General features: G+C 37.0%; 2 protein-coding genes across 7 annotated transcripts; both read right to left on the bottom strand.

Annotated features, from left to right (window-relative positions):
- Positions 1 to 5,115: 5,115 nt before the first annotated feature.
- CLGN (calmegin) lies at positions 5,116 to 63,360 on the bottom strand. The gene is made up of 15 exons (XM_082728469.1): positions 63,215 to 63,360; positions 46,248 to 46,400; positions 43,753 to 43,826; positions 43,028 to 43,086; positions 39,960 to 40,101; positions 36,279 to 36,360; positions 34,669 to 34,861; positions 30,950 to 31,139; positions 17,747 to 17,860; positions 17,418 to 17,568; positions 14,976 to 15,191; positions 13,797 to 13,922; positions 8,520 to 8,688; positions 7,392 to 7,492; positions 5,116 to 5,631 (listed from the first exon to the last, which is right to left on the bottom strand). The coding sequence occupies exons 2-15, from the start codon at positions 46,389 to 46,391 to the stop codon at positions 5,551 to 5,553; spliced, it is 1,842 nt and encodes a 613-aa protein (XP_082584595.1). The 5' UTR covers positions 46,392 to 46,400; positions 63,215 to 63,360; the 3' UTR covers positions 5,116 to 5,550.
- Positions 63,361 to 67,624: 4,264 nt separating this feature from the next.
- Positions 67,625 to 121,816, bottom strand: MGAT4D (MGAT4 family member D). 6 transcript variants are annotated; one of them, XM_082727818.1, is made up of 12 exons: positions 121,156 to 121,816; positions 105,133 to 105,291; positions 102,556 to 102,693; positions 99,534 to 99,667; positions 97,990 to 98,036; positions 91,423 to 91,536; positions 89,703 to 89,778; positions 88,252 to 88,366; positions 85,290 to 85,420; positions 80,079 to 80,186; positions 78,568 to 78,717; positions 67,625 to 68,623 (listed from the first exon to the last, which is right to left on the bottom strand). In XM_082727818.1, exons 1-11 carry the CDS (start codon positions 121,247 to 121,249, stop codon positions 78,652 to 78,654), a joined length of 1,182 nt encoding a protein of 393 aa, XP_082583944.1. In that variant the 5' UTR covers positions 121,250 to 121,816; the 3' UTR covers positions 67,625 to 68,623; positions 78,568 to 78,651. The 6 variants fall into 6 exon arrangements, with proteins under 6 accessions (XP_082583944.1, XP_082583946.1, XP_082583947.1 ...); XM_082727820.1 differs by having other exon boundaries at positions 78,568 to 78,734; positions 80,081 to 80,186; XM_082727821.1 differs by having other exon boundaries at positions 80,079 to 80,126.
- Positions 121,817 to 124,695: the final 2,879 nt, after the last annotated feature.

The following is a 124,695-nucleotide window of genomic DNA, read 5'->3' as shown; positions in this document are numbered from 1 at the left end:
AAAGTTCTTGTCTGAAATGGAGGCTGGGAACATGCCCTCTATGAGAATTGTGAAAATAGTGCACTTATTGCTGGCATGAGTTTGGTGCCCATTGTTTTTGGTGCCCATTGTTTTAAGGCCAAGCTCTCATTTTTTTGGCAGTAAAATTCCCTCGAAAATTCTGTTTCTAGTTCCACCTGTTAGGAATCACAGTCAAGCACTTTTCTAGACCAAATTCTCAAAGTATGCTTTTTTTCATCACAGGACCCTGCCTCTTTAGTGGAGGCTACCTTGTGACCAACTGAAAATAAAACTGCACCGGGAATGCTAACACCCAGGTCCTTAAGGCAGGGATGGAGCCCTTTGTTTGGTTTACCAGGTGACAGGTCATGCTGGGTGTCCCCCTCAGCCTCCCACACCTCAAAAAGAAACAGCCTTAGACCTTTTTTGGTACAGAAGGGTACAGAAACACTTGGGATTCTCTAATCCTCTGAGGTTCCTAATATCTGATGCTTCTCTATTCCATCTCCACTTGCGAGACTGGCCAGTTCTTTCTTGTGATGCCTTGCTAAAAACATCAAGGACCAGGCAATGCATTTCACATCCTGATTTTTCCACCTGTTACCCATGGAGCTGTCAACTCAGTAGGTGACAAAATGTTAACTGAAATCCAAATCCACCTGCTTGTCATGTGAATGGTAAGCCAATGCTATATGTTTTGTTTTCCTTATGACAGTATCTCACTTCAGATTATCAATGTCTATATTGGAAATATAGATAGTCAACAGTATGCACAGGGACTGTGTCTAGCTTCTGAGACAGAATCTCTTTGGGACCAAACTTTAACCAGGCTCTTCTGAGCCTTCTTTTCGACCAGACCTCATCATTCGCCCTGTCTCCGGCCTGACTATGCCAGTTTTCGAAAGAATCCTGTTAAGTCAATTTAGAATTTCCCCACCCTCAGCATCTGATCACTGTGGTTTTCGGCGTTAAATCAGTTTAACAAGCATTCCTCTACCCTTGATGTCTCCTTATTTTCCCTCTCCCCTGATTTTGCTCACTGACTTTAAATCCCAGCTGTCTTTGCTGAATTTGGGATTGAGCTCCTCTACTGTGATAGTCTTTGGCACCAATTGTAGTAGCTAGAATAAAGTCTTCCTCACTGTTTTAACAAGTATCAGAATAATTTTTTAACACTTCTAGCTCTCAATGCTGGCGGAAAGACGGTTGACAGGAAAATCAGCACATCTCTTTCTTCAACCACCTCTCCCCTAGTAGGACTTCCCTCAATACTGATAATAGCATTCCATCCAGAATTTGTCCTCTTTATATTCCCTTTGGACTTGATTTATAGTAGATTGGCTAGAGAGCACAATCCCTTATCTGGAATTCTGGGGACCAGATGTTTTAGAATTTGGAATTTTTCAGATTACATAAAATATTTGACTATGTTTTGGGGCATGTAATCAAAACTATGGTTTGAGTACATGTAATGTAATCAAATACATTAACATTTTTGTAACAAATATGTGAATTTAATACTAAGTATGATAAAGTCCTGTCAGGTCAGGTTTGGCTGCCAAATTTTTGTGTCAAACATGAAAGCACTTTAGCTTTTCACAGATTTTTTTTTTTTTTGCAACAAAAATTTTTGCAGAAAAGTTACCAAAATCATCTAAGCATGGAGCTGCCACCACTTTATAAGGTCACATTTCTAAACCTGTCCAATACTCTTCTTCATTGAGTGTGTCCTTCTTCCAAAAGAGAAATGAGAGGTGAATTACAGAATCCAAAATTAACTTTGTGGTCCAAAGCAAAGTAAAACTATCTTAAGAAGTTTCTGAAGAAAGTAAAACCTTTTGTCACTTTCCCGTTTTTCCCTCTGGAGTTAACACCCTCTAGTGGTTGTCCGAGGGTATTTCTTCCGCGCTGAAACAAAATTACCAGTGAAGACCAAGAGATTACTTTAGTTAACACCACTAGCAAATCATGAAAGAGCAGAAAATGTGATTACATTCAAATTTGTTTGAGAATTGGCAGAGAGAATGACTAAACAGCTACTTTACTTTCAGCTACTCTAGCTGAAAAAACTGCAGTTTCTTTCTCTTAAATCATAGAGACTTCATGCCATTTAAACACAAAGTTACCATAACAAGAACTTTAGGTTGGCCTTTGGATTCAATTTGCCTTATTATGGAGGTGGATGGGAAGGAGGGATGACAGAAGCCAAAGTCTTATGTTATAATCACTTGTATAATGTATTTACCGTGTTTTAGATTTTATATATTATTTATAGATGGCTTACCAAGTGTTGAAGTTTTTAAAAACTTGAGAATATTTCCAAGTTTTCCAAAGAACATAAAGGTGTACTTGTGGAGGCCAAGAAAAACAAAGCTGTACCCACCTCGAGTCTAGCCCTGACATAAGTACAGCCATTTTTACAAAGCAAAAGCTGGCACCTTGCACCTCCTCTCCACCCGCTCCTCTCCCCTCGGTAGTATGTGTGAACAAATAGTTAACTTGCAGAAATCACAATCCTGTAAGACAGGAGTCTCCCTCGGTTTACAAATGTCCCAATGCTAAATCTCACTAACAAGGACGCTTGATAGGAGGAATGTGACATTCCACCAGGAAACTCCCAGCTGTCTTCATGTTAGTGCCTCATTTGAAGGAAAGACGGCCTTGGCTTGATAATAACCAGGCCTCCAATATCCTGATAGTCTTCTTTACCCTGATAGCCCTTCTGAACACCTCTTTTGCCCTCACCCACCGCTGAGTCCACCCCTACTCTGCCTTTAAAACCTCTGACTGTAGTCTGGTTCAGGGTCCAAGTCCCTACTCCGCCGCGTCAGGTACACTTGGACCTGAGCTTAAGCTTGTCAAATAAACCCTCGTGTGATTACATCGGTGTCGGCTCCTTGGTGGTCTCTCAGACGCGAAAACTCGGGCACAACAGTACTCACTGAACAAACACCAACTATGTGGGAAGATACTATGCTGGGAGTTAAAAGATCCAATCATCCTATTGCCTACCTTCCCTAACACTACCATTGCTCCTCCCATGCATTTCCAGAGACAAACTCCGAATGCATTCTCAAACACAATTTCTCATCAGCCTTTGTCATCTAACAGGTTAGATTAAGGATTTTCTTTCCGAAACTCCTCACAGCTGGCATACTATGGGAATGCGTGGGAGCTAAAATTTGGGATGAGATTATTCACACTTATGTAGAAATGCTATTATTCATTTGCATGAGACTGAAATAGTTATCTGAAATGAGCCATGTGATAGTTCATCCCCAAGTCCTACTGAAGTCCAAACACAGGCACAATGCTATACAAAACCATTTCTGGATTACTGTTCTAAATTTCTAACGTACAATAAATTCACTGCTAGTGGTTAATTGTAACACATAAGCAGTTCCATCCTGTCTCTCTCGCAAATGTGGCCTGACCCTTCAAAAAGACTACTAACCCTAATATGTGTCTTCCTAGAGAAACAGTGAAGGGAAGTGAGGCTATCTTAAAAAGATACTGAAGAAAAAGGAAGCTACATTAGCCTGGCCAAGTTGAAAAGCCTCTAAAAAGGCCAACTAAAATAAAGAAAAGCAAAATACACTTATTTTTCTCCTTTATTAGAGAAAAAACTAAAATATAAGTCATTTTAAACAAAGTCAGAAAACGGTGGTAAAAGGAAGATTCTAGGCTTTATCGCCTGCATGGATCTAGCACACATACTCAGTTTTGGTTAAACCTATCAGCCATGATACATCCACAGCGGCTACCTCACAGGAAGGAGCAGTGAGCTGGTCAAACAGGTTGCTTAGATTCTACCACAGCAAGCTCATGGAGTTTAACCAAACCCTCAATTTTAAATGAATCTGCAACCAAGAAAGTAAAAAAAGCTTTTATAAATCTTTAGGAAAAAATGTTCCCATACAAATCACTTGTCAGGCAAGAAGGTTTCCATAAAATCAAGGATTTCTTAAGTAGCTTGCTTTCAGAAACATTTTCCTCTAGAATCACTCAGTATGTCTAGTTCATTGGGATGTCCCAATTATAAAGCAAGAAAGGGAGTCCTTGCAAGATGTGTCAAGTTTAGTTAGTATTAAATAAACACAAAATATGGTTAACGATTAAGATTTTCTTCCACCACCAGTTTATGAAAGTCAGTACACAGCAATGAGAATAAAGCACTTATTTTCAATTCACTCTCTGAGATAAGAAGCGAATAGTATTACTGGCTCTTTGGCTTAACTTTAGTAAAAAGAGAAGCGAAAATCTCGTTTTCCCCATACGTGTGCTCTAACGGTACCACTGGGGAGTGGGCCATGTGAGAACTGAGTCGGACGGAGTTTGCCCAGGTTGGTGTGTATATGTACATGAAGAAATCCAAAAATATTACCCAAATAGTACAAAGTTCCCTCAGTAGTATTAATGTCGTTCCGTAGTCTCAAAGATTTGGATCCCCTTCCAAAGGGCCTAACCTGTTACCCAAACATAAAAAAGTTCTTAAAATATTTTAAAAGGAATGACACAGCTCCGCTCTAATGTCGTTCTGTGATTTCTGGTCACTATTATAAAAAAAGGAGCAGTATCTAACTTTCTACCTTAGAGGCAGCTTTAAAGCTAGAGACTTAAAATGAGTTTGAATTTGACAGTAAAAAAAGCAAGATAAAAATACAAAGCATGATGACTGATATCTACTTGCGATTAGAATCTCTTAATGACCAGAAAAAAGAAAATAAATTAAAGCTCCTCCCTCAATAATTTACCTATTAAAGAGGGTATAACTTAAAGAAAAAAAATGTTTGAATTTTATTTCCAAGAGCAATGTATGCAAAAGCAATCTCCAGAGTTAGGTAAGCCATTCTAGCATAAAACAATTACAAAGGCTTAGAAAGCATCTCTAACCATTATATTTTGATGAACCTATTATCTTTGTATTCAAATGTAAAATATGCTGCACTATTAGCCAGTGATTCTCTGAATGACACTTAAGACAGCGCTGTTTTGTTGACTTGTCAACAAAGCACCTCTTTAAAGGAATCTATAATTTAAGTGAGCAACAGACCCTGACTCTAATTTGACACAACTAGGCAAACGGGGGCCGCATACAACACTTTCAGTTGTGGATAGAATCAAACAACCATACAGAAACTTTATTGTGTTTAGCTCTGTACAACAGAACACAGACTCATTCTTATTAAAGAACTACCTGTTATAGCGTCCTATAGCTGTTTAAGAGGAAATTCCGGTAACTGATTTTTCCAATTTTGCTCTGTACAAACCAAAACTTTCTCCAACTTTTAAAACTCGGTAACTTCTAATGATATTAATCTCTTAAATCCGATAAGTAACGTGCCACTCTTTTTTATTCTAAATTCAAAGACCGGGTAACTTCAAAGTTTTGTGGTTTTTTTCCCCTGAAAAGAAAGACTAAAATAAATGTCCGGAAGAATAACATTGCTAGATATTAGAAACGTACAGAATGACTCAAGTTCGGCTCTGGCACACTGATGTTAGAATGCCAAATATCTCGCTCAGGAATTAAAAATACTTGGATATAGTTTATTCCTTTCGTACTCTTCTCTTGCGTACGGACTTCACTGGCCCGTCTCCAGACCCCGTGCTCTCATCCGCTTCTTTCATCTAGAAGAAAGAATGATGCAAATGCTTATTTTCACACAATGGGTAACTAGTGAATAACATATTTCTTAGTCTCTAAAATACATGTTCTAAAAAGTGCTACCTTATATGTGTTCTTTAATTCATGAAGCTGGTCAAAAATGTGTACATAAGTTAATGTGTTTTAATTTGCTCACCCTTTGTTATGATTACATTTTTAGAATAACTCGACTGATTCAGACACACCTCTGACAAGGAATAGTGCTAACAACTCAATTATTTTATCATTTGGAATTTAATCTCAATGTCATAGTTAATTAGAGGCTGTATGATCTTTTCATTGTGGGATATTATGCACTAACTTCATCACAGTAGTTTTACAAGTAATGAATTGCTGAGCTAGATTTACAGAGACGTTTCCAGAACTTCTGACACAGTAGTTTAAGAAAATTAGGAGAAAGGGAAGGGAAACATCAAATTTATAGTCTGGTTTTTTTTTCTTTCCTTATCCAATAAGCACTCATATGTAAATTAAACTTGTGTCACAAAATAAAATAATGAAGGTGTTATAAATGGTATTATACAAAATAGGTATAATTATTTTCAAGGTCACACTATACACAAGTTGGCTTATTTTAGCCCCCTGATATATAAGAAGACTAAAAGACAAAGAATTAAAATATTTTTAAAGGTACACAAAATGTTTTATGTAGCAAAATATAACCAGACATGAATCTGACTGAATGATTACAAGTACTGTTATTAAGAGAGTGACAGGTGAAACGATGACTGTCCTGGAAGAAATTATCTTTACCGGCTTCCTCTAATATGTATATTCATATTAATGTGCCCCCCAAACCCCTTTAAGAACTCACAGGCAATTAAGACCATTTAACTAAGTATATGTATTGAAAAGGCTTTAGAAAACAAACAATAACAATAAAACACATGTATGTAAGAGATTTCTTCAGAGAGACAAAACAGCAAGTTTACATCATCATATGCAGAGGCCAGGCAAAACAGGGATAGTCCCCTGCCCAGCACTGAGTACTGAGGGCGCTAAGGATGGGGACTGCCATGAGGTCATGCAGTTCCTAAGGGCCAGCAGGTAGAGAAAACAGGCCTTTGGTACATGTTGGGAAAAAAGAGAAAGATCTGGTTTGGAATCATATCCTGGATGGTTTCTGATTCCAGAATAACTGACTAAAAAGAGGCACTGTAGAAAGTTCTGTTATGTATCAGGATGCAGAAAGGGGTAGACCTATCAAGTTACTGGGAAAACCAGTTTATTAAAGATTTGAGAAAAAAACACCCTATCAGGCAGATACTCAACTACCCAATTAATGAAATATTACAAAATGTGACAATAAATTATTCAGATCATGATAATGTTTTTATAATGGGTCTAAAGAAAACTGTCTTGTAATAAAGAGAATTATCTTTTAAATATTCAAATGGTCTATTTATTATGATTTTCAACAGACTAACGATAAAGACATAATTTTTTACAGATGCAGCTCTATTTTGTAAACCCCAGGCTTACTATATACTTTTTCTCATCGGGCATTAAGAGGATATCAATTATAGCATTTTCGTACCTTCTTTATGAATACATTTAAAAACAATATGGAGGCTCTTATGAAAGTTTAGAGAAATATGGCCAAATTTTGTATAGTAGAACCTTGAAAAGATTCTCTGTAAACCAGACAGTTTTGTTAAGATAATTTTTATGGATAACAATCGTACATAAAATCTAGTTTATTTTCTGTTAAAGACTTGTTTACCTCATCCTCTGATCCAGACTTATTTGATTTATTACCCTCTTCTTGTCCTTCTATGATTTCAATTTCTTCTTCACTCTTTTCCCCAGGTTCACCTTCCTCTTCTAGAATACAGATTTTTATTATAGGCAAAGACTTGAATTAGAATTTTGCTACTAGAAATATTAAATACAAGGGGATTTATTTAAATTCTGATATTTAAAGGCAATTTCTGTCATGAGAAAATTCTAAAAAATTAATTGCAAATATTATTTTACAACATTTTATAAATAAATCATATTTGAGGAAAAAGACAGGTTTAAGAAGTTCTTAAGCACTCAGTTTACATGTAATATGAAAGACAAATATATATATGTATACATATGAACACATACATATGTAAATATACGTGTGTATTTTTTAGAGAAAATGATTTTTAAGTCAACTGTTTCATCAGCTATTAAGTTAAAAACAGTGCTCAAGACATAAATTGTAAGGGGCTCGTTCTGGAGCCTGTCTTGAGACACCTGGCAAATATCGACAGTTTTATTGCTACCTAGATGAGTGTAAGCAGATCTCAATGGAGACCCACCAAAATGTCCTAGTTCTTCAGTTTGAGCATGTTTACTAGTTTAGTATAGGGTGCAAAGAGAACATATGATTCAGCTGTCCTTTTGGGCCATTAAATTATTCATTCGACATGTTAAACTATCTGAGGAACAACAGCTACTAAAAGACTTGGTGTTAATTTTGCGGCCGCCATTACCGGCCTTAAACCCATTTCTCTCCTCCAGAGGCTGTTCTCTCTGTGCCTCCCATCTCAGCTACATTCTTGGAGGCAAGAAAAGCCCCTTCAAACAGCTACAACACGTGGGATGCATACTTGCTCTTAAATCTCTCTCTTCATAGAAAACAAGAACTGTAAGCAGGATTACTGCTCAGGGTACAGCACCCAGGCAGGAGCCATTACTCCTCTCTGCCACAGTCACTGGCTCACAGGGATTCAGACTGTAGATATTTGACAATAAGTGTAATAGCTAGTGTTTACCAGATAATCTTCCCTTTTTACGAATTTGGCTCAGGGTCCCCATTGTAACTCACTATCACTATCCTACCTTTGGCTACCTACCTACCTACCTATCATAATCCTACCTTTCTCAGGAGTTTCAAGAGTTTCACCATCACTTTGCTTTTTTTCTTCTTCCAAGTCTACTGGTTTCTCCAAGGCAGCTTTCTTTTCCTTCACTTCTTGCTCTAGTGCTCCCTTTGTTTGTGGTTTACATATGTCAGTTTTTTTATACTCTGAATCTTCATATTTTTTCTGTGGTAGTTTAACAAAAGCTATTTTTAGTAAAAACAAAGTTCTATTTTTTAAAAAAGATTTTTTTTTGGCAATAACTGATATCAAACACATTGAATCAGCAGTAAGAACTCATAGGAAATTTAGCTTATCACTTTAAGAATCACTCACTCAGACCTGTCCACAGAGACCTGGCAGGCCAGAAAAGACTGACATGATATATTCAGGGTGCTAAATGAGAAAAATATGCAGCTAAGAATACGTTATCCAACTAGGATGTCTTTCAAATAGAAGAAGAGATAAAAAGCTTCCAGGACAAACATAAAAGAATTTGTAATCACCAAACCAGCCCTAAGAAATATTTAAAGGGACCTTTTGAGTGGAGAGTGAGCCCAAAAGTAACATAAACCAGAAAGAAACAGAGACAATATACAGAAATAGTGACTTCACAGGTAATGCAATGGCACTAAATTCATATCTTTCAATAGTTATACTGAATGTAAATGTGCTCAATGCCCCCATCAAAAGACAGAGGGTATCAGATTGGATTAAAAAAGCAAGATCCATCCATATGCTATCTGCAAGAGACTATTTTAGACTCAGAGACACCTCCAGATTGAAAGTGAGGGGGTGGAAAACCAATTTTCATGCCAATGGACATCAAAAGAAGCTGGGGTTGCAATCCTTATAACAGACAAATTAGATTTTATTTTTTTAAAAGATTTTATTTATTTTTTTGATAGAGAAAGCCTAAGCAGGAGAAGCAGCAGAGGGAGAGGGAGAAGCAGCCTCCCCACTAAGCAAGGAGCCCACTGTGGGGCTCATTCCCAGGACCCTGAGATCATGACCTGAGCAGAAGGCAAACACTTAACCAACTGAGCCACCCAGGCAACCTGACAAATTAGATTTTGAACTGAAGACTGTAAGAAGAGATAAAGGACACTATATCAAAATTAAAGGGTATATATAGCCAACAAGAAGATCTAACAATTGTATATATTTATGCACCTAACATGGGAGTAGCCAATTATATAAGCCAATTAATAACAAAATCAAAGAAACACATCAGTAATAATACAATAATAATAGTGGAATTTAACATCCCCCCTCACTGCAGTGGACAGATCATCTAAGCAGAAAATCAACAAGGAAACAAGGACTTTGAATTACACACTGTACCAGATGGGACTTCACAGATATATTCAGAGCATTCCATCCTAAAGCAATACACATTCTTCTTGACAGCACATGGAACATTCTCCAGACTAGATCACATACTGGGTCACAAATCAGGTCTCAACCAGTACCAAAAGACTGAGATTACTCCCTGCATATTATCAGACCACAAAGCTTTGAGAACTCAATCACAAGAGAAAATCTGGAAATAACTCAAATACATGGAGGCTAAAGAGCATCCTACTAAAGAATAAATGGGCCAACCAGGAAATTAAAAAAGGGTTTTAAAAAATTCATGGAAACAAATGAAAATGAAAACACAAATGTTCAAAACCTTTGGGATGCAGCAAAGGTGGCCGTAAGAGGGAAGTATAAAGCATTACAAGCCTTTCTCAAAAAACAAGGAAGGTCTCAAATACACAACCTTACCTTACACCTAAAGGAGCTGGAGGAAGAACAGCAAATAAAGCCAAAACCCAGAAGGAGAAGAAAATTAATAAAGATCAGAGAAGAAATCAACGGAATAGAAAACCAAAAGAACTATAGAAAGGATCAATGAAACTAAGAGCTGGTTCTTTGAAAGAAATTAGTAAGATTGGGAGACCTGGGTGGTTCAGTCTATTAAGCATCTGCCTTGAACTCTGGTCATGATCCCAGGGTCATGAGATTGAGCCTCAGATTGGGCTCCCTGCTCAGCAGGAAGTCTGCATCTCCCTCTGTCCCTCCACCCCACTCATGCTCTCTCTCTCACTCATTCTCTCTGTCTCAAATAAATTAAAGAAATAAATAAGATTTTTAAAATTAAACAAAAGATTGATAAACCCCTGGCCAGACTTACCAAAATGAGAAAGGCCCCCCAATAAATAAAATAATGAATGAGAGAGATCACAAACAACACCAAAGAAATACAAACAATTTTAAGAACATATTATGAGCAATTTTATGCCAAAAAATAAGCAATCTGGAAGAAACTGATACATTCCTAGATATATATAAAGTACCAAAAAGGAAACAGGAAGAAACAGAAAACTTGAGCAGAACAATAACCAGCAAGAAATTAAAGCAGTAATCAAAAATCTCCCACCAAACAAGAGCTCAGAGCCAGATGGCTTTCATGGGGAATTCTACCAAACATTTAAGGAATTAATACCTATTCCTTTGAAGCCATTTCAAAAAATAAAAATGGAAGGAAAACTTCCAGACTCATTTTCTAAGGCCAGCATTACCTTGATCCCCAAAACAGACAAAGACCCCACCAAAAAGAAGAGCTACAGACAAATATTCCTAATGAACATGGATGTAAAAATTCTCACCAAAATACTATCCAATAGGAGCCAACAGTACATTAAAAGGATTATTCACCACAACCAAGTGGGATTTATTCATGGGCTGTTCAACATCCACAAATCAATAAATGTGATATATTGCATTAATGGAAGAAAGGACAAGAACGATATGAACCTCTCAATAGATGTATAAAAAGCATCTGACAAAGTACAGCATCCTTTCTTGATTAAAACTCTTTACAATGTAGCGATAGAGGGAACACACCTCAATATCATAAAAGCCATATATGAAAAGCCCACAATGAATATCATTCTCAGTGGGGGAAAAACTGAGAGCTTTTCCCCTAAGGTCAGAACATGGAAGGGATGTCCACTATCACCACTTCTATTCAACACAGTACTAGAAGTCCTAGCCTCCAGCAGCCAAACAACAAAAAGAAATAAAAGGCATATGAATCAACAAAGAACTCAAACTCTCACCCTTCACAGATGATGTGATACTCTATGTGGAAAATCCGAAAGACTCTACCCTCAAATTGCTAGACCTCATATAGGAATTCAGCAAAGTGGCAGGATATAAAATCAATGCATAGAAATCACTTACATTTCACATACTAACAATGAGACAGAAGAAAGAGAAATTAAGGAGCAGATTCCATTTACAACTGCACCCAAAACCACAAGATACCTAGGAATAAACCTAACCAAAGATACAACAGCTCTGTACTCAGAAATCTATAGAATACTCATGAAAGAAACTGAGGAAGACACAAAGAAATGGAAAATTTTCCATGCTCATGGATTGGAAGAACAAACATTGTGAAAATGTCTATGCTACCTAGAGCAATCTATACATTCAATGCAATTCCTGTCAAAATACCATCAAATTTTTCACAGAGCTGGGACAAAGAATCCTAAAATTTGTATGGAACCACAAAAGACCCAGAATAGCCAAAAGAATGTTAAAAAAGAAAACCAAAGTTGGTGGCATCACGATTCCAGACTTCAAGCTTTATTACAAAGCTGTAATCAAGACAGCATGGTACTGGCACAAAAACAGACACACAGATCAATAGAATGGAATATAGAACCCAGAAATGGACCCTCAACTCTACAGTCAATGAATATTGGACAAAACAAGAAAGAATATCCAATGGAATACAAGACAGTCTCTTCAACAAATGGTGTTGGGAAACTTGGAGACAGCCACATGCAGAAGAATGAAATTGGGCCATTTCCTTACACCACACATGAAAATAGACTCAAAATGGATGAGACCTAAATGTGAGACAGGAGTCCATTAAAATCCTAGAGGAGAACACAAGTTCTGTGACCTCAGCCACAGCAACTTCTTGCTAGACACGTCTCCAAAGGCAAGGGAAACAAAGGCAAAAATGAACTACTGGGGGACTTCATCAAGATAAAATCTTTGGCACAGCAAAGGAAACAGTAGACAAAACCAAAAGACAACTGACAGAATGGGAGGAGGTATTTCCAAATGACATATCACATAAAGGGCTAGTATCCAAAATCTATAAAGAATTTGTCAAATTCAACACCCAAAGAACAAATCCTCTAATCAAGAAATGGGCAATAGACATGAACAGACATTTCACCCAAGAAGACATCCAAATGGTCAATAGACAGGAAAAAACACCCCACATCACTCTGCATCAGGGAAATACAAATCCAAACCACAATGAGATACCACCTCACACCAATCAGAATAGCTAAAATTAGCAAGCCAGGAAGTGACAGATGTTGGTGAGGATGGGGAGAAAGGGGGACCTTTTATACTGTTGGTGGGAATGCAAGCTGATGCAGCCACTTTGGAAAACAGCAAGGAGGTTCCTAAAAAAGTTGAAAATAGAGCTACCCTGTGAGCCAGCAATTGCATTACTGGGTATTTACCCTATAGATACAAATATAGTGATCTGAAGGGGCATGTGCACCCCATCGTTTATAGCCCCAATGTCCAAAACAGTCAAACTATGGAAAGAGCCCAAATATCCATCAACAGGTAAATGGATAAAGAAGATGTGGTGTATACACACACACACACATACACACACACACACACATACATACATACACATTCATATACACACACATATATACATACATACACACATACATATATATATACATATATATACATATATACATACATACACACACAAAATGGAATACTATTTGGACATTGAAAAAAATGAAATCTTGCCATTTTTAGCGAAATGGATGAAACTAGAGGGTATTATGCTAAGCAAAATAAGCCAATCAGAGAGAGACAATTATCATATGTAGAATTGAAAAAACAAGGCAGAGGGTCATAGGGGAAGAGAGGAAAAAAATGAAACAAGACAAAACCAGAGACGGAGACAAACTGTAAGAGATTCTTAATTATCAGAAACAAACTGAGGGTTGCTGGAGGGGTGGGAGGCAGAGGGATGGGGTAACTGATGATGGACATTAAGAAGGGCACACGATGTAAAGGGCACTGGGTGTTCTATAAGACTGAGGAGTCACTGACCTCTACCTCGGAAACTAAAAATACATTATATGCTCATTAACTGATTTTAAATTAAAAAAAAAAAAGAATCATTGCTCAATAGAACACCTAAACACTGAGAGATTTATTTTAAGTTGAAGGAAATTCAATTTCTTTACCTTGACTTTTCTTGGCCAACAAAATGAAGCAATTAATGCTATTGGAAGCCCTACTGTCACAAAATAAACGAACCAAAGCCATGGGCGCTCTTCAGCAGCTGCCATTAATTGTTTAAATATACCAGGCTATAGAGGAAATAAGCATGAAAATGAAATTCAGATTTTATAAACATTAATTAGGAAATACCCCCTACAAATCTCCAACTTATTTTACATAGATGTTGTATATTAAAGAGTGATGAACTTGTAGGCTAAAATATTCTATTTTCTCATCTTATACACTGCAGTTTAAACTCTACTGGCATGTATCAAGTAGTAATAGAAAATATATCTACCAGTAAGAATTATGAAAACTTTTATTTTTTTGGTAAGCTTAAGGATAGAACTACTCTTTATGGATATATTCTCTCCTTCATTTATAAGTATACAATGCTCAATAACTCATTCTGGTTCTGTACTTTTAAAGAACTTATTAATAAGATCAACCTGGGAATTATTGTTTTCATTTTTTTACTAAGAAATTTCACACACCATCTTCAGCGAGGAAACTGTTTCTCTCATTAAAATAGAATCTAAAATCATTAAGTGTCTAAATTTAAAAAGTCTCAAAATGAAAACCCCTTTACCAACTCTTTTGATGGCTTTTGCTAATGTCCAAAGAAATCAAATATAAGGTATTTTTCTTTACAGAAACTGATTTTAAAAATACACTCTCCAAGATGCATTGTGTCAAAATATTTAGCTTAATATTTCTAAACAGTGTTAAGATTTGAGTAAAAAAATACTGGAACACAATTTAATAATAAATTTTAAAATCCTCTGTACTCCTCTAAATGAAATATTTTTTAAATGAATAAAGAATAATATTTATATCACTGTTACCACTTAGGCCGTGAATTGACTAGATGATCAGGATATTAAGTAGTCTCCTTATAAATAGCAAGTAGGTAATTAAATCCCATTATGCTATCATAATTTAATGAAGACATACAAATATATATAGTCCATGATATAGTTCATGATGATGTCATGTCATAATATAGTAAGGCTAAATATTTTATCAGCAAATTTATTTAAGTACATTTAGTAATTATTGTGTATCCTTTATCTTTTAAGGGTCATTTGTATAACCTATAACCAGGACGAAGTCCTATGACTACTCTATGGTAAATACTGTACCTCGTTAGCATTTGCTACCATTATCTTCACTCCCCAACCATCTGCAGCCCAGCGATCTGCTATTTCCTTTTCTGAACAGATAATAAAATTATCAAAGTAGATATCAGAGGTCATAGACCAAAGCTCTAAACCAAGAGCGCGGAAAGAAGTCAGAAGAAATGGATGATCATCTTCAAAATAATCTGGATTAGGAATTTTTCGAGGACTCCAGATTCCCTGGAAAAAAATAATAAAGAAAAAATAATTTAAAGACATATTCAAATAAAACAATCTCATCATAAATGCTATTGAAGAAGTCACTGTTGTCTGTGAGGCTCCTGGGTGGCTCAGTTAAGTGTCCAACCCTTGATTTTGGCTCAGATCATGATCTCAGAGTCGTGAGATGAGCCCCATGTTGGTCTCCATGCTGGGCATGGAGCCTCCTTGGCCTTCTCTCTCCCTTCCCCTCTGGCCCTTCCGTCTCGCTCTCGCTCTCTCAATAAACAAACAAATAAATAAAATAGAAGTCATTGCTGTTGAATGAAATCAGCAGTACTAATTGGAGAAAAAAGAAAACGTTAACAGATACTAACTCATTAGCAAGTCATTGGAAATAAGAACTTGGTTCTTCTCATTCTGTACACAATGTCCTCTATGAATAAACTACAAAAACAGGTAAAGGGAAAATCCAACACACACACAAACTTGAGTAATTAAATTTTACAAGTAAGCGATACTATTTTAGACAAGTTTTTTTTTTTTTAAATAGACTTTATTTTTTTTTTAAAGATTTTATTTATTTATTTGACAGAGAGAGACCACAAGTAGGCAGAGAGGCAGGCAGAGATAGAGAGGAGGAAGCAGGCTCCCTGCTGAGCAGAGAGCCCGATGCGGGACTCGATCCCAGGACCCTGAGATCATGACCTGAGCCGAAGGCAGCGGCTTAACCCACTGAGCCACCCAGGCGCCCCTAGACAAGTTTTTTTTTACACTCAGTAAAATTATTCAAAGCAAGAAGTTATCAAAATTACACAAATCAGAGAGATCACTGTATGGTAAATATGAAGCCACTTGTTTTGTTTTTAAAAATTTTTTAATAAAGTACTTTTTAAAAAGATTTTATTTATTTATTTGAGAGAGAGAGAGAGAACACACACAAGTATCAGGGAGGGGCAAAGGGAGAAGGAGAAGCAGACCCTTCACTGAACAGGGATCCTGATGCAGGGCTCAATCTCAGGACCCTGAGATCATGACCTGAACTACAGGCAGATGGGAAGCCACTCCTTTTAATATATACCCATGAGGGGCATCAATTATCAGTCATGGTTAAATCTCAGAAAAAAAATTGAATGTAAAAGTTCCTGATTGATTAAACTCAACCAAATCAAAAAATTCAACAATATGATTACTCACTCACTCCTCCATCATATATGTCTATTCTGTACCAGGCACTATGCCAGAGGCTAGGGACCGAGTGATGATCAACAGAGACATGGTTCCTTGATTAAATTTAAAGTAATGAGGGAGGGGCGCCTGGGTGGCTCAGTGGGTTAAGCCTCTGCCTTCGGCTCAGGTCAGTATCTCAGGGTCCTGGGATCGAGCCCCGCATCAGGCTCTCTGCTCAGCAGGGAGCCTGCTTCCTCCTCTCTCTCTGCCTGCCTCTCTGCCTACATGTAATCTGTCTGTCAAATAAACAAAATATTTAAAGTAATGAGGGAGACAGACATTCAACAAAGAAGTTACCAAATTACCGAGTCTGTGATTAATGCTAAGAAGAAAAAGTTACAGTAAACAAATGGAATATGTAACTGCATCCCTATAATAAATATTAGAAAATGTCAATGAATAATTAGATAAAGCTAGAGGGTTAAATGGATAACATAGAGATTTCTACCCCAAAATCTAGGTATACTCAAAAGATACCTAATTCATATCTTAAAAAAATCCAAAGTTTAATAACACCAGAAAATAAGCAGCACATTAATTAAACACAGGCATCAATTACTAAAATGTACAATGTGAGGTCTCCTACATAGAACTCATTTCTTATGTTTAATTCTAACATAGAACTTGATTTCAGAGTAATCATCAACTACTAGGGAAAAAACAGTATGTAGTGATTGATCTTTAGTGCTTAATATTATGCCCCCAGAAAATTACATAAAGAATAATTTACTTTTTTTTTAAAGTAAACTCTATGCTCAATGTGGGGCTTGCGCTTAGAATGCAGACATCAAAAGTCACATACTTTATGGACTGAGCCAGCCAGGTGCCCCAAGAATACTTTACTTTTAAAATATAAATTAGCTGGAGTCTATTTTCCTTGACTTCTTAAGATAGTTAATACATACTATCACAAATCAAATTTCTAAAAGTTAACATAACGTTATCAGTAACTGATATATAATGGAAGTATCACAGCATTTTAAACTGTACTGTGGAATTGGAACAAGTGGTTTTTACCTGGTAGTTAGGATTATCTATCATCGGTGGTCTCCACACTCCTTTGTATTTGGGGTTATCTATCAGTGGAGGTGTCCACTCACCACACCCAATTCGACATGCTGGATTAGAAATACGAGGTGCCTCCCATTCTCCATCCATGTCTTCATTCCTTAGGAAATCAGAAAAAAATTCAGCATAAAAGTGCCACAGATGAAAATGTGTATCTACACATTTACAGTGACCTCAAGTACAGCGAGCAACCTCAGTCTCTGTCAGTCATATGAACTAGTAACAAAAAGCAAGTAAGTAATGTACGAAATTAACATGTGAAGATGAAGAATGTTTACCAGTCATCCGGTTTTTCAGCATTAGGATCTGGAATAAATTTTGGTTCATCATCAAGCCAGCCATCAGGTTTAACAACACTTAAATCTTCTATTTGGGCAGGTTCACTTTCATCCCTGCAAAGACAGTATTTTGTGCCAAGTATTAATTATTCAAAAAGTTTAAAAATGCGTATGTTACAAAATTCATATGACACCAAAAGTCATTTTCTTCCCTCTTTGGGCCTACTACTACCTCCATCTCTCATCTACCCAAATCTTCTGCTAACTTGTCACTTTCTTGTATATATTCCCTGGTGTGTTCCATGCATACACACACATTTGTATACATTCTCTTTTTTTTTTCTTTTTTAAACACAAATGATAGCATTCTTTTTTTTTTTTTTAAATATTTTATTTATTTATTTGACAGGGAGAAAGATCACAAGTAGACAGAGAGGGAGGCAGAGAGAGAGGAGGAAGCAGGCTCCCCGCGGTGCAAAAAGCCCAATGCAGGGCTCAATCCCAGAACCCTAGGATCATGATTGAGCCAAAGGCAGAGGCTTTAACCCACTGAGCCACCCAGGCGCCCCACAAATGATAGCATTCTATACAGAGTATGTTCAACAGTGCTTTTGTTCACTTTAACACTCATTCATTCATCAGTAAACAGATACTGGAAGCCTACTATATGCCAAGATAACTCTATAAGCTATTTCATGTACAGTTCTAAACAGTTATACAGTTTTCTAATTTGTGGATAAACCATAATTTATTTAACTCAACTACTGTTGAGGGACATTTAGTGTTTCCAAAAATGTACTATTTCAAATAATGCTATAATGAATATCCTGGAATATATTAGGAATTAATACAAAATTAGCTCTCTGTCAGCTATATATATTGTATTTTTTGATATAGTTATGATAGGTAGTTTTTTTTCTGCCCTATTCAAATAATTTTATTTTCATATAGTTGAAATTTACTGATATTTCTTTTATGATTCTCAATTTTATGTCATGTTTGAAAATGTCTTCGCTACTTCAATATAATTTTTTGTCTCCATACTTAATTCTAGTAATTTTTGTAGTAATTTTGTATTTTCATTTAAAAATAACACTTAGAAAACAAATTCTAGAGTATATAATCATAGTAAGTACTGAATAGAACTACTAATTTTAATTTTCATCTTTATAGAAAAGTTGATATTTTAAACAAGAGGTTACATTATGATTTTTCAAACTAACCAAAGTAACAAAATAAACTCAAATCATCAACTACCTATATGTAAAGACTTGCACTTGCCTGACATCAATGTTACCCAGTCTGTCTGAGCTCAGAGTAACTAGAGTTTATAATTTAAGGGAGTATTTCTTTTAGCAGTTTATAAAACAAATTCTAATATGTATCACCAATCAGAAGAGGTTATTATAAGCAGTTTCTCTCATTTAAAGGCAAACTTACTTCTCGGCCTTACTTTTCATGGATAGACAAACATGAAACAACATAAGAAAATCCACAAGGAGAGATGTTGTCCTGCCCTTTGTAAGTATGAATTCATGAAAGTTATATATTAATAAATGACTTTTTATTAATTTTTTAAAAACCATACTGTTCTTCCTACCTTGTAAAAGCTGCTTCCCTATCATACTATTTGCTTGAAAACAAAGACATTTTTTATTACTAATCAGTAGCTCTCTTTATCTATAAGAGAGTTAACAAGTAAATACTTTTGGTTATCCAGTAATACCTACTCTATTTCTGAGTAGGTAGTAACCCCAACTTTTACAAACAAACAAGAACTTGAAGAAATAGGAGTAGACATTTTCCAAAATGAAGCAGAGAGAAAAAAAATTGGTTTAAGGAATGAATTGATCCTCAGCGACCTGTGAAACAATATAAAGCAGTCTAACATACATTTACATGGTATCCCAAAAAAAGAGATGGGAAGGCACATATATTCAAAGAAATAATAGCCAAATATTACCCAAATTCGATACAAACTATACAGCCACATCCCCAAAAGTCAAAAGCAAGGCAAACACACACACCACCCCAAGGCACAGCAAAACCAAACTGCTGAAAATAGTAACAAAGAATCTTAAAAACAATCAGGAAAAAATTACATATTAGGTAAAGGAGTAAAAGGATGAGAACAGAAACAATACAAGCCTCAAGATAACTCAAGAAATGATTGTTTTAAAATAATCATAAACTTATAAATTCATAGTGAAAACATCCTTCAAAAATTAAGGTAAAATAAATTTTCAGCCTGGGTGGTTCAATGGGTTAAGAATCTGCCTTCGGCTCAGGTCATGATCTCAGAGTCAGGGGACGGAGCCCCACACCCAGCTCTCTGCTCAGCAGGGAGCCTGCTTCCCCCCCTCTCTCTTGCCTGCTGCTCTGACTACTTGTGATCTCTCTTCTCTCTGTCAAGTAAATAAATAAAATCTTTTAAAAAATAAATTTTCAGATAATTAAAAGTTAAGAGGATTCTGTGACAGCAGACATGTACCACAATATGTTAAGAGAAGTTTATCAGAAGAAGGAAAATGGGGCACCTGGGTGGCTCAATTGTTAAGTGTCTGCCTTCAGTGTGGGTCATGATCCCAGGGTCCTGGGATTGAGCCCCACCGTGAGCCCCACATAAGCCCAACAATGAGACCCACATAAGGCTCCCTGCTTAGCAGGGAAGCTGCATGTCCCTTTCCTTCTGCCTGCCACTCCCCTTGATTATGCTCTCCCTTCCTTCTCTCTCTCTCTTTCTCTGTGTGTAAAATAAGTAAATAAAATCTTTAAATAAAAAAAAGGAAAATAATAATAGATGAAATCTTTAACTATACAAAAGAAGAGTGTCAGAAAAGATAACGAAATAATAGAACTTTCTCCTAATAACTGTCAGATTAAAAGATGCTGACTGAAGAAAAAATATGTGTGACCTTCATAGTATATATAGAGAGGAATTAAATGAATGATAATAGCATAAAGGATGGAAGGAGGAAAATATAAGATCCTTTAAGATTAAAGTAGACATAAAGTAGTAAAATGAGAGTAGCTTGAAATAAGTTGAGATGCATATTGTAAACCCTGGAGCAACACTAAAACAATAAACCACAGAGGAAAAGGTAATATGTCAATAGGAAAGAAAAAATAAAAGACTAAAATAAAACAAGGGAACAAAAACTCCTGAAAGCAAACCCAAGCCAATTACTTAGCCTGGCCCCTGATAATGGCGGGGCAATCCCACTTCTGGCAAAGACACTTGAGAATCACTACAATAGGCCCCTCCCCAGAAGATCAACAAGAAACCCAGCCAAGACCAACTTCATTCACCAAGGAGAACAGCGGAATTCTAGAGGAGGAGAAAGCAAATCTTATCTGGACAAAATGTCACCACGAAAAAAGAACAAGAGGCAGTACTGAAGGCTGGGGACCTAATCAATATGGACATTGGTAATATGACAGATCTAGAGTTCAGAATGACGATTCTCAAGGTTCTAGGCCGGACTCGAAAAAGGTATGGAAGATATTAGAGAAACCCTTTCTGGAGAAATAAAAAAACTAAAATCTAACCAAGTTGAAATCAAAAAAGTTATTAACGAGGTGCAATAAAAAATGGAAGCTCTTACTGCTAGGATAAATGAGGCAGAAGAAAGAATTAGTGACAGAGAAGACCAAATGACAGAAAATAAAGAAGCTGAGCAAAAGAGAGACAAAAAAATACTGGACTACAAGGAGAGAATTCGAGAGATAAGTGACACCATAAGACGACACAACATTAGAATAATTGGGATTCCAGAAGAAGAGAGAAGGGAGTAGAAGGTATATTGGAGAGAAATTATTGTAGAGAATTTCCCTAATATGGCAAAGGGAACAAACATCAAAATCCAGGAGATGCAAAGAACACTCCTCAAAATCAATAAAAATAGGTCCACACCCCGTCACCTGATAGTAAAATTTACAAGTCTTAGCGACAAAGAGAAAATCCTGAAAGCAGCCTGGGAAAAGAAGTCTGTAACATACAAGGGTAAAAACATTAGATTGGCAGCGGACCTAACCACAGAGACCTGGCAGGCCAGACAGAACTGGCATGATATATTCAGAGCACTAAATGAGAAAAACATGCAGCCAAGAATACTATATCCAGCTAGGTTATCATTGAAAATAGAAGGAGAGATAAAAAGCTTCCAGGACAAACAAAAACTGAAAGAATTTGCAAACACCAAACCAACTCTACAGGAAATATTGAAAGGGGTCCTCTAAGCAATGAGAGACACTAAAAATAGTAGATCAGAAAGAAACAGAGATAATATACAGTAACAGTCACCTTACAGGCAATACAATGGCACTAAGTTCATATCTCTCAATAGTTACCCTGAATGTTAATGGGCTAAATGTCCCAATCAAAAGACACAGGGTATCAGAATGGATAAAAAACCAAAACCCAGGGTGCCTGGGTGGCTCAGTGGGTTAAAGCCTCTGCCTTCGGCTCAGGTAATGATCTCAGGGCCCTGGAATCAAGCCCCGCATCGGGCTCTCTGCTCAGTGGGGAGCTTGCTTCCTCCTCTCTCTCTGCCTGCCTCTCTGCCTACTTGTGATCTGTCTGTCAAATAAATAAATAAAATCTTTAAAAAAAAAAAAAAACAAAACACCAAAACCCATCAATATGCTGCCTACAAGAAACTCATTTTAGACCTGAAGACACCTCCAGATTTAAAGTGAGAGGGTAGAAAACAATGTACCATGGTAATGGACATCAGAAGAAAGCTGGGGTGGCAATCCTTATACCAGATCAATTAGATTTTAAGCCAAAGACTATAATAAGAGATGAGGAAGGACACGATAAAATACTCAAAGGGTCTGTCCAACAAGAAGACCTAACAATTTTAAATATCTATGCCCCTAACATGGGAGCAGCCAACTAAATAAACCAATTAATAACAAAATCAAAGAAATACATTGACAATAATACAATAATAGTAGGGGACTTTAACACTCCCCTCACTGAAATGGACAGATCATCTAAGCAAAAGGTCAAAAAGGAAATAAAGGCCTTAAATGACACACTGGACCAGATGGACATCACAGATATATTCAGAACATTCCATCCCAAAATAACAGAATACACATTCTTCTCTAGTGCACATGGAACATTCTCCAGAATAGACCACATCCTGGGTCATAAATCAGGTCTCAACTGCTATCAAAAGATTGGGATCATTCCCTGCATATTTTCAGACCACAATGCTCTGAACTAGAACTCAATCACAAGAGGAAATTTGGAAAGAACCCAAATACATAGAGACTAAACAGCATCCTTCTAAAAAAATGAATGGGCCAACCAGGAAATTAAAGAAGAATTGAAAAAATTCATGGAAACAAATGATAATGAAAACACAAAGGTTCAAAATCTGTGGGACACAACAAAGACAGTCCTGAGAGGAAAATATATAGTGGTACAAGCCTTTCTCAAGAAACAAGAAAGGTCTCAAATACACAACCTAACCCTACACCTAAAGGAGCTGGAGAAAGAACAACAAAGAAAGCCTAAATCTAGCAGGAGAAGAGAAATCATAAAGATCAGAGCAGAAATCAATGAAATAGAAACTAAAAAAACAATAGAACAAATCAACAAAACTAGGAGCTGGTTCTTTGAAAGAATTAATAAGATTGATAAACCCCTGACCAGACTTATCAAAAAGAAAAGAGAAAGGACCCAAATAAATAAAATCATGAATGAAAGAGGAGAGATCACAACCAACACCAAAGAAATACAATTATAAGAACATACTATGAGCAACTCTATGCTGACAAATTCGACAATCTGGAAGAAATGGATACATTTCTAGAGACATATAAACTACCACAACTGAACCAGGAAGAAATAGAAAACCTAAACAGACCCATAACCAGTAAGGAGATTGAAACAGTCATCAAAAATCTCCTAACAAACAAAAGTCAGGGCCAGACGGCTTCTCAGGGGAATTCTATCAAACATTTAAAGAAGAATTAATTCCTATTCTCCTGAAACTCTTCCAAAAAATAGAAATGGAAGGAAAACTTCCAAACTCATTTTATGAGGCCAGCATCACCTTGATCCCAAAACCAAATAAGGATACCATCAAAAAAGAGAATTACAGACCAATATCCTTGATGAACACAGATGCGAAAATTCTAACCAAAATACTGGCCAATAGGATCCAACAGTACATTAAAAGGATTATTCACCATGACCAAGTGGGATTTATTCCAGGGCTGCAAGGTTGGTTCAACATCCGCAAATCAATCAATGTGATACAATACATTAATAAAAGAGAGAACAGGAACCATATGATACTCTCAATAGATGCTGAAAAAGCATTTGACAAAGTGCAGCATCCCTTCCTGATTAAAACTCTTCAAAGTGTAGGGATAGAGGGCACATACCTCAAAATTATCAAATCCATCTACGAAAAACCCACTGCAAATATCATTCTCAATGGAGAAAAACTGAAAGCTTTTCTGCTAAGGTCAGGAACACAGCAGGGATGTCTGTTATCACCACTGCTATTCAACATAGTATTAGAAGTCCTAGCCTCAGCAATCAGACAACAAAAAGAAATTGAAGGCATCCAAATTGGCAAAGAAGAAGTCAAACTATCACTCTTTGCAGATGATATGATACTATATGTGGAAAACCCAAAAGGCTCCACTCCAAAACTGCTAGAACTCATATAGGAATTCAGTAAAGTGTCAGGATATGAAGTCAATGCACAGAAATCAGTTGCATTTCTTTAAACTAACAACAAGACAGAAGAAAGAGAAATTAAGGAGTCAGTCCCATTTACAATTGCACCCAAAACCATAAGATATCCTAGGAATAAACCTAACCAAAGAGGCAAAGAATCTATACTCAGAAAACTATGAAGTACTCATGAAAGAAACTGAGGAAGACACAAAGAAATGGAAAAATCTTCCATGCTCCTGGATTGGAAGAATAAATATTGAGAAAATGTCTATTCTATCTAAAGCAATCTATACATTTAATGCAATCCCTATCAAAATCCCATTCATTTTTTTCAAAGAAATAGAACAAATAATCCTAAAATTTATATGGAACCAGAAAAGACCTTGAATAGCCAAAGGAATATTGAAAAAGAAAGCCAAAGTTGGTGGCATCACAATTCCAGACTTCAAGCTCTATTACAAAGCTGTCATCATCAAGACAGTATGGTACTGGCAAAAAAACAGACACATTGATCAATGGAACAGAATAGAGAGCCCAGAAATAGATTCTCAACTCTGTGGTCAACTAATCTTCGACAAAGCAGGAAGGAATGTCCCAATAGAAAAAAGACAGCCTCTTCAACAAATGGTGCTGGGAAACTTGGACAGCCACATGCAGAAAAATGAAATTGGACTATTTCCTTACACCACACACAAAAATAGACTCAAAATGGATGAAGGACCTCAATGTGAGAAAAGAATCCATCAAAATCCTTGAGGAGAACACAGGCAGCAACCTCAACCACAGCAACTTCTTCCTAGGAACATCGCCAAAGACAACAGAAGCAAAGACAAAAATGAACTATTGGGATTTCATCAAGATCAAAAGCTTTTGCACAGCAAAGGAAACAGTTGAAAAAAACCAAAAGGCAACTGGCAGAATGGGAGAAGATATTTGCAAACGACATATCAGATAAAGGACTAGTATCCAAAATCTATAAAGAGTTTAGTAAACTCAACACCCAAAGAACATATAATCCAATCAAGAAATGGGCAGAGGACATGAACAGACATTTCTGCAAAGAAGACATCCAGATGGCCAACAGACACATGAAAAAATGCTCCACATCATTCAGCATCAAGGAAATACAAATCAAAACCACAATGAGATACCACCTCACACCAGTCAGAATGGCTAAAATTATCAATCAAGAAATGACAGATGCAGGCAAGGATGCGGAGAGAGGGGAGCCCTCCTACACTGTTGGTGGGAATGCAAGCTCGTGCAACCTCTCTGGAAAACAGCATGGAGGTTCCTCAAAAAACTGAAAATAGAGCTACCCTATGATTGCACTACTGGGTATATATCCTAAAGATACAAACATGGTGCTCCAAAGGGGCACATGCACTAGAATGTTTATAGCAGCAATGTCCACAATAGCCAAACTATGAAAGAACCTAGATGTCCATCAACAGATGAATGGATAAAGATGTGGTGTATATATATATATATATATATATACAATGGAATACTATGTAGCCATCAAAAGAAATGAAATCTTGCCATTTGTGACGACACGGATGGAACTAGAGCGTATTATGCTTAGCAAAATAAGTCAATCAGAGAAAGACAACTATCATATGATCTCCCTGATATGAGGAAGTGGAGATACAATGTAGGGGGTTTGGGGAGTAGGAAAAGAAAAAATGAAGGAAGATGGGATCAGGAGGGAGACAAACCATAAAAGCCTCAATCTCAAAAAACAGACTGAGGGTTGCTGGGGGGAGAGGGGACAGGAGAGGGTGGTGAGGATATGGACATTGGGGAGGGTATATGCTATGATTTGTGCTGTAGAATGTGTAAACCTGGCAATTCACAGACCTGTACCCCTGGGGATAAAAATACATTATATGTTTATTTAAAAAATTAAAAATTAAAAAAATAAATTAAAACAAAATAACTCAATCTAAAAGAATTCAGGAAAAATATTTTCTAACGTATGGAATATATGGGACAAACAGAAAACAAGTAGGAAGAAAACAAGTACAATTTATCCAACCATATTAATAATTACATTAATAATTACATTAAATGTAAATGGTTTAAAAGAGAAGACCACATACAGGTTGCCTATAAGAAAATCAATTAAAAAAATAAAGGCATATATAGGTTACAGGTAAATAATGGAAAATAATATTCAATGGAAACATGATTTTAAAAAAAGCAGGACTGTTGACTCAGTATAAGACTAAAGCAGATGTTAAGATAGAGTATTACAAGAGTTTATAAAGAAGGATATTATTCATTCCCCAAATTTCCTTCAAGAAACATATTGACCACTTACCCAGCAGCAGTAAATGTTCTTTCACCAAATTAAAAACAAAACAAAACAAAAAACAACTAAAAAGAAGGACATTATTCTATAATAATAAAGCAGTTAGTTCCTCAAGAGGTCATGATATACTGCAAATAGATGTAGTAACAGATCTTCAAAATACATGAAGCAAAAATTAACTCAAAGGAGATATGGACAATTCTGTCATCATAGTTAGAGATTTTAATATTTTTCTCTCAGTGAGAGAACAGATTAAAAACCAATAAATATATAGACACATTCAACCACACTGATGTAATTAACATTTGTAAATTTTCTGACAATAGCATTAAAAGTTGGGAGTCAAAATGAAAATTTTATCTGGGAAATCCCAAATAATTGCCACCAAAGCAACACATTTAAAAACACATGGATCAAAGAAAAAAATCACTAATGAAATTAGAAAACAACATGAACTGAATGACTGAATGTTCTTATAAGTAATATATATTTGTGAAACATAGTGAAAGCAGTGTTTAGAGAAAATGTATAGCTACTTCTACCAGGAGAAACTTTCTAACTTAATAAGGCAAAAAAAAAAAAAAAAAAAAAAAAAAAAAAAAAAAAGAAGCAATAATTTGCTTCAAGGAAGAAGAAGTAACAAAATCTTAAGAAGGTCAATAAATGGGAAAAAACTAAAACAAAGCCAGTTTTTCTGAAAGATCAATAAAATTAATAAACTTCAGGGTGTCTGGGTGGCTCAGTGGGTTAAGGAGCTGCCTTCAGCTCAGATCATGATCCCCGGTTCCTGGGATAGAGCCCCGCATCCAGGGCCCCTGCTCAGCGGGGTGTCTGCTTCTCGCTCACCCTCTGCTGGTCCTCCTGGTGCTCTCTTACTTGCTCTCTCACTCTCTCAAAGAAATAAATAAAATCTTTAAAAATTTTTTAAATTGATAAACCTCTAGTTAGATACATTATGAAAAAATGCAAATTACCATGTTAGAAATGAAAGCAGGCTCATCAGTACAGATCATTACAGACATGATGACAAGAGGTGTTGAAACAATTAGACATCCATATTTTTAAAAAGTAATCTTGTTTTAGATTTCACACTACATACAGTTAACTTAGAACAGAATTTTAGTTACTTGTCTAGAAACAAAGATTTCTTAGGTAAGACACTAAAGTCATGAATCATCAAAGACAAATATTGACAAATGGAACTTCACGAAAATTTAAAACTCTGTTCTCTATTAAGAAAATTAGGACAATCCTCAGAGTGAGAGAAAATATCTGCATGATGCGTATCTGTATTAATTATTGCTGCATAAACACAAAATTTCAGGGCTTAAAATAATGTTTATTACTGTGGTTTCTGAATCTGGGCACCCCTTCCTGGGTCCTCTGCTTAGGGTGTCTGACAGGCTGGAATCAAGGAATGTGCCAGGACTGCAGTCATTTCGGACTGAGGCAGGAGCTTCTGAAATAGGTTCCGATAATCCCTGCCTCCCAGTACTCATGCCCACATGTGCTCCCCTCTCCTTGAGTGTAGGTTGGACCTGAGAACTTGCTACTAATGAACAGAAATTACTGATGTAACGTTACTTACAAAATTGAGTTATAAAAGGCCATCTATTAGTTTCCTGAGGTGCCGTAACTACAAACTACAAAGTACCACAAACTACAGCCTTAAAATGACAGAACTCTGGAGACCAGAAGTTAAAGTTCTGAGAGGATACTTCTTTCCTTCTCCTTAGCTTCTAGTGATGCTGGCAATACTTGCCATCTGCTGGCTTGGAGATGCATTACTTTAATTTCTGCCTTCGTTGTCACACGGTGTTCTCCTTGTGCGTATCTGTCCAAATGTCCCTCTTCTTCTAAGAACACCAGTCACATTGGATGTAGGGCCCATCCTAATTCAGTATGACCTCATCTTAATTATATCAGCAAAGATCCTAATTCCAAACAAACTCATAATCATGGGTTCTGAGTAGATATGGGTTTCTGGAGGACCCTATTAACCCAGTATGAACTGTGACTTCCATCTTCTCCACACTCTCTCTTCCCTCACTTTTGCTTCCTTGAAGGGAGCTACTATATTGTGAGCTACACTATGGAGAGGCCTCGACTACAAGAAACCAAGGAAGGATTTGGCCAACATCCAGCAAGGAACTGAGTCTCTCTCTGTGGAGAGGTCTAGATTGCAAGGAACCAAGGGAAAACGACTCTGGTCAACATCTAGCAAGGAATTGAGGCTCTCAATCCAACGATGACAAGTCAGCCCCTCAACAAACGGAACGCTGCCAAAACACACTTGGTGGGTTTGAAACTGGAGCCATTCCCAGTTAAGCCCTTTAGATGACCACAGTTTCAGCTGACATCTTAACTGTAGCCTGTGAGAAACCCAGAGCCAGAAGACCCAGCTAAGCTGTTCTCAGATTCCCGAATCACAGAAACTGTGAGATAATGCCTCAAGCTGCTAGGTTTTGGGATAATCTGTTACAGAGCAAAACGTAACTAGTACAATACCTGTATCCAGAATATAAAGAACTTCCATAACTCAATATAAAAAAATGACCCAATTAAGACAAAAAAGTTGAAAAGATACTGGATCAAAGAAATGATATGAATGGCGAGTGAGTGAAAAGTGGCTCGACATGATTAGTTATCAGGGAAATGCAAATTAAAACTACATTAGATATCACTACAAACCATTTAGAATAGCCAAAGAGAAACAATAATAAACAGATCAAAAGATCAAAAGGTACAAACTTCTATATAAAATGAGTTAAGTCCTGAGGATGAAAGTACACCATATGACTACAGTTAATAATCCTGAATTGTGTATTTGAAAGCTGCTAAGAGAGCAGACCTTAAAATTTCCCATCACACACATGCGTGTTAGATACACACACACACAAATTTGTACCTATGTGGTAATGGATGTTAATTACACTTAATGTGCTCATCATTTTGGAATTTACACATATACCAAGCCATTACGTTGTACACCTAAACTGATACAATGTTATATGTCAATTATATCTCAGTAAAAAACAGGTAATACCAAATGCTGTACATGTATAAGATCTATAATTCTTACTTAATATTGGTGTGAATGCAAAATGGTATATCCTTTTGGAAAATATTGACAGTTTCTTAGAAATTTAAACATATACTTACTGTATAATCCAACAATCCCTCTCCTTGGTATTTACCCAAGAAAAACAAAAAATTATGTCACAAAAAGCCCTGTCCACAAGTGTTTATAATGGCTTTATTCAAAATTGCCCCAAACCAGAAACAACCAAAACTTTCATCAATGTGTGACTGGATAAACAAATTATAATAAATCCCTACAGATCCCTAAAACAAAACTAACTACTGATATAAACACAAATATAGATGAATTTCAAAACATTTCTTAGTATGGTGTATTATATTGATTGATTTTCAATATTAGAATAACCTTGCAGTCCACCTGGTTAGTGAATATTGTCCTTTTTATATTTGCTGGATTTTAATTGCATGTTTTCTGTCAGATTTATCAAAGTGTAATTTTCATATGGACTAGTTCATTTATTTTAGACATTGAGTTCTATGTGCACAAACACTGAACATACGGCTATTTTAAGCCCAGTAATCATTAACTGAAAAGACTAACTATATAAAATATACACAAACATATATGATAAAGATTAACCTAGAATTAAAATTAAAGTGTTGGTGCTTTAGAGTCGTGGAATTCTACCCCCTGACACACACAACACACAGCATTGGAAATACACACAATAAATACTGAAAAAGGTAAGAAAATTAAAAATTAATTAAAATGAAAATGAAGATACTTAAAAGACAAGGATTTACGAAATCTATTTTGGTTTTCTTTGGAGGGGAAGGGCAAAGAGAGAGGGAGAGACAGAATCTAATGCAGGACCCATGCCCAGGGCAGAGCTGGATGGGGAGCTCAATCTCACAACCCTGAGATCATGACCTGAGTCAAAATCTAGATTCAGATGCTTAACTGACTGAGCTACCCAAGTACTCCGACAAAATCTATTTTAGGAAAGTATTTCACCCAAAATAGTCAAAATAAGTAATTTTAATGTTTAAAAGAGAAGCTTTACTGGTTGTAAACTTCACTTATATGGAATATCTCATTACTGAATTACACCAACTAATCTTTGTTACTGAATTCTTTACTTACCAGTCTTCTGGTTTGACAGCAGAAGGATCAGGGATTTTAGCTCTTTCATCCCATTCATCAGGCTTTTTATCACTGGGATCTTCAATTTCTTTGGGAGGATTGATAGGAGGAACCACATCTTCTAGTAGGCTTCCTTGGTTTACAACTATTTGATCAATTAATACTTCAAATGTGTCATCTGGATTCATCACTAAAGACCAATTTAAATATATTACACTTATCATAATGACTGACATTTTAAAGATAATCTTCTATCTTCTAAATAAGAAAACCACCCTATATTTCATGGGTAAATTTTTTTCTCAACCAGAAATCGAGGAATTACAATGCATTAAAAATCAAAATATGCTAAGATCACTAGGTAGAATGTTTTCTAAAACCAAAGATAAAATTTTGTCTTAAGTAAAAGAAGTTAATGAAATGCTCCATTAATTCTCAAATAAAGAACATCCAATAACTCGCTCAGTTTCAGACCCTCACAACCAGTCACCTTCATTGTTTTATAATTACAGAATGCATTCCAATCTTATTTTTTTTAAAGCTTTTATTTGTTTATTTGACAGACAGAGATCACAAGTAGGCAGAGAGGCAGGCAGAGAGAGAGAGAGGAGGAAGCAGGCTCTCTGCGGAGCAGACACTGGCTCGATCCCAGGACACTGGGATCATGACCTGAGCCGAAGGCAGAGGCTTTAACCCACTGAGCCACCCAGGAGCCCCTTCTTCAGTATCTCAAATAACTTTTTTGAAACTATCTCAAACTTCAAAAGTTGTAAATGTACTACAAAGAATTTTTCTCATGAACCACTTGAGAGTAAGTTACTGACCTCACGCACATCATCATCCCTGTGTGTTTTAATGTCTGTTTCCTACAAACGAGGACATTCTCCTATACAAACTCCAATCTAGTCACCAAAATCAGGAAATTCACACTGATACATGACTACCATTTCCTAGAAAATTTTAAAGTTCACCGGCACTTCAAATTCAGTAATTCATACATTGTAGTGTAAAATACCTTAAGGTTGATTGAAAATATACAAGCTTAAACTTAGGTCTGTTTGGAGGTGAATTCCAGCTCTCTAAAAGTTCCCAAGCCAAAAGTTTCATAATGAACTCCCTCTTCCATTGTAATGACAAAATAAAAGTTCTCGCCTCCTTCTGTGAACTTGGGGGCGGGGGGTCACTGGGTAAACTGTATGTCTTTGGAAAGAATGGTAGATGAAAATAGATGCCTAACATTTGCTTTCAGTAAGTTAGGGAAGTAGGAACTGTCAACAAATGTTGGGATCATCCTGACTTAGTAAGTGGGCTACCACTTTCTGAAGAAATGGTTCTGAAGCAAAAACAATCGCCAGAGGCTTCAGTCACAACAGTACCAAGTTACTTATAGCAAAATCAAAAACTACAATCTATATGCAAACTCAAATAATGCAAACACCGTTTTCTCCCTTCTCTCTCTCTCTCTCTCTTTTTAATTTGACAGACAGAGATCACAAGTAGTCAGAGAGGCAGGCAGAGAGGAGGAGGAAGCAGGCTCCCCATGGAGCAGAGAGCCCGATGCGGGGGTTCAATCCCAGAACCCTGGGATCATGACCTGAGCTGAAGGCGAAGGCTTAACCTACTGAGCCACCCAGGCGCCCCATCCCTTCTCTTTTCCTCCAATATTTCTTCCTCTATTACAGCTGAGATTATAAAACTGTATTACTATGCAAAGGAAAAAGTCAAGATTTAGGCAGAGCCAAGAGTAAGATCTTAAATGTAAAAAAGTACTAGATTCTTCCCAATTCAAAAAAGGTATTTCTCAATAAAAATCTTGAAAACAATGTGCTGAATAAATTTTGCAACTGAAATTTTTAGAAATTACAATTAAAACAAAAAAGTATGTGACAAATACTCATATGTGGAAAAAATCTTGTCTAAAATATACTAAATATTTAAAATGAATTTACAGTAACAGGCCTTGGATTATAAAGCGTTTTAAGGTACTCTATATGGTTCTTAGAACAACTACAAAATGATGTAAAAATAAAACAGTAGTGCAGAAAAGTGTTTAAAAAGTCACTCAATAATCCTGGTATGACAAAGTTTTGTGTGTAGTAGTAAGAACACAAACGTTTACGAGTCATACTTGAAATTCAATTCTAGTTACTTTTATTTCCTAGAGCAAGTTGCTTAACCTAAGTTAAGGTAAAATAAAGAGAAACTGCTCACCTCACATGATGGTTCTAAACAAACTATCAAGCACAGAGTACAGTAGTCCCTGGCGACTAATGAAAATTAGTTCTTTTTTTCTAGTCTTTCTATTTACATAATTTGTCTAATGGCCCCCATGATGATGCCCCTCCAATCTGAATCTCATTTTCTTTTGATCTTTTTAAAAAAGATTTTATTTATTTATCTGAGAGAGAGACAGTGAGAGAGAGCATGAGCAAGGAGAAGGTCAGAGGGAGAAGCACACTCCCTGCAGAGCTGCGAGGCCAATGCAGAACTCGATCCTGGGACTCCGGGATCATCACCTGAGTTGACGAAGGCGGTCGCTCAACCAACTGAGCCACCCAGGCACCCTTCTTTTGACATTTTAATATTATAAACATTTCCCCCTATGGCTAAACACTTCCACAGTTGCCATTTTTGTATTGTATACAACATTCTTACTGTAACATTCAGGTTGCTTTAAATTTAGTGTATTTTTACACATAGCTCTTTTTCTTCTGGATTATTTTCTTTGGATAATCCTTGAAAATGGCATTGTGGTTTCAAAACACATAAACTTATGGTCTTTGGTAATATTACACCAAGTGGCTTTTCACCAAGTTTGTACAAAGTCTAATGAAATTCATTTGCCCTGTTCTAGTTGTAATTTCTCATTATCTCTACAGATTATGTTCCCCCAAAACATCCAGATCTCTTTTCCAATTTCAAAAACAGCTTTTTATTATCATCAATGCTCCCATTAAAAATAAAACTGGTCACTGCCCTGGCAGACAACATGAATGTTTCTGCAGCCATAGTCTTTGGAAAGGAAACTGAAATACCTTAGTACTCGAGAGAATTGTCCTGTCAAGTTCTGACACACTGTGATTTTAAATAATCACGGACACATCAAAGCTCCATAACCACACATACTTGGGAAGGGGAGAAACAATCCCTTGTAATGTTCCTCCCTCAATGTCTACAGAAACGCCCATGTTCTAAAGTAAAGCTAAATATGTTAATACAATGGTTGCTCAAGACCTCATCTTTCAAAGTGTAAGTATGTGCCACCACCACCATGAGGTCGGGTCCAACAATAATCACAACTGCCTGTAAAGTCCAAGCTTCTGAGCTTGCCATCAAGGACTCCTTCCTCTTTAATCTTATTTCCCAGTCTCCTGTTATACAGCACCACTAATGTCAGAGCACCTAAAATATCCTCTTCTTCTCCTATTTTCCATGTTCTATCTACACTTCGAGACTAGTTAATATACAATCTCCTTTACTGAGTTTTCTCTGAGTCTCCAAACTGGGAGGAATGTTGCCTTTGAACTCTTACCTCATCTGCACCTCACATACAGCATTTACTTTCTACCTGCACTACATGCATGAAAATTAGCCTGAAAAGGTAAGCTCCTTACGGTGGGGAGGTAGGATCCATGTTTGTTTCTCCCAAAGCACCTGCCATGAAAATATCAGTAGTCAGTAAATATTTCTGAATTAATGAATCAATTAAAAGGATATACCAAGGGTATAAAGATGAGTCTTCCTGTCTGTAAAGAACTTTTTAAGGTCTACATCTGGAGGTTTGGCATGTTTCTCTTCAAAAACTCCAGTTTTAGGATGTTTATGTCTGAAGATAAAATGAAGTTTATAATCTTCTCCACATTTATCTGGTCCAAACATAATGGTATAGGATGTTTTATCATAAAAGTTTTCCTTCAAAGAGAGATGTGTTGGGATTAGTCCAGAATCAGAGTATTTAATGAATTTTTCTATTCTATCCAGTTGGGTAGAGGTTATAAGAATGTATTAAATGCTAAATCACCAAAGAATTATTTGACATACTTGACAATAAAGGATGCAGAAAAACGACAATTTTTCTCTCAAAAAGATTTTTAAAAAATGCATATGCTACTTCCCTCCTGGAGATGTAGGAGAGAAACTGAAACCACTTTATCAACATCATAATAAACTTTGATTACTTTATATAAATCTGTACTATTAATATTTTGTTAAGAAACTTAAGCACAGAGAAAAGCATACTCACCACTTTAAGACTACAATGATTACTCAGTACTATTATTCAAGAGAACACCAGAAAATGACCTTCCTGAGCACAGAGCAAAGAGAGATTCAGACACAAACACAGACATAGAGACATGCTCCCTGTTTTTCTACTAGTAATTTGTCTTTATTTGGCATGGCCTATTAGCTAAAAGCATGGGATCTGTTGTCAGATCCCGGGGTTCAAATCCTACCACTGCCCTTACACAGCTGTATGTGGCCCTGAGGAAATTACTTAGCCTTGGTGTAGTCCTGTTTTGCTACTTTTCAAATATGGACATAATAATAGTACCTACTTTACAAGGTTTCTCTGAGGATTAGCTAAATTAATCAGATTACATGCTTAGCATTTAAGTTTATTATGTCATTATATCTTTGAGTGATGGTCACCTTACAATACCCAAAACAAGAGCTCTAACATACACTACCAATGGGCTCCCCTTTAACTAATTCTAAGAATAACAACAGGAATCCTTTAATCCACGTCTCACAGCCAATGCACAGCCATGCAGTCTGACAAATATGTCACTGAGGTCTCATTTATCTTCTGTTATGTGCAGAAGCCCTGACACAGCCCAGGCAGGAGAATGCTACAAGTGTTTCCAACCTGATACACTTACTTCTTTCTCAAAACATTTTTAACCACGTTATTTCTGGCAGACTCCCAATTCCTGAACTGGCCCACCTTTTTTATTTGGTTCTTTGGCGATTTTGTTTTACTGCTTTGCTCTGTTATTTTACTTCTCTGAACAAACTTATGATTGTTAATTTGTAAAGAAAATAACTCTAAGCTGATCTTTCAATGACATTTATAAGCACCATGTTATTTTTTATGTATAAACATGGCAAACTTTATTATGTTGCTAAAGATTATAAAACTGATGCCATCAAGTAACACAGCTGTGTATGAAATTTGAAGGCACACTCTGAAAGCTATACACACTCAGGCTGGTTAAAGATTGTTAAGGTTCTTTTTGATTTCAGTTGAAAATAAAAATTTCAGTTTTCTCATTTACTCCTTTAAAATATTAACTTTAATAAGGTTTTCTTAAACATTAAAATATCATACCAGATTCAAATCATCAGTGTCTGCTAGGAGTTTAATGTATGCACCTCCACAATCAATACCATCTTGAAAATTTACTTCATATCTAAATGAAGGGAAAAAGAATCATACTGCTGATAAATTAAAAAATTACTAATTACTCTTTAAAATTGAATGTATTACTCTCAGTTCATTTAAACACAAATGTTTCACATCACCAAAAGTTCTTATAAAGCATATCCACAACATACAGGAAATAAGCAGAAATGCTTTGTCTAGGCACATCCTTAAAACATGCAAAGTAGAATGATTATAATCAACTATAGAAAAGCCAACCAACTTGTTGAAATAAGTTTTCCCATCAAAACTTGCTGAATTAAGGGTAAGATACTTTAAAACTATAATAGGAAACTTCAAATTCAGATAAAGCATACACTACACATATTTCTTTATAAACTAAAAAATGAAGATTATGAGGACCATAGCTACAGCAACAGATTTCTAAGAAATTGCTGATAGATATATCAAGTTCATTAATTTGTACTGTAATTCAACTATACCTAAACCATATTAAAATAACTGGTACATTTAATTAAATACCTCCAGCAAAGAGATTTTATAATCTCAGTCAATAACGTGAAGTATCTCAGACCTTAACAGCCAGGAAATATAGAAAAACAACTGAAGGCATGAACAGATATGAGAGCTTTTTCATAGATTTGCAACACTGTGTAATTTTCAGCAGAAGATTTTCTTGTTGTTTTGTTTTTATAAAGGAAATTGTCTTGTTTAGGCAAAAGATACAGACACATCGAGCAGTATTTAGGAATAATTCTTGGTAAATTATTGATTACATATGAAATAATCAATGAAATAGCCCTTAGAGTAAAAAACAGTAAAAATCAAAATGGCTGTGATTCAGTTTCATGAATTAAAAGAAATGAAAACTAGAGAAGTAACAGGAATCAGTGATCATCTTAAGAAAGGACTGCAGTTTAAAATTTTTCTAAAAAAAAAAAAAAAACTTCAGGGATAACAAAGGTAAAAACAACAAAAAAATAGCATACAAAACTCTGAAAGTTTGGACCCAATTAGTGTATATATTTTACACTGAAGAGAACAAAGGAAATACAGTAAAATTTTAAGTGATTGTCTGAGTTGCCAAATTATGATGATCTCTCCTCCTAGTTTCTACTCTGCTTGGTTTCTCAAGAAGCGTACAATGGGGTTTACCAGCATGTGCTTTGGAGCCAGAGAGACCTGAGATTTATTCTTGATTCTGCCACTTATTCTAGTGACACTGAAGGTAAAGTCCAATTATTCAAGCTCCAGGACCTCAAAGGATCATGATGCTTAAATAATACCATGCACAGCAACGGACAGATGTCCAAAATGTTAGCTTCTGTTATGATCAAAAGAAAGGGGTTGGTGTTTTTTTTTTTTTTTTCATTTTTTAAATGAAGAATAGTTTGTATTCCTCAAAGCCTTGTCACTATTTTTATTTTAAGCACTAGCCAACAAAGAAAAGTTTTTTCATTTATAGACTATAATGTAAAAGAAATGGTACACAATATGAACTAAAGGTAAATATTAATTATTTCAGGTAAAATAAAATAAAAAGATAGTTTTATTTTAGGTGATCAATGGACAAAGGGTTCTGTGAAAAGTAAGATCTGAAAAAAAATGATGTAAATTGTCCCTATAAATATGAACATAGCTTTGTGGTTATAATATGCCTAGACCTAATCATTATGTCTATTTCTCCCATTGCAAATGTGCAGAGTTTTCAAATCATTAACTTGTGCCTAACATAAACAACTCATAATGGATTAGAGATAACTGAATGTGTGTCTCATAACCCAACTGCTGCTCTTCCTTAGTCACAGGTAAGAGGAGGACATGGAAGATACTTGGCAACCCTAATTCCTGAGAGTATCATTTCCCACACTCTCCTATGAAGCAGTGATTATTGTTGGTGGGGGAAATATATCTGGAAGACACAGTACTGAAGTCAGACATGGGTTTTTGCATGTAGAACTTCTTTCTCCGAGTCTAAATGGGCAAGCAAATATGCTTCCTTATGTCTACAGTAAGGACATGCTTCATTTCTAAAACTTGTATGACCACAAAATGCATATTAACACAATCACCATTTGGGAAAAGCAACTTGAGAGTAAATTTATATTGTGAATCCATTGTATTTATAGTACTTAATATAAAATTTATTTATCCCATTTCATTGTTGCAATATTAAGAGAAGACATCTACTCTCCTTTAAGTTGTTTTAAGCATATCAAAGCATATCAAAGACTGCTATTCAATTCTTCTTGGCTTTCCTTTTCTTTTTTTCAGGACATAATTTCCAATTACTTAATAATTGTTAAAGACTTATATCCAATCTTTGCTTCTATCTTTTGCTTACTTGCCTAGTAGTGGTTTATACCTTCTAAACCACTAAATTTTATTCATTTTACTCTGAAAATCACTTTCTATTATTTTTTTTTTTTTGCTCTATCATTTAGGCCACAATGGGTCAAAATAGAAAGTGATATTATATCCAACTAAGTTTCAAAGAAAAATAGGATTACTTTCAAACTTTGAAGAAAAAAGAAAAGCCAAATCCTGAATCACAACAAATACTATCAAGCTCAAATATTAGTGCCAATAAGTACTTGTAAAAATATTTTTAATTTGTTAATAGTCATATATTCCTTGACATTATTTAAAATTTTAAATTTATTGACATGACAGCGCAACTAAGCCAAAGCAACACAAGTGAAAAATGAAGACAAATACACCAAATGCCATATTTTTAAAAATTTCTAACACACAAAATGACACTGTAGTTATCCTATGTAGGAACATGTTTAACATGATAACAAAAAAACACTGAAGTGGTTCTAGAGTGATATACTTTACAGTTAATATTTATGTTGTCATTAATTTTAGACAGCCAAATCTTCTAACAGAAGGGAGAAAATGATATTTATGCATTTCCTTTTCTTTGTTTTTAATTTGAATTTTATCAGGCTTTTTAATTGTACTTGTACACATCTATTTTGCTTTATATCAATTTTATGTAGGTGAATATTGAAAAATTTCTACCTGATTTTATGATGGTATACGTGTAAGCAATATTATACTAAAACTAGTTTATGGCACTTGTGTGGGAGGGGAGAGAAGGATTGTCTGTGTAAACATGTGCCTCTGAAACTAATAATACACTATATGTTAATTACATTGAATTTAAATTTTAAGAAATTAAAAAATAAAAGGTGGAAAGACACTGATCTATATATGCATACCCTTTTTAAAATACGTTTGTTTCCTTTAAATCTTATAACTGGTTTAACAGCGACGTTTATGGTTCCATTCTGAATACACTGATGTTAATATCCTCAGAGCAAGGAATTTTAAGAAAGGAGTTAAAATAAAAATGGTGATTTCAGTATGTATTCTACACTCTATGGTGGCAGAATTTTTTATATTACTATATATATATAGTTTTTAAATCAACCTGGCTTTCCCTCAAAACCTCAAAGTATCTGTGTGTATAAATGCATTATGTATTTAAGTAAGTGAAACTAAAAAGGAAATCTGATTTTTATGCCCATTTTATACCCATTATAGCTATATTCAGAAGCCAAATCATACAAAACTAACACAAATTTCAGAAAAAGTACTGAAAAACATAGTAAAACTTACTGAACGATCAAGGGTTTATCAGCAAAAATGAAGGGTTTTGCTAATACAGCAGCTATTGCATGATGCTTTGCTCTAGATTTCAGTACCAGACCTCTGTCACCAGGCACTCGGTTCTCTTTCAATTCTTCTATTTCCCATCTTCCTAAAATATAAAGCAAAGCAATTAAACAAATCTAAAACACTGACTTACAGATTATTTACCAGCAGTGACCCATAAGATTTTTTCAAAAAGGCTGATGTGGGAAAAATAAAACAAAATTTTAAATGAATGCACAGAAATCAGTGGTACTTCTATATACAAGCCATGAGACAGAAGAGAGAGAAATTAAAAGAGTCGATCCCATTTACAACTCCACTCAAAACCACAGGATACCTGGGAATAAACCTAACCAAAGATACAACAGCTCTGTACTCAGAAAACTAGAGAACACCCATGAAAGAAACTGAGGAAGACACAAAGAAATGGAAAAACATTCCATGCTCATGGGCTGGAAGAACAAATACTGTGAAAATGTCTATGCTACCTAAAGCAATCTATACATTCAAAGCAATTCCTGACTAAATACCATCAAATTTTTCACAGACCTGGGACAAAGAATCCTAAAATTTGTATGGAACCACAAAAGACCCAGAATAGCCAAAGGAATGTTAAAAAAGAAAACCAAAGTTGGTGGCATCACGATTCCAGACTTTAAGCTTTATTACAAAGCTGTAATCAAGATAGTATGGTACAGGCACAAAAACAGACACACAGATCAATAGAATGGAATAGAGAACCAGAAATGGACCCTCAACTCTACAGTCAATGAATATTAGACAAAACAAGAAAGAATATCCAATGGAATACAAGACAGTCTCTTCAACAAATGGTGTTGGGAAACTTGGACAGCCACATGCAGAAGAATGAAATTGGGCCATTTCCTTACACCACACATGAAAATAGACTCAAAATGGATGAGACCTAAATGTGAGACAGGAGTCCATTAAAATCCTAGAGGAGAACACAAGTTCTGTGACCTCAGCCACAGCAACTTCTTGCTAGACACGTCTCCAAAGGCAAGGGAAACAAAGGCAAAAATGAACTACTGGGGGACTTCATCAAGATAAAATCTTTGGCATGGCAAAGCAAACATTCGACAAAACCAAAGACAACTGACAGAATGGGAGAAGATATTTGCAAATGACATATCACATAAAGGGCTAGTATCCAAAACCTATAAAGAACTTGTCAAACTCAACACCTAAAGAATAAATCATCCAATCAAGAAATGGGCAGAAGACATGAATAGACATTTCACCCAAGAAGACATCCAAATGGCCAATAGACAAGGAAAAAAAGCCCCATATCACTCGGCATCAGGGAAATACAAATCCAAATCACAATGAGATGCCACCTCACACCAGTCAGAATAGCTAAAATTAACAAGCCAGGAAGTGACAGATGTTGGTGAAGATGGGGAGAAAGGGGAACCCTTTACACTGTTGGTGGGAATGCAAGCTGGTGTAGCCACTGTGGAAAACAGTATGGAGGTTCCTTAAAAAGTTGAAAATAGCTACCCTGTGAGCCAGCAATTGCACTAGTGGGTATTTACCCTATAGATAAACAAATGTAGTGATCTGAAGGGGCATGTGCACCCCAATGTTTATAGCCCCAATGTCCACAATAGCCAAACTATGGAAAAAGCCTAGATGTCCACCAACTGGTGAATGGATAAAGAAAATGTATATATATATACACACACACACAATGGACTTCTACTCAGCCACCAAAAAAAAATAACAAACTAGAGGGTATTATGTTAAGCAAAAGAAGTCTATCAGAGAAAGGCAACTTTATGAACTCACTCATGTAGAATTGAAGAAACAAGGCAGAGGATCATAGGGGAATAGGAAAAAATGAAACAAGACAAAACTGGAGAGGGAGACAAACTGTAAGAGACTCCTAATCATCAGAAACAAACTGAGGGTTGCTGGAGGGGTTGGGGTGGAGGGATGGGATAACTGGCTGAAGGACACTGGGGAGGGTCTGTGTTGTAATAAGCACTGGGTATTATATAAGACTGATGAATCATAGACCCGTACCCATGAAACAAATAATACTATGCATTAGTTAACTGAATTTAAATTTAAGAAAAACATTGATTTGGGAAAATAAAACAAAATTTTAAAATAAGAAATAATATCTGCAACTGTATGCATGCCTGCTCTTTTTTTCTCCTATCCAAGAATGCTTTCATTTTCTCAGCTAAAATTATACTTCTCTGACTTTTCATCAATGAAATTACAAAATGTGGTTTGTTGCATGGATATATCAACACTGTATTTTTAAAATGAGATATTTTAAAATTACATGAGATAAAGAGCATCCTTAACACAAATAAACAGTTTGCATCAGTCAATTTATTTTTATTTTTCATTATTTTTTTCAAAGATTTTATTTACTTATTTGACAGAGATCACAGGTAGGCAGGGAGGCAGGCAAAGAGAGGAAGGGAAGCATGCTCCCCGCTGAGCAGAGAGCCCAGTGTGGGGCTTGATCCCAGGACCCTGGGATCAGGGCTTAAGCCGAAGGCAGAGGTTTTAACCCACTGAGCCACCCAGGCACCCCCAGTCAATTTACTTGTAAATATATGGTACTCATCAGCTACTTTCCTTACTTTGTAAAAGTTACTGTGGGGATTTAGGGGCACCTGGCTGGCTGAGTTGGGAGAGCATGTGACTTTTGATCTTGGGGTCATAAGTTTGAGGCCCACATTAGGTATAGAAATTACTTAAATAAAACTTAAAAATAATAAAAAATAAAATTTAAAAAGTTATCATGAGAATTTAAATTTTATTTTGAAAACTATATGCCTAACGAACATAAATTAAAGTCACCCTTCTCAGGTTAGGCCAATTAGCCCTCAGAAATATTAATAAAAGGAGACAAAAGACTGAACATTCTTTTGTGAAGCATGATGGGGCCCCAGACCCCATACACCTTATCTACATTTAATAGAACTATAATCTGTAAAGCTAGAGAACTCGGGTCATTCTTATTTTATTGAATATTTAAATAAGTATTTTACCATCATATATAGAAATCTCCTCATCTGTATCATCTTTCTTTGCTTTTGATAAGACCCACCTGTAAACAAAGATAAAAGCAAATACGTATCATTAAAACTAAAACCCATCAATTTATAGACATAATGCATATTAGAAATAAAACAAAAGAGCATCCAACAGTCACTTCTCATTAAAAAATAAATGCTTAGAGGTTAAATAAAGATGTCTATATAGAATCCTGCAAGGTTAGAGTTAACTCATACTTGGAATCCACAATTTACTAGTTGTATGATCGTATATAAGAAATACTAAGCCTCAGTTTCCTCACCTGTAAAAAGGAGATAAAGATAGTACTTACCTACCTACTTGGGACAGTATCTGGTATATAATAATCAATAAATAGTAACTTTTTTTTAACCAATATTTAGGATGGAACAGTAATTTGAATCTGTTATCTGAAATTAGATTAATAATATCTATCTTTACAGACAAAGAAATGTTATAAAATTTTACTTTCTATTCTTAATTTATTTGTATTATTTTCTTTGTGTAAATGAGTAACCCTTCCAGTTAAACATTTCTATCGATAACAAAAATGTGTTATGGTACCGGTTACACTGCCAAACAGAGTACTTTAACATTTCTTTATAGTTTTGTAGTAGAGATAATTTTCATAGATCAATAACCAGTAACTTCAAAAGTGCTAATTAAATCAAAGAAAACATTCTCTTGAATGAATACTCACCCAGCCAACCTTCCACTATCAAAAGTTTCTGTAAAATATACTTCTCCTTTAGGTTGAGGTGTCTTATATTTAATCTAGAAAATAGATTTTTTAAAATCTAGGTTATTCATCTTTGCAAATATTTTAATTAAATAATAAATACACATGTATGTAATATGTAATGCACATATAAATAAAATAAATAAAAGGTGACATGGCCTCAAAACTTTGTATCCTAGTAAGATACAAGAGAGTATCAGAGATACAATGCCAGAAAAAAAAAAAATACTGTATAAGTGCAGACAGAGAATATACTGATTCCTTCTATCACAGGAGGGATGGGAAAAAATTCTATTAGAGAAGGCCTCATGATAGAGCTGACATGGCCTTGAAAGGATCTTAACAGGTGACAATATTTGGGAACACAAATCATTAGAAACAGAGGAAATACCATGATCCAACGTGTATAAGATGAAAAACTTAGCGAGCATATAGACTAGTTTAAAATTAACTCTTAAATTCCACTGTTACATGATAGAGGATGAGGATACCTTTTGGAGAGATTAGGAACCCAGAGCAGAAAAAGACTCAATAGAAAAGCACTGCAAAGCAATTATCTGCAAAGCAGTTTCAAGGGCCCTATAAGAGTTAGCGGTTGCAATGATGGTAATGATATTGGTGGTGGGAATACGGTGGTTCCTTTAATTCTCGTAAGACTTCTATGAGCAAAGTACTATTATTGCACCCAAGTTACATCCACTGTCACACAGTTAGATAGTTAGGAGACATCACAGGAGCTCAGGCTGCCTGCCTCCAAGCTCATACACTTAACTGCTGTGCTATACAGAACATACCAACAAAACAATTTAAAAGATTAACTCACTGACAAATTATAAAGAGATCATTTGAACTGATGAAGAATGAATAAGTTCGCCTAAGGTAACAGATCAATTTGGGTCCTTTCTGAATCAAACTCTGTGATTCTATCTCTATGAGATTTCTTTTCTCAACCTTCAGGGAAAAGGATGCAGAAGGACTTTTTCTATTCACTGTCCCTACCCCAACCTGAGAGTAAATTTCCCGTCTATTTAACAGGGTGGAAATCAATAATCAAATATAATTCCACGTGATTACTGAAGGGTCAAGATTCTAAATACCCAAGTTTTGTATCAACATGGACGGGACTGGAGGAGATTACGCTGAGTGAAATAAGTCAAGCAGAGAGAGTCAATTATCCTATGGTTTCGCTTATTTGTGGAGTATAAGGAATAGCACAGAGGACATGGGGAGATGGAAAGGAAAAAGGAGTTGGGGGAAATCGGAGGGGGAGACGAACCATGAGAGACTGTGGTCTCTGAAAAACAAACAGGGTTTTGGAGGGGAGGGGAGTGGGAGGTTGGGCGAGCCAGGTGGTGGGTAGTAAGGAGGGCACATATTGCATGGAGCACTGGGTGTGGCGCATAAACAATGAATTCTGAAACACTGAAAAGAAATTTAAAAAATAAATTAAAAATTAAAAAAAAAAAGATGCCACTTCCTCTCATTTTTTACAAATGTCACCAAAGGCAGTGAAAGTGTTATGTATCTCCCAATTTCTTTGAAGTATTAACCTTCCAATGACCCTTGTAGGAGCTGCACCTAAGTCAACCAGCAGCTCTCTGATTACTTACTTTCTGCAGACGCATAAACTAGGTTGTAAAAGAAACCTCCTTGTGGAGTTTACAATCTAACAAGAGAAAGAATGTTCACCTTGAACAGCTAAATAACACTTTCATTTGCAAGCAGAAAACTCTCCAAGTAAGTGAGGCAGAGAAGTCTGTAACAGCTAAATGCTATGGTCCTTGGCCCTTTAAGCAGCTGCTAGCACAACAGAATTGATCCATTCTTACCATCAACAAGATTTCTGAAAAATTCTCCGAGGTCCCAATCTTATCTATGAATGGTCCTCACTGTACAAGTTCTTCTGGACTGTCAGGATGTGCAAGAATCTCTGCAGGGTTCTTCAGACTCGAGTTAGTCACCACCTCAAACCACATCTTAACCGGGCTGAGCCAGGACACAGGTACCTACCTCATGATCACTCCCCTTTCTGATTCCTTCTCTTAGTTAGCATTTCCCTTTCTCAGAGAAATAAGTAAAACTACTTGCTTTACTTCTAGGAGAACTGCAAATTATGATACCTTTGTCCTTTCTGAAGAGGGCTGGCTGTGTCAGAAGTGAGATTGGAAACCTTTCAGATAGAAATCCATCAGTCCTCTTCAGCAGTCACAAATTCCTATTCTGACAGTAAAAACCTTCCCCATATTTACATTGTAATAAAACTGTGCTAGGAACAATGCATAAATTTCTGTAATACATGGGTACTTTAAAACACAGCAAGAAATTTTGGGGAAAAAATAGCATTTTCTATTCATTTACAAAATGAATACTGTCAGAAATGAAATGAATCTTTAGGGTTCATGCTCCTCTGTATCCTGTAAAGAGAAAACTTACAACTCAGTTCACAATAACCTTACCTCTGAGGAGAGTTCACCTTCATTAACATCAATCTCTTCTGAATTTTCATCAAAATCTTCCATCTCAACACCATCATCCATAAATTCTGCATTAATTGAGATGAACATTAGTGCCAGACATGGCCAAAAGCTTTGGAAATGCATACCGATTACCTGTAAAGTTAAAAGTTATCAGTGAAAATAAAAGTTATGAAAAATAAGTACACTTACAAAGAAATAATTTCTCTTTAATACCACCTTTATTCTAAGATGGCTTTTAAAACAAATCCTTGGCAAAATTATGTATATTACACTTTGAACAAATAAAAACACAAACGTCAAATACCCACAGGACACAGATTCTAGAGCTACCCACATGCCTCTATTAACAAAGAGCCAAGCAAACCTGGATGGCTCAGTCGGTCAAGGTCAAGCGGCTGACTATTGGTTTAGGCTCAGGTCATGATCTCAGGATCCTGAGATCCAGCCCCACCCAGCACTCTGCTCAGCAAGGAATCTACTTGCCCCACTCTCTCTCTCCCTCCCTTCCTGGCCCTCCTCTGCACACACACTCTCCCTCTCAAATAAATACAATCTTTAAAAAAAAAAAAAAAGGCACGGACCCCTTTAAAAGAAAGAAATAAGGATCATGATTCTTAAATGTTTTTTTTTAATTACAGTGTTGCTTAAGTATATATAAACATACAACCCGAGTTTCACAATTATGAAACCAAAGTACATCTACATATAAACACCTAAAAAAACCCTAAAGAAAAAAATTTTATCACAATTTAATATGACAGTCTTTTCATGAATCAAATCACAGCTGAAAGAACAATCAGAACTGCAATCAAGTTGACTAAGTTGGATTAACATTCTTTTACATTTATCATAATACTTTGATGACTGAATAATCTCACCATGTCTCCATTTAAATACTGCTAAGTGTCCATTCCTTATTATAGCATTAGAAACCAAACAGAATTTACCTGACTCTTGGCAGAAATATATGATTTATGTCTTGCTCTGTTCCCATTAACATGTTAAAATTCAAATTTTATTTTTTGGTGCCAATGGTCTTTCAAACGCAAAGTAAATGTGGACACTGAAAGAATGTGGCAGGCCTTGGTTATGTGGTGGCCGAGTGAGCCAGATGACGCACAGTACAGCTCTATTATTTTTTTTTTTCAGTTACCCATCAACATGACAATTTTTTTAAAAAAAGTAAATTCTCGGGGCACCTGGGTGGCTCCGTGGGTTAAAGCCTCTGCCTTCAGCTCAGGTCATGATCCCAGGGTCCTGGAATCGAGCCCCGCATCGGGCTCTCTGCTCCTCGGAGAGCATGTTTCCTCCTTTCTCTCTGCCTGCCTCTCTGCCTACTTGAGATCTCTGTCAAATAAATAAATAAAATCTTAAAAAAAAAAAAGTAAATTCTTAGAGAAAACTCTTACATCTTCCAGAAAATATCAATAGCTGGGTCTGCTTAAGAAACACTAGATTTAGGAGATAAGCAATTTATATCCACCAGAATGGCTATAATAAAAAAGAGACATTAGCAAGTGCTGAGGAGGTAGAGAAATTATCTTTATCTAACGATGCAAGTTTTGTTAGATCATATGGCAGTTCTTCAAGTTAAAAATAGAACTACTCTATGACCTACCAATTCCACCAGTAGGTATCTGCCCCAAAACTTAAATATAGATGTTTTAAGAAACAATTTTCGTAATAACCAAAAAGTAGAAACAACCCACATGTCCATCAACTAATGGTTAAACAAAATGTGAGCTATCTAAACAGTAAAATATTATTTACCCATAAAACAGAATGGAGTACCGATATAAGATGGATGAATCTCAAAAAACATGCTGAGTGAGAGAGGCCGGGGATAAAACACCACATGTTGCATTATCCCATTGAAAAGATAGAGGCAAATCCATAGAAATAGAAAATAGATTTAGTGAGTGCCTAGGGAAAGGAGTGGGAAGAAAGGGTTAAGGGGTAATGAAGATTTCCTAAAACTGAATATGGTAATGTTATATAACTCTGTAAATGTATTAAAACCCATTCGCTTCCACACATTAAACAAGTGGACCTGAAGGTGTACAATGTATTAATAAAGCTGTTTTTAGAAAAGAAATGGTCAGCTTTCTTCCACATAGTTAGCCCAAACGATTAGAACTCTTTTTTTTTTTTTTTTTTTAATCTCCAATGTCAAACCCCTCATCCACCCACCCACCTCCCCTCTGGTAACCATCAGTTTGTTCTCTATAGTTAAGAATTTGCTACTTGGTTTGTTTTTCTCTTTTTTTCCCTTTGTTCTTTTGTTTTGTTTCTTAAATGCCACATAGGAGTGAGATCATATGGTATTTATGCTTCTCTTGACTTATTTTGCTCAGCATAATACTCCCTAGTTCTGTGTTGTTGCAAATAGCAAGATTTCATTCTTTTTTTATGGCTAATATTCTGGGGTGTGTGTGTGTGCGCCTACCAATATATACCACAACTTTATCCATTCATCCATCAATGGACACTTGGGATGGCTTCCATGGTTTAGCTATTGTAAATAATGCCACAATAAACATAGGGGCACATACAGCCCTCAAATTAGTGTTCTTGTAGTTTGGGGTATATACCCAGTAATGCAATTCCAGGATCATAGGGCAATCTATTTTAATTTTTTGAAGAGCCTCCACACTGTTTTCTACAATGACTGCACCAATTTGCATTCCCACCAATAGTGCAAGAGGATTTTTTTACTCCACCATCTTTGTCAACATTTATTGCTTCTTATGTTTTGATGTTAGCCATTCTGACTAGTATGAGGTGATATTGTTGTTTTGATTTGCATTTCCTTGATGATGAGTTATATTGAGCATCTTTTTCTGTGTCTGTTGGTCATCTGCATGTATTCTTTGGAGAAATATATGTTCAAGTCTTTTGCCCATTTTTAACTGGATTATTTTGGTTTTGGGTGTTGAGTTGTATTAGTTCTTTATATATTTTGGATACTAACCCTTTATCAGGTATGCCAATTGCAAATATCTTCTCCCATTCATTAGGTTTCCTATTAGTTTTATTGATTATTTCCTTCACTGTGCAGAAACCTTTTATTTTGATGTAGTCCCAACAGTTTATTTTTGCTTTTATTTCCCTTGCCTCAGGAGACAAAAATGTTGCTACAGCTGATGTCAGAGAGATTACTGACTGCTAACTTCAAGAATTTTTATTGTTTCAGGGCTCACATTTAGGTCTTTAATCCATTTTGAGTTTGTTTTTGTGTATGGTGTAAGAAAGTGGTCCAGTTTCATTCCCTTGCATGTGGCTATACAGTTTTCCCAATACCACTTGTTGAAAAGACTTTTTTCCCATTGTATATTCATTCCTCCTTTGTTGAAGGTTACTTGATCACATAATTGCAGGTTTTCTGTTCTATCCCGTTGTTCTGTGTATCTATTTTTATGCCAATACCATACTGTTTTAATCACTACCACTTTGTAATATCACTTGAAGTCTAGAATTGTGATGCCTCCATTTTTTTTTTCCCCTAAGACTGCTTTGACTATTAGAGGTCTTTTCTGATTCCACACAGATTTTAGGATTGTTTTTGTTCTAGTTCTATGAAAATTGTTGTTGGTATTTCAATAGGGATTGTGTAAATGTGTAGATTGCTTTAAGTAGAATAGACATTTTAACAATATTTGTTCTTCCAATCCATGAGCATGGAAATGTTTTTCCATTCCTTTGTGTCGTCTTGAATTTCTTTCATCAGTGTTTTACAGTTTTCAAAATAGAGGTCTTTCACCTCTTTGGTTAAGTTTATCCCTAGATATTTTGTTGTTTTGGGTACAATTGTAAATGGGAGTGTTTTCTTAGTTTCACTTTCTGCTGCTTCATTATTAGTATATAGGAACGCAACAGATTTCTGTTGTCCTGCAACTTAAATGAATTCATTTATCAGTTCTTGTACTTTTTGGGTGGAGTCTTTAGTGTTTTCTATATATAATATTATCTCATCTGCAAATAGTGAGTTTTACTTCTTCTTACCAATTTGGACCTTTTATTTCTTTATGTCATCTAATTGCTGTGGCTAGGACTTCCAGTATTCTGTTGAATACAAGTGGTAAAAGTAGATATCCTTGCTTTGTTCCTGACCTTAGGAGGAAAGCTCTGTTTTTCACCATTAAGTATTGTGTTGGTTGTTGGTTTTCATTTAAGGCCTTTATTATTTTGTTCCTTTCTAGACCTACTTTGCAGAGGTTTTTTTTTTTTTTTTTCTTTTTTACTAGGAATAAATGTTGTACTTCTTCAGATGTTTTTTCTACATATATTGAAAGGGTCATATGGTTTTTATCTTTTAATAATGTGACATAACATGTTGATTGTTTTATGAATATTAAACCATCTTGCATCCTGGAAATAAATCTCACTTGATTGAGGTATATGATTTTTTTAAACATACTGTTGGATTCAGTTTGCTAATATTTTGTTGAGGATTTTTGCATCTATATTCATGAGAGATATTGGCCTATAATTCTCTTTTTTTGTGATGTTTTTATCCGTTTTTGGTATCAGGATGATACTGGCTTCACAGAATGAATTTGGAAGTTTTCCTTCTTGTTGTATTTTGTGGAATAGTTTTAGAAGAATGGGTATTAATTTTTTCTTTTTTAAAAAAATACTTTATTTATTTATTTGATAGAGATCACAAGTAGGCAGAGAGGCAGGCAGAGAAAGAGGAGGAAGCAGGCTCCCAGCTGAGCAGAGAGCCCAATGTGGGGGTCGATCCCAGGATCCTGGGATCATGACCTGAGCCGAAGGCAGAGGCTCCAACCCACTGAGCCACCCAGGCGCCCCTTAATTCTTTTTTCAATGTTCGGCAGAATTTGCCTGTGAAGCTGTCTGGTCTTATACTTTTGTTTGTTCAGAGTTTTTTGATTACTGATTCAATGTCATTGCTGGTAATTGGTCTGTTCAAATTTTCTATTTCTTCCTGCTTTAATTTTGGTAGGTTACACATTTCTAGGAATTTATCCATTTCCTTTAAGATGTCCAGGTGGTTTGCTTACAGACTTTTATAATATTCTGTTACAATTATTTGCATCAGTTGTTTTCTCTCCTCTTTCATTGGTAATTTTGTTTATTTAGGTCCTTTCTCTCTCTCTCTCTCTCTCTCTCTCTCTCTCTTTTTTTTTTTTTTTTGTTAAGTCTTGCTAGAGGCTTATCAATTTTGTTGATCTTTTCAAAGAACCAGCTCCTGGTTTCACTGATCTGTGATTAGACCCTTCCTAATGAAATCAAAACTTTATATGAATATATCAAGTTAAATCAGTAAATCAAGTTAGCCTTGGTTTCTTCTGTGGGACACTGACTATAACACTGAGGTTTACTTTGAAAAATGCATTTTTTAAAAATCAACTGATCTGCCATAATTGGAATATTCTATATTATAAAGTATGTTAATACCACCATTTTTATGGACAAAGACAACACAAAAATTGATGTATGCTGTTATTTGTTAGGAGAGTTTGAGCTCCCTGAATCATAAAAAAGAGGTGTAAGTGAGATAGAAAGTAAATTTAAAGAGATCAATTTGACTCAATAACCATAGGTAGGTTTATTTAAAATTTTTTTTACTATTGGCACAGGAATGAGTGCATTTGCAAATTGCTTATGAATTGTTAATAATTCTAAAAGCTTCAGTTCTCAAGTTTTAAAAGTCTCTCATGATTGCCATAATGTAGTAAAGTGTTTTGCTTGACTCACTATCAATAACATTTAAGTAAAACAGAAATGCATAAAACAATAGCAGTAATAACGATACCACTTGTGGCCCATATCGTCTTCAAAATGAACACAGACTTTAGTTTCTTAATAATTAATTTGTTGAAAAAATTTATTCTAAGTGCTTTGTTTGACTTCTGGTGTATGGGGCTGCTGGGAAAGTTTAGGGAACACCAAGCAGGCAGTACTCTACTGAAACCCTATTCTTACTTCATCCAGAACAATCCCATTCTGTTTTCTATATTACAGTTCTTCCTAACTTTCCTTCAGAAATAGTTAACAGAGCTTTAGGAAAAAAGTCTGAATATTGTCTTTTATCTTAAAAGTCTGAATATTGTCTCTAAGGCTCTATGACTATAATCATGCATTTGCATAAAGGGATAAGCTAAATTAATCTCTGCAGCCCAGGACATGAGTAAGAAGGCATTACTACTTCCAGTCTACAAATTGAAAACAGATTTAAAAACTTGGTCAAAGTCACATGGGTTGAAAACATGAAACAAGATCAAAATCTAGAACTGTATATCAATATACCATGCTACCTTTTAATCTTACCCCACTGCATTATCATATGCTTTTTGATAGAGCAACAGAAATTACAAAAATGGTAATGGCACATACTTTGAACCTCTTGGAAATTTCTCAGATTTAGGTTATTAGTATTAAGCTAGGAAGATATTTACCCAGAAATGACCATATTACCTTACTACAAAAATGAAATACTTAAAAATAAACTGCTGTTGGTCACAAACCACTCTACAGGCAATACAGTTCTACAGATAGTAGTCTCCATTTAAAAATGATGTAGTTCAAGGTCATTGCTGCTATTTATTACTTTTAAATGAGAACCAGAAATACAGACCTAATAGTTTCTGCTTAATTCCTGAGTGCTCTATAATTATTCAGTGATGGACAAGCTGACAACTAAGAATTAAATCATGAAGGTCATAGTATTACTTGGAAGTTATCACACTATAGTGCCAATATGTCATTAAGCTCCAAACAAAATTGTGAGGTTTGTCACTTTATTATTTCTTAAAGGAGGTGGTAAAATATGGCCAGGTCTGTATTGTTGCATTGAGAGGCTGACAATGAGGTGAAACTACAAAACACAAGCAACTAATTTGTATAGTTAAAGTTACCATTTAAAACAATTTTAATCATTCAATTCAGTATTGCTAAGTACATTTACACTGTTGTACAACCAATCTCCAGAATTCTTTTCATCTTGTAAAACTAAAATCTATACCATTAAACAACAACTCTTTAATTTTCCCTCTCTCAAGCCCCTGGCAACCATCCTTCTTTTATTAGCTCTAACATGTTTTTCTGGCAGAGCTTTTAGGTTTTATCTACATATAATATCATGTTATCTATGAAGAAGTTTTATTTCTTCCTTTTCAATTTTATTTCTTTTTCTTGCCTAATTGCTCCTGCTAGGACTTCCAATACTATGTTGAACAGAAGTGACAAAAAACCCAGGAATACTTGTTTTTTCCTAGTTCTTAGAGAAAAAGTTTTCAGCCTTTCATCACTGAGTATGGTGTTAGCTGTTGGCTTTTCATATATGACCTTTATTATATTGAGGTTGTTTCTTTGTATTCACAGCTTGTTGTGTCTTTATCATAAATCTGTGTTGAATCTTGTCAAATGTTACTGCTGCATCAACTGAGATAATCACAGTTTTCCCCCTCTATTTTGGAAAGGTGTTATATTGCACTGATTGATTTTCATATGTTGAATCATCCTTGCATGCCAGGAATAAATCCCACTTGTTCATGGTATAACCTTTTTTTTTTTTTTTAAGATTTATTTATTAGGGAGAGAGAGAATCTCAAGCAGACTCCCCATTGAACATGGAGCCTGACATAGGGCTCAATCTCACAACCCTGCAATGATGACCTGGACCGAAATCAAAAGGCAGACACTTAAGTGATTGAGGCACCCAGGTGCCCCACTGTATAATCTTTCTAATGTGCTGCTGAATTCTGTTTGCTAGTATTTTGTTAAGGATTTTTGCATCAATATTCAGTAAGGATATTGGTTTGTAGTTCTCTTTTAGTTTCTTTGCCTGGCTTTGGTATCAGGAAAACACCACCCTCACAGAATGAGTTTCAGAAAGTCTTCCTCTGCTTTAATTAATCAAAAGAACTAGAGGAAGATTGGTATTACTTTTTCTTTCAATGTTTGGTAGACTTTATTAGTTAAGCCATGCACTCTTGTGGGTTTTTTTTTCCCTGTGATCATACATAATTAAATGACCAACAATAAAAAAGATTATTTAAAAGGTGATATGAATTTATAATTTCTTAAAAATCACACTCAAACAGTCAAGGCTTAACAAAGAAATCACAATCAGAATCACTGAACATAACTGAGATGAAAAAAACAATATGAAGAAACTTGTGGGCCGCTGTTAACACAATACTTAAAAGTAATGGGTTAAGCAGTCAACTTGAGTAGCTAGAGGCAAATCAAAATAAAGAATACAATATCACTCTTGGGTTTTATTTGTTGGGAGATGTTTCATTACTGATTCACTCTTCTTACTAGTTCTAGGTCTGTTCAGATTTCCTGTTTCATCATGATTCAGTCTTAATAGATTGTATGTTCTAGGAATTCACCCATTTCATCTAGATTACCCAGTTGTTGGCATACAATTATCTGTAGTATTTTCTTACAGTCCTTTTTATATCTATAGAATCAGGTATAATGGTATAATGTACCCTCTTCCACTTTAGATTTTGGTTGAGTCTTCTTTTTTATTTTTTCTTACTCAATGTAGCTAAAGGTTAGTTAATTTTATTGATCTTTTTGAAAAACTAACTCCTGGTTTCAATGATTTTCTCTATTGTTTATCTACTCTCTATTCCATTTATCTCTCACTGAATCTTTATTATTTCCTTCCTTCTGCTAGCTTTGGTTTTTCTAGTTCCTTACGGTACAAAGTTAAGTTGCAAATTTGAAATTTTAATTTTTTAATGTAAATGACAGCTATGTATATCCCTCTTAACAAGACTTATACTGTATCCCATTAAGTTTTGGTATGTTGCATTTCTGTTTTCATTTATCTCAAGATATTTTCTAATTTTCTTGTGATTTCCTTTTTGGCCTTTTGTCTGTTTAAGAGTGTTTCTTTATGTTCCACATATTTGTGGATTTTTCTATTTTCCTTCTGCTACTGATTGCTCATTTTATTATATTATAATTGAAAAAAACACTTTGTATGATTTCAGTTTTTAAAAATGTATTAAGATTTGTTTTTTGGCCTAACATATGGTCTATCCTACAAAATATTCCATGTGCACTTAAGAAAAATAATGCATTTGAATCAATATTCATCAGTAAGATTGTGTGTACTTTTCGTGTAGTGTCTGCCTGGCTTTGGTATCTGGGTAATACTGCTCTCATAGAATGACTTTGAAAGTATTCCTGGCTCTTCCGTTTTTTGGATGAGCTGGAGGAAGATTGTTATTAATATTTATTTCAATTGACTGGTATTAATTTTTCTCTCTGTTGTTAGATGGAATGTTCTATACAATACATCCACTTGGTCCAATTGGTATATATTATTGTTCAAGTCTTCTGTTTCTTTATGATTTAAATAGTTGTCCTGGGGTGCCTGGGTGGCTTGGTCATTAAGCGTCTGCCTTCAGCTCAGGTCATGATCCCAGGGTCCTGGGATCGAGCCCCACATTGAGCTCTCTGCTTGGCAGGAGGCCAGCTTTTCCCTCTCCCACTCCCCCTGCCTGTGTTCCCTCTCTTGCTGTCTCCTGTCAAATAAATAAATAAAATCTTTTAAAAATAAGAAAAATAAATAATTGTTCTAAGTTATGCAGTTCAATGCAGCAAGCTTTCATTTATATGGTATAAGGTAGAACATTTAATGCTAATGCCACTCCCCCCTCCCCCACTTCCCTGCTTAGAATAAACAAGCTAGCATGTCCAGGATTCTAAGCTTTCTGTGCATTCCTTACTCTACACAGATTGCTGAAATCACCAAATATCATCCATGCCTCAGGAAGGAGGGAGGCAATTCAATGGAAGAAGTGCATCCATTTTCCTGCATCTTTGATCTCGTGTATGTTCTCTGCACTGCTTCTGGGCTGATTCAATAATAAATTAAAGTGTAGGTAACTTTAGCCAAGTATGAGATACCATTCTCTCTGACATCTGAAACAAAGGCCAAGCAGCCCAATCGATCTCAAAGAGTTTCACCAACATCACCTAAAAGCCCTCTTCAATCTCCACAGTGAGCCCGCAATCACAAATTATAAAGTGCAGCTCACTTACTGGTACTGAAGTAATGCTCACTCCCACATCAAAGGTGGCTGGAGCCCTAAAAGGAAAGACAATCGCAGGATACCCAGTAATTGTTGTAAAGTGTGAGAGAGATTGATGGCTGATCACCAAGCTTTTTTCTCTTTTTCCAGGGGACATGACTGGACTATATTTTCTTTGGAGTTAGGTGGGACCCAGCAAAGCCAATGATGCGAGTATAGTCGGAGTCTGAAGGCCTGAGAGCCAGGAAAGTCACTGGTATAACTTTCAGTCTGAAAGCCAGCAGGCTCAAGACCCAAACACAGCCAATGTTTCAGCTCGAGTCCAAAGACAGGAAAAGATGGAAGTGCCAGGTCTGACAGCCTGGCTGGAGGAATTTCCTCTTCTTCACTGGAAGGTCAGCCTTTCTGTTTAGTTCAGACTTTTAGCTGATTGGCTGAAGGCTACCCACCCTGGGGAGGGCAATCTGCATTACTCAACCTATCATTCAAATGTTTGCCTCATCCCCAGACACCCTCACAGACACACCCAGAAGAATGTCTGAGTATCTGGGCACCTCGTGGTTTGGTCAAGCAGACACGTACAATTAACTGCCACAGCCACCCACTCCTTCAGAAGGCCAGCAGCCAGAAACTGTGCTGGGTCTTTGGGATAGTTTTGTTTTCCGTGTATTTGAGCATTACCTTAACTAATACATACTTTTGACCAAGACCAGGTATTTTCTTCCTAAATCAGAAAAACCTAGAAACAATGAAAAGACCTCAAGCAATATAGCAAAAAGTAGAAAAAGAACCATAACAGCAGAAATAATAATTGAAAATACAACTTTCTGGCAGTTCACATACCACAGTACTACAAAACAGCCCAAGGAGTCTGGCTCTGATTCTGCAAAGTGAGAAGCTACTGAAGTTCTGAGATTAATGAGAGGAACAGAGCTGAAATCCTGGATATAAGAATATTATTTGAATTGTATACTAAGGTCATTTTCAAAATTATATTGATGTAAACTTTAGAATGATGTATTTACTTATGTATTTAGGATTTATACTACCTCCGCAGAGTTCCAAAAGAATAACTGAAGGCATCATGCAAAACACAACATAGACAAAAATATCAGCCTGCTGAGGACGGGAACTCCTCCTCATTTCTGTATTCACAGCACCCAAGAGGGCCAGCACACGATGCGTAAGAACAGATACACATTCACAGAATGAATGAATGAATGAACGAACAAATGAGTGAATGAGTTCCTAAGTGAGAGGGGAAAAAAGGGAAAAAGATGTTATGAAGCAACCAGCTGGGAAGAGTTTGTTGTTGAGGCAACAGAACAGCAAGACATTTAGTGAAAGGGTTTCTATGCATTTAGAGGGAAGCCGGGAATAAAATGAGGGGGTTCTTACTGTCCCAAAAAGTCTACAAGATCCTTTTTTTTCTTTTTAATTTTTTTTTAAAGATTTTATTTATTTATTTGGCAGAGAGAGATCACAAGCAGGCAGAGAGGCAGGCAGAGAGGCAGGCAGAGAGAGAGGAGGAAGCAGGCTACCTGCTGAGCAGACAGTCCAATGCGGGGCTCAATCCCAGGACCCTGAGATCATGACCTGAGCCAAAGGCAGCGGCTCAACCCACTGAACCACCCAGGTGCCCCAGTCTACAAGATCCTTAAAGAAAAAAAATGTTTTTTTAGAATTAACTGCTGGAAAAATTTATGGACTAAATTTTTACATAATAGATGTCTGTAACTACTGTTTTGAGAGAAAAATCGTTACGTAAATATTTAAGACACTGGCCCTCTAAGGTTTGTTAAAACATTGATAAAAGTAACATAATAAAACTTTTCTATAGAGAAGAGAGAGAATGGTCTAGAAAGTTTGTATTTTATGATCTAATTTAGTATGGAGAAATTAATCATATTTTTTTAATTCTACTCTATACCTATGAAGAAACATCTCTTTTTATGAGTTACTTGGGAATTTTGCTCCAGACAGACTGCATTTTAATAACCCAACTCATAATTTGCTAGAAAAGATGGTAAACAGAAAAATCAGATTAAAAGGTTTTGTGTTACCATATCACAAAAATAAAATGGGACAAATTCTCACCAAAATTAGAGGGCATTCTTGGAATTTTCCATGTAGCAAATCGAAAATTCATGTAGCACACAGAAAATTCAATTTGAAGGATCACGGGAGATCCAACATGGAGAGGCAGGAAACAGTGGCATCTTAGAAGGCAGCCTACTTCCAAAGATGATGCAAGACTCCATTTGAAATGCAGCTCTTTACTCATGAAAGAAACTAGCATGCTTCAGAACGAGCTGCACAACAGATCTGTTAATTTTGTGATGGCTGATGTGTCCAGAAATTCAGGGGAGGTCAGCCAGTTGATATTAACATTCATCATTCACAAGTTCATTTAACAAATATTTATGATTGCCAGTTATGTGTCAGGAATTGTGTCAGTTACAGTAATTAGCAAAACATATATAGCTCTTGATCTCAAAGAGCTTATAGTCTAAGATGGAAGGCCGACACTGAAAAATTAACCCAGGTATAATATGTAAACCACAATAAGTGACAGGAAAGTAAGTTCTAAAGTTCGTAGTTGGGGAACTGAATTTACATGGTAGGGGAAAGGTCAGAGGAAGCCTGCTTGAGAAAGTCACATTTAAAGTATGACGCAGGAGCGCGCGGGTGGTTCAGTCGGTTACCATCGGACTCCTGATTTTAGCTCAGGTCTTGATCTCAGGGTCCTGAGATTTGGCCAGCGGCCAATCTGGATCCCCTGCTCGGTGTGGAGTTGGTTTGAGATTCTCTCTCTCTCCCTCTCCTTCTGCCCCCATGCTCTCTAAATACATAAATAAATAAATAAATAAAATCTTAAAAAAAAAATTTTTTTTTTTAAAGGGGGCACCTGGGTGGCTTAGTCAGGATCCCAGGCCAGCCCCGCATCAGGTTCCTTGCCCAACAGGGAGCCTGCTTCTCCCTCTGCCTCTGCTGCTCCCCCTGCTTGTGCTCTCCCTCTCTCAAATAAATACATAAAATCTTTCAAAAAGTTTGGGTTTTTTTGGTTTGGGTTTTTTTTTTTTTTTTTTTTTTTTTTTTTATGAATCAAGTGTGATGCAAAGGAGAGAAAGGAGTGATTTCCCTAGGCAAGAACAAAGCAACCAGCATGTGATGAAGGAACTGAAAGGGGAAGATTGGGGCAGGAAGAATGAGCAGTGCCGTCTTGTGTCCACACTATTTTCAAACATATTGATCCCAATCTTTGCAGCACTCTGTGGTGAAGGTATTGGCATCCCGTTTATACACAAAGAAAGTGTGTTCTTACTCAAGAATACAGAGTGCTGCTAAACAGAGGGGGGAGACTCAAAGTTAGGTCAAGTTTTAGGTTATACATTCCTTTTATTAAGGCTTTAAGGTGAGAGGTTTAATTATTTAATTCTTACCAAATGGGATTAAAGTTCTAGGTCTATAAAATATAAGGTTAAATATTTTACATTCCATCCTTCAGACATACATTCCAGTTTCTGTAGGTTTTACATGTGAAAAGCCATATTTTTACGTGTATCCAAACTAAGACTTATGTACATATGTATATAGACTTATGTACTATAACTACATATAGTTAGCTTAAATGGCTTTTAAAATCTCTCTAGCAAAGATTTTAAAGCAGTTTTAGGTTATATAAAAATACAATTACCAACAAGTTCATGGTAATACATTACTATGATCCTTTAAAATTTTACAGAGTGCTTACATAAATTTCAGGATATTTAAGAAAATAGCTGGCTTACTACTGGAACTATAACGATCACATATTGGATAACATAAATGTCTCTAGGTATCTCCTTTCCCTAACAAAAGCTAAAAAGAATGTTATTTTTAAAGATTTTATATATTCATTTGACAGAGAGAGAGAGATCACAAGTAGACAGAGAGGCAGGCAGAGAGAGAGGGGAAAGCAGGCTTCCCACTGAGCAGAGAGCCTGATTTGGGGCTCGATCCCAAAACCCTGAGATCATGACCTGAGCTGAAGGCAGAGGCTTAGACTACTAAGCTACACAGATGCCGCTAGAAAAAATGTTCTTATTAATTGTTAATACTTCTAATGTCCTATGGTAGACAGAATACTGATCCCCTAAAGATATCTGCACCCCAATTTTGGGGTCTTGTGAATTTTACCTCACACAGCAAAAGGGGCTTTAAAGATGGAATTAAGGTCCCCAGAGGCTGAAAACAGCCCCCAGCTGACAGTCAACAAAGAAACAGGAACCTCAGTCCTACAATCACAAGAAACTGAATTCTGCCACCAACCTGAATGAGCAAGGAAGCAGAATTTCCTCAGAGCTTCTAGTAAGGAAATATACCCAGCTGACACACTAATGTTAGCTCAGTGAGACCTGTGTCAGACTTCTGATCTACTGAACTAGAGAAAATAAACTGGTATTGCTTTAAGATGCTATATTTGTAGTAATTTGTTATGGCAGCAATGGCAATAATACTTTTATCATTCCTGGGCTCCTTGATTACAGGTTCTTTAAAACTGTTACTACAAACGAAATCTTCATTGACAAGTACAATAACAATTTTCAGTTCTATTGACTACTGCTCCTCCTGACTGCCTCCTTCTTGGAATCATCTCCTCCCTTGGTTTTATTGTCACCATTTCTGATTCTTAACTCTCTTCCTTTTCTCAGCCTTGGACACAGGCATTTTCTCCAATCTTCTGTAAATGTTGCTATTCCTTAGGTTTCTGTCCCCAGGATCTCTTCTTACATGACATAAACTCTTGGCTTCTACCTATAAAAGATAGCCAAGGACTCCCAAATCTTATCCACAGCTCAAAAGTCACTCCGTAATTTCAAATCACTATCCCATCTTCAAGGATGTCCCAAAGTTTCTGCTAATTTGAACTTAGTCTTTCTTCCGAAACCTGCTTCTCTATCTATTGAATGTTCCTCCTCACTTAACTGTACCTCCAGTCAACTAAACCAGTCAAGTCACTTGGCCATTATCTTAAGACTATTCTTTCTCATGGATCCCCTATGTCACTGGTGGCTGAACACACTTGGGCATTTCTTAAATGTCTTGTTCTATCCCCAAGCCACAACCTGATTTAGGGATCTATCATTTCTGAAACAGATTAGCAAACTCCCACTTTGCCTCATCACTTTCAGTCTGGCCAATCTCTAAATCTTTCCTCCACCTTCTCTCCGGCATGAGTTTTCTAAAACAAGTCTTATCTTAATGTTTATAAAAATGTACAGCAGTTCTCAGCATAAAATGTCCTTTTAAGACTAATTTCTTTCGCTCCCTTCAACACTCAACCTATGTATGTAATACATTAATACTATTCTGTATGCTGTATCTTATAACTGAGGTGCCTTTCTGCTGATCATTTTCAGTGACTGATTGAGGACTCACCCAAAACTGGTACGTCTCAAAGGGAGAGTTTAAAAATCACTATTTTTAAAGTTTTTAGTTGTCCTGCAGCTTTTGGAAGAACTCAACTACAGAATGATATAATAGAAAATACACTGAACTTGGCACATTCACACCAAGCTCCTAGTTCTATTACTGAAAAGGCAAGAGGTTAAAACTGCCTGGAGCTTGTTGTTTTTCATTTGTCAACTGCAAGAGTCAAACTAGATGATTTAAAAGGTCCATTAAAATGGACAATTCTAGCTTTCTACTTAAGAGCACTAGAACTTACTAGGTACTGAAAAGCAGTAAAGCTACCTTATAACACTGTTCAGTTTCTAGACATCCATCAACATACTTATTCATATACAATAATTAACTATATCAACTAGATAATCTAGATTATCTTGCTCTAAGACTTTAGGGATAGGTCTAAATGGTATTGGAAGATTCAACCAACTAAACGTGAAGGCAGAAATGTAAAGTGAAAAGAGGCCAATTTACCATTACCAAGGGAAGGCTACCTAGAGTGATTAAAAGACCTAGAGTGATGTAAAAATTTTAAAGCAAGCGAAATCTTTTATGGCTTTTATGAATCAAAATTTCAAACTTTTTTCCTAATTTGAGACTCCTTCCCACGGCCACTTTCTCTCTCCCCCTTCTGTGCTTTGTTGCCACTTGCTTTTAAGTCCCAAGCAAAAGTCTCTTTGTTGCTTGGGCGATGCTATAAATAAAATCAGCTAAAGCGTCTGATTGATCGTAAACAGGCTTTGGGCGATAATGAGTCTATAGTAATTAGGGCTTCACTGGATTCAACCCAACCCTCCCGCTCCTTCCCTGGTGGCGCACAACCAGGCTCCAGGCAGTGCATCTAGGGAGTGGCCAGGAATTACAACAGGTCCCTGCGCTAAGAGCGTTGGGTCTCTTCGCCTTTACAGAGGCAGAGATTGTAAACTGCGCCTTTTTTAGTTTTGTTCACGTTTTCGTGAAAACTAGCGGGTAGGGTGAGGGGCGCCCAGACACGCCCCCGCCTTCCGTACATCCCCCTGAGCGCGCACCTGCGCTCGAGCTTGGAACCGGGCTGAAATGGTAACCGCTGGAATAACGGACTCGGCTCCCTGGGGCCGCTCTAGCCCCCGGGGTCAGGCCGGGATGGAGAAGGCACCCGTCTTCCCTGCGCCCCAGCCCCAGCCTCAGCGCAGCAGGTGGACGCAGCAGTTCGGGAGGACCCAACGACCCGGCGTGGCATCCACTTCTGCCGCTCGTGGCTGGCTCTCCTCCTCCAGAGGCCGGGAGAGCCCTCCCAAGAACCTAGCTCGGGGCACCTCCAGCCCCGAACTCCACAGCCAGCCCCCCACCTGGCCGCAACCTGTTCAGCCTGGAGGGTAGCCAAAGAGAGGGGAGCGGCCCAGGAATCCCCGCTCTGGGCGTAGAAGCAAGGACTCCCATTCCTCACCCTAGCCCGAGCAGAAAGAGCAGCAGGCAAGTGGCCCACTGCCCACGCACCTGTCTTGCGGGTCCGTTTTCGGCAGTGGCAGCTCAGATGTCCGAGTCGCTGCCACTTGGTCCCCGCGCTTCCCCAGACCAGTCCCGCCGGCGGCCGCCCAGCAGCGACTGCTAACCGCGCATGCGCGTGCGGCCGCAGGCTGGGAGGCGGCGGCGGCGGGAGGCGCGTGCACCGAGAGGCTCAACCGCCGCGGAGGGGCGCTGCTGGGCGAGGCTTGTGCTGAGCGGTCCAGCCAGCCCTAAGGCGCGTTTTCGGGCTCGCGCCAGCGCTGCCAGCCAGTCGTGGTATGGACCGGGCTCCTGGACTGGCATGGGACGCATTCCTCATTAGCCGGAAGGCTTTCTCCTCCCTAGGAGCGGCTGTCTTCTTTGCATTCAGAGGGGTTCTGCCTGCTATTGCACAGAAGTGGGTCCTGAGTTTTATATAAACCACGTTTTGAACAGTGCACAGTTCAACAGTGCCCAGGCCTTTCCTAGAGTTCTATATGTTAAGAGATGAGAAGTCATTTTGGTCTGCAAGGAGGCTTCTTACTTCGTGTGGGTGTGTGTATGATAAAGATCTATAGAATGTTAACATAATTGCTTTCTTTCCGAAATACTACCAGTAAGAATTGGTAACATTTATTGTGCTCACCATACTCTAGGGGATTTACATCCATTATTTCGTTTAACCATCACAGCAACCCAGGTGAAGGAACTAAAGATAATTACTTGTCTGAAACTTTGATTAACAAATAGGGTTCAAATCCAGGCCTGTCTCTCTCAGAGCCTCTACTTAATAAACAACACACCAAAAATAAAAATACAGTGTAAAGGTAGGATTGAATCGCAAGCTTCTTGGCCCTATTAATGGTTTGCCGTGCAGCTCTAATATTTTACAATAAATCTGGACAGGATTTGAATAGCTGGGATGTATGGTAGGCATATATCTGTTTAAGAAAATGCTGAGCTGTTTATGTTCCTGGCCGCCATATATGAGAGTTCCAGTTATGCTATTTTTTTCACTATTGCTTGCTTTGGCCAGTCTTAATCCTTCCAGAGGTCAATCAATGACGTCTCATTGTGGTTTCACTTTTTTTTTTCTTTAAGAGTAAGAGAGGGGGCAATGAGAGGAAGGGACAGAGGAAGAAGGAGAGAATCTCAAGCCGACTCCCCACTGAGTGCCCAGCCAACATGGGGCTGGATCTCAAGACCCTAAGATCATGACCTGAGCAGAGATCAGGAGTCTGTGGCTCAACCCACCAAGCCACCCAGGTGCTTCTCACTGAGGTTGTAAACACTATATAGTTTTCTTATATATTACCAAATCCCCTATCATTTGGTTCTATCATTTGGTGTCCTCATCAACAGTGTATGAGAATGTTTATTTCCACATAACCTCACCCAAAAGAATGTACAGTTAAGCTTTTGAATTTTTGTCAACTTGATGGAGCAATTTTTGAGATCTCAATGTAGTTTTAATTTTTACTTCTAAGTGAGGCTAAATAAATGCTTATATTTAAAGGCAATGTTTCCTTTTTATTGCATCCAGATTTTGAGTTATAGTTAGCATACCTTTCCCTAGGGGAGCCTGAGTGGCTCAGTTGGTTAAGCATCTGCCTTCTGCTCAGGTCCTGATCCCAGGATCCTGGGATTGAGCCCTCCATCAGGCTCCCTGCTCAGTGGGGAATCTGCTTCTCCTGCTTCTCTCACTTCCTGCTTGTGGTCTCTGCTTATGGTCTCTCTCGCTGTCAAATAAAATCTTAAAAAAATACAATTAGCATGGAGGACATGGGGAGTTAGGAGAAAGGAGTTGAGGGAAATTGGAAGGGGAGGTGAATCATGAGAGACTATGGACTCTGAAAAACAATCTGAGGGGTTTGAAGTGGCGGGGGGGGGGGTGGGAGGTTGGGGTACCAGGTGGTGGGTATTATAGAGGGCACGGATTGCATGGAGCACTGGGTGTGGTGAAAAAATAATGTTTAAATAACTGTTGTGCTGAAAAAATAGTGAATACTGTTATGCTGAAAATGTCTCCAAAAGCCTATCCAGTTGTCCTGATGTCATTTATCAGAGTATCTCTTTGCCCAGCGATTTAAGATACTGCCTTTATCATTTACTAAATATCCATATGTACTTGAGTCTATTTCTGGACTTTCTACTCTATTTCAGTGATTTGTCTACCCAAATGCTGGTACAAAGTGCCACAGTGTTTTAATTATAAAGGCTTTGAAAAATGTTTTACTGTCTGGTTGTTCTAGATCCCCTCCTGGCTCTTACTTTTGAGTACTTCTCCAGATATTCTTGGATATTTTTTTTTCCCCATATGAACCTTAGTATCAATATGCTGACCTCCAGCAGAAAAAGATTGTTGGCATATTTACTGGGATCACAATGAGATTGTAAGTTACCTTATGAAGAACTAAAATTTTGATGAGATGTCCTATCCGAGAAGAGAGAAGCCTTCCTATTTGCCTGAGTGTTACTTTAATCTTTATGAGTGTTTTTATAGCTTTCTTTGTATAGGTTTTGCACATTTATCTTTAGATCAACTTCACGGAGATTCACATACACTAAATACCATTCATTTAAAGCTTACAATTTGATGAGTTTTGACAAGTGTACCTACCTCTGAAACCACTTCCGCAATTAAAATATAGACTATTTCTATCACTTGCAAAAGTTTCTTGGTTTTGTACATTTCTTCTTAGATTTATTCCTAAATGTCTTTTTCACTGATATTATAAAAGAGGTTTTTCCCATTTGTAATATATTCTAAGGGTTTATATCACTTTTAAGAAGTTACTCACTTTTGACTGCTAAACTTATATCCCAATATCTCACAGTATTATTTTAATTAGTTTTGTGATTAAGTCCCCTGAGTTTTTCCACATATGCTATCATCCTATCTTCAAATAGAACTGCTTTTTTCCAATTCTCATGCCTATAACTCTTTCTCCTTTTCAAATTTCATTGGCTAACCTTGCCAGAACAATGTAACAGTCCTGGAGATAGTGGGGTTCATTTGCTGTTTCTGATGCTAGTAGAAATGCCTCCAGTGTTTCCCCATCAAATAACCATTTTTAGAATTGAGGTATATACACTGTACCTAGAACTATCGGACTTAGCAAGTTAAGATACAGGACACAATGAGATTCTAATTTCATATGAACAAATAATTTTTAGTACATATATAGTTCATATGTGTTTATCTGGCCCTTAATTTTATCATGTTAAGAAAGTATCCATTCATTATAATTTTCTTTAATATTCTTACAGAAAATAGGTGTTGCATTTTTCTGCAGAAGTAATCATATGATTTTTCTCCTGAGTCCTATCAGTAAGAATCCTATCCATATCCTTACCCACTTGGTATCAAAAAACCAGATCATGGTGTGCTGCTCTCTTAATGTGGCTTAGGAATTTATCTCTAATGCTGCATTTAAGATTTTTGCATCATATAGGTCTGTGGTTTTCTTTTTCTTTTCTTTTTTTTGTGCTATCATTATCAGGACCAGGTATCCATGTTACACTTCTACCACTAAAAGAGTTGGTAACTTTTCCATTATTTGCTATACTCAAACAATTTTAAAACACTGGGACTATCTGCTTTCGCAAAGTTTAGCTAAATTCGCTTGTGTAATCATCTAGGCTTAATGTCTCTTTGTGCTTGTTATTTCTCAATAGCTTTCTCTATTTCTTCATCAAAATTCATTGGTTTATGCTTTCTGTCTCTATTCATAATAATTCCAGTAAACCAAATCCTCCTAAAAAATCTTCATTTTATCTGGGCTTCTAGAAAGAAAACTAATACTGGCAAAACACAAACCTATCAGCTCATATAAACTTCCTCATAATTCATTGCCTATGACTGGCAATTAATATGAGTAATAATATTAATATTATTAATAGTGTAATACTAATGTAATAATAATAGTATTAATAACATAGCATCTAAAATGTAACTAGGAGGGAAAAAGGTAATTAAGGGGAAAAACGTAATTAGTTTTTGTGGGAAAATGTCTGCCCAGGTTTAGCTCCCATTATTTGTTCATAATTGCTGCAACTCTGCCACAGAGTGGAAGGTCCATAGAAGTACACAACAAACCCCAAGATATTGTTACCCACCTAGGCTGGTAGAGGGTTAACTCCTATTTACCCAAGAGTGTAGTCACATTTGCTATTGTTACCCCCTCAGCTTTACTGAAATATACTTGACATATTGCTGCTTCTCTTCTAAAAGGGGAGAATGAAATAGACACCTGTGAATGGTTCAGCTTTCATATACTCCTTATATGTTGGTATGTGACACAGTTTAGACTAAAGTCAATATGTAAAGTCTTGGCAGTCAAGGACAGTTAATACATTAGCAGTATAAGTTATGATTTTCGCATTTTATTGAAGAATCAGGAGAAAGAAGAAACATCTAATTATTTCTCAAAACAAATAAAATAAAACCCAAAAGAATAACAAGAAATAGGGGAGTTTAATAGACTTCTCTAAGAAACTGATAGATCATTCAAGCAGACAAATATTCATTAGAATTAAAAGAACTTGAAAATGTAAATTAAAAAGCCTCATATAAGAGTCTTTTACCCAATAAATAGGAATATTTTAAAAAGATATTTTTAAAGCACAAAACTAACATTTATAAAAAACAAATGAATGCAACATATTTGAAAAGGGGTGTACAATTCATAACAATTCTCAAATCATCACACAGATAAAATCCACTAATATCAATGTAATTAAATAAGAAATCAACAGTAAAAGATGGCAAAAACCAATACATTTGAAAGAAAAAAAAAACCACAAAACTACCAACTACCCCCAGAGCTAAAAAAATAATAATAAGAGAAATTATAAATCTTTAGAACTGAATGACTATCAGAATACCTAAATATCAAGAGGTTGGTAATTCAATGGCACTTCGGGGTAAGTTTATAGTTTTAAATGAATTTATTTAAAAGAAGATATCTTTAAATATTTAGAGCCAGGATTGCTTAAATTGTGCTTTCTATTTCTTTAGATGTCCTAACAAAATGGATAAGAACATACTCCAATATACACAGAACTTGTCTGTGGCAATGGCAATTTTCTAAACTTGTAGATATTTATTTAATGAGGTTATGTGACAGCATCACTAAGTTAACAAAATACATTTCTTAATTTTGAAAACTTCCCTGCTTTTACTATTTTTAAATTATTATAATAGTGATAGTATAAGTATCATAAATATTTTAATTTTTCTTGATGTAAGAGGTAGTTTAGTACTTTCAATTCTAGTAGTTTATTGTTTTCTCCTCTTCTATACAATTATGCATTTTCATTATTATAATTTCTGAAAGAGGCCATGAGAAAGCAAGGTTATCTGAAGTTCCAAGGTATTATAGGGTTTTTTTCTTGTTATGCTTATTATCTTCATATTTTCTGAAATAAAAAACAAAAAACCTGTAACATGCAGAAATAACATTCACAAAGATGGAATTACTTTCATGAAAATTTTTGAGAATGATGTTCTTTCATTATTCTGTCCTTTTAACAAACTTTCCCTTTATAAATAGAGAAGATAGTTTTACACTGGCAAAATACATGGTTCTTAAGATGTATTATTAATATTGTCATAGTGTTAAAATTACTGAAAGTAGTCTTCTATCACTGGGATACCTGGGAAATCCTTATTGTTGGATTATCATTAAAGTCAACAAACTGTTATAAGTAAGGTACAGATATTTTTATTTAAACATTCACTTTATTTTAATGTTTATAATTTAAAATATAAACACTGAAAAGATTTAGGATAACTAAGTAAAGACATAATATCGTTTAACCCTAATATATGAAAGAAAATCCTAAATATAAAATTAGAACTGAAGAAATTTTGCTGTGAATATGAGTACTACATTTCACATGAAATTAGTTTTGAACTTTTTATTAGTCAAAAGGAACAAAATACCCACAACGGGCAAAAGGAATCATGACAATTCTTTGGGAAAGAGTATCTTTTTTAAAGCTCCAAATTCTTTAAAAATTTTTTTTAAAAAATTTATTTGGCAGAGAGAGAGAGCACAAGCAGAGGCAGAGAGGGAGGGAAAAGCAGATTCCGCGCTGAGCAGAGAGCCTGACACAGGGTTTGATCCCAGGACCCTGGGATCATGACGTGAGCCAAAGGCAGATGCTTAAATTGATGGAGCCACCCAGTTGCCTCTCTAGCTCCAAATTCTAAGAGAACGTCGTCACATGTATTTTACATAGAAAAGAAACATAAAACTTGAAATAACTGTTTTGAAGAAAATGCAAATATGCCATACATCGTTCTTTAATAAAAGTCAAAACCATAAACTCAATTCAGTTAGAGCATTTTGATGGGAAATATATATCTACTTCCTTTCTTTCCATCACCTGCAAGTAGGCATACCGAATGTAGCAACAGCAAAAAAAAGAACGGGTCATATATAGATACAAAAAAAAAAAAAAAAGAAAGTCATTGTTCAACTAAATTCGAGGTTAAGTGGAGTATCCTGTAGTTTATCTGGTAATCCTACTTCTAACACCTCGAAACACTTTGCCCTTTGATCAGTACACTCCAGTAAAACAAAAATAACTTTTCATATAGGATGAAGCACTAGTAAATTACAGAAACACACTATTTTGTTGCTTATGAACAGAAAAACTTCAAGTAACTTTTTTAGGATTTACTTATATTAAAGAGGGAGAGAGAGTGAGTTGAGGGTGCTCCATCCCAGGACCCTGAGATGATGACCTGAGCTAGGACCAAGAGTCAGATGCTTAACTGACTATGACCTTCACGTGCCCCCAAACTTTAAGTGTCTTATCTGAGTTTTCAGAAATTATTCATACAGAAATATTTCAGCTGTTTCTAAAATAAATTTCTTTTATATTTATTATAGATTAAGAACATGAAATGATAAAGAACATTTAAACAAATGACATAGGCAAATTTTTAAAAAACTAAAACCCTAGGAAATTTATCACTAAGAAAAATTTTTTGTTTATTGAATTATTATTTTTGAGCTACAAGCTGGATGACTAGAAATAAACCAAACTCTTTTTCTCCTTAATGACCTTACATTTTAAAGTTTTATGAGAAGTGTAATATATAATTTAACTGGTTAAGGAACAAATTTTACATAAAAATTTTTTAAAGAGGTAATGAAATGAATATTAAGGAAAGCGTAGCAACACTTGTTGATATGTTGGACATAGTTAAAGAAAGGAGGGGAGGGGTGCCTGGGTGGTTCGGTGGGTTAAGCATCTGCCTTCGCCTTGGTCATGAACTCAGGGTGCTGGGATCGAGCCCTGCATCGACTCCCTGCTAGGCAGGAAGCTTGCTTCTCCCTCTTCCACTGCTTGTGTTCCCTCTCTCGCTGTGTCTCCCTCTGTCAAATAAATAAACAAAATCTTAAAAAGAGGGTGACATTTATTTCACTGGGATCATGAATGTAAATTTTATCTTACTTAATAAAATTAAAAATGGAAGAAAGTTGAAATATAATATCCAAACTCTTGGTTCTAGGTGGTGGACAGCGAGGCCCCACTGAAATGCTAGTAAGTGAGCTGAAAAGACGTAACTCCAAACAATGTAAAGAATGAAAGGGGCTCTGAGACATTTAATTAAATTAACGAGACATAAATCTGATGGAAGCGTGGGGACTGACGGGCGGAGCCGATAAATCTGTGACCTCGGCACCAGGAACGGGGCTAAAATGGAGACAGCAAATTTGATGAAAGATGGGAGCCAAACTAGGGCTAGCCCTGTTGAAGGAAGTGGGTCTGTGGGAGGAGCACCCACAGTCCCCAAGAACAGCAAGAGCTTTAGGCCCCAGGCAACTCATGGGAAAGCTGAATGTGCCGCCTGGATGTACTAGTTCAGGCAGTACAAAGCTCTCTATATTTTGGCATGTTGTTGCCCCTTCTCTCAAACCACTGGGAAAACAAAACAGGGAAAAAAAAAAAAAACCACAAAAACTCCAACACAAACAATCACAACCTAGCCAAGCACATACTGTAAAACAGAGTTTATAAGCTGACAAATTCTACCCAGGTACCAAAAACTTTCAGGAAATCTCATTCCTTTAAATTTTATAAAGGAATATGAAAATGAATGCAGTGTCAGGGGAGGCGAGAGGAGGAAGAAGAAATAAAAGACTCCTATTACCACCAGACCATCAAGAATCACTAAATATTTGAGCAAAGGGTGCAACCTAACAGAGACAGATCAAAACACACAAGGAGATTGATCTGAAAACAACAACAACAACAAAAAAACAAAAACAGCTTATTCAGAATACAGAAGAGAACTTTTAAAATCTTTCATGAAAAGATCTAATACTCTGAGATTTGAGGAAAATTGTACCAACAAAACAAATAGGTGGTAGGAAGAAAGGGAACAAAATAAAAATAAAACATTCATAAGAAAAATCAGTCAAGGAACCCATCTAGTACACAGAAAAAACAAGTGACAGAAATAGTAGAAAGGGGGACCTGTGTGGCTAAGCTGGGTTATGATCCCGGAGTGCTGGGATAGAGCCCGGGGCCCCACCTCTGGCTTCCTGCTCCATGGGGAATATGCTTCTCCCTCTGCTCCTTCCCCTGTTCAAGCTCTCTCTCTCTCTCATGTGCTTTCTTTCTCTCAAAAATGTAAATAAAATCTTTTTTAAAATAGAGAATAAAAGCTATGACACATAGGAGATCAATTCAGTAAGTTTAATATTTGATTATTCTTTCAGAAAAGAGAACTTAGAAAAGGGGCAAAATAATTAAAGTTATTAACATGTTACCAACTGAATTTTGTGTTCCCCTCTCTCAGATTCATATGCTGAAACCTAATTCTTCAGTGTATTTGGAAATGGCAGCTTTGAGAGATAATTAGTTTCAGTGGGTTCATGAATGAGTTTAGTGTCTTTAGAAGGGGATAAAGAGACTAGAGTTTTCTCTACTCTTGGCCATGTGAGGATACAGTCAGAAAACAACTCTCTACAAACCAGGAGGTGGGCCCCCTGATCTTGGGATTTCAAATCCCTGGAACTATGAGAAATAAATTTCTGTTGTGTAAGCCACCCAGTCTGTGGTATTTCTGTCATAGCAGCCGAAACTGACTAAGACATAATAAAAGTGAACAAGTATCTGAGCTAAATATGCATCTGTACTGCAGGAAAAATAATGTGGATAAAATAAAAACTCGTAGCATAAGCGTACTATTTAGTAATATAAAGAAAACTATCAAAGGCATTTAAATCAGAAATGATGAAATATCATTGCCTCTGGTGAATGAGATAAGGCTGGGGAAGTACAGGGGGTTGTTGCGTCTTATTATAAGCTCCTTTTTATTCACTTTTAGCCAGATATGGGCATATTGCTTGAAAAATATAAACAAAGTTAAAAATTTTATATGATTAAATTTTATTCCATTTTTAAATACAGCCTTGGAAAATAAAAGGGGTAATCTATTCTCCAGCTCTTTCCTCAGTTTGGAAACATCTAATTTTAAGTATCTAGAATTCTTAGCAAATAGGCAGCTCATTATTTCCCTGAAACTGTTTTGGACAGGGAAATGTGGTTGCAATGGAGGATGCTGAAGGCATTTCAAATTCCTAATGTGGGAGGGAAACTATGAGGTGGTGGCGGTGGTCTTCTTGTTCTTGAAGGAACAAAGGGAGACATTCTGAAATAAGTGAGTTAAAGAGAAAGACAGGTGACTGAGAGCACAACAGATAAAGGCTCCCGGGAAATTTACCAGTTGAGCTACCTTCTTCAAGCTTTTGCCCATCTCAGTCCCATTAAAAAAAGAAAAACACCTTTTAACATGAGGCAGGTCTAACTGAAACTCATAGAATGCAGGGTCACCTTCATGGAAATGCAGCCACATTTCCTTGAAGTGGTATGTGTATTAATAATGCATACTTTTGATTATATATTATATGCCCCTTTTACTATTGAAGTGTCAAAAGGTAATTCAGCATGAACACACTCCCATCCATACAAACCATGCAGACGGAATGTTAAATGGGAAGCAGATGAGGCTCGGTTAGAAGGGGAGGAATTCAAATTCCAAACCACACAGGAGCCAGCTAGTAGAAAGATGGGCGTGGCTCTAAGGATGACCCAAGCTCAGAGCTGATGGTTACAGGGGAACAGGTAGGGGCACTGGAATTAGTTGCAGAGTCAAAATTGGAACATACATGCTTAGGCCAAGCAGCAGACATCAAATGACATTGCCCAGCAGGGCAGAGACTACAGGTGTTTATGAAGAAGAAAACCAGACTCAAAAAGAATGGGTCTTCCCTATTCAGAAGAAAAGCTTCTGCACAGAGTGAGCCCTGGACTGCCCATTCCTCCCATAATTACTGGAGAAAGTCTACAGAAAACAGACTCAACATTCACAGAGAAAACAACAGAGAGTTTCAATAAGTAAGAAACAAAATTTAAGTTTGAGGGTATGTGAAACACAAGCAGCAGCAGATCCCAAGAATCTGAGTTCAGTCAAGGAAACTGATGCCACTTGAGGTATTTGGAAGAAAGAAATCTGCTTCATGCAGCTAGAGTGAACTAGAGGTGAACTCAACTCTTAGAAGGGTCATGGGAGCAAATGTCAAGAAGCCACTTCTGGAAACTGGAAATTCTCAGCGGAATATCGGGCCATTATGAGAACCCTGGAAGCCAGGAGAAGCCCCAGGGATCTCAGCTGGCCAGGCAGCAAGTGTGAACTCAAATTCCTGTCTATAGCAGGCATCTCTTGCCCTCTTGGCCGCTATCTTCCAGGTCTACTGAGAGTACCTCTCCCTGACAACCTACCACAGCACTCTGTGAGGGAAAGACATTCTGTGAGGTGGACTCCCCCAATTTTACTGTGAGAAGCAGAGTGGAAAGGAGGACGGCAATGATGTGGAATTAACAACAGACAATAAGTATAAGAAGCAGTTAAAGTAATGAATTACACATATACTAATATACTACTGTTTAAGTGTAAATTAATTTTCTCTGAATGACAGGAAGGATATTGTGTATATAAAAAGAATCAACTGAAAATCCTGGAAATTTAAGATTTTATTTTTGGAAGTTAAAAAACAAAGAAGACATCCAGATGGCCAACAGACACATGAAAAAGTGCTCCATATCACTCGGCATCAGGGAAATACAAATCAAAACCACAATGAGATATCACCTCACACCAGTCAGAATGGCTAAAATCAACAAGTCAGGAAATGACAGATGCTGGCGAGGATGTGGAGAAAGGGGAACCCTCCTACACTGTTGGTGGGAATGCAAGCTGGTGCAGCCACTCTGGAAAACAGCATGGAGGTTCCTCAGAATGTTGAAAATAGAACTGCCCTATGACCCAGCAATTGCACTATTGGGTATTTACCCTAAAGATACAAATGTAGTGATCCAAAGGGGCACATGCACCCGAATGTTTATAGCAGCAATGTCCACAATAGCCAAACTATGGAAAGAACCTAGATGTCCATCCACAGATGAATGGATCAAGAAGATGTGGTATATATACACAATGGAATACTATGCAGCCATCAAAAGAAATGAAATCTTGCCATTTGCGACAACATGGATGGAACTAGAGCGTATCATGCTTAGCGAAATAAGTCAAGCAGAGAAAGACAACTATCATATGACCTCCCTGATATGAGGAAGTGGTGATGCAACATGGAGGCTTAAGTGGGTAGGAGAAGAATAAATGAAACAAGATGGAATTGGGAGGGAGACAAACCATAAGTGACTCTTAATCTCACAAAACAAACTGAGGGTTGCTGGGGGGAGGGGGCTTGGGAGAAGGGGGTGGGATTATGGACATTGGGGAGGGTATGTGCTTTGGTGAGTGCTGTGAAGTGTGTAAACCTGGTGATTCACAGACCTGTACCCCTGGGGATAAAAATATATGTTTATTAAAAAAAAAAAAAAGAAAAAAAAAAAAAAAAAAAAAAAAAAAAAAAAAAACAAATGAGCCAAAAAGTGAAAGTTCAAGAATGAACCAGCAGGATGCCCCATAAAGATGGTGAATCAGATACAAGTATTTACTTTCACTCTTTCTAGAAATCACACTTAACCATAAGGGCCCGCTGAAGATGCATCACCTTACAGACAGAATGGCAAAGCAGACCATGGCAACCAAATGGAGGTGTGAGAGAACTGTGTCTCAAGCTGCCAGTGGGGAGCAGAGAAGCACAATCCCAAGGGCAGAACCACCCTCCTACTGCTAGAAACGGAGGTGAAGAGGGGGTAGAACTAAGAGGATGGCTTGCAAGTCGCAGTGGTGGGTTAAGCTCTAAATATCCTCGGAACCAGGTGATGATCTTTTCTTCACTCCCGAAGGATAATTCTCTGAAAAGGCAAACATAGGGTATGTGTCTAGACTCAAACCAGGGTAAGGATAATAATGATAAATGGGACAAATAGGGGCACCTGAGTGGCTCAGTCCGTTAAGTGTCCGAGTCTTGATTTTTGGCTCAGGTCATGATCTCAGGGTCGTGTTTTTAGGGTTGGGAGATCTAGCTCTGCGTCGGGCTCCACGCTTGCCAGGGAGTCTGCTTGAAATTCTCTCTCCCAGTCTCCCTCTGTGGCTCCCTGCCCATAAATAAATAAATAAATCTAAAAAAATAAAAAATAAAAAAAATTAAAAAATAAAAAAGAAGAAGAAGAAGAAGGAGGAGAAGAAGAAATCAGAACAAATAAGTAAATATTGACAAAGTGAACACCGAAAGCCCAGCTATCTTTGCCCACTTGGCTCCCCGATTCTCTAGCAAATTGACTAGCCCACGCAGCAAGACTGGGAGGCACTAACACAGGTGATTCTCTGGGAAAGAGCCTAGCCACTCCGACTCCGACAGTGAAACTGACAGGTTCTGCCATGTGCTCAGAGCCTCCCACCAGCTTTCTCCATTTGAACGTACAATCTGTATCACTACATACATGAGAAAAACCTTCAGCAACTTGAGGAACAGAGACCAACAACAACAAAAAACAACTTGGAGGAAACAGAAACTTACAGGAAGAAGAAATTTAAAAAAAAAATATTTAAAAAGAACTATTAAAATCCTCAGAGGGTTAAGTGCAAGCATTTCGATCATAAAATAAGAACTGAGTGTTGAAAGAGGGGACAATGGCATTAGGAGCACAAAAGGGGTTCTTGTCTAAGAACAAGAACTTATTTTAAGGCTAAAATAACAAAAACAATAATCAATCAATGAAAATTGCCCTCCCCCCAAAAAAGCACTAATAAAAAGGATTTAAGACGAAATTTACAAAAATTTTCAGAAAGTGAAGCAAATAGAAAGAAAACAGGAAGGAGAAAGTAGGGGAGAGAGAGAGAACATCAATCCAAGGAATTCAACAGTCAAAATAGGGATCCTTAAAAAGAACATAAAAAATAGAGGAGAAAATTTATCAATAAAATAATTTGCGAATATTTTCCAGAATCCAAATATGAGTTTTCACATTAAAAAGCTCTACCAAATATGAATCACAATCAATAAAAATAGACCCATCGTCATGAAACTGTAGAACCTTAAATAAATACAAGACAAATATTAAAGGTTTACAGATGGGAAAATTGTTCCTATACCAAGAAACAGGAATTAAAATGGCTTTAATTACTTTTCATTGATTACACTCTTGAATACCTTCAAGAATCAGAATTCAGATTTCTTTGCGTAGCCAATCTAACAATTAAGTATGACAGACTCTAGTAATTTCAAGATGTTTTACTTCTCCAAGAATTCACTTCCTACACAGTCTTTCTCAAGAAATTACTAGAGGATGTGCTTTACTAAACAAACAAGTAGACCAAGTGTGATACAGATTTGGGATATAGAAGACAGGAAAATCAACCCCCTGGTTCTTAAGATATCTTCTAGAACTGGTCAGAGGGCTGAAGAAGAGGTATTTTTCAAGATTAAGGAGTAGAAATGTAGAAAGCACTTGACGATATTCAACATTTATCCATGATTTTTAAATGTTTGAATATACCAAGAACAGATTTAGATAATTTACAGGGAATCTAAGGGTGAATTAGTGATAAGTACATTGAAATAAAATCAATTTAAAACTCCAAAAGAAGAGGTGACTCGGTGACTCCGTTGGTTGGGCAACTGCCTTCGGTCAGGTCATGATCCTGGAGTCCCAGCATTGAGTCCCACATCAAGCTCCCTGCTTGGCAGGGAATCTGCTTCTCCCTCTTCTCATGCTCTCTCTCTCTCTCATTCTCTTTCAAATAAATAAATAAAATCTTAAAAGAAAAACAAACCTCCAAAAAAAGTTGTATAATAAAGGAAAAATAAAGGATATTATGTAGTTTAAGTGGAAATAGCATTTATATTCTCATAAAATCACTGAATACTGAGCTAACCACTGACATAACTATATGGATAGAGTGGAGTTTGGGTGGAGTGAACTCTATCAAAGTTAAAATCTTTCATTCATTGAAAGAGAATGAAATTTTAAACATGAAAGAGAAAGCCATAAGATGAGACTTGCAGTCAGACTATATATGGAATTATAACAACTCAAAAATAAACAGGTGAACAACCCATTTTTTAAATGGTCAAATACTCAGTAAGACACTTCACAAAACATATACATACATTTCATTAAAATCTGCGTTTTGTAAAAATCTATGTATTTTATATATGTACACACACAAGCAACTAGCAATGATGCTCAACATCATTGGTCATTAAAGAAATGCAAATTAAAATCATCATGAGATATCAGGATCTGCCGTTTCTAGCATTCCATACAAATTGAATCATACAGTATATAGTCTTTTGCATCTGGCTTTTTTCATTGAGCATAATGCAACTTTAGAGATTCATCCATATTGTTACAACTATTGATAAGAATTGAGTCTTCAGGGGTGCCTGGTGGCTCAGTTGGTTAAGTGGCTGTTTTTAGCTCAGGTCATGATCCCAGGGTCCTGGGATGAGCCCAGCATTGGGCTCCCTGCTCAGCGGGGGGTCTGCCTCTCCCTCTGCCCCTCACCCTCCTTCACCCCTTGCTTGCACATGCACGCTCTCTCTCTCTCAAATACATAAAAATCTTTAAAATAAATGAGGCTTCAAACTCAAATCTATTGCCTCCAAATTCATTGTATGTCTACAGTATATGATAAAAAAGGAAAGGAAAATAGTTATTCATTCTTCTAAAACAAAATATTAGTATATCAGAAAGTTATCTGTATACGATTTTAAAATACACAAAACACGATTATAAATTAAGGCCAACAAATATCTGATCATTTTCTATATATCAGTTTCATACTTACTAAAACAAATATCTGATAATTTTCTATATATATATTTTTACTATATTTTCTATATATATATTTACTATTTTATACTTACTCTATTATCAAAGGCTTAAATTTTTTTATATGATACAGTCTCTTATCCACTATGAAGTAAGTTGAGAGCTAAGACTAATCCTTATTATGCCATTTTTTCCAAAGAATGATGTTCATCATTTTTAAAGAAGGTATTTGAATTATGAAGCTCCTAATAATAAATATCTTATTAGAAAATTTTAAAATAATATAATTAAATAATTTATATATAATTAAATAATTTTGACAATTAATATAGATTTTGAAAATACACAATCACATTTGACATATCATTAAATTGTTATTTATTTCTATTTCACGTGGGGTGAGGTATAAAAAAAGAAAAAAAGCTAGATTATAATATCAAACTATGAATGATTAGATAAATATTCTAGTCTGTTGTGAATTTACAAAAGGTAAGGTTAAAATAGCTTATCCAGCAAAAAATATAATAGAAGGAAAGAGTCCCATTATAATAGCACCAACAAAGAGAATGGCATAGACAGTTTCTTTCTGCATCACCTGCGGCCATGTTTTATTTATTTTCATGGTGTTATTTGTTGTATTAACATTCATAACAGTTAAATTTTCATTATTCCTGGCACTTGTTTGTTTTGCTTAATGAACACTTTTAATCTAGAATTTCACTTTGCCTAACGGCTAACAGCTAACATTTACTGAATCCACACTATGTCTCAGACAGCGTTCCAAAGAGTGCAGTGCAATAAACACATAGAGATAAGGAGTAGAAAAGGTGGAAAGAGGGCAGGTCATAAAAAAAATGAATGAAATGATGGGAGTATGTGTATGTGCATTTCTCTCATTTTAATTGACAAAGGGTTAAAGCAATCACTTGCTTTGTCGTGTGAAGAAACTAAGAAGGGAGAGATTACAAAGGTGGGAAACATCTTAAAGATCATCTAATTTAAACTTCTCTTACAGATGAAAAAAGCACAGTGTTAGGGCTTGCCCAATATCATGTACATAAGCCACCATTACTAAAACCTAGTTGTTTTGATTCTGAAGTCTTTGCTTCTTCTGCCCTACCAAGATGTTAAGTCAATTACAAGTAAATTGCTTCCAAAAAAGATGGCAAATTAAAGAATGATTAAAAATCAAACAATACTGAATTTTTATTGATATTTTGTTGATCTCAGTAATCTTAAAGAATAATGTTGATACATTTCATTTCAATAATAGGAGCATTTTACTTAGAAATATTCTATAACTTTAAATAGTAGACTAAGATGGTGAATTCTATTATGATTTTTAAAACATGTTTGTCAATTACTTGCATTGCACAGCTGGTAACGTTAAAACAAAGAAGTTTACATAGGCTAGATTTTTCTTACCATGACAGATAACTTGGGTCTTGAAAAGAAAATTGCTCTGTCCAACATACAGTTATCATAAGATGAATTATGTTTAAACAACCATATTTTATTCTCAAGTTTTCATTTCTCCTTTCCTAAACAATATTTTATAAGTTCATGAGACATTGTATATTACTCAAGATACATTTCAAAATCTTACTTTGGAATATTGTTCTTCGCCAGGGAGTGATGACTCTATACCCACATGCTGGAAAAGAGAAGGCTTATATCGAATACGAATTTGTTTATTTCGTTCTGCACACTTTTCCTAGGGAAAAATAAGAGAAACAACAATCTTCTGTAACAACCCAAATACTCCTTTTGATTGCATTTATGGGTGGCAGAATTTTGTATTATATTAGTTTTTGTATTATATTAGGTTTTTATTTTGATATTTAAAAATTACATTAAACTTTATTTCTTAATTTTTCCTTTATTAGGATAATAAAATAAATTGAGATATAAAAAGGTTTTAGTTAAAGCATGTATTTTCCTGAACTCTGCCTTAGAAAATCAGGCTACTGTTGTACCAACTATAATCTTCTGCTCCCTTCTTTTTATTTCAATAACATAGATGAAATTTTTTCATATTTTTCTATTTCTCTCAGACTACATTATTCTTTCTCTTTTCATAGTCATTAATTCCTAAACTGAGCTAGATCTTCTTAAGTATAAAAACACATCATTAAAACGAAGAACCAATATTATATTTTATGAAAAAAGATCTGGTTAACCTCATTAAAATAAAAATAAGAAAGATGACCTGTGATACCATTCCTATTAGAAGACAGCATCTGAAATTATTATGATTTTTGATAATTATTTTATATACTGTATACACAGAGAATTCATAAAAATACATCTCAAGTTTTTATACTCAATTTTTTAAAAAGTTTTATTTATTTGAGAGAGAGTGTATGTGCATGCACGCTAGGGAGAGTAAACACCCAGTGGGGAGGGGCACAGAGAGAGGAAGAGACAAAATCTCAAGCAGGCTCCCCGCTGAGCATAGAGCCAGAGACAGGGCTGGATCTCATGATCCTGCAATCACGACCCAAGCCCAATCAATAGTCAGATGCTTAACTGACTGAACTACCCAGATGCCATTTTCCAGTAAAATTAACATAATTTTTATTCCAGTATAGTTAACATACAGAGTCATATTAGTTTCAGGGGTACAATGTAGTGATTCAATAGTTCTATACATTACTCGGTGCTCATCATGGTAATTGCACTCTTACTTCCCCTCACCTATTTCACTCAGCCCATCTACCTCCCTTTGGTAACCTCCAGTTTGTTCTCTATAGTTCAATCTATTTCTTGGGGCACCTGGGTGGCTCAGTCAGTGAAGTATCTGACTCTTGATTTCAGTTCAGGTCATGATCTCAGTGTTGTGAAGTCAAGTCTGCATGCTGGGCATGGAGCCTGCTTAAGATTCTGTCTCTCCTCTTCCCTTTTCCCTCTGATCCTCCCCCGCCCCCACAAAGAGTTTATTTCTTGGTTTGTCTCCTTTTTTTCCTTTGCTCATTTGTTTTGTTTCTTAAATTGCACATATGTGAGATCATATCGTATTTGTCTTTTTCTGATTTTTTTCCCACTTAACATTATACTCTCTAGTTCCATCTATGTTGTTGCAAATGTTAAGATTTCTTTTTTTGTGGCTGAATAATATTCCATTGGGTATATATCTCACATCTTCCTTATCCATTCCTCTGTGGATGGACTCTTGGGCTGCTTCCATAATTTGGCTAGTGCAGGAAAATGTGGCAAAAACATAGGGGTGCATGTATCTTTTCCAATTAGTATTGGTTTTCTCTAGGTAAATATCTAGTGTGGAATTACTTGATCATATGGCAATTCTATTTTTAATTTTTTGAGGAACCTCCATGTTTTCCATAGTGGATGGACCAATTTACATTCCCACAGCAGCACACAGGGTGTTTGTTGTTGTTGTTGTTGTTTTTCTCTCTTTACATCCTTGCCACCGCTTGTTATTTCTTGTGTTTTTTATTTTGGCCATTCTGACCAGTGTGAAGTGCTATTTCATTGTGGTTCTGATTTCATTTCCATGATGATGAGTCATGTTGAACATCTTTTCATGTATCGTTGGCCAACTGTATGGTTATTTATTTATTTAATAGAGAGAGAGATTGAGAGAGTGCGCACACAGAGGGAGAAGGAGAAGCAGACTCCCTGCTGAGCAAAGAGCCTGATGTGGGCCTTGATTATAGGGCCCTGAGATCATGACCTGAACCAAAGGCAGACATTTAACTGGCTGAGCCACCCAGTCACCCCTATCTGTATGGCTTCCTTGGAAAAAGGTCTATTCAGGTTATCTGCCCATTTTTTCAAATTAGATTTTTTTTTTTTTTTTTTTTTGGTGCTGAGGTGTATAAGTTCTTTATATATGTAGGATATGAACCCCTTATCAAATATATGTAACTCCTTATCAGATTTGTAAATATCTTCTCCCATTCAGTAGGTTGTTTTTATTTTTTGAACAGAAGACTTACTTAAATGCATATCTACTTGGTGCTAACATGTAGGAAAATATTACATTAAAATGATTGTTTTTGAAACTGTAAACTAATCATATAATCCTGGGTTAATTTAATTTGAAACTATAGTCAAATAAAATTAGTTGAGGAGTTGAACTTTAGGAAATAGAAATTCTAACATTTGTTAAGTTATTAATAGAAATACCAATGAGATGGTATTATCAAATGTTGGCTTCCCAAATTACCCTCCCAAATAACCTGTTGATAAAGAAAAACTGAGTTCATTGCTTATTGCAGTAAGGGGAAAACTGCTTTTCTAGTGTCTATTCAAGTCTTGTGCCTATTTTTTAATTGGGTTGTTTCACTATTGTTAAGTTTTAAGAATTTTACATATATTCTGAATACAAATCCTTGCTGTATATGGAATTTACAAATATTTCTTCCTAGTCTATGGTGCCTTATCCTCAAACAGTAAAATCTACAGTACAAAAGATTTAATTTGGATAAAATCCAATTTAGCAATGAAAAAAAAAATAAATGGATCATGGTTTTAGTGCCATGTCAAAGAACTCTTCTCCTTGTCCTGGAGCCTGAAGATATTTTTCTACACTTTCTTCTAGAAGTTTTATAGTTTATGTTTCATATTTAGATAGATGATGTATTTTGAAATAATGTTTGTATCAAGTGTGATGTTTGGGTTGAGATCATACACACATACACACACACATACACACAAACACACTTTCAATTAATCCAATATATATTTGTTGAAAAGATTATTCTTTCTCCATTGAATTGCATATGCTCCTTTGTCAAATATCAACTGGCCATATTTTGTGGAACTATTTTTGAATTAACTGTTCGCTCCATGGGTCTCTTTGTTTACCTCTTTACTATAAATGTTTGTCTTGCTTACTGTAGCTTTATCATAAGATTTGAAATTGAGTTCTGTGATGCCTCCAACTTTATTCTTCTTTTTCAAAATCATTTTAGCTAAACCAGTTCCTTTCCTTTTTATTAAAAATTTTAGAATTAGCTTGTCTACAACTACCATAAAAAACCCTGCTCGGATTTTGACTGGAATATATTAAGTCCATAAATCAATTTAGGAAGCATTTTCATATTTACTATACTGAGCCTTCCAATCCATGATCATGGTATTCTCTTCCTTTCATCAGTTGTTCAAAGTTTTCAGCATATAGATAAACCTACATATTTTGTTAGATTTAGATACACACATACCTACATATATACCGTGATATCTCTTTCATTTTCATATTGATAATTTATGTTTTGGGGTTTTCTTTGTCAGTTTTATTAGAAATTTATGTTTTCTTACTCTTTTCAAAGAACCATATTTTGGTTTTATTAATTTTCTCTACTGCTTTTATGTTTTCAGTTCCATTTCTTTCTGCTCTCGTAGCTATTATTCTCTTTCTTCTGCTTGATTTGGGTTTATTTTGCTCTTCTTTTTCTAGTGACTTAAGGTGGAAGCTGAAATTACTAATGTGAGATCTTTCTTCTCTTCTAAGATAATGGTTTCTTCTAAGATTAATTTCTCCATAAGTAGTGCTTTAGCTGCATCTCACAAATTTTGATAGGTTGTATTTTCATTTCATTCAATTCAAAGTATTTTCTAATTTTCCTTTAGAGACTTTCTCTTTCACTCTGGTTTATTCAGGAGTGTATTGTTTAAATTTCACATCCTTATGGATTTTTGAGTTATCTTTCTGTTCTTGATTTCTAATTTTATTCCACTCGGTCAAATTTTAGTCTCATTTTTTTTGTGATTTCATCTTAAATTTGCCAGCTTTGTTTTATGATACAAGACATGTCTATTTTGGTGTATGTTCTATACATACTTTAAAAAAATATGATTTCTACTGCTGTTGGACATAGTGTTTTTAAAATATCAGTTAAGGGGCTCAGCAGGTTAAGCATCAGTCTTCAGCTCAGTTCATTATCCCAAGGTGCGGGACTGAGCCTGAGCCCTGTTTCTCCCTCTCCCTTTGCTTGCCACTCCCCTTGCTTGTGCACATGCGCTTTCTCTTTCTCTTTGTCAAATAAACAAATAAAATCTTTAAAATAAAATAGCAATTAAATCCAGATGTAGATGATGTTCAATTCTTTTATCTCTTTGCTGGTTTTCTACCTATCAGCTCTGCTGCTTACTAAAAGAGGAGCGTTGAAATCTCCAACTATAACTGCAGACTAATCTATTTTTTCCTTTAGTTCTGTCAATCTTTTGCTTAATGTATTTTGAGTTTGTTGTTAAATGTATACATACTTCTATGATTATCATATCTTCTTGGTGATTTGACCCTTTTACCAGTACGTAGTATCTTTCTTGATCCCTGGTTAAATTTTTTGGTTTTTTTTTGCACCAAAGTATACTTTGATATTAATATAGCTACTACAGATTTTCTTTGATTAGTGTCTGCAGGTATTTCTTTTTTATACCTTTTACTTTTAACCTATGTATATCATTATATTTGAACTGAATGTGGACAGCAAGTAATTGCATAGTGTTTTTTAATCCATTCTGATGAACTCTCTCTTAATTGGTAATATTTTGGTCATTTATATTTAATGTAAATATCAACATATCTGAATTTACATCCATCATTTTATTATTTGTTTGGGTTTTTTGTTTGTTTGTTTGTTTGTTTCCTTTTTTCTACTTTTCACTACATTTGTGGCCTCTCATTACTTCATTTAGTACGTATAAATGTCAATAAAATTTTTGGATACCGGAAGTCAAAAAATGAATGCATTCATCAGGTTTAGTTTGGTGAACAAATTTTAGGGAATTACATTAGACAGATAGTATTTTCCTAAAATATTTTGCATTTACAAAGTAAAGAAATACTCACAGGAGTTTCTCCTGGGTTACACATCTTTACCTGAAAAATGTCCCCCAAGAGCAAGTCTATGGGTTTATCTTTGTAGAACATTAAAAAAAAACGTACAAAGTCAGTTAAGTCCTCAGATTTAAACAGCTTTCCTATGGAGAAAAAGTAAACAAATCCAAATAACTCTTAAGTGTTTACAAATCCAAATAACAATATATCATAAAATAACACTTATATACAGTTGTTCATTCTATTAACATGAGAAAAGACCCCCCAAATCATTAAAGATTAAATAGATCATATTCTTCCAAAATAAATAAAGCTTTAAGTATTAGTGAAGTTGAAGGATAATAAAACAAAATAATACATCTGCTTAAGTATTAATGATTACCATTTCTGGGCAAGAAGTGTGAAGCAGGTTTAGTATAGTGAAGCAGATTTTGTATAGTGAACTTTTAGGCAATTTTGATAACCAATGAGATAAATTTTCTAAATCAAATGAAATATATATACATAATAATAAAAGATATATAAATAACATGAAAACTATAGGAGCTTTAATCTTTTACTTAATTTTACAGAAACTGATTTATAACCTGACTTTTGTAGAACTCTATCAATCTACCAGATTTTTTTATGTTTAACACTTGTGATTAGAGTACTGTATTATTTCAGTATTTGAGCATCATTTTATAAGAATTTTATTTCTATTTCACATTTGTGATTCTTCTAGATTTGCTGTATTTTAAAGTACGATATTAGGTCTAATTCGTTTTTCCTAATACTACATCTTTAATTTTAAAATTAATTTAATTTTAAAATGAAGTTGAAGGTATAAAATTCAGGTAAATTTTCACTTCAAAGTAAATAGTATAAAAAACATCTAACCATTTAATAAACATGCCGGTAGGAAGTGAGAATGCTTCAGTTTTTTTCACTAGGAGCTGAGCCTGTGTGGGTTACTTAGTGAAGTGTATAGTTGTATTTTAATTTTTTTGGCACCAGTATATACAGTGACCAAGTGATTTAATGATAGAAATAGCTGATTCAGTATTTGTGTTTTCCTTATCTGCTGTCAGTATGCTATAAAATTCTGCTTAGCAAACTCATAGTTTTGGTAATATTGAGTAAGAAAATTATTATTATTATAACAACAGAAAACAAAACCCTTATAAACTTAAGCTTAAATAAGACTTCAGCTTTACATATATAGTGCTCCTGTTCAATGTGCTCTTGTGATCAGAATGTGAATATTCTCTATCCTTCTCATACCTGACTTCAGTGAAAAAGATAAAAAGGAATTTCTAGTTCACAGAGTAATGTATCAATAAGCTTACTTTCTCTTCAAGCTCATCAGATGTTACTGCTACCTATCATTCTTCTTCTTATTTAAACCAAAGCTGAGCAAAATAAGGTCTTAAAATTGGATTCTACAACACTTAACAAAAAAGTATGGGAAAGAAGGTGATCAAGTAAGTATATGAATAACATTTCATGAGCAGTCAGGGAAATGCTTTACACTCCTCCCAGTGGCAAAAAAAAAAAAAAAAAAAAAAAGTAGCAGAAAGAATCAAATATTGTCAAGCATATGGAGAAGCAGGAACTCCTTCCTACACACTGTTTAGGGGGGTATAAACAGTACAGTCAATCTGCAAAGCAATCTGGCTACATAGAGACACTGCTACATTCGTTCTCCATGGTTCTGCTCCCGGGGACATATATGCCACTTCATTTCTTTGTGGCAGCAAGGAGTTAGAAGCAATCAAGGTCAACCACTCTGAGGCTGGATATATCAAATGGATTATTATGTAGGGCTTATGCAACAGCAGGAGGAACAATAAACTAAACGGGCATAAATCGACATGTTGGCAGTTTTAAAATCTAGTTTTAAGGACAAAAATGTAAGGGGCATGAATAAGCTTATCACACATCACCTGTTTTTGTAAACTTTAAGCAGGTACAAATGTGATAAACACCAAGTATTGACAGGAATACATGTATATTCATGTGTATTCTTTGAACACAGTAGAGCACAAACCTGTTCGGGGTGGGAGGAAGTGGGAGTAGGGACTGGGCCTAAAATAAAAGAATAAAATAAGAGAAGGCTCCTGCATGAAGAAACGATGACGTGCACCATGAAATGAGTAAGGTCATTCGACTTGCTACCTCAAAGTTCTAATAAAAGGAAAAGTGTAGAAGGAAGAGTAGAGAGAGTGGAAGGAAGCAAAAGAAAATTCATAGAAGAAATGGTTTTAAATATCACATCATGGGCACAATTTTAGGAACTCTCGGTGGTGGGTCCAATTCATATGTTTTTATACTTTTCTAGGTAGGTCAGCTTTGGCATACCGGAAGTGACAAGGAATTTAGTACAGGAGTCCTAAGTTAGAATTCCATTCTCTGGAATTCAATGGAATTCTAACTTAGGACTAAATAATTCTTTGAGATTCTATGAGATTCTATGTAATCTGAAACTATTTTTCTACATAAAATCGAGAAGTATGCCTTAGTCACTGATCTTGCAGACTCTCAGCAAGCACTTAGCAAGTGGTATCTTTCCTGAACTTTTATAACATATATGTATATGTCAACCTGCTAATCTATATTGTCCATCTAGGAAAAAATTGGTTTGAAAATACATTTTCTGAAATCCAGATACTTGAATTTGATCTTATCTTAAAAAGTATCTTTATAGAAATCATGCCATTCCTTTCCATTTATTAACAAACTGATAAGTTTTTTAAGGTTTTACTTATTTATTTATTTGAGAGAAAGAGAGCATGAGAAGGGGGAGGGTCCAAAGGAGAAGTAGACTCCTCACTGAGCAGGGAGCCCATCGTGGAACTCGATCCCAGGACTCCTAGGTCATGACCTGAGCTAAAGGCAGTCGCTTAGCCAACTGAACCGCCCAGGCATCCCAAACTGATACGTTCTTAAGAACTTTTAAGATTATTGTGTGCTTAAAAATAGATATATTGTTTACCTATGAATCCAAGAATTGAAAACTCAATATAAAACCAATTTTTGGAAGTGATATTATGCACAAAATCTGTGATTTTTGTAAAGTATGTCTTTTTAGCTATGATATCATCTTCTAGCTGGAAAAAAAAAACAAAAAGTCATTAGTAACTTTGATATTTCTATTGAATAAGTTGCATTCATTTGAGAATTGAAAATACTTTCAACAGCATACACTGAAGAAAATGTTTTTATGAGGTTAATTTTATTTTTAGTTCAAGTTGCTGAGGGTTTTTACTGTTAGTTTTCACTTTTGGATTCTGAGACCAGAGATGATAGGTTTCTTTCCTAAATAATAATATGGAACAGTCAATCTAAATCCTCACTGGAAAAAAAAATGGCTTACCTGAATCCATTTTCATCCTTACAAATACTTCCGTTTCTAATTTAAGGCCAACTAGCTTTATGTTCAAGATGACAGGTGCCAAGTCCTATCACCAGAGAGGGTGGCTGGCCAAGAGATGACAAAAGGGAACCAGCACTCTCATCCACCCAGCAGCTGGGTAGAATGATGGTGCTCATAAGCCTAAGAATAGTTCTCCCTAAGAGAGGGGGAAAGGAAAACTAGAATTTTCCTTTCTTTTAAATCTGATATATGTGTGATCTATGCACTAAAAAAAAACCTCCTAAATGATTCAGAAAATTGTGAAAGTCCTCAAGCATATGACCAGAGCGCAAAAGAGAACTGCATTGTTGTAAATTGGGAAGAATTCATTGGCTGGATCTCGTGTTTCTGTTACATTCCACTAACTAGGAATCAAAAGATTTTTTTTTTTTTTTCCTCCCAGTAAAAGAGAGGACCCTGCTTTGGGCATTTTTCTAACATTCTCTCTTCTCCAATGATGTCTTGCAAACTCTTTTTACAACTACATATTGTCACACATAGTAAGGCGTACACTCACTGCTGGGAAACATAACACTATTATTTAACAATACACCAGAATTCAGGGAACTCAATCTATATATAATTGCTTTATTTCAGAAATACAAAAAGGCACTGTAACGCTGGGTTGAACATACAATGCAAGCCTATGTAGGGTACCAATGGTGAGCATACATACTGTCTGACATACTATAAGTGCTCAAAATACATCTGCCTAATGTAAGAAATTTGTGGGAAGAGAAACGTAAGGAGCATAATTTCTATTTTTTTCCTAATTTGAGAATTTTTTTACAGTTTGCTTCAGGTAACTAAAATTTCCTTTGTTAACTGTAAATCCAGCAAGAAGACTTACATAAAATCAACTTTAAACTTCCTTTTTGGAACTTATATATATTAAGTATTTCCTGAATACAAAGTAAGGTGGAGGAACATGATGAGGAAGGAAGGAACCAAAAGAGGGAAGGAGAATATAATACTTCCACTTTAAATTACACACACACACACACACACACACACACACCCCACGGTCTTACCTGTAAATAATACATGGCCTTGGGTTGGGCATATAGCATCAAAAAACAAAAATCCAGTACTTGTTTGATACGCCAACTAAAGACAGCAATAAAGTCTGTTAATATTTGTCATTATTATATAATTTTTATTTATAAGCGCACTTCAGTAATTAAAACAATTTTTTAGGCTTTGCTAACATAGAGTACTATCTACAGTAAGTGCAATAATATGTTATATTGAAAAGTTGTATTAAAATGTTTCTCATCTTTATTCAGTGGACCTTATCTGCTGTCACTACACTAGGAGAAGCATAATCTACCTAATTTATGTTTTGGTTGAATTCTGACCTGTGTAGTAAAGTTAATAGTATCTCTGGTCTTAGGTCTTGTTCAAATAAAAATAAGAAGAAACTCTATTTTAATTTAATACTAAGCTAGGTTTAGGCCACTTCCTGAACACAAAAAGAGCAAGACACAATGCAGTTCTGCCCTTCTGAGTTTCATAATCCAGTATGAAAAGACAGAAAAGTAATAAAATCAGAACGATTAGGTAAGTGCTCTACAGCTACATTGGCAATGATGACGTAAAATAAGATGGGACGGTGATCGGGAGGCCAGGCATTCAGTGGGAGGATCAGTATTGCCAAGACATGAAACGCACGAGAAAGCGGTGTCACCTTAGATCCAGAGCACCGAGAGAGGATGGAAAAGCTGCTGATGGGAAGAGACAAGATCAGGAAGGAAACTTTGGACCTGATCTCTTATGAAAAAGGTATTCTGGCTACACATGGAGAATGAACTGGAAGAGAGGCCAGGCTAGGCTAGATCATGGATGGCCTGACGTAAGTCCAAGGCAGAGGAATGGAGACAAGGGGGATAAGCAGAGAGAGATTGTTTAAAATAAATAAATAAATAAGAAATGATGATAGAGACACAAAAAGAAGAAGGAAAAACAGGAGCTACAATGTCTCCCAGCTTTATGACTCTAAGAACTGACTACTGAATTCAAAGCAAAGGAAAATCCCTAAGAGATTTCCAGATTCTGACATACCATTTATTACCATTAAAAAAAACAGAGCTAATAAGTTTTATGGGATCAAACTTTTTTCTGAATTCTGACATTTCTTTTACTCTAGTAATTTTGAGGAACCAAATCATTACACTTCTTATAATATCTATGACATTTATAATCAAACAATAGTGATCCTTTTTTCAAAATTATTTCATAAATATTATATTTTATTCTTACAATGACTTTTCCAAATATATATTGTAGATTTTATATGCACAAGGGGAAGCAGAGGAAGGTAAGAAGACAAAGTCTAAACTATCTGTCTAGGATGACCTATGGCAAACAAAAAAACTGGAACTAGAATGTACCCGTAATAATTTATAACCCCAGGCTTTCCCCCTTCCTTACACCCTTACTAATTATTGGCTGAAAACGCAAACACAGATACTCAGTGGTGTGCTGGTGGTAAATGTTTTAACAACTGATTCTTCAGGGAGTAGGGTGAGGGTGAACCACGGTTTGTGCTTTGCCCATCTCCGTGGTGTAAATGCTCCTACCATGGCTGATTTCATGCTACTGACTTGACGCTGCTGGACACAGACTGGGAAGAGCTGCACAGTCAGCTCTTGCAAGCTAAAGGGAGCTGGCTGTGGTTTGAGATGGGGTCTATTGGATGCCTGTTCCCACATTATTACATCTGATGGGGTTATTTAAGGTAGTACGTCATACCTCTCTGATCTTCCGGAGTCCTCAGTTGACTGCTTGACGTGGAATATGTTTGGATAAAAAAAGGCAGGTATTGAAATGATTTCTAATGATCCAGACCTTAGTTGCCTTTTGAATCTGTAAACAGAAGTAATTGGAAGCTTGCAACTTAATATTTGATTTACCAAAATAACAGATATTTTTAAAAAGAATGTCTTTGTGCATATCCACATAACATTTTTATTTGAATTATTTCACATGTTAATACATGATATCCACATTTTGAAACTAATACTCTTTAGTCTATTTCTTTTACAAATTAGTAAGCAACCTAACAAAGTTTAAAAATACAGTATAAAATTAATTTCCTTTTGTAAAAATTATAGGCACTTTGAAATTTTGCAAGTTTACAATCAGGTATGTACTCTAAAAGATTCAAAATAATGGAACTAACGAGTTAGCATAGAACATTAGATGACTTTTTCAAGTGCATAGTTTTGAGTTTAGTAAACATCCTATTGAATAACCTCATGGCTGCTTAATGAGTGTGACTTGCCCACAAGTCATTGGATGACTATGTATGCTTTTCAGAATCTTTAAAGTTAATATTTATAGACCAACAAGGATATTATTAAAATGCATGAAATATTGCTCACAAAACCTGTAATACACATCTTGTACCATCAAGGTAAAGGACAGGACACACCAGGTAGAGCATTAAATGGTTTTCCTTTAGACATAGATAATATGACTTTAAATGAGATTTAAATTTAGGCATTACATTATTTATTGAAATGCTAAAGTCTCAAGAAAATGTTTGTTTTATGCTAATAGGTGAAAAAGCAAGATGGGGTTTTATATGCACAATCTCTATTATGTGCAAAATAAGTAGTCTTCACTTTGCACAGTTCTATTATGCATGAATCTGTTACCATGTGTCAGTTAAATAACAGCCCTCCCTCAACAACACCAGTTGAATTTGAGTTTTCACACTGGGTTAACCGTGAATAATTCCATAAAGTACAAACTTGCTTCTGACTCTTCAGTCCACAAATCACTACATAAATTGCATATCATCACCTCACCATCTCACTGCTCCTTTCAGAATCTGTGGGTGCCCGATCACTGCTACTCTGTTGTTCAGTTTACTTATAGACAGCAAAACATGTGGACTTGTTGCCTCCTTGTGCCATTGGAATGTGGACAATTGTATTCCTTTCATTTGCATTTTAAATGGTTTCCAGATATTTCCTAATAGGTATGTATCATGAGCATGGGATAGCAGCAGCAACCTCCAGCAGTGCTAGAGAGAATGTGAGACCCAGAAAAGGGTCTTTACCAATTTTGCATCCTTCACTTAACACACTTTGAGCAAGTCATTTACTTTCTCTAACCTTCAGTTTCTTCATCTGTAAAACTGGGATAGCAATACATATCCAGGTAAGGAAAGAATTCTTCTACAGACATAGATTCTTCCCAGGCTCTATGTATCAATGGAAGAGTTATTGTTTGCTTACTTATTTATTTTTTTAGGTGAGAGTGTAAATGGGTGAGTACAGGGGATGAAAGGCTTACTGGCTCTTCTGATTTTATGGTATATCAAATAGAAAGGTTTTTTATTTTTTAAAAGATTTTATTTATTCATTAATTTGTCAGAGAGAGAGAGAGAGAGAGAGAGAGAGCACACAAGAAGGGAAAGCAGTAGGCAGAAGGAGAAGCAGAACCCCCTGCTGAGCAGGGAGCCCAATGTGGGACTCAATCCCAGGACCCTGGGATCATGACCCGAGCTGAAGGCAGTTGCTTAACCGACTGAGCCACCCAGGCATCCCCGAAAACTTTTTTAAAAATCCATTTTAGTATGTTCCTTGAGGAGTAGAAAATATTGGTGTGGAAGAAAAGAATGAGGATTTCTATTTGGTTTGGGGTAAAAATCACTAACATAATAACTACATTTTTAAAAGTTAAATTGCGTAACTTTTTATAGCAATTTAGAATAGCAGAGGCAAGTGAAAATAACATTAAGTTGCAGTATATACAATCACAAAAAGTTTGGATTATAGATGCTTGTAAGTAGATTTTATCCTCCAGAAAATTTCAGGCAAAGTACCAAGGCAACAGAAGTCAAGTTACAAATAATTTCTTTTTATTTTTTTTTTAAGATTTTATTTATTTATTTGACAGACAGAGACCACAAGTAGGCAGAGAGGCAGGCAGAGTGAGAGGGGAGGAAGCAGGCTCCCTGTGGAGCAGAGAGCCCGATACGGGGCTTGATCCCAGGATCCTGGGATCATGACCCAAGCTGAAGGCAGAGGCTTTAACCCACGGAGCCAAATGATTTCTATCTTGATGGTATAATTTCCCATTACTAATAAAGAGAAATATTCCAGGCTCAGTTTTACTCAGTCTGTCTTAAACAAGACCTTTGAAATCCTGTGTGGGGACACCTTTCCAGGATTCTTTAAATCTTTTCTAGTTTATTAGGGTATGGATAGCATCAAAAGTTCTTGAGATAATGATACCAGAATTGCTAGCTGCCAGTGACTAGGGAAAATGGTATAACTATACATTGCTGCCATTATAAATGAATGATTCTACCTTGTGATTATAAAAAAGTGGAAACTTTATAGCTATATAGTTTTATATAAAGTAATAGTTAATATACAGTTTCATATAAGGCTATATATAACCTTAGTTGGGTCCTTTAACAATTACAGTCTCAAATTTAAGACCAATAAAATACAGAGCAATCTTTCATTAACCCCAACGAACAGACCTAGCAAAGAGTTTTGGCTAACTTAAATATATAAAAATTTACATATAGAAATGAAAAGCTATGAGTTTACATTAACTTAGATACAATCTCACTTAAAATTGCATATTCTATAAGATCTATTTTTAAATTATAGTTGTATTCTATTCTCACAAACAATAAAATAATTTTATTCCAACTCTTTATCCTGTATTGACATTAACATTCTCATCATCACGAGAATCTCTTTTTGAATCATCTGACATCGTTCTCTGGCACACATGATCATTAAGTCTAACTAAAATTCTAGTTAGTGACATTGACTGTACATTTTATAGCAAAACATAAGTGTTTTTATACACCAAGTAGTATTTTTATTTGTGATCTCCACAAGTAACCACGTACTGTAATTTTTTTTAGTCATCTTCAAAGGATTTCAAAACATATCCCTAGAAATTGTTTGCAAACCTCTGCTTTCTTTGTAATGAATTATGTGAAGACTCCCTAATAAGGACACCAAACTAGCATAGATTTAAGTCATTTCAGGCTAATGTGTCTTCTTCAAACAGTGGTTTATTATGCAGAATAAAGCAACCAAGAGAGGCTATCCTGGAATATGAGAACATTTTAAGGATTCAAGTATGAGACAACTTTTTTCCCTGGAGAATCTTTTTTGGGTAAAATTAGACATACAAGGGTGTTTTAGTTAATCTCTACCAGTTCTATCTCCCTTCACACACATCATCTACTTCAAGGCTTTACTACCATCCTCAAGGTCAAGTTCACTGCCAATAAATCACCCATTCTCAACATACTATCTTTCTTTCACAGAGAAAAGAAAATCCTTTAAGGAGGGAATGCTTTCATTTCACCCTCCTTTCTCAAACTATTTTTTCCTACTCCTTCACCTGTTCCTATCTGTTTCCCCTAAACCTCCTGCCATGTGTACCCTGCATCCAACTCCCCCCTCCCCAACCCCCATAGACTTTATTCATCAGCTTCCTCCCATCCATGAGCAATGAGTGCAGGTATAAAGCCACTCCTGGGGCTCCCATCTCCAGACCCACCCCGCCAATCACAAGTTTTCCTTTAGGCTGCTGTGCTTCAACATCTCTCCCCATCAGTCCAGCTTGCTAAGAATAGCCTAATTCAATTCTTTACATCTTTAAATTTTATTATGAAAATTAACACACACAGACACAAAAGTGGTATTATAATGAATCCCTGATCACTTGATTTCAAGAACCATTACTTTTGTTTAATCACACTTATTTCATCCATTCAGCCCTCTTTTTCTTGTTGAAGTATTTTAAAACAAATCCTAGATAATCAGTTCTCACTCTTTAAATCTTCAGTGTCAAAATGAAAAAAGCACATTTATTTACACAACCAGAAGCCATTATCACACCTTACAAGGCTAAGAATTTTAATATCACATAATATTCAGTTGATATTCAAATAAGCCCAGCATCCTAACAAGTAACTAATGGATGAAGACAGGGGGGTGGGGAGGGGGTGCTCCAGGGAGTATCAAGGTCCTCTCATTATAACCAGTTATTTCTTCCTTCTTTTTAAAACTTATTACCCACACCAGTCATTTCAATTCTTCTCTTTTTCTCTCATCTTTCTTTTTTCACAGAACTGGGTCAACTGTCCTATAGAATGTGGTTACCACGGATTGCTTCCTCTGTTCACTGTGCATACTCTACACTGGCTTTCAGATTACACTAAGGTTGTTCTGTCTTAAATATATGATTTCACTCGTATGTGGAATTTAAGAACAAAGAAGACGAATATAGGGAAAGGGAAGGAAAAATAAAATAAGAGGAAAACAGAAAGGGAGACAAACCATAAGAGACTCCTAGTCAGAGGAAACAAACATTTGCTGGAGGGGAGGAGGGGGATGGAGTAACTGGGTGATGGGCATTAAGGAGGGCACGTGATGGATTGAGCACAGGGTGATCGATGCAACTGATGGGTCACGAAATTCTACCTCTGAAACAGAAAAAAAAAAAAAAAAAAAAAAAAGAAGGCTGTTCTGTCTTGTGTGTTGTGTTACATTGTATTTTGGAGGGCAGGGGGCAATAATCTGCTCTAGTTATTTCACAGCGGATTTCATTTGCTACACAACAGAAGCCACAGCATGTCTGACTGCCTTAGCGGCAGTGATGCTGAGACTGGTCAGAGGTTCAGGGAAGGGCATCCGAGCCCTTCCTGCCAGCTGCGCATCTGGCCTCAGCCCCATTCTCACACTCCGCTCTGCCGGGACTGCAGGGCCAGGGCCTCCGCAGGCCACAAACCCAGCCCCCCTGCTTGCCAGCTTCCAGGCAGGTTCTGCAGATGGCAGGCAGTATCAAGAGATTAGAAGGCAGTCAAAGAGGAGGTTTTGCTTCCTACTCTGGGGTCGGGGGAAGTCTGCAGCAGCAGCAGGAGGAGGTCGTGGACTGGGTACAGTGCCCAGCTCCGGCAGCAGGCCAGCGCTGCCATCGGGCATTTTCCACAGTGCAGGAGCAGGGGCGGCCCAGCATTTGCTGGGGGGTTGGGACGGGGGGGGGGGGTGGCTATAACCCCAGCACCCTTTATGCTTCTCCCACTTCCTTTCTTCTCTTTTGATCTCTCAGCCCCTGTCAACACTTTCTTGACCAATTCTCTGTGCTGAATTCCCTCTATCTGAATGACCAAAGGTTTCCTGTTTGGAGGCTGGCTGGCACACCTTCCTGGTAAAGAGCCCCGTCTACATGTCCCTTAAGGACATGCCTGAACCAGTTGTTTCGAAATGGTGATTTTCTAATTCCATTCATTCTGCAGTTATTAGCTAGATTTTTTTTTTTTTTTTTTTTTTTTTTTTTTTTTTTATGAAAACAACTTTGCTCCCCCCCAACCCCCCGAACTATCTGGTAAGGAAACAAAACGAAACATCTTGCTGGCGAAGCCAAACTTATCGGATGGCCAGATTCTGCTTGAAGGCCACGTTTGCGACCCTGGTCTGTAGCATGAAGTGCATCATGCTCAGGCCTTTACCCAAGCTCTTCTCGATCTTATCTCCGCCTGCCTGAGCTCCCACTGATACTCCTTCCTTAATCCCAAACACCCACACTCCACCATACACTTCCACTTCCACAAATCTAGCGTGCTCCTTTTTAGCCTTTCTGCCTCCTCAAGCAATTCTATTTGCCAAGCATTCACTTCCCCCTTTTATCTGCTTTAACAGAATCTACTTACAGCTTTAGACTCAGCCTCAATTACTACTTTCTTTCTATCTTGCAGGTAGAGTGGAAGGCTTCTCTGTCTAGGTGTTCTCATGCTGCCCTCTCCATGCCAGTACCAAACACCAGCTTCCTGGCTGTGATTTGTTCTTTACCAATTGTATCAGCCACTTGAACATAAAGATCTGAAAGGCTGTGTCCATTCCACAGCCTCTTGCTTGATAAATAGCTTCATGATGGTTCATCATGTGCTCGCCCCTCCCAGGCTGCATCCGGCAGGAGATTGTAAGCAGAAGTGGAAAATGTGACTTCATACAGTAAGGAACACGAGAGTGCTTAAAAAATAATCTAGTAGCTTTCTCTCAGAGGAGGTAGATTTCATGGAGAATAGATATAGCGATGGTAACACGCACAAGCTGGGTTATTACACAGACAACCTACAAAACTGGGGAAAGTTATAAGCTATACTTTGTCACAGCTTAGAACGACCCGTAGTTCCAAGTAGTTCTTTCAATACAGCTACGCTCATCAGAATGAATATGATCACTAACGCAATAATATAATTGGGCAGAAAAAATAAAACAGAAAAATGAAAGAACAGCTATTTTCAAATTTATCAAACTACAAACTACTTACCTTTTTGTAATCATGTCAACAACAGATTTTAAATAATCTTCATTTCCCTAAAAATGAGAAAAATATTTCACTGAAATTAAGCACGCCTCATAGTTTTGCCACTATATGGTTGCTACACATTAGTTTAGTTTAGGCATGGAATGGCATTGCTTCCTAAGAATTTTTTGTTTTTTCACTGTCTATAAAAGAATTTAAAATACCCACGTGTCTTAAAGACCCAATTTGAATACTGAAAATATTCATTCTTCCTTTTGTCACAGTACAAAATATCACTACACATTATTTACACTTAAAAATTAGTATGCAGGGCGCCTGGGTGGCTCAGTGGGTTAAAGCCTCTGCCTTTGGCTCAGGTCATGATCCCAGGATCCTGGGATCGAGCCCCACATTGGGCTCTCTTCTCTGCAGGAAGCCTGCTTCCTCCTCTCTCTCTCTCTGCCTGTCTCTCTGCCTTCTTGTGATCTCTGTCTGTCAAATAAATAAATAAAATCTTTAAAAAAATAATAATAGTAAAATTAAAAATTAAAAAAAAATTAGTATGCAAAAACCTATGTATCTAAAACAGTTTTGTCCTAAAAATGGTATGGCTTATTTCTAAGAACTGCTCTTTTTGAAAATGTCTTCATTTTATGAGTATTATAGGATAATAAATGTACTTCAAAATTATACCACAGTTTGGGGCACTTGGGTGGCTCAGTGGGTTAAGCCTCTATCTTCGGCTCAGGTCATGATCTCAGGGTCCTGGGATCGAGCCCCGCATCGGACTCTCTGCTCAGTGGGGAGCCTGCTTCCCCCCCTCTCTCTGCCTGCCTCTCTGCCTACTTGTGATCTCTCTCTCTCTCTGTCAAATAAATAAAATCTATAAAAAAAAAAACTATACCACAGTTTTCCAGATGGTATTACTTAGCTAGATCCCCAAATTTTCTTTCATCAACAAACCTTGCGTGCCTACTCTCTTTATAGAATTCTGTGCTAGATTAGATGAAAGATTCATTTGTAAATAGCTTTTGGTAGTACATTCTCAGATTTTTTTTTTTTTTAACAAAGTGATTAGGATTACACAATATTGCCTCAGGACCCCAAGCATCCCTAATATAAAATTCTGTAAAATTTTGAATAACATTTCTATTATCAAATCTGAGTACTCTGAACTATATATAGTCAAATAAATAAAAAAAATATAATAAATATAAATAAACAAATGATTATAAATAAATATAATAAAATAAATAATAAATATAAATAAATATAATAAACAAAAATAAATTTAAAAAATAGTCAAATAAAACATAGCTTATTTTAAAATATCCATCATGATGCAGATACCTCTGACAGTACTTAAAGTTCTTAAGATAGCCATAAATTGAATCACCAGCTATTTGCTACACTGAAATATTTTATATATTTTATTTATTTATTTATTTTATTTGACAGAGAGAGATCACAAGAAAAAAATCTAAAACGATACAGCAATTACCAGGGAGGAAGGGTATTTGGAGACCATAGACTTGGCACGAGGAGAACTACTTATCTTTCATACATACATCTGCAACAGAGACGATCACCACGGAGTCCTTCTCTTCCGAAGGAGTCATCCTGGAGACAATGGAATTCAGTGTTTGCTTCAGGTAACTCTGATTTCCTCTGTTAACAGTGGAAATACCCAGTGCAAAAGAGACTGTAGACAGAGGAGTGTGGAATCATCATTTCAAACCATAGAGAAAAACACAATTTATCATTAATAGCTATGCTTATTACTGCATTTGGGTTAGTTGTATGGTCATAAGTAATGTCCAAAACTAAGTTATAAAAATTACCCAAACTATCATTAATTTTTATCACAAAGTTCATTTTCTGCCTGAACAAATGCCAATTATCTGTGGATTGTTAGCTGTGGATTAGCTGTGGATTATCATTTATATAAAGTTAGTGCTTTTTTGATTCCTGTTGAGAAATCTTTGTTTATCTTCAGGTCATAAAGGTCATTCAGGTCATAAAGATATTCTCCTGAATATGAATAGCTTCTCAATGGTTTGTATGCAAGAGGATGAGGGCCATATCTGGTAGAAGCTGGTTACTTGAGGACATGGGAGGACTGCACAAAGAAGTTGTCAGTTAAGCTGAAAAGTCATACTGGGGAAGGGACTTCCGTGACAAGTTAGTTGTGGTCGGTAGGAGGTGGTGGGTTCACTGCAGGCAGCGATCACCTTGTGCTAATAATTTGGCTTATTCATAGGGCCTCTAAGTGTTTTGGGGTTGCTGGAAAGGAGGGGAAGTAGCAGAAACTGATTTGAAAGATACAGTCTATTGTGCAAGGAGCTAGCTTCACCCTATATAACCTGAGGATCCACTAAAGGATTTTAAGCAAGGGCTGAGCATGACATTATGCATTTTAGTACGTAGCTCTGAAGAGGGTATGAAGAATGGATTGACTTTAGTCAGTTTACAAGTCTATTTCAATACACTGCGCAAGAAATGAAAGCTCAGAAAGAACAGCTATAGCAGGTAGAGAGCAGAAATTACTGGAGATATACTCAGAATATAGAATAAATAAGACTGGTCACAGATTCCCCTGTAGGCCTTGCTACAGGCTTCAGTGCATTTACAAACGTTTTATGTGCTATGATCTTTTAGTTACCAGGGGAAAAAAATCTCCTTTTAAATTACCTCTGGTATTGAAGATTTATAGGCAAACTGATCCTCCCAAGAACCTATGAAAATCCACCAAAGGGGCCTCAAAAGGAAGATCAATATATACAGCATAGATGGAAATCAGGAAATAGATGGGAATCAGAAAATTATCCAGGATTTAACACAATTCTGCTAACTAGGTTACCTCAACATCCCATAACCCCTAAACGAGTTCTGCTGTTCTTCCCAATTACAAACATCTCTCCCTCCTTCTTTCACCTTCTGGAACGAGCTTCTGCTTATCTTGGCTGATGTTTATTTAAGGCTATGTTTATTCTTGGTATCTCGTATCTTATAGTGTTCTTGATACCTTGTATTTTATCGTGTCTGTGTACTGGGGTTTTTTCCCTATGTCTTTCCTCTCCTCCTCCTGTTACTTATAGCATTGGGGTAGCACACACTTTCTCATATAGTCACACACATGTATGCATGTCTATGCACACACACACGCCACATCCAAAATACCCCCAAGAGGGAATCTGACGCAGTTAAAGACTCAAATGTGATCCCAGGAAGCACCTTAATATCTCTAAACCTCAATTTTCTTAGGTGTAAAATAGAGATAATCATAGGTCTTACTGTAGTGGGTCGTGAGGGTCAAATGAGACAATAAGAGAAAACAAAACAAAACAAAAAGCAAGCAAGCAAGCACAGTAAGTCCGTCTATGGAACACAGGGAGAATTCAGATGCTAAAGGACACGCAGGCACCCCCATCCCAGCACAGCAGGCTTGGCAGAGGCATGTGCTATGGAACAACACTGCTTATTCCCTAGGAACCACATAGACCAGATGGAGGTCAGGAAGCTGCTTTGGTAAAGCACCGGACAGTAAACACCTTTGGCTCTCAGGCCATACAGTCTTTGTCACAACTACTCCATTCTGCCACGGCAGCGTGAAGAACAGCCACAGACAAGTAAGATGAATACTGACGAGACTCCAACCAGATCTTACTGTCAAGTAGCAGGTTTGGCCGGTGGGATGCAATATGCAGCCGCTGGCCTAGAGTGACTGGCCCATTAGAATAAACAAGGTCTGTGGGACTCACACTAAAATCCCTACTTCTAACTTAAATGCTTTGTCTCTTCTTCAATACCTGTTGAAGTTAAATTCATGCTTTAAGGATCAGCTCAAACATCACCTCTTCTGTAAAGTTTTTGCTGACCTTGGTCACCAGAAAGATGGGGAAATAGGACGATAACTAGATAAGAATGAACTGATCAAAACCAAGGGAGACAAGAATTGCCTGGTACTTAGCAGATGCTTAATATAAGTCAAATGTATATGTGACTTACAATGACCTATTTTCAAAACATCCTATTCAATCTGAATTTGAATTCAAGTCTAGATATCTGTTGAACTATTTTTTTTGTGCCAGGTCATATACTGATTGCTAGCAGTCCAAATTAATGCCACATAGGCTGGTGGCCTATATATCAGAGCATTATATTAATGGATTACATTTTAAAACTTAAAAGCAAGCACAATAATAATTAGAGAAGCGTTCAAAAAAAGCTTAAGGGGCACCTGCCTGGCTCAGTTGGTAAGAATCCTGATCTCAGGATTCTTAGTTCAAGTCCCACATTGGGCATGGAGCCTATTTTTAAAATTAAATAAGCAGGGACACCCGGATGGCTCAGTTGGTTGAGTGACTGCCTTCATCTTAGGTCATGGTTCAAGCTCCACATGGACCTCCCCATCAGGCTCCCTGCTCAGCAAGGGGTCTGCTTCTCCCTCTGCCCTCCCCCCTCTCAAATAAATAAATAAAATCTTTTAAAAAATTAAATAAACAAAAAACAAACAACAACAAAACTTAAAAGCATGTCCTCAAAGATCAAAATATCTTTATTTTCTCTTCTAATTCTAAGTTTGCTTACCACCTGTTTTCTCTTTGCCAATGATTACATCAGGATAAATTCTGCCTGCTTTCCTTAAATGAGGAAAAAAGAACTTTAGGATTTCAAATGTATTAGATGCTGTTTCACTCTTACCCAAGGTCTTCATTTTCTTCTCAACTGAAAGAAAGAAAAAATAGAGTTTCTAAGTACATGACCATAGAGATTTTTCTCTGGTAGTACAAATTCTCATAATGAGATAAACAGATTTAATATTCAGTATATAAGAGACATACAATTAAATGTGAATTATTAAAATCATGGCTACAAAATATAGTTCAAATATTATTGATTCACATTCATTTAAAAAGAATTGATTCACATTCATCTGTCTAGCACTATAAGCTACATAACCAGAGACTAACAGAGCTGTCAGTTCTGAGTGAAGTGTAACTGAAACATGCTATAATTGATCTGACCTGCTACTTTGATTAATATCACATTACAATTTATATCCTTAAATGTTGCTTTGTAACTTAACATTTAATGATTCTACTTACACAATTCATTTGAATATACATATACAATTTTGAGAAAGAAGAACAAAATTAGAAGACTCACACCCTATTTAATTCGTAATACATAGTATTACTGATTATATATTAGTATGTATTAACAATAATACATAATACATATAAAATAAGTGATACTACATTTAAAAAGATACATAGAACGATGGAACAGAATAGAAAATCCAGAAACAGATCTACATAAATATCATCAATTGATTTTGGAAAAGGTGCAAAGGCAATTCAATGCAGAAAGGATAGCCCTTTTGACAAATGGTGCTAGAATACTTGGACATTCATATGAAAAAGACTGAATCTTGACCAGTACTTCACACCATTTATAAAAATCAATTCAAAAGTTTCATAGACCCAAATTTAAAATCTGAAAGTATAAAATTAAAAAACACATAAAAGATCTCCATGACCCTGAAGAAGGTAAAGTGTTCTTCCTTTTTTTTTTTTTTTTTTTTTTTGACAGACAGAGATCACAAGTAGGCAGAGGAGATAGGCAGAGAAAGAGGAGGAAGCAGGTTCCTGCCAAGCAGAGAGCACAATGTGGGGCTCAATCCAAGGACCCTGGGATCATGACCTGATCCAAAGGCAGAGGCTTTAACCCACTGAACCACCCAGGCACCCCAGGAATTTTTTTTTTTAATTTTTAAATTTTTATTTATTTATCCGATAGACAGAGAGAGATCACAAGTAGGCAGAGAGGCAAGCAGAGAGAGAGGGGGAAGCAGGCTCCCCGCTGAGCAGAGAGCCCAATGTGGGGCTCAATCCCAGGACCCTGAGATCATGACCTGAGCTGAAGGCAGAGGCTTAAACCACTGAGCCACCCAGGCGCCCCAGAAATTTTTTTTTAAGAAAAATTTTTTTTTTAATTTTTTATTTTTTATAAACATATATTTTTATCCCCAGGGGTACAGGTCTGTGAATCACCAGGTTTACACACTTCACAGCACTCACCAAAGCACATACCCTCCCCAATGTCCATAATCCCACCCCCTTCTCCCAACCCCCCTCCCACCAGCAACCCTCAGTTTGTTTTGTGAGATTAAGAGTCACTTATGGTTTGTCTCCCTCCCAATTCCATCTTGTTTCATTGATTCAAGAAAAAAATTTTTAAAGAAAATTCTCTTCACAAAAAAACCTGTATATGAATGTTTACAGCAACATGCAATTGTCAAAAAAATGAAAACCACCTAACTGTCCTTCAGTTGGTAAAAGGATAAATAAACTGTATCCACTGTACATCCATGTAATCATAGTTTACTCAGCAATATAAAGGCAACAAAACTTTGGTCCCATAATAACTTTGATGAATCTTTGCTAAGTGAAAGAAGTCAGTCTCCAAGGATTGCACACTGTATGATTCCATTCGTATGGCATTCTGGGAAAGGGAAAACTCTAAGAACAGAGAACAGATTAGTGGTTGCAAGGGATTAAGAGTGAGGACTACCTGACTACAAAAGGGGAAACAGAGGCAGGACTTTTATCCTGGAGAAATGGGAGCCACTGCAGGATGATACACAGGACAGTGAACCTTCCCTTTGGTTACAGTGGAAATAAGCGGGGACAATTCTGGGGAAAGAGAAAAAACAGAGAAGTATGTTAGCAGTCATTCAGATGAGGCATGAAGGAGGCTTGACTAGCAGAGATGGTGACAGGAAAATGTGCACAGATTTGTGAGATACTCAGGACTGTGAACTGACTGAAATGGGCATATGTGAGAGGAGGCGGTGGGGAGGGGCAGGAGTCAAAGGGACACTCAGGGTTCGGGCCCATCTAGTGCATGGGTCACGGTGGTGGTGCAAGTCACACGGAAAACACAGGAAGACCATTTCTGAGCTAGAGAGGAGAGGAAGTATATCAGTGCTATATCTCTTACCTGATTTTTGTATGTCTCACAATAAAAGAACAAGTACTAATTTAGTTATATTTGGTGGGGAGAAGTGTCCTAAAATCAGAAAGCACAAAATCTTAATTCCCAAACACAAAACACAAAACCAACAAACAAACCACCACACGTAAAAACAAAAGCAACACAAACCTAAGTTTATAGGCATATTTTTTCTCTGTGTCATTTCATACTTCATTTTACTCAAGGCTTTGATCAGCTCTTGGCGATTTCTTTCAGTTTTGTTTTTTAAATGTAGCATTTTTTCCTTAAACTCCAAAATATGGTTTCTACAATTAATTAATTGATTACCTGTAAAGAAAACATATGTGTATATATTTATATACATAGCAACGATATCATACCATTTTCTATAATATATAACAAAAAAACAAGATATACACTTCAATATAACTGTAACACTATATTTGTGTGTACCTATACATGTACATAGTTTATAGATAAATTTGTATACACGATACACATAAGAAGAGACTAGAGAAGAGTGAGATTTAAAATAGTACTATCTGGAAGATGGAATGATTATAAATGGTTTTTCCTTTATTACTTTCTGCTTTTTTATATTTTCCAAATTTTCCATTTTGTGCACATGCTAGATTTGTAATTAGAGAGAAAAACCAATTGAGACCAAAAATTCACTTTTAAGAATTTATTTGAAGAACAAAACCAAAAATATATACCCAGATTTGGCTCTAAGGATGTCTAACATAGGCAACAGCATTACTAATCACTATAAGAAAATCAGAAACAGCCTAAATGCCCAACAATGGATATATTCTTTTTTTTTTTTTTAAGATTTTATTTATTTATTTGACAGAGAGAGATCACAAGTAGGCAGAGAGGCAGGCAGAGAGAGAGGAGGAAGCAGGCTCCCTGCTGAGCAGAGAGCCCGATGCGGGGCTCGATCCCAGGACCCTGAGATCATGACCTGAGCCGAAGGCAGCGGTTTAACCCACTGAGCCACCCAGGCGCCCAACAATGGATATATTCTAAATAAATTACAGAATATCCTTTTAAAAGTTACAGAGGCTCTCGTTTTAAATGAAGTGTATTGAATCCCAGTTTCATCACTTAATACTTGTATGACCTTGGACAAACTATTTTATGTTTGTTAGCCTCTGTTCCTTCATGTATACATGGACATATAAAAATTTCTGTCCCAGAGTTGGGAAGAAGTGATACAGTAATGCACATAAGCCATGTGGCAAAGCTTAGGGAAGAATATTTAATGTTGCAAAAAATTGTTTTTTAAAAACAAAACTATGTATAAAATCATCTCTTTCTGGTAAAACAATATACATACAGATAGTAAAAAAGAGTAAGCATACAAGCTTATATTTTGTTAATATATAATCTTTAGTTTGTTGGATCACTTTTTATTTCCTATTTTTACAGAATTCTTTTGTTGTAGAATGTTACATTGCTTCTATAATCAGAAAAAAATTAACAGATTAAAATAATTCTGCACCTTTTATTTGCCAAGTACTCTGTGCCGAGGGAAGTACAACAATAAAGATATAGTAGTCTTGCCTTCCAGAAGTTTATAGGGTAATTGGTAGAACTAACTTAACTGGTAATTTAAATCATTGTGATATTTCAGATGTTACAGATTTCCTTCTCCTTGGGTTTTAACTCATTAGGAATACATAGATAACACCAGACCCAAACAGAAGCTGTCAGTTTTATCTGGGGCTGTCTGACAATGGCTATATTGCCAAGCACAGTTGGATGTCCTATTTCCCTGCCCAAGTTAACTCACTTCCAGCCCACTACTGAAAGAGCAAGTGGACCACAGCGAGGCTATAGCCACAAAAGGGATGACTTGCCACATGTGCTTACTATTTTGGAGGAAAACGTGGAGAGAGCTGGCCCTTCCTGGAGGGAGTCCATAAGAACTTTTATGAGCGAAAGAGCCCAGAGATGGCCCGAGTTGTCTTTTCAAGGAAGCCATTCTGCCTTCCTGTCTGTGGCCCACGGAAGTCAGGTCTGACCCATCTCACCATTCAGAGGACTCTCTTCCCTTCTGAAGGAAAGTCCAAGTGGGCACTTGAAAATGGCCCTTCTAGGAGAACAAAATGAAAGATATCCCCGTGAAGGAAATATGGGCACGATAAAACAAGGCCGCTAGCCCTGACTTCTAGTGATAATCGTGTATCCAGAGGATGGGATCCAGACAGCTTGGGAGGGGAGAGCAGGAGGTCAGAAGAGGAATGTGGAGAATGTGCTGCCTGAGGGGAGAACTCTGGGAATGGGGGTTGGGAGGAGTGTGAGTTCAAAAGTCAAGGGAAGCAAGGACAGGTGTTCTCTTTGGAGCACTGCTGAGGGAAAGGCAAGGAGGTTTTCAAAAACATGGTGCTACACACCCAGAAGTTCTTCATTATTTTAGGGCCAACAGGGTAAATTATGAAGTTAAAAGAGAAATCTGGTTCTGCTGATCTTTTTGATAAGCTAGTTAAAGAGCCTGAACACTTCCCTACACACCAGTGTTTCTTAAACCTATTTTCTAAAAAAAACCCTCTAATTGTGGTAAATTTGAATAAAAGGGATGCGGGTGGAGGCATAACCTGAAATAGCCCACCACAGTCATGAAATCTCTCTGACGTTTCTTCAAAATATGTGCAAATTTTGCAGCCCACTTTACAGTACATATTTGTTGTTGTTGTTGTTTTGGTTTTAGGTTCGTGGAGTTTCATTTACTTATTTTTTAATTGATGTTTGGTTGACATATTAGTTTACGGTGTGCCAATGAATTGATATTTGCATATGTTATGAAACAATCACCACAATAAGCTAGTTAAGATGCAGTTGGTTTTTTTTTTTATTCAATTTTTTTCAGTGTTCCAAGATTCATTGTTTATACACCACACCCAGTGCTCCATAATACCCACCACCAGGCTCACACAACCCCCCACCCACCTCCCCTCCAAACGCTCAGTTTCTTTCTCAGAGTCCACAGTCTTTCATGGTTTGTCTCTCCCTCCAATTTCCCCCAACTAACTTCTCTCCATCTCCCGATGTCCTCCGTGTTATGTTATGTGTTACTTATGCTCCACAAGTAAGTGAAACCATATGATAATTGACTTTCTCTGCTTGATTTACTTCACTCAGCATAATCTCTTCCAGTCCCGTCCATGTTGATACAAAAGTTGGGTTTTCATCCTTTCTGATGGGAGGCATTGTATATATGGACCATATCTTCTTTATCCATTTGTCTATTGAAGGGCATCATGGTTCTTTCCAGTTTGATGACTGTGCCCACTGCTGCTATGAACACTGGAGTACAGATGGCCCTTTTCACTACATCAGTATCTTTGGAGTAAATATCCAGTAGTGCAATGGCAGGTCATAGGGTAGCTCTATTTTTAATTTCTTAAGGAATCTCCACACTGTTTTCCAAAGTGGCCGCACCAACTTGCATTCCCACCAACAGCATAGGAGGGTTCCCCTTTCTCCACATCCTCTCCAACACACGTTGTTTACTGTCTTGTTGATTTTGGCCATTCTAACTGGTGTAAGGTGGTATCTCAACATGGTTTTGATTTGAATCTCCTTGAGGACTAATGATGATGAACATTTTTTCACGTGTCTGTTAGCCATTTGCATGTCTTCTCTGGAGAAGTGTCTGTTCGTGTCTTCTGCCCATTTTTTGACGTAATTATTTGTGTTTTGGGTGTTGAATTTGAGGAGTTCTTTATAGATCTTGGGTATTAGCCCTTTGTCTGTAGTGTCATTTGCGAATATCTTCTCCCAGTCTGTGGGTTGCCTCTTTGTTAACTGTTTCCTTTGTTGTGCAGAAGCTTTTGATCTTGATGAAGTCCCAAAAGTTTATTTTCACTTTTGTTTCCTTTGCCTTTAGAGACATGTCTTGAAAGAAACTGCCTTGCCCGATGTCGAAGAGGTTACTGCCCATGTTCTCCTCCAGGATTTTGATAGATTCCTGCCTCACGTTGAGGTCTTTCATCCATTTCAAGTTTATCTTTGTGTATGGTATAAGAGAACAGTCGAGTTTCATTCTTCTACACATAGCTGTCCAATTTTTCCAGCCCCATTTATTGAAGAGACTGTCTTTTCTCTACTGTACATTTTTAACTGCTTTGTTGGAGATTATTTGACCATAGAGTTGCAGGTCCATATCTGGGCTCTCTACTCTGTTCCAGAGAATGAAAAGGGGAGAGATCACAACTAACACCAAGGAAACAGAAATAATCATCAGAAATTTTTATCAATAGTTATATGCCAATAAGTTATGCAACCTAGACAAAATGGATGCAATCCCGGAAACCTATAAACTTCCAAAACTGAATCAGGAAGAAACTGACAACCTGAATAAACCAATATCTAGTAACGAGACTAAAGCGGTGATCAAAAACCTCCCAAGAAACAAGAGCTCAGGACCTGACAGATTCCCTGGAGAATTCTACCAAACATTCAAAGAAGAAATAATATCTATTCTCCTGAAGCTGTTTCAAAAAAATAGAAACAGGGGGTGCCTGGGTGGCCCAGTGGATTAAGCCTCTGCCTTCAGCTCAGGTCATGATCCCAGAGTTCTGGGATCAAGCCCTGCATTGGGATTTCTGCTCAGCAGGGAGCCTGCTTCCTCCTACCTCTCTGCCTGCCTCTCTGCCTACTTGTGATTTCTGTCAAATAAACAAATAAAATCTTAAAAAAAAAATAGAAACAGAAGGTAAACTTCCAGACTTTTTCTATGAAGCCAGCATTACCCTAATCCCCAAACCAGGCAAAGACCCCACCGAAAAGGAGAATTTCAGACCAATATCCCTGATGAATATTGATGCCATGATTCTCCACAAGATCCGAGCTAACAGGATCCAACAGTACATTAAAAAGATTATCCACCATGACCAGGTGGGATTTATCTCTGGGATTCAAGGGTGGCTCAACATCTGCAAATCAATCAATGTGATAGAACAAATCAATAAGAGAAGAGAGAAGAACCACATGGTCCTCTCAAGTGATGTAGAAAAAGGATTTGACAAGATATAGCAACTGTTCCTGATTAAAACCCTTCAAAGTATAGGAATAGAGGGAACATTCCTCAACTTCATAAAATCTACCCACAGCGAATATCATCCTTAATGGGGAAAAGCTGACAGCCTTCCATTTGAGATCAGGAACATGACAAGGATGTCCACTCTTGCCACTGTTGTTTGACATAGTACTAGAAGTCTTAGCAACAGCAATCAGACAACAAAAAGAAATAAAAGGTATTCAAATTGGCAAAGAAGAAGTCAAACCCTCTCTCTTCACAGGTGACATGATACTTTATATGGAAAACTCAAAAGACTCCACCCCCAAACTACTAGAACTCATATAGCAATTCAGTAATGTGGCAGGATACAAAATAATGTACAGAAATCAGTCGCTTTCTCATACACTAACAATGAAAACATAGAAAGTGAAATAAGAGAATCGATTCCATTTGATATAGTACCAAGATACCTGGGACTAAACCTAACCGAAGTGGTAAAGGATCTGTACTCAAGGAACTACAGAACACTCATGAAAGAAACTGAAGAAGACACAAAAAGATGGAAGACCATTCCATGCTCATGGATCGGAAGAATAAACATTGTTAAAATGTCTACACTGCCTTCAGCAATCTATACTTTCAATGCCATCCTGATCAAAATTCCACTGACATTTTTCAAAGAGCTGGAACAAACAATCCTAAAATTTGTATGGAACCAGAAGGGCCCCTTATTGCTAAGGAAAATGTTGAAAAAGAAAAACAAAACTGGGGGCATATCATGTTGCCTGATTTCAAGCTTTACTACAAAGCTGTGATCACCAAGACAGCATGGTACTGACACAAAAAAAGAGGTAGTTGTTTTAATATAAAGATAACGAAGTCATGGTCTCCCTCCTCCCAACTTTTTTTTCAGGTGACTTTATGTATCTTGGAACAGCACTACTGGCTATCATGGGAACAGGTATTTCAATCGAGAAACGTAGCTGAAGACTATTAGGTACAACATATGTTTCAGGAAGATCATTCTGGTGCCCATACAGAAGATTGTTTCTGAAAGGCAAAACTAAAGCCAGAGAAATCACCTGTCAGGAACCTAAAGTGATAGTAGTTTCATGCGAAAGAAGATAAAAGAATAAACCAGGGCAGAAAGGATTAGGAAATAGGGGAAAATACGAAAAATATCCAAGAGCTTTTATTGAAAAGACTTTGAACTGACTTAGAGGGGATTAGAATCCCTGCTAGGTTTCCAACATGACTACAGACTTCTGCAGTCTGAGTTGGGAAAACAGGAAAATGAGCAGTGATGATGCTTATGAGACATTTACATATGTGGCAAACAGTTGGCTATGTGACTTTGAAGTTCAAGGGAGAGATTAGGGCTGGTGTTACAGATTTGAGAGCAAGAGTGAGATTCACTTATAAAATAGAGCAGGAAAATGTAGTGATAAAAACTGTCCAGGGACGCCTGGGTGGCTCAGTGGGTTAAAAACTGTCCCAGTCTCATCTCCTGCTGTGTCCTTCCTCCCTGCCTTGGTTCACACTGCCTGGGGCAGAGGGTTCAGAGTTTGAAATCCAGGAGGGTGCCTAAATGTCTGGTTTCCGGAGGGGTCTTGAATCCCTGGCCAGGGGCAGACTTGGCCCCTCTTAACAGCACTATACATCCATCTTGCTGGTTCCATTCAGCTCTCACACAGACCAGCTTGGAACACACGTGTGTCTTGCCTGAGCTACCTTACGAAGATAAGAAGCAACTAATAAACTGTAATATCCTGATATTTCTCTTCCAAACCTCAATAGATCATCCACCCCAGGATACAACAGAGGAAAGTAAACCTGCTGTTTCACTGCTCTCTAACAAGATGCTCTGTCTCTCCCGCTTGGGCTGGAGGGGACTCCACCTCTCCAGTCCTCACCCAGTGGCATGCTCCACCTCTAGGATCTGTCACAACACCTCTCCATCTCCAGCTCTGTGTCACTGAATCTTTCAAATGCAACAATTTTGTTATGATATGGAGTATCCTGCCAATAGGGACTCCCCATCCATGGGGTACACGCACAAACAAGTAGATTTGGGTTTTATGCATAGTTGGGCTTGCTGAAACAGGGCAGTGGAGGTTTAGCTGGTTAACCATTATAGAGAATCCTATCATTATGAAGTCTGCTGGCAGTCTTCCACAGTAAGCATTGTGCCCCATCCCTGTAGAAGTTCCTAGCCTGTTATGATACAGCCAGCAGAACTCAAGGCCCTACATCTCCAGTCTTCAATAGCAAGTGGGTGGTGGCTCCAGATCTGTGGTTTCCTCCCTCAACCCCCCTCCAGGGAAAGGCCAGACAAGAGTGAATGACAAGAGTGAAAAGGCACTGCTGGATCCAAGCCACAATTTAATCTGTACATAAATCACTCAGTAAGAAAAGATGGAGGACTTGCTGCTCTGAACTCATTTTTTCTCAGCAGCCTCTTGAAGGCCTCCTACTCTGGGCCCCAGAATTGGTCCAGCTGGAGCAATGACAGTTTGGTCTCCAGAACTTGTATGTGTACTGGTTGGCAGTTTGTGTTGGTCATCGCTGTCCCACAGAGCAATACTAAGAATTCTGCAGGTTCTCTACAGATGGAAAGATCTGACTATAGCAGAGATATCACCATTTGGTCAAGAATAAAAGCAATTTTCTGTTCCTTCCTGAAACACTGTGACAGAATATTCAGAATTCATTAACAATTCCAAGCAGAGCCTGAGTTTTTCTTTGGGAAAGGATGCTCTTCTCAGGGACTTCTACATCTCACCAGCCAGAACAGTTGCCTGGCCACACAATTCATTCCCTCATTCAACAAAGACTTATTAAACTAAATATTGCTACATGTCCCGGGGATACGACAATGCACAAAACAGAACTCCTGATCCCCTTGAAACTTACATCCTACTGACTGGAAAAAAAGAAGAAATAAGTGAATTACATACTCACTAATAAGTGAAATATATTTGAAGATGGTAAGTACCCAAAAAATACAAAGCGGGGGAAAAAGAGTGTTGATGGTTGGGGGAGGTTTTAATTGTGAACAGGGTGATCCAAGAAAGCTTTTCTAAGGAGATAACATGTGAGCACAGACAAGAACAAAGCAAATAAAGGACTGCAGGTAACTCTGGTACAGAGAGAAGAGCATGTGCAAAAGTCCTGAGGCAGGAGGGTGCCCATTATCTCCAGAAACAGCATGGAGACCAGTGTGGCTGAAGCAAAATGAATGACAGGGAGAACAGAAGGTGATGAAATTACGAGGCCACCTTTGTATAAGTACTGTAGCTTTGACTTTAAGCAAAATGGGAAACCAACGTAAGTCTGTAAGCACAGTATCCCATAATCTGACTTACCAGAACAGGATCCTTCTATCTCCTGTGTGAAAAACAGAGTTGGGGAAACTAAGACTGAAGAAAGGGGGTCAGGAAAGAGATGTCTGTGGCTTAGAAAAGATTGTGGGTGGGATAGTGGGTAAGGAATGGTTTAATTCTGGATATATTTTGAAGATAAAAAAGATAGGATTTGCGGACATCAAATGTGGGATATGAAAAAAAAGGAGGCAATGATATTCTGAGCAACTAGAAGAAAAGAGTACCATTTACTAAGATGGAGAAGAGGAAGGGAGCAAGTTTTGGTGTGAATATTAGGAGTCGGCTTTGAGACAGTTTTGGCATGTTTATCACACATTTCAGTAGGCAGTTCCATGTGTGGGATTAAGGGGAGAACTGACCTGGCCTGGATAGAGACATTTAGAGAGACCTGCGGTAAGATGCTGCAGATCACTAAGAGAATGAGGATGAGCACAGAAGAGTTGAGGCCCAAGGACGAAATCCTGGGGCACCCCAAGTTATATGTTGAAGAAGTCAGTAACGAAGCTAAGACAGATTAGCTCGTAAGGCAGGAGGGCACTGGGGTGTGTGTCAAGTCTTGGAAACCAAGTGAGAAAAACATGTCAAGAAGAGGAAAGGCATCAACTGTCAAGTGCTGTCGGACAGGGCAAGGAGGACGAGGACAGGGTGCGGGACATGAGACAGCAGTGTGCAGTCCCCGGGGGCCTTGATGACAGAGGTTCTGGGGGTCAGCGAAGTGAAAGCCCAGCTGGAGTGGGTTCAGGAGAAAGCGGGACCACAGGGCTTAGAGACAGGGTAGGGGGACCACTCTTTTTTTTTCAGAGTGAAAGTGGGGTGGGGGAGGGGGCAGAGGGAGAGAGAGAATCCCAAGCAGGCTCCACACCCAGCACAGAGCCCCATGTGGAGCTCAATCTCACAACCCTGAGATCATGACCTGAGCGGAAACCAAGAGTCAGACGCTTAACCCACTGAGCCACCAGATGCCCCAAGCGAATTTTAAACTGAACTGTGCTTTAATCAAATAACTGCCACTATCCCAGATAAATCTTGAATATTCATAAAGTGGATACTGTTTGAAGGTGTCAACAAACTTTAGAAGTAGATATAGTTTAACCAGTATAACCCTATGTTATTGAGGTTCCTCAGGTAACACTCTCTCAGCAAACTGAATCATGAAGTTGATACATCATGGGTGATGCAACATGGCTACACTTCCACAGTGTTCAGTCAGTCCCTCAGGGAGCAATTTGGTAAACATGAAAAGAAAGAGTTTTCTCTAGAGGAAGTAGTATTTGCAGAAACAACCATGCAAAAAAATTAAAGCATGTATTCCCTAGTCTTAGATCTGCTTCTTACCCATTTTTACTTGATTATGCTATTCAATGATATTCTATTTAAAATGTTTACATTACTTTCATAGTCACTCAGGTATTTTGTGAGGGTGAAATGTTATAAAACTATTTGCAAAGGCTTGAAATAAACAATAATTTAATGTTTTGAGCCAAGTGCGGTGGAATTGTGAAAACAAACACCATTCTATGTGTGCAATGGGCCAATATGAATTCCGCCCATAAGCAAGGGGTCAGTTAAGATCCTAATTACTACTGACCTTTGTTTCTCACAGCAAGAGTCCAATGCACTGCTATCCAGTAGAAATAAAATCTAAACCACATTTGTAATTTTAAATTTTCTAGTAACATTTTAAAAAAGTAAAAAAGGATCAAATAATTGAGAAGAATATATTTAATATTTAATTCAATATATCTGAAATATTTTTCAACATGTAATCAACATAAAAATAACTACTGGAATAGCTTACATTCTTTTTTATAGTATGTATGCTAAATCTCGTGTATGTTTTATATTACAATGCATTCTTACCAAAGAATAAAATTTTGCTTACTGGAGAAATATTTTGCACTGCTTCTGTCTTTATATTTAAATTTAAGTTTAAATTAGTTAAAACAAAATTTAAAGTTAAAATTCATTTTCTCAGTTGCACTGACCATATTTCAAGTGCTTGGCAGTCACCTAGATAGAGGCCCCCACAGTAGACAGCAGGTTCTTGGCAGCAGCTGTGGCCTTATTAGAAATGCAGTATCTCTTGGGGCACCTGTGTGGCTTAGTCGGTTAAGTGTGGACTCTTGATTTCAACTCAGGTCATGATCTCAGGGCTGTGAAATCAAGCCCTGCATTGGGCCCCAAGCCAAGCATGGAGCCTGCTTGAGATTCTTTCTCTCCCTCTCCCTCTGCTCCTCCCCACTTGCTCACACATGTGCGCTTGCTTTCTCTCTTTCTCTCTCAAAAAAAAAAAAAAAAAAAAAGAAAGAAAGAAAAAGAAAGGAAGGAAAAAAGAAAGAAAGAAATGGAGTATCGCAGGCCTCTCCCTAGATCTACTGAGAGTAACAATCTGAGCTTTCCTAAGATTCACAGGAGATTGGTATACACGTTAAAATTTGAGAAGCACTGTTATAGATCTCTTTAATTGTTTTATCTTTCTCATCATTGACTTGACCAAAGTTCAGGTCATTACTGCCTCTAGCTGCACTATTATAATTGTCTCTTAATTAGTCTCTCACCTCCAATCTACAATTAATCTTCTGAAAACACTGCTCAAAGACTTTAAACGGTTTCCTGAATGCTTACTGAATTAAGTCCAAACTACGTGCTTTAACATACAAGGTCTCATTGACAGAGCCATGACCTGACTCTTCCACACTATTTCATTCACTAAACCCCTCCAGCAATGAGAAGCATCACGGGGTATGCATTCTTTCTGCCACTTAATACTCACCATGTGTTTTTCACTGAACTATAGGACAGCTAAACACGGAGAGTCCAGTTGCCGCTCTAAATTACCTGACAAGAGATGGAGGAAGGAGCAGGTATTTAGACAACCAATTAATATAACTGTGAAAATGGAGTTATCCTCAAGTGCAACAGGCAGAGAGAGGCAGAAATGCTTACCTAGTAAGGAAGACTGAGCAGGAAGGGACAAGGAAAAAGGTTTCAGAGAAGAGGGAATATTTGAGAACTTGAAGAATGTACACAATGTTGCCCTACAGCAGAGGGCAGGGAAGGGCATTCCAAACTAAGAAAATGACAACATAAGTGCATAAATATGAAATGGTACGGCATATGGAGGGGAAAGCAAGTAACTCACTGGGGGGGTCAAAAGGAAGGAAATGAGTGGCATGAAGTTGAAGAATGGGCAGACCACTTCAGATCTATTATTCACTTATTGGTACCCAGTGTGGCTCCAAAGAAAGACTATCTGAGGCACCTGGTAGGAGATGAAGGTAAAAAGATAGAATATATTTTGGATTATTCCACTCCACGTATGCTTTGCAATAATCAAATCACACGATGAACAACGCCCTTTGAATTCCCTTTGAGCGATCCCTCTATGCATTAGGTCTTATGATGAAATATTTCAGACTTTGAAAAACATATATAAAATAGTTTGAAAGACAATAATAAAAATTAACATCCATGAATCCACTACTACCTTAGCCTTAAATATTCCATCTGTTTCCTTCCAAGATTATGTTTCCTTTCCTCCTTACTCCCAGATAAGCAGAATTCTGAATTTTGTATTAATCTTCCATTGCTTTTCTTTCAAGTTTTACCATTTGTGCATACAATTGATATTTGTTTTTAGATATTAATAAGTAATACTTATATGTATTCTTTTGTACTTCCTTCTTTTTCTTAATATATGTTTTTGCAATCCATCCATACTGATAAGTGAAGCTCTAGTCCAATCATTTCCACTACAGTTAAATGTTTCTCTGTTTTGAATATACAGTAACACATTTAGCTCTTCTACTGTTGATGAACAATTATACAAAATGCTACCAAGAACATACCAGGTCAATATATTCAAGAGTTTCCCTTGTATATATCTGGTGGTATCTTAAATATTGAACAACCTTTATGACGTGGTTACTGATCAATGACAAGAAGAGTTGGCCATAAACCATGGGGTGACACTGCACACCAGTTTCAGTCCTGACTGGCAGAACTGCTAGGACACAGGAAGTGCAGGTCACACAATGAAAGTTACTGAATGTATGCATAATCCCCATTCCCAAGGCGAGTGTGTGCAAATTCCTGCACTTCTGCATCCTCACCAAATGTCTTATCTCCTAAATGTAAAAATCTGAATGGTATGAAATGTTATAAAAGAAATGTTTTAATTTGCATTTCTTTGATTGCTAATGAAGCTAACATTTATGTTGCACTTGGCCTTAGAATCTATTTTGCTGATATTAATATAGCTACATCAACTTTCTTTTGGATTAGGTTGTTGGTATACACTTTTCCATCCCTCTTCCAACATTTCTCTATCTTTAAAATTTAAATGTATCTCTTGTAAATATCAGCACGTTTGGTTTTGTTTTTATATCCAATCAGAAAAAAACTGTTAATTTCCTTTTTGGAGTATTAACTATAATGAGTAATATTGTTATACATTATTTTAGTATCATTTTAATAGTTAGACCGGAGATTTCAATGTGAATCCTTGACTTACTACAGTCTAATACAAATTCACACATTCTCATTTTTCAACAGTGCTACAAGTTCAATACCAGTTAACTCCATTTACCCTTCTTCTATCTTATCTTGTAATTGTTGTCATGCATTGTTGTTCTAGATATACTTTAAATTCCACCAGACATTTCCATTATTGTCTTGAATGGCCCACACATGCATTCTGGACACTGCTGACTTAGAGCTACACCTGGGACTAAAAGAATAATATTTCATTATAATAGAATATATATAACTTCTTTATCCATTCATCCATTGAGGGACACACAGGTTGCTTCCACAGTTTGGCTATTATAAATAATGCCGCAATAAACATGGGAGTACAGATACCTTTTCAAGTTAGTGTTTTCACTCCCTTCATATAAATACCCAGAAGTGGAACCACTGAGTCATATGAGTAGTTCCATCTTTAATTCTTTGAGGAACCTCCATGCTGTTTTCCAGTGGCTGCACCAATTTACATTCCTACCAACAATGCATGAAGTTTCTCTTTTTCTCCACATCTTCACCAACCTCGTTATTTCTTGTCTTTTCAAAAATAGCCAACCTAACAGGTATGAGGTGGTATCTCACTGTGGTTTTGATTTTTGTTTCCCTGATGATTAGTGATGCTGACTGTCTTTTCATGTAGATGGCTTCCTATCTTCTTCAGAATAAAAGTGATAGTTCTTACTATGGTCTCCATGATCTTATCCCTTTATAACTCTTCCTTGTTCACATTAGCCTCCTAGCTGTTTCTCAAACATATCAAGCTCACTGCACCATAGGGCTTCTGTACCTGCTTTTCTCATTGCCTAGAAAACTCTTCCCCCAGATAGCCATACAGTAGTCTCCCTTATTTCATTTAGGAATAGGCATTAATATGACTTTCCTTAACCACCCTATCTAAAATAGCACTTTCTCTCCCCTGTCAACACCTGACATCATAGAGTAATATCATTCCTGTTTGTTGTTTATTTCAGAATGTAAGCTCCCTGAAAGTAAGGCTTTAAAAATTTTTTGTTGCCTAGTTCCTACAACATGAAGAAGTATTTATCAAAATCATTAATTCACTCATTCATCCAACCATGCAACAAATATTTAACATATGTATTTTATCAGGCATTTTTCCAGAAGCTGGGACACAGCAGTGAACCAAGCAGGCAAAAACAGAAAGAAAAATTCTCTGCATGGAGCTTACATATGAATAGAGCCAATTAATGAACTGTTAGTGCTATGAGCTTATAGAAACAAACAAAGGGTTACAGGCATACATAAATTTAAAAGGGGAAAGATGCCTACTAGGTTGTGGCCAAGTTTTTGTTGTTGTTATTCTTTAATAAGTAGGCTCCTTGCCCAGCATGGAGCCCAGAGTGGGGCTTGAACTCACTAGGCTGAGATCAAAATCTGAGCTGAGATCAAGAGCTGGGCACTTAATCAACTGAGCCACCCAGGCACCCCCTGGCCATCTTTCTAATAAATATAACTAAGTTTTCATTGGTAAGAATTACAGCTATGAATCAAATTTTTTAAAACCATTGGGACTATCTTTGGTGTCTTATAAAAATCGCTGCTTCCAAAACTAAATGAAGTCTGTTTTGTTGACATAAGAACATCTCAGGATTGATTTTGTAACTATTTTAGAGCTGGCTTACACAGAAACATAAACACAAAACACTGTTTTATCAGTTATTCCAAGAGTGGTGCATTTTCAAGAACAGTATCTCACATTCTGAATTTGAACATATAAATGATGGGAATATAAATGCTTCAAGGGACCAAGCTTCTCCTTTCTGGTCACAGCACAAAGTCCACAGTTTACAATAAATAATATAATAATATTAGTTTTATTAAAACGCCTTCTGACTTTACCAATCCAAACTGCCTTCCAAAATCACTTTAAAAGGGAATTTACAGCAGTAGCTCTTTCTACCCATGGGTCCTGTTCCCATGCTTTAGTAAACCACCATTTTGCACCAAAAGGGGGGGGTTTACATTTTACTTTCTAATTATGAGTAACGATTTATTTTTTGTTATAAAAACAGTAATAGTTTGTTGTCCTAAAATACATAAAAACACATTTGGATAATGTTCTTACAGAAAACCAGGAAGAGGAAAGTGTATAAAATGATTAAAGAACAGTAGTACAAACCAGATAAATTATTATATATTTCTTATCATTTGAAACAAATGGAGTAAGATGTTGATATTGTGTATACATGACAAAATTTCGTATTAATTAGAGGACTAAAGCCACTTCCAAACTCGATCCTTGACACTACCACCAAGGGCACTTTGTGTGAACCCTGGGTCATAAATGTGTTTAATAAAAATGAAAATTTAACTTAAAACAACCTAAGGACAATCCTTGAAGTCTGGCTTAAAATATATTAACTTAAAATTAGCTTAAATTCAAAATCCAACTGCACGGACGCTAAAATGTTACACTGGACCTTGGGACAAGTAGAGCTGAAAAGACAAAATGCAGCAAATCTAGTTAAATTTGGAACTCAGATAAACAGTAAGTCTTTTGGTACAAATACAGCCTGTGCAATTTTTATACTAAACGGTTTACTCACTGTTTACCCAAAGTTCAAGTTTCCCTGGGCAATCTCTACGTTTGTTTGCTACACTGGGAGCCCTAAAACAAGATGAATTAAAACGTCGGTGTGTTGCGAAGTAGTAACGCAAGCCGCATGGCTCCTCTGAGAAAGTTCAGGAGCCACACCCGTGCTCTAAATGGGTCTCCATCATCGCACCCCTCTGGCCTCGCAAAATATACTCCCGGGAGCCTTGAAATGTGGCTCAGTAACAGAACTCGAGACCCCAAAGTGGGAAGGTGTTGGCTTTGTAAGACGAGTTCTTAACTCAAGACAGGCACGTTTCTGGAAAGGATGGGGAAGAACAAGACTCGGACGGCGGGAAGTTGGGCGCAAAGTGGACCCTCGGACCTTCGCGGGGAAAGGACCCGTGGAGGCGAGACAGCGCCGGGAGCCCCCTGCCCCGGGGGCGCCGATCCGTTAGCGTGCGCGCCCGGCGGGGGTCGCTGCCACCGGAGCGGACTAAGGGCGCGCGTTACAGTCTAACCGCCGGTCGGACTGGGGCGCCGGGGCTGCATCTGCAAAACACCTCCTACGAGAGCGGGCGGCCCCCCAGGCTCTCACGTCGCCCCCTCTTCTCCCCCCCGCCCCGAGCGCCCTGGCAACCCCGCAGGCCCGAAGCCAGAGTTTCCGGGCGGGACTGGTGGTGGAGAGGCCACCCGCAGCTTACTGGTTTGAGTCATCCTGGAGATGCAGAAGCAGGAAAAGCTGAAGAGCATGACGGCGGCCAGCGCGATCAGCACGTTCACCTGCTTGGTCCTCATGGAGTTGGCCTGACTGCCCGCGGCTCGAAGCCGGGCGAGTGGAAGCTACACGCAGCGCCCCAGCGACGGAGGAGCCGCGCGCGCCGCGCCTGCGCCTCTGGAACCGCCCCCGCGCCCCCTGCCCCCTGCCCGCATCCCGCCCCTATCGCTGGGGGTCCCAGCCGCCTTTTTAGAGCCCCCTTCCGTGGCTCAGCACTTAGCATCTCGAACCTCTTGCTAGGACCGCTGGTAGTTCAATGCTATGAACTTTGGGAAAACTCTCCACTGCTTAACCTGTGATTGATGTGATGGATGCTCAGGAGCTGGCTTTATTTTCCTGTAGCTGTGACTCCCGTGCCAGACCCTAGGCTAAGCAGTTTGTACATACTATCTCGGTAAATCCTCCAACATCCCAATTTTTTAAAGGCAAGATAAGAATAGTTCTAATATGCTATTGTTCTCTTCATTTTATCTTGAAAAAATAGGAACTATTGTGAAATGGAGCAGTTTGCTACAGGACAAACAGCTGGACGTGGTTTCTCCACAAATCGTGTACATAGAGAAGTTTATAAATAAAATATGATAAGAAGGTCCTAAATAAAATATGTATCTTTAGCTTTAAATGAAAACCATCAAATGCCCAAATAACTTAGGGGGCTTAGATTTTTGTGTGGGAAATGACCAATATCAGACATTCAGCTTAATCCCTTTATCTTTTATGCTTTGGTACATCCTCCCCCAGGAAAGGAGCGGGAAATCAACATTTGTGAAGGAAAGAAATTATATATAAGATGCGTAGTGCAAGGGAGACTTGCTAAGTAAGCTAGGCCAAGTTCAAGGTATCCGTTTCTCAGCCCCTTAAAAACCAAGTCTGGGAAATACTAGGGGAAAATTAGAGGGTGCCTGGGTGGCTCAGTGGGTTAATCCTCTGCCTTTGGCTCAGGTCATGCATGTCTGAGAGTCCTGTGCATCTGGCTCTCTGCTCAGCAAGGAGCCTGCTTCCCCCTTTCTCTACCTGCCTTTCTGCCTACTTGCAATATCTCTCTGTCAAATAAAATCTTAAAAAAAAAAAAAAAAAGGAAAGGAAAGAAAATTAGTAGGTTGAGACTCTCTTTGGGGTCCTTGAACTGTGTTTTGCTATTTAGGTTGTCCCAGCTGATCAATCTTCTTACTGGCTGGGTCTGGTAAAATGTGTTCTTCAAACCAGCACTACACCACTGGCTGAGCTAGTTTCTGGCTCCTCGAAAGAGAAAAAAGATTTGAACACATGCCAACCTGAGGATGCCTTTATAAGCTGTATTTTCTCCTGTGCTGATGGCAGGAGTTGTGACCTTCCATTGAGCAGTTACCCAGTCGGATCCCAGGATTGGAAGCCAATCCTCAACTCTATTCTCCTCATCCCATTGGCTAAGCTCCTCTGGAAGCCACAGGGCCGGGAAGTTCTCTGTAGTGAACTAGACCTTCCAACCTGCCTTGAAGGGGAGAGGGGCGTGGAGCTGGGTGGAGAAAGACTAACCTGGGGGAAGAAGCTCATCAGCGCAGGAATCTCCAAATTCAGTATCTCACAATCCTTTTACTTGGTCTCCAGTTTCACACTTTTAGCTTTGTGTTGAAAAACAACATCAGAATCCACTAGCAGTATACCATGAAAGCTTTTAGTCCTTTTTAAAGTAGGGGTCCTCAACAAAAAGATGACATGAATAATACCTGTTCTAGGTTGCTGAGTTAAATATGCCAATTAGCATATTCCTTGTCATTATGTAACACTCAATACATTTTGGTTCTCTACTGCTGCTCGTCAGAAACGGTATTAATTTTCTCACTAATTCTGATTATTTTTTTCCCCCACAGAGCAGTGGAGAACTGTCCCATAGTCTATGGCATTTAACTACCATTAATTATTTTTTCTCGATTATTATTTTGAGCAGACCGCCTGCTTAAAATCCTCCAGCAACTCTGTTAAAAGTGAAAAGTGTTGGCATGGGGTCCAGACCCTTACACAGTCTGATTCCATCTACCTTTCCAGCTACCCTCCCTATTCCAGCTGTGTACTTGCCTCTAATGTAGTACTCACAAGGTCTACTCCACTCAAACTCACCAAATACCATGTTTTCAAGATTCAGAAAAGCACTTTGCTCTCACATCTTAATTTTTTTAAGGTTATTTATTTATTTATTTGACAGAGATCACAAGTAGTTAGAGAGGCAGGCAGTAGTTAGAGAGGGAGAAGGAAGCAGGCTCCCTGCTGAGCCGAGAGCCTGATGTGGGACTCGATCCCAGGACCCCGAGATCATGACCTGAGCCTGTCGCTCTCGGCCCGCAAGAACGACTCGGAGACTCACGTAGTGGCGAACCTTCTTCTTTAATCGCTTTTTTTTCCTCTCCCTTTTACCCTCGGCGCATGCGTTTTTATATAGGCAGTGTTACCCAATCACAATGCAGTGCTCATGCACCTCCTGCCAGAGTGGACCTAAATGAACAGCCAATCATATTCAGTCCCTTACGGCTCTTAGAGTAGGCCTCCTGTACCGGCTCCCGACAGAGCCGAAGGCAGTGGCTTAACCCACTGAGCCACCCAGGCGCCCCCATCTTAATGTTTTTGAAATCAGCATGTGTCTTCTAATTTTTCCATTTTATATAATTATTTTTTTTTCTTTTGTCTTTTTTCCAAAGAAAGGAAAAACCAAAATCTTGATAATCAGGGGTGCCTGGGTGGCTCAGTCAGTTAAGCATCTGCCTTTGGCTCAGGTCATGATCCTGGGGTCCTGGGATAGAGTCCTGCATCCCCTGAGCGGGAAGTCCGATTCTCCCTCTCCCTCTGCCCTTTCCCCCCTGCTCTCTCTAGCTCAAATAAATAAATAAATAAAATCTTTTAAAAACCCTATGATATGGGGCGCCTGGGTGGCTCAGTGGGTTAAGCCTCTGCCTTCAGCTCAGGTCATGATCTCAGACTCCTGGGATTGAGCCCCGCATTGGAATCTCTGCTCGGCAGGGAGCCTGCTTCCCCACCTCTCTCTGCCTGCCTCTCTGCCTACTTGTGAGCTGTCTGTCAAATAAATAAAATCTTTTTTTTAAAAAAAACCCATGATAACTGGAAGAGATTATGCTAAGTGAAATAAGTCAAGCAGAGAGAGTCAATTATTTGTGGAACATAAGAAATAACACGGAGGACATGGGGATATGGAGAAGAGAAGGGAGTTGAGGGAAACTGGAAGGGGAGGTGAACCATGAAAGACTATGGACTCTGAAAAACAACCTGAGGGTTTAAAAGGAGGGGAGGGAGTTGGGGGAGCCAGGTGGTGGGTATTAGTGAGGGCATGGATTGCATGGAGCACTGGGTGTGGTGCAAAAACAATGAATTTTGTTACTTTGAAAAGAAATTTTTTTAAAAAAGTAAAAAAAAACAAACAAACCATGATAATCAGTCAATGGTTTGTCTATGAGTCAGAACACATGATAGTCACTCA

The sequence above is a fragment of the Mustela nivalis genome (assembly GCF_964662115.1).
Source record: "Mustela nivalis genome assembly, chromosome: 4".
NCBI lineage: Eukaryota > Metazoa > Chordata > Mammalia > Carnivora > Mustelidae > Mustela > Mustela nivalis.
This window is presented reverse-complemented; position numbering and strand designations above follow the sequence as displayed.

What these genes read in the sequence shown, in the direction of transcription:
- CLGN (XM_082728469.1), bottom strand. Translation starts at nt 46,391, where the DNA reads ATGCATTTCCAAAGCTTTTGGCCATGTCTGGCACTAATGTTCATCTCA. An exon ending in TCTTGAAACTCCTGAGAAAG is followed by an intron (nt 7,493 to 8,519) that starts GTAGGATTATGA and finishes TCTGTATTCTAG; the next exon opens with AAGAGGAAGGTGAACCTGGG. An exon ending in AGTCTGGATCAGAGGATGAG is followed by an intron (nt 5,632 to 7,391) that starts GTAAACAAGTCT and finishes TCTTTCTTCTAG; the next exon opens with ATGAAAGAAGCGGATGAGAG.
- MGAT4D (XM_082727818.1), bottom strand. Translation starts at nt 121,249, where the DNA reads ATGAGGACCAAGCAGGTGAACGTGCTGATCGCGCTGGCCGCCGTCATG. An exon ending in AGGCCATGTATTATTTACAG is followed by an intron (nt 88,367 to 89,702) that starts GTAAGACCGTGG and finishes TTTTTTTTCCAG; the next exon opens with CTAGAAGATGATATCATAGC. An exon ending in GCGAAGAACAATATTCCAAA is followed by an intron (nt 78,718 to 80,078) that starts GTAAGATTTTGA and finishes ATTTATTATTAG; the next exon opens with GAGCTTCATAATTCAAATAC.